Genomic DNA, 144,179 nt, shown 5'->3' with positions numbered 1-144,179 from the left:
AAAATAAACGATACGTTTTGGAGACCTATCGAGTTATAATAACAAAAAATGCATTATGTATTATAATAACAAAAAATGCATAGAGTGACAATAATACTACAATAGGAGCATCAAATGCTGGCAAAATCTCAGGAATTCCTTGAAGTTAAAGAATACTAGTTGTCGGAGTTTTTCTAAAAAAGCAAATATTGTCTCCCTTGGACCTTATCGTCACATAACGGATCTCTTTTTGATTTAACTTTCAAAAGAAACAACTTTTTGTTGTAATTGGGATGAAAAAATGCAAAAAAAATCAACAAAGACAAACCCAAAATTCATTTTTACTGCCGATCTCAGTGATGAGACTAAAACTGTCCTTCCCATATGTGCACGGCTCTTATAAAACGTAAATGTTAAAAGAAATTGCGAAACAGTTTTGTTTAGCAACCGAAAATCATTTTATAATAAAAAATAAAATTTGCATTTTTTAAAAAAATAAAAAACGGTTTAAATTAGCAAAAGACCGCATTTTTTAAAAACAATAGTCGGTTTAAATTATTGAAAGACCGCAAAATTCTGATTTTCAAAAAATTTCTTAGAAACCGGAGGTAAAAAAGGCACATATAAGAAGATGTTTGGCAGCAACTTTTGTATGAAGAAAAAAGAAAAGAGGAAAGAGTGCTGCGTTTTCTAAAGCTAAGTCGATAATTTCACCAAAAAACTTTTTTCAAACATTTCACCAACTCTTTACTCTTTTCTTTGTTTAAATGCAAAACCAATTGAACTATCGTTGAAATTTCATTTTTTATAGTAAAATTTGATTGAAATTTAAGCAAAAATTACAAAAATTATGAACAAAAGAACTGAAGTTACGCTAACGTTCGCAAATATTTGAACCCCCGTAACTCACCGGAAAAAACGAAAGTCAACAAATCTTTTCAATTTGACAATCTACACTTGAAACGACTTGAATTTAAACTTAACAAATACAGACTAAAATCAAAAAATCATTACACTTTTGCGAGGAAAAGTTGTGGAATCCTATAGAAACAACATTCCTTCGTTTAGAACCCCGAATATAAAAAATTGCACTTTATTTCAACGCTATTCAAGTAAAAATAACTAAAGTTATGACAACTCGTAGTATCAACCAAAAAACCGTTATTTAAGTAATAGAACGGCAATTAGGAGTGCCTTGTTCACGTGAAAAAAAGCAGACTTTCTCTTTAATAGGACGAAGCTAAAAGGTTGCAGATAAAAAATTGAAACTGGCGAAATTGAATAACCATTTTTAAAAAAATGGAAAACGTTAAAGCTGAACTAAAAATGATAAATAGTTTAATTTGCGAGTGCTTAGGAAACTAATTGTAATTGTCATCAATGACAATAAGTCAACTGTCTACATATTAACTCAATACAGACACAATTCAAAAAATTTCAATCAATTTTTTGCAAACGTTTTTAATGCTTAGAAAACCATACGCTTTTCGTTGACATCATTACGTATGTTCATTGGCCTCCATTTTCATACAAATTTGACTTTTCAACAATTGAGGTTTTTTTTTAAAATCATTCTGGTCTGTAACAAATACTTAAAAAAGCAAAAGAAATTCAAAAAGATCTATAGAGCGCCCCTAATACAGTAGATTAATTGTTTGTTGGACTAAATATTTCTACAACTTGACCAAAACTGGTCCTGCTCTTGCTGTTTTTTCCTTAGACCAAAAAAATGTGTCAAATAACAACGAAATTGCTAAATTGACCAAACAGTCATTATGTTAAAAATAAAGGATAATCTTTGGATACCTATCGAGTTATAATAACGAAAAAAAGAATTTCGTATAAACTAAAAGCAATAGATAACATTTGAATAGCTTACTTGGAACAAAGTTAGAGAGTTGATTAGTTAGAGTAACAATAATACTACAATAGGAGCATCAAAAGCTGGCAAAACTCAGGAATTCCTTAAATTTCAAGAAAACTAATTGTCGGAGGCATGAAAATCTTGAGTTTTTCTAAAAAGCAAAAACTGTCTCCCTTGGACCTTATCGGCACATAACGGGACCTCTCTTTGATTTAACTGTCAAATGAAACAATTTTTTCTTGTAATTGGGATTTAAAACAATGCAAAAAGAATCAAAAAGACAAACCCAAAATCTGTTTTACTGCCGAACTCAGTGATGAGACTATAATTAACCTTTCCATCTCTGCACGGCTCTTAAAAAATGCAAATGTTATAAAAAATTGTGAAATAGTTTTGTTTAGCAACGAAATCATTTTATAATAGAAACAAAATTTTTTTAAAAGTAATAATCGGTTTAAATTAGCGAAAGACGGCAAAAATTTGATTTCCAGAAAGGCACATTTCTCATTTCTGAGTACAGGAAGATATTTGTCAGCAGTTTTACGTCTGTACCATTGCTGAAACTTGACAAATTCGGCCCAATACGCGTATTTTATGCCATTTGTTTATGAGGAAAAAAGAGAAAAGGAAAGAGTGCCACATTTTCTAAAGCTTAGCCAATAATTTCGCCAAAAAACTTAATTCAAAATTTTTACCAACTCTTTCCTTTTTTGTTTGTTTAAATGCAAAATCAATTAGACTATCGTCGATATTTTTGATAGCAAAATTTGATCAAAATTTGAGCAAAAATTACGAAAATTATGAACAAAAGAACGGAAGTTACACTAAGATTCGCAAATATTTGAACCCCCGTAACTCACCGGAAAAAACGAAAGTCAACAAATCGTTTTAATTTGACAATCTACACTTGACAAGATTTGGATCTAAACTTAACAAATACAGACTAAAATCGAAAAGTCATTTCACTTTTGCGAGGAAACGTTGTGGAATCCTAAAGAATCAACATCCCTTTGTTAAAAACACTGAATATAATCAATTGCATTTTATTTCAACACTTTTAAAGTAAAAAAATTAAATTTATGACAACTCGTAGTATCAACCAAAAAAACCATTAATTAAATAATAAAACAGCAATTACGAGTGCCCTGTTCACGTGAAGAAAAAGCAGACTTTCTCTTTATTAGGATGACGCTAAAAGTTTGCAGAAAAAAGATTGAAACTGGCAAATCTGAATAACCATTTTTGAAAAAAAAAATTGGAAGACGTCAAAACTTAACTAAAAATGATAAATAGTTTTATTTGCAAGTGCTTAGGAAACTAATTGTAAATGTCATCAATGACACTGAGTCAACGGTCTACACATTAACACAATACAGACTCAATTCAAAAAATCTCAAACAAATTTTGCAAACGTTGTTAATGCTTAGAAAATTATACGCTTTTCGTTGAAATCATTACGTATGTTCATTGGGCTCCATTTTCATACAAATTTGGCTTTTCAACAATTGGGTTTTTTTTAAATCATTCTGGTTTGTAACAAATATTAAAAAAAGCAAAAGAAATTCAAAAAGGTCTATACAGCGCCACTAATACAATAGATTAATTGTTGAACTAAAAATTTCTACAACTTGAACAAAACTGGTCCTGCTCTTGCTGCTTTTTCCTTATACCAAAAAATGTGTCAAATAACACTGAAATTGCTAATTTGACCGAAAATCTTTATATCAAAAATGAACGATAAGTTTTGGATAGCTATCAAGTTATAATAAAAAAATGCATTTTGTATAAACTGAAAGCATTCTATAACTTTTTATTTGCTCACTTGGAACAAAGTTAGAGAGTTAATTATTTAGAGTGACAAAAAAAACTACAATAGGAGCATCAAATGCTGGCAAATCTCAGGAATTCCTTAAAATTCAAGAAAACTAGTTGTTCGAGCCATGAAAATTACAAGTTTTTCTAAAAAAGCAGATATTGTCTCCCTTGGACCTTATCGGCACATAACGGGACCTCTCTTTGATTTAACTGTCAACTGAAACAATTTTTTCTTGTAATTGGGATTTAAAAAAATGCAAAAAGAATCAACAAAGACAAACCCAAAACTCTTTTTTATTGCCCAACTCAGTGATGAGACTAAAACCTTTCCATCTCTGCACGGCTCTTAAAAAACGCAAATGTTATGAAAAATTGCGAAATAGTTTTGTTTAGCGATCGAAAATCATTTTATAAAACAAAAAAGTATTTGCTTTTTTTAAAAACAATAATCAGATTAAATTAGCGAAAGGCCATTTGGACAAAACAGCACTGGAAAGACCATAATCATTTGCTCTCATCTGGAGCAAATAGTTGAGTTGATGGTTTACTGACGAAAAACATTTGGAAGAAGGGGAATTAATTCTGCCAGATCCAAATATAGAGTATACTCATGAGCAAACAACAGAAATCCAGACACAAAAAATGGACCTATATTGACTATATATTCCTTTGTTTTGCACAGTGGCTTGAAAATATATTAAAGACCTGTTGCAAATTTAGAGATCTAACTGTGGGTTTCGTTATTTTTTTTTCAAAATCTAATTTTTCAGTATACTTTATAACAAAAATTTGTCCTTTACCCTTTTGAGTGTGGTCGTTCAATCGAAAACCTATCGATTGCCCTTTAATGTGGAGTAGGAATCATGTGAACTTAGATTTACTATTGACAAAAAAGATGTGAACTTGATGTGGTTAAAGTCTTTCAGTTGTCACAGGTAGATTAGTCAACATGCAATTATCAAGGAGATGTCAAACGGAATATTCAGTAGCTGCCAAAAAAATTTAGAAAGTATTTTGTTAAGTTATCAAGTTTGAATTTTCGAAAAACTGGCAAAATTTTAATTCATGAAGACTCTTTAAGCAAGCGGGAGTACAAATATTTCTCTTTTTGAGCTTTAGACTATTACGACCGCAATGTTTAGGCGTCTACTTTCAGCAAATTTAAAGGAAAATGTCTAAAAACATATTTTGTTTCATTTTTGTCAAAAAAGTCTGAATTTTGAAAAAATTAGCGTAAATTCTAGCCACAAAACTCTGATCAAACAATTCAGTATCCCTCGGCTATCAATCAAGATAAAACAATTTAAACTACCGTTTTAGCAAAAGTTCTAGCCAAAAAAATTGGAAAGAATAATTCGGCGAACCTCCTCCATCTTTAGAGATAAAACCAATAACACCACATTTAAGAATTTAAAATACGTTAGCAAAACTTACTAAAATGGGGACAAAAATTACGGAAAATTTGAAAGAAAGCAAACCATTCGCTCGAAAATTAAAGAAAATTCTTTTTATTTCAAATTCCACGCTAGATAGGCTTTCTAATGATACCACTCACAACTCTCCACGATGATCACATCGATCGGCCAAAATTGAGAGAACAAAAAAAACAGTTGAGTATATAGTTCCTCCCCCACTAAAGTTGGTCGGAACAGTTACAACTCTGAATACCAATGATTTGCTATGATTTCAGTAATATTAATAAAATCAACTAAATAAAAAGCAGGAGTGTCCGAACTGAAATGATTTCCAATCCTTCACAAAATCAACTAAATATGCAGCAGAGAACTTAAACTTGTACATTGATAACTATCAATTTGAACAAAATTGGCTTGTTTTTAATTTGCACCTTTTTTGCACCTTTTGGCGGGTTTCTGATTATAGATGTTGAAAATGAAGAATTGACCAGTTCTTTTATCATAAAAACTATTCATCTGTTTGGATAGTTTTTCTAAACCTTTTTCTTGTACGGATATTTTACTATTCTTTCTGTCTGGCCGAAATACGTGAGAGCGAAAATATAACATTTTTAAGAATGCAAAAGCGCGTTACTAGGAAAAAAAGACCTTTAATCTAGAGGAACCCCAAAAGGTAGGCGGAATTAAGAAAAGGTATCTGGAAAAAAAAGGTAATAAGCAGAGAAAAAAAGCGGAATGTTAATTTTTGCTTGCAATTTTGGTAATTCAATAGCTGCTATTGTCAATAAATGTCAAAAACGAGAAAAATCATTCTCTTAAGTTTACTGTCCAGTATTTTAACGATGATTTTCTCATTTCTGGCTAAATTGGCGCAGACCCATTCCAAAATAAAAACAGTACGATCAGGAGGCTCCCTATCCTGAAGTAATGTCGATTTTCAACAATTCCTCTGTATGCATTGCCATTTTTAAATGCCATGCTTCTCTGATAGACCAAAGGAACTGTAGTCGGATTCCCCTACATTTTGCACTAAAAACTAAGATTTAGCTCGTGCTCCAGAAGTAGGATTTTGAATGGCTTCTATTCCCTTTGATTGGAACGTCTGATAATTCCTGGGGGCTCAAAATGATCCTACCCGCACATGATAAGATAAGTTTTGTTCCCTGCAAGCCTGCACGGGTATAGTTGGTGTTTTCAACCTCATTGATCTCCATGCCATTTTCTACCACAAAAAAAAACAACCAACACAGCCATTGTCTCAGCTCTTTGCAAATCTGAGTCCGATAGCCGATCCGTGATTTGGAAACAGTTTTCGTGGTCTCTTTGAGACTTTTATAAATGAAGCTACTGCGTTTCTCGATGCCTTAACAAAATCACCCGCTTTCCTCGAAAAAGCGTGGAAATGGGTTCCCCGATATCTGTTAGGTTTTTCTCGTTGAAGTTCTTGAGTGTAATTCAGGTTGTAGTTGTACTTCAGATAATTTTGCAGCGGAAGCTTCATCCGGATATGGTGGTCGTAAATGTCTCTTCTGAGCTCAAAGTTTGAGATATGGTCTAGTGCACAGGTGATTCAGTTTTACGAGTTTTAAGGCTGAACAAAATAATAAGTTTTTAAGCCCTTGCTGATGAAGTTTGCACAGACTGTCGTCGTTCTCTGATTGGCTTTGATTAGAATGGACTCGGGAGAAATCAAATCTGCAATTACTGGTAGACTCTGGTCCAGTATTAGCACACATTTTTCGCCTTTTTGAAAAAATGTGATGTGTCAACTGAGCCCCTGCAGTCATGTCCCCATTGACTGAAGTTGCACTCCAAACATGAAGAGCCCTGGAAAACTATCAAATCTGGAGGGCTATTGGATGACTTGATTTTCTTGAGTCGCAATGATTAGCAGCATTGTTTTTCATCGCCACTTAAACATTTGCGACCATTTTTAGATACTTAAGTTTTAAGTGGTCCAAGTCCTGCAAAAAAAACTGACTAACATTTTTTGGCAATTTCTGATGTTCAATTTGAGGCAGGTCCACTTATGTGACAATTTTCACGTTTATTAGCAAATTGCTGAAGGTCTTGGGTTATTCTAGGCCCCCATTCTATCATTTTTACTGATATTTATGTGCATTCTCCCCCTCCCCAGGATATTTCTTGTGTTTTTGCTGATTCAAATTATCTAAGTGTGATGAATTGAGTGGGAAAACACTGCAAGACAATCTCATTGGTTAATGAAATTTTCTGTTGCAGGAAACCTTTTACCACTTCTAAATTTTTTTCCAGTTGTCGGTTTCGATTGGTTTCATCAAGCCTCATTCAATGGTCTGAGTGGTTTTCTCCTTGAGCAACTCATTATAAGCAAAGTGAAAAATCTTTAAAAGCGAAGCACACGATTGTTTTTAAAATTGAATTCGTCAAAATCCTATTTGCTCATACAATCTGCCTGATTTGTCCTGTCTGATGATTTCAAATTCAACTAAAAAAGAAGCCTACCACAGCAAAAACCAAAACTTGTGTTCATAAGCAATCTCGCTGAAAAGGCTCCAGGACGCTCTGTCTGGCAAAATGTTCTCGCTTGTCTGTGTCTTTTTTGATTTCAAGGTACTTCCCGGCTTGAAAAAACATTGGTTGAAATCATGGTATCAAATTCACATGCGCCTCGTATCCGTTCACAGCTGGCATAGGTTTGCTTGTGATAGTGTTCACACGTTTGCTGAGCAGAAGATTGCTCTCAAGTGGTCCAAACTGTTTTGTCACAATGAACAACAGCTCAATTTTGTCTGTTTCTGTTTCAGTTTTACTCTTTAAACAATTGATGACCATGCAATTCTTCGATATGTCTCTTCCGAGGTGAATTTTTCTAAGTTTACCAGTTTTAGTCCATGTTTCAGATCTTAAGCTGCTCTTCGAACCTTTGACTAATGTTCATTGAGATCAGTTCACATGCTATCCTGATCCCAAGATTTGAAGATTTAATATGTTCGCACATAAGCTAAAGATCTGTGCTCTAGTGCAGAGGAATTCGATTTGGGAACATGGCGATGTTTGTTCTGTACAAATTTTTTCTTCAAAAGTTGTTTACTATAATTACCTGTCCCGCTTTTTCAATTTCAGTTTTTGCTTCTTTTCAGACGCGGCATTTGTTGTTTCCTGTAGGACAGGGTCACCTAAAAAGTGGCTTACTTCATCTAGTTTAAAATTGTTGATTTTGTTTTTCTGCTAAACTCTTCGTAAGTCCTTTTCTAAGATATAATCAAGAGTTTAGTTAAGTTTTTCTGAATTAAGTTTATCTAAAAAGCTAGCACATAAGCTAAAGATCTGTGCTCTAGTGTAGAGGAATTCGATTTGAGAACATGGCGATGTTTGTTCTGAACAAATTTTTTCAAAACTTGTTTACTATAATTACCTGTCCCGCTTTTTCAATTTCAGTTTTTGCTCCTTTTCAGACGCGGCATTTGTTGTTTCCTGTAGGACATGGTCACCTAAAAAGTGGCTTACTTCATCTAGTTTAAATTAGTTGATTTTGTTTTTCTGCTAAACTCTTCGTAAGTCCTTTTCTAAGATATAATCAAGAGTTTAGTTAAGTTTTTCGGAATTAAGTTTATCTAAAAACTCATCGGAATTGACCAAAAAAACTTTATGATGGCGTGCTTCTTCAGATACACTCGCTAGGAATCGGCATCAGATTGCCTACACTAAAATGCAGATAGATTCTTAGCCCCTTTCTGCCGTTATCCCTTGTTTTCAAAGGACAGCTTTTCTCGGATTTATCGTTTCTTAAAATTTTTGTCCAAGCTGGCATAAAAAGGAACCACAATATAACAATTTGAAAAACCTAAAACGTGCGTAACTAGAAAAATATATAAACCGACAAATGTCGGAAGAATTGCTCTTGCACGACAGGCCAGGCAACTTAATTCAGGGGCTGTAGCCTAGATCAATTTTTCTTTATGGGTGCAAAAACATTTCCCCCGCCGGGATCCGAACCACTGACCTCCCGATCCACAACCAACCTCACTATCCACTGCGCTATAAATCACTAACATCTGCTATGCTGCAACCGATTTTATATTCGCAACAAGCTTTATTTCGGAGCAATTGCGATCACTCAAAAATGCAGAACGAAAGCGTGAAAAAGTCACTTGAGAAGACAGAATGTTCTAGAAGAAAATCGCAAAATTGTCAAGCAAAAAATTTGCATAAAAAGACACATATGTTTACAATAATTGCTATGAGCTTCGTTCAAGAGCAATTAATAACTTCCAATCCATTTGAAACCAAAAAATTAGGTGAAACAGAAATTGTAGTGAGAAGGGGAAACCACGAATTATGAACTTTAGCTGAAATATAGATGATTGAAGCATTCCCCTAATTTCGTCGATGCTTTCCACTACATTATCTGTCTTTTTGCTAAATAAGCACCGACCTAGCCGCAAAATGAAAGCAACATAGTGATAAGAGTCTAGCAACAATTAGCAACAGATATATGCAAGTATAGCGCCACAGCGATTCAAAATTTGGAATTGGCAATTATAAGAAAAGTGAAAAATCTTTAAAAGCGAAGCACACGATTGTTTTCAAAATTGAATTCGTCAAAATCCTATTTGCTCATAAAATCTGCCTGATTTGTCCTGTCTGATGATTTGAAATTCAACTAAAAAAGAAGCCTACCACAGCAAAAACCAGAACTTGAGTTCATAAGCAATCTCGCTGAAAAGGCGCCAGGACGCTCTGTCTGGCGAAATTTTCTCGCTTGTCTGTGTCTTTTTTGATTTCAAGGTACATCCCGGCTTGAAAAAACATTGGTTGAAATCACGGTATCAAAATCACATGCGCCTCGTATCCGTTCACAGCTGGCATAAGTTTGCTTGTGATACTGTTCACACGTTTGCTGAGCAGAAGCTTGCGCTCAAGTGGTCCAAACTGTTTTGTCACAATGAACAACAGCTCAATTTTGTCTGTTTCTGTTTCAGTTTTACTCTTAAAACAATTGATGACCATGCAATTCTTCGATATGTCTCTTCTGAGGTGAATCTTTAAGTTTACCAGTTTTAGTCCATTTTTCAGATCTTCAGCTGCTCTTCGAACCTTTGACTAATGTTCATTGAGATCAGTTCACATGATATCCTGATCCCAAGATTTGAAGATTTAATATGTTTGCACATAAGCTAAAGATCTGTGCTCTAGTGTAGAGGAATTCGATTTGAGAACATGGCGATGTTTGTTCTTTACAAATTTTTTCTTCAACAGTTGTTTACTGTAATTACCTGTCCCGCTTTTTCAATTTCAGTTTTTGCTCCTTTTCAGACGCGGCATTTGTTGTTTCCTGTAGGACATGGTCACCTAAAAAGTGGCTTACTTCATCTAGTTTAAATTAGTTGATTTTGTTTTTCTGCTAAACTCTTCGTAAGTCCTTTTCTAAGATATAATCAAGAGTTTAGTTAAGTTTTTCGGAATTAAGTTTATCTAAAAACTCATCGGAATTGACCAAAAAAACTTTATGATGGCGTGCTTCTTCAGATACACTCGCTAGGAATCGGCATCAGATTGCCTACACTAAAATGCAGATAGATTCTTAGCCCCTTTCTGCCGTTATCCCTTGTTTTCAAAGGACAGCTTTTCTCGGATTTATCGTTTCTTAAAATTTTTGTCCAAGCTGGCATAAAAAGGAACCACAATATAACAATTTGAAAAACCTAAAACGTGCGTAACTAGAAAAATATATAAACCGACAAATGTCGGAAGAATTGCTCTTGCACGACAGGCCAGGCAACTTAATTCAGGGGCTGTAGCCTAGATCAATTTTTCTTTATGGGTGCAAAAACATTTCCCCCGCCGGGATCCGAACCACTGACCTCCCGATCCACAACCAACCTCACTATCCACTGCGCTATAAATCACTAACATCTGCTATGCTGCAACCGATTTTATATTCGCAACAAGCTTTATTTCGGAGCAATTGCGATCACTCAAAAATGCAGAACGAAAGCGTGAAAAAGTCACTTGAGAAGACAGAATGTTCTAGAAGAAAATCGCAAAATTGTCAAGCAAAAAATTTGCATAAAAAGACACATATGTTTAACATAATTGCTATGAGCTTCGTTCAAGAGCAATTAATAACTTCCAATCCATTTGAAACCAAAAAATTAGGTGAAACAGAAATTGTAGTGAGAAGGGGAAACCACGAATTATGAACTTTAGCTGAAATATAGATGATTGAAGCATTCCCCTAATTTCGTCGATGCTTTCCACTACATTATCTGTCTTTTTTGCTAAATAAGCACCGACCTAGCCGCAAAATGAAAGCAACATAGTGATAAGAGTCTAGCAACAATTAGCAACAGATATATGCAAGTATAGCGCCACAGCGATTCAAAATTAGGAATTGGCAATTATAAGAAAAGTGAAAAATCTTTAAAAGCGAAGCACACGATTGTTTTCAAAATTGAATTCGTCAAAATCCTGTTTGCTCATAAAATCTGCCTGATTTGTCCTGTCAGATGATTTGAAATTCAAAAAAGAAGCCTACCACAGCAAAAACCAAAATTTGTGTTCATAAGCAATCTCGCTGAAAAGGCTACAGGACGCTCTGTCTGGCAAAATTTTCTCGCTTGTCTGTGTCTTTTTTGATTTCAAGGTACTTCCCGGCTTGAAAAAACATTGGTTGAAATCATGGTATCAAAATCACATGCGCCTCGTATCCGTTCACAGCTGGCATAGGTTTGCTTGTGATACTGTTCACACGTTTGCTGAGCAGAAGATTGCGCTCAAGTGGTCCAAACTGTTTTGTCACAATGAACAACAGCTCAATTTTGTCTGTTTCTGTTTCAGTTTTACTCTTTAAACAATTGATGACCATGCAATTCTTCGATATGTCTCTTCTGAGGTGAATTTTTCTAAGTTTACCAGTTTTAGTCCATGATTCAGATCTTAAGCTGCACTTCGAACCTTTGACTAATGTTCATTGAGATCAGTTCACATGATATCCTGATCCCAAGATTTGAAGATTTAATATGTTCGCACATAAGCTAAAGATCTGTGCTCTAGTGTAGAGGATTTCGATTTGAGAACATGGCGATGTTTGTTCTGTACAAATTTTTTCTCCAAAAGTTGTTTACTTTAATTCCCTGTCCCGCTTTTTCAATGTCAGTTTTTGCTTCTTTTCAGACGCGGCATTTGTTGTTTCCTGTAGGACAGGGTCACCTAAAAAGTGGCTTACTTCATCTAGTTTAAAATTGTTGATTTTGTTTTTCTGCTAAACTCTTCGTAAGTCCTTTTCTAAGATATAATCAAGAGTTTAGTTAAGTTTTCCTGAATTAAGTTTATCTAAAAAGCTAGCACATAAGCTAAATATCTGTGCTCTAGTGTAGAGGAATTCGATTTGAGAACATGGCGATGTTTGTTCTGAACAAATTTTTTCAAAAGTTGTTTACTATAATTCCCTGTCCCGCTTTTTCAATTTCAGTTTTTGCTTCTTTTCAGACGCGGCATTTGTTGTTTCCTGTAGGACAGGGTCACCTAAAAAGTGGCTTACTTCATCTAGTTTAAAATTGTTGATTTTGTTTTTCTGCTAAACTCTTCGTAAGTCCTTTTCTAAGATATAATCAAGAGTTTAGTTAAGTTTTTCTGAATTAAGTTTATCTAAAAAGCTAGCACATAAGCTAAAGATCTGTGCTCTAGTGTAGAGGAATTCGATTTGAGAACATGGCGATGTTTGTTCTGTACAAATTTTTTCTCCAAAAGTTGTTTACTATAATTCCCTGTCCCGCTTTTTCAATTTCAGTTTTTGCTTCTTTTCAGACGCGGCATTTGTTGTTTCCTGTAGGACAGGGTCACCTAAAAAGTGGCTTACTTCATCTAGTTTAAAATTGTTGATTTTGTTTTTCTGCTAAACTCTTCGTAAGTCCTTTTCTAAGATATAATCAAGAGTTTAGTTAAGTTTTTCTGAATTAAGTTTATCTGAAAAGCTAGCACATAAGCTAAAGATCTGTGCTCTAGTGTAGAGGAATTCGATTTGAGAACATGGCGATGTTTGTTCTGAACAAATTTTTTCAAAACTTGTTTACTATAATTACCTGTCCCGCTTTTTCAATTTCAGTTTTTGCTCCTTTTCAGACGCGGCATTTGTTGTTTCCTGTAGGACATGGTCACCTAAAAAGTGGCTTACTTCATCTAGTTTAAAAAAGTTGATTTTGTTTTTCTGCTAAACTCTTCGTAAGTCCTTTTCTAAGATATAATCAAGAGTTTAGTTAAGTTTTTCGGAATTAAGTTTATCTAAAAACTCATCGGGATTGACCAAAAAACTTTATGATGGCGTGCTTCTTCAGATACACTCGCTAGGAATCGGCATCAGATTGCCTACACTAAAATGCAGATAGATTCTTAGCCCCTTTCTGCCGTTATCCCTTATGTTTTCAAAGGACAGCTTTTCTCGGATTTATCGTTTCTTAAAACTTTTGTCCAAGCAGGCATAAAAAGGAACCACAATATAAAAACTTGAAAAACCTAAAATGTGCGTAACTAGAAAAAAAAATAAACCGACAAATGTTGGAAGAATTGCTCTTGCACGACAGGCCAGGCAACTTAATTCAGGGGCTGTAGCCTAGATCAATTTTTCTTTATGGGTGCAAAAACTTTTCCCCCGCCGGGATCCGAACCACTGACCTCCCGATCCACAACCAACCTCACTATCCACTGCGCTATCAATCACTAACATCTGCTATGCTGCAACCGATTTTATATTAGCAACAAACTTTATTTCGGAGCAATTGCGATCACTCAAAAATGAAGAACGAAAGCGTGAAAAAGTCACTTGAGAAGACAGAATGTTCTAGAAGAAAATCGCAAAATTGTCAAGCAAAAAATTTGCATAAAAAGACACATATGTTTACAATAATTGCTATGAGCTTCGTTCAAGAGCAATTAATAACTTCCAATCCATTTGAAACCAAAAAATTAGGTGAAACAGAAATTGTAGTGAGAAGGGGAAACCACGAATTATGAACTTTAGCTGAAATATAGATGATTGAAGCATTCCCCTAATTTCGTCGATGCTTTCCACTACATTATCTGTCTTTTTTGCTAAATAAGCACCGACCTAGCCGCAAAATGAAAGCAACATAGTGATAAGAGTCTAGCAACAATTAGCAACAGATATATGCAAGTATAGCGCCACAGCGATTCAAAATTTGGAATTGGCAAAAAATCTATCTGCCCGAAAAGTAAAAAAAATACCGTTTGAGTATTTTCAGAGTAAAAAACTTACATACGAAGTGGGTCGGTGCAAAAATTTATTCACGGTGAAGGACAGCAGATAGTTGCTACATTTTAGTTCTTAATTTACGGCAAACAACCAACTTTTCCGCCTTCTACAGCTTAACTTAGATTAAGCCATCTCCTCATTGATAAAATAAACGCAAGATTGTAAATTTGAATTCAGAATTCAATAAAAAACTAAATCTTCATACGAAAATACAATAGACAAAATGAGTTTATATGAACACAACAAAGAAAGTCAATTCAGTTTCAGATTTAATCTTACTCTCTCTCCGGTCAGATTTTCTCTCAAAATAAGAATTCACTCCTTTCGTTGGCTTGAGTTTGAATACTCGGTCATTTGATATAGTTTAGTGTCTCTGTCATGTGATAATGTAGAATAAATAAGCAAGAGAGTTCTTAAGGAAAGATAGGCAACTTTACACAGGAAGCGGAAGTAATTAATTGAATGAGACATTCTGACGTCTTCATAAGTTATATTCAAACAACAAACTTCGTGATCATAAAGACTAAGGAAAGTATGTATTACATTAGAGGTCAATTAGAGGTTGATCGACTCAACATTCTACCCCTTTCGAACTAGATCCGTGCAAGTGCGCGCATACACCCTAAAATTTGCAAACCGCACCACGTAGACAATACTGGAAACTTTGCTAAGGTGCAGCTGTGATTCCGATCACACTAAGTGTTGCAAATGTCTAAACAGTCAGGTAACTTGAAGATACAGGAAATTTGAATCATAACACCATTTTACAGTGATTTGACTCGTAATAATAATGTCGTTAGCAATGCCCCCGCCCCTACAACCCCCATCGCCCACATATTGTTACTCCATTTTTGCTTCTCGACTGTTGGATTCCCCGGATTATGTTCATTGTCATCTCCGGCTTCGCTATTCAAATATCGATCGGTATGTCCGTTCGTTACTGTATACCTCCTACCATCTGTGCCTATATTAGAGGACACATCCATGCTTGGGTTGGTATCGTTGTTTGCAAACGGTAATCCATTGTCATCATCTTCAAGTGATGTCAAATTTGCATCTCGCAGAATCCGAGTGCTGCTACTTCTGCTCACGTCACTGTTCAGGGTTGAGGTGGAGGTCGTGTCTGTGGATTGGGTGCTCCTCAGGTACGCGGCGGGGGGTGCTCCAGGGGGAGGGTAAGAGCCGTTCACTGTAGTGGAGGAAGTGAGGGTGTTGGTGATTTGTTCCCGTTCTGACAAGTTCGGAGATTGAGGATTGCTCATAGATGTCCTGCTGCCTCCACTGGCTGATATGCTGACCCAGGCCTCCTGAAATACAAAATTAATCATTCCAACGTCACACTTTCATTTCAACATCATGCTGATTTCAGTTATAATTAAGTGGAGTTTTCTCAGCCCCGCTACTCAATAAATTCAAATCAAATAGATTTGAATTGCACTACGTCAGGTCTCTCTCTAGGAACAGTGCTTGTTCAGCTTTTTTACAATTTTGAGATGAATGAGTTAGAGGTGGAAACTGTGAGGCAAACACAATCTGGGATTCTAAAATCCCAAAAATCAAGATTCTTCCGATAAAATGCAGATTTTTTTAAAACAAAAATACAGATAAAATCAATTGCACCGTCTTCAAAATAGGAAAGAAAAACATGCTCGAATACAAACTCACTGCTCTCTTCATATTCAAGTTTGCTACTTGAACAACTATTAATAGCAACTATTAGAAAACTATGTTTTTAATTAACCAAATGACCTCTGTTAACCAAATTGTAAAATTTATCAGCTAGCAGAGCTGCCAATTATATCCATGATGAATCAATGAATATTCTAAATTTAGCTTTCAATTTAAAAAAAAACAATTGCTCTCAATAGCAGTGTTACGTCTCAAAAACTAAAAGCACTTTTTTCTCAATGAAATTTTATCAAACATGTTCCAAAAAATCTATATTAAATACACTTCCACGGCATCACTTTTTCTGAGTTTTCTAAATGAATTGATAAAAATTTTCTATATGCATTAATTCATTATACATCAGTAACAAATTTTATTTGAAAGGTGACCTCATCAATAACGCGCTTGTAATAACGTCAATTTACAGTTCAAATAAGAGACGTAAGAGCTCAAAATTAATTGAGCGTGATTATTCTACTTAATTGTTTTGTATATTTTTTCTTTCATCTGTTTTTAGTACATTTACTTCCTAAAAAGGTAATTCAAATCTTTCAACTATGACTACTACTCTAATTACAAACAAAGGTTCTGCGTAATGTAATGATATTTAAACGTCAAATTATTACCCATTTTATACATACACGGCAGATTGCCGGAAAATAGCCGCCGTTGATTCCAATAAGCATGATTGGGATTGAAAGAATAGATATTGAAAAAAAAAGATTTTTGTACAAAACATTTTTTAAGTCCGACTTATTTTGATGGCATTTCGTAGTTGAACATACTTCTGTTTCTTAGAGAGAGGCTACAGGGGCTACTATCAAAACCAATAAGCATTAGAGAGAGGTAACTAATAATTATAGGAACGAAGTTCAAATAGCGGGCATCTAATATTGGGCTTTATGGGTTTATCCCGTTTCTATTTCTGACTTCAATTTTTTATACTGACGCTGTTCATTTTCAATTGCTTCGCTGATCAACTGATGTTCAAAATCACTTTTAGCAGAATGAGAGAAGAGAGAAACTAGCCTAGAGAAGTCAAAAAGATTTCACGCAAAATGTTGAAGAAGCGGCAAAATGAGGTAAAGCGAAACATTTTTTTGTTCGACGAAGTAAAAAAACATAGCAGAACAACATAGCTGAAATACAATTCAAAGAATTGAATGAAAAACTTAGAAGTACTCTACATGACCAGCAGATCAAGTGAACAATGCCATCAAAAAAAACAGAAACAGAATCATCTCAAAAAACAGAAATTAAAACAAAAACTAAACAAAAATATACTCATTGCTATTAAAATCTTCCGAATAGTTTCTGTGTATCTAGAGGCTATTAAACGTCATCACGAAACCCAATTCCAAGCCTTCAAAAATTCATGGGCTCAAGGACCGATAGGCAATAATTTTTACAAAAAATTTCAAATTTCAAAAAATAAAAATTCTTTCAAATAAAATGTAGAATACCATTCACTTGCCCCCTAGCAACTATTTAATAATATACTATCAAACCATGGATGAGGTTAGCTGGCTACTGAGGTGAGAAAAACTGACTCAAAGACAAATGTTTTGGAAAAACTTGAAAATTGCAAATTTTATCAAGAAATTTCTAACATTCGAAAGGTTAAATAGTTGAAAACAAATCCATTGAAACCACCAACCATGCAGTAACTTTCATCAGGACGTGGAATATGTTTTTTGGGTACTTGAGAATGGACAAATACGAAAAACTGACAAAAACTTTAGAAAACCTTGAAAAAAATTGCAAATTTTTATCGAAAATGCTAAAATTTGAGACATTAAAATCTTGAAAACCAATCCGTTGTTACTAGAAACTATGCATCGCCCTTTTATCAAACCTAAAGAGAGATTCTTTGGCCCCCTGAAGCTGGAAAAACTCAAAAAATGACGCAAATTTTCAAAAAAAAAATGAAAAAAATTGCAAAAATTAGTATCATTTTGCGTGTTTGTGTTTGTAGTACCAAAACATACAGCTCATAAAATAGTCATAAAAAGTAAATTTGTCTCGAAAAAGGCCTCCGTCAACTTTTAAAAATTTCAACCTAAGACTAATCAAACAAAAAACTCAAAAAATCACAAAAAAAAAACATGAAAAATTGCAGCATTTTGAGCCCAAAAACTCCTAAAAACAACCTTTTAACCTTCAATTAAGGCCATCCCAGCAGCTGCACATCCCAACTGCCATCCCAACCACTCTAAGCACTTGAAGGACTACTAAAGCCCACATTGGGCCTCTGATGAAACTTAACGCCCGCTGTGCTTCACCTGTTTATCCCGTTTTGAAAGATCAAAGTCATTGAAAAATGTGTGAACACATCTTAACAAAAACAGCGCCCCAATACAGTTCAAATTCTTTGAATTGTAAAAAAATAGGAGCGCTATAATAGCCGGCTGAGAAGATGAGGGCGGCTATTAATTACAAATTAAAACTTCTCAAATACAATTACACGAAACCCACGCTAAAAGCTACCTAAATTTATTACCAAAGATGTCAAAAAACTTGAAAATCAACACAAGTGAATAAATAAAGGTCATTTCAAAATGATGGCAGAGTCCTTCTTATCGATCTGGGTATAACAAAAGAAGGGGCGGGGTGGGGTCCAAATTTCCCGAAATTGCTATTCAAATCAATAAACTATACCTCCTCGGCAATTTGGTGTACTTTTATCCCGTTTTTGTTACAAAAAAAATCAAACGCTTCAGACGAAAAATCGATCAAGCAAAAAATCACATTAAAAAAGACCAACAGGAACAAGAAAATTTTCGCAAAAAGATTAAAATATTCAACTTGAAAGCTGAAAATACAAAGCAACAGTTTTGATCAAATAGATTTTAAAACTCAGCCAAGACTGAGTGACTTAGAAGTTACGTGGCTGAAACGTCTGTTTATTTTCGCAGACAGACACCGCAGTCTAATAAAATGATAGCAAAGTGTCTGTCCGCATGTACACATTTGGTTTACAAGATCAAAATTGAGAGGAATGTCAATAAATTATTTGTTAAGCCACATATTTGAGTAAACGCAATATTATTCACAAATATGAAGACGGACAAACCAACGGAAGAAGAGTTAAATTTAGCTTGTAATACATTAGGCCAACATTGGCAATGAACTTCAATTAGAAATCGGCAATTGGTCTCTCCATATTTAGATGCCGACAATAATCAACAATAGGTGACGCTTACATATCAGAGCATAAAATGTAAGAAAGCCAAGCCAGACGGGAGCGGGAAACGGATAAAAGTGACGTTAAAAAGAGAACCATTGGAATATCATTGCCTCCCTCGGAATTTTACTTTCTAGTAGACGCATTTGATGAAAAAATTCAGATCAAAATGTTATCATTGTAGTTGCAAGTATCATGTCTCACTATTCAAAAAAAATTAATTTCAAACCAAAAAAAATACAATTAGGGTATCACATTCCTCTATTGATTTTTTAATTTGAAATAGATACATCAGAGAATTTTGACCGTTTTGAAACGAATTCTGATCGTCTAATTGAAACAAAAATTAAATTTGTTTTTCATCAAACCAAAACGTTCCAATTTTTTTTAAGAAAATAAGCGACTAACGTCGGCCGAATTGCTCTGAGACGACAGGCGATCGGTTGGCTTTGGTAGGGGATGATTGAGGGGGTCAAACTATCAAGATTAAGAACAGCCCTTTACACCATCAGCATACGTCTCCAATACAGTTTTATGAATCGCATTATTGATGACTAGTGAGCTGAAAAGCTCTAAGAGAACTTAATGCTCTCTGGGCGCCACCTTTTATCCCGTTTTGAGGATGAAAAGTCAAATGCGTCAGACAAAAAATCAATCCAGCGAAAAATTGCAAAAAAGACCACAGGACTAATTTAATTGCTACATGCATGTTTGGAAAGATAAACTGTAGATGGATGATTTGTTACAGAGCTACAGAGACCTACAAAACTTGAAACATATACATCAAAGAAGAACACTCGCCTCAGTTGGGGCGTGGCACAAAAGTTTGCAACAGGAAGGTAGTCCCCCACACATCGAGTGAAGGAAAACACTATCATTAAACATAACCGATTAACGTGGAAAGAATTGATCTCGAATGACTAGTGGGAGTTCCAGTCTATTGCAGCCTGCTTCAGCAGAGGGGGGGGGGGGGGGGGGTAGTAACTAAAATCGCTAAAAGGGGCTTCAAATGCCGTCATTACAGGTTAATATTTACCACTAAAACCACTAAAAAAATTTAAAGTAAACAATACCACATTTCGGCGCACTTTTTATTTGACTTTGTAGTGAACGACCGCAGATTGAGTTTAGCTACTGACACTTGAATGGGCGCGAAATTTAGATAAGGCAAAACGAAAACGTAAAGAGCGTAAAAGTCAGTCCATAAATTAAAAAAGACCAACACGTTTACAATAACTACTTCAAACTTCGTTCGAGAGCAATTAAACAAAACATTTTATTACAAAAATCTTCCTTAGAACCTTTGGAAAACTAAAAAAAAATCAATAAAAAGGCTTCATGATGCAATATTACACAATGTTCCCACACACCTCATCAGCATACACCTTTCACGTACAAGTCAAACTAACTCAAGCTAAGAATCTTGAAAATAAAAAAGCTTGGTCAGATGGTTTGAAACAAAAACCCAGTTTCGGATTTTTGTCAGACTACATAGCAAGAAAAAGTACGTTAGAATTTAATTGCAGAACTATAACCGCCAAAAAAAATTTCGGTCTCCCCGCGCAGGTTATAAAATTGCTGCTGTCCAAATTTCCCTCAGAAGTCTGCTGAGAGCGAAAAATAAGCTAGACTCAATACGACTCGCTAACTTTAATACCGCATCAAAAACAATGCTTCTGGAGATTCAATTACATTATAACTAACAATGAACACAATTTTAGAAAATTTAAATGAGAATATCAGATTTCTCATTATGAATCAAAAACTCATCATGAAAAACTTAAAAAAATAGAAAAGGCCTGAAAAAAATTGAAAACAACCAATGAAGTCCAAAAATCCTAGTTGAATACCTCGTACTATTCACAATTAGCGGTTTCAAAGCAATCATTCAAACAAACTTCCATTGAATGCCAAATAAACTTGTTCACCAAAACAGAAAAGAAGAGTTATAATTATTAACTGTGAGTAGCCACTTCTTGCCAAAAAATTCGGCAAACGAAATCCGAAGGACCCAAAGTTGAATCTGAAAAAGTCATTGAAATTTGTCATCAATTCAAAATTTTCTTCGAAAATAAATTCTGTCAATCATAAGAAAATGTTCAAGAATCTGATCTATATAAAACGTTCAACAAATTGATCTAAGAGTCAGTGATTCCTGAAAAGAATTTAAGCGGAATAAATGAAAAAAACGGCAACCATTTAACAAAGTTGGAAATTTGAAGACGATTCACGTCTATTTATGCTATAATCTGATTGAGAATGTTTTCAGCAAAAACTTTTTGATACAAACTTTTTTGAAACTCCCTAAAAAGTCCCTGAAAGCACATTTGACTTTTGCGCAAAAAATACAATCAAGCTTCGGTTAACTTGACAGAATATCAAAAACAATAGAACATTGAACAATAAATTAGCTTTAACTTATTAAACTTTTAACATTCAAGCTTTGAAAAAAAAAATCTTTATGTTAAGCAACTTTTTTCACTATGAGCACCGTTCCTGAGTATTTTTAAAAAACAACAACCAGCACTTTTATATTCTAATAGCATGAAAAATCTTGAGTTCTAATTTTTAAAAATATGGGTTCTTGGTATATAAAAGAAATATCTTTCTTCGTTTTGCACGTTCTTTTCTTACTATTTTCCGGTTTATCCAAGATCATCACTGGATGACTTATCCAATCTGCCAGCTATGTTTGAGCGCATAAACTTTTCGAAACCAAAGTTTTGGATATTATTCTTTATACTGGAGTTCATTTACGGTAAAAAATAAAAAAAACTTTACTCAGTGACGCCGAAACAAATATTTCACAATCAAATATTTCCAGAAACACTAAATTTTACCTATTTTAAACAATTTGATTGAAAACGTTGCTGAGAGTCTCCTACTTTAATTTTTTTTTGATACAAATGCTGAGATTCGACAATTTGAGAAGTATTGTAAAAAAAATGTAGGTTTACAGAATTTGATTAGAAATTTAGAGCAAAGCACTTCGAAGCTATCTGATCGCAACTCATTAGCTCGTAGAACAATCCCACTCATTACTAATGCGAAATCTTCCGCTTTCGCTTATCTGAGATTATTCTTCAAAACACAATAAAGCTTAAGATAGAAAATTGTAAACCAAAATGTTATAAACTGTCGTGTTCTGACCAAATGCGGTGCAAAATTTTTTTTTAAATCGAATTGGCAAACCATTATAAGCACATAATCAAGAACGAAATAATTTTCCTGTGTAAAGAAAGGAGCCGAAGAGTCAAAACTGGAAAAAACTGTGTACCAACTTTTATTAATTTTCGAGCTAAGTCAAAGCTAACCAGCTTTGACTTAGGACAGCTCGAAAATTAATAAAAGCTGGTAAACAGTTTTTGCAGTTTCGACTCTTCAGCTCCTTTCTTTACACAGGAACATATTTCGTTCTTGATTTTGTGCTTATATTGGTTCACCAATTCGATTTCAACGCAACCTTTTTGCACAGCTCGGCACGCAGATCCTCGGCATGCATGGTTTCAAAAATTTATCATTTAACAAAAAAGAGATAGAAAATTTGCTTTAAAAAATCAGAAACAATGACTGAAAATATGATTTTTCAAAACCTGCCATTTATTGATCAAAAATGGAGTCATTGTCCTCAAAATCATTCAATTATGAGAGTAGAACTTGTTTGTCTTAAGTTATGATAGTAATCTATGACCGGAAGACTACGATAAAAAAGTAGGTGAAAAAAGACTCACCCATCCTCCGTAATGTTCGATGAAGTAGCCCATATTGCGATTGATAAATGAGGACACTTTGTTAGCCATCTGAATAGTATTCATGCACTTAATGCCCTCTTGGAACAACACACTACTATTGCCACTGTCAACAGACATTGACAAGTCCTCCCCACTTCGATAATAACTACTCGAGGTCTCATTCGACAGCATCGACACATTGCTCGCCTTTCTAAATCTGGAATTGATTGCTGGATTGACACTGGACGTGGAATTGGACATGGACTCCACGGGGGAGATTCCAATATTGCGAGTGGAATAATCGGAGGTTGTGATATTTGGCGATGCAGACAAATCTGGACTGTGGTCCGAGGACAGTGCGTCATCATACACATGTCCATTGACTATAGTGGCCGTCTGTTCGTATAACTGCAGGTCTAAATTTCTATCTTTATTCAATTTTGCCAGTATACTAGTCTGTGCTTTTACTGCTAAAACGGCCGCAAAATAAACTAAAGCTAAAACGTTGCTCTGCATAAAGTTAGGCGGCGTAATTAACTGACGCTGCCCGTTGGTCGTGTTTAACTCGAGGTGTCTATTTGAGGGTGATTTATGGACCACTGGCATCGGCGATTGATCTTTGGGCTGTAAGGGTAAATGGCAGCGGGTCAGAATTTGGTTTCCTACATTTTCGATTGCTTCTCCGAAATTCTCCAACATATTATCGTCAACATCCTGGCTAATTTCTGCAAAGTTTCCATCGTAAAGCTCCAACATATTCTGCAGAATTTGGTAGAAACAGGGCGATAATTTCACAGGCAGTTTGGGTTTTGGGCCGACCCATTTTAAGTTGTGGCGCTTCAGAATGAAAGTAAGAGAGTACACTACCACAGCCTTTGTATCAAGATATGTAACTCTTCTGTTCTCAGCCATGTGCGAAGCGAGAAAAGTTACAATTCCAAAATAGAATTCTTAATTACAACGTTGTGATTTTGGCCTCTATCACAGAATATGATAAAGGCGAGAATTTTATAATTTGAAGCCAATTTGAAAGAATGCGGTCAAATAACTTTGCGTCGTAGAGTAAACTCAACGAGAGTTGGTAGACTGTTTGAACAATAAGTAATACCAACTTGCAATTCAAACAGACTTACACTCAATTCTGAGTAACGACAGAAACGCCACCAACGTCGATTCTCAATTCTCAAACTCAGCTGAACTCCTAGTTTATGGCTCCGTGAAAGTTGTACGACAAAATGTAACAATAATATCGAAGAGCTCAAACACACCAATGAACTATAACTAGAAGTAATAGTTGTATTTTGTGTTTATGTTGACGAAATTTGTTTCAGTTTCAAGATTCAAAAGAAAAGGTAATTATATGAGAACTGCAAATTTTTCACTAGCAGTAAATATAATGATACAACAGCAAGGTAACAAAATGGTAAGTAAAAGTATGACGTAATTGTATGTTTAACAAATCTAAGGCGACAGTGAACGCGAGAATACAAGGTCAAATGGCTGATAATTTTCACAGATTTTCAGCCTTTCTTCGAGTTATCATTAAAGGCAGTGATTTTCTCACACCACAATAATACTGAATGTTTCAAATTGACTATTTCTACGTTCAGAACAGGAGAAATTTCACAATAGAAGGCAACTCAAACATCGCATCAAAATTACTTCTGCCTATTGTAAGGATTTCCGAAAGGGTTGGCCAATTGTTTCGAACAACAGCAAGAAGTTAATTTGTAAACTGAAACAAACATCTTTGTTAAAATTAAATTGTAATATTAAAATTTGAAATGACTGATTGTCGCATAAATTCAGTGAAGGATAACTATCCAAGGAAAAACATGCAAAATGTACACACAAAATCTTTATTATTCTCAAAAACCACCGTTTAAGATGGATACTTTGAAAAAAGTAGCGTTTTTCTTTTCAGTCCTAAAAAGCTACTCAAGTATTATAAAAAAACTCTTAGAGAAAATCAGAATTTTAAATAATCTGTTCTTTGAAGGCTGCCCATTCATTCCAAACAAATATAGTCGCAATGAAAAATGTTAGTATATTGGATCTCCGAAAACAATATTTTGCTTACGTCGAATTGACGGCTGATCACATCTATTTTTGTAACCTTGTCTTAAGTATTTCTTAATTTCTATAAAATGATATGTTTATTTCTCCAAGGATGGAGATGAACATGTCTTTTTTTTTAAAAAAAAAGCAGCTATTTCGAGTATTGAATGAATTTCTCCTCGTTCTGACGGAATTTCCTTGTTGGTTGAAATTTCAATAATAGCGTAAAAGCGCAAACTCAGTTGCACCTATTGATCTGCGAAACATTGAAAAAACATAGTGAGAATTCCATCAAGACCAATCCATCAAGAAGTTGATTGCTTAAGTTCTGCTGACACGAATGTCAAAAAGCCCATTAATTTGATTATTCATACGTTCAAGAAGCTTTTTGCAAAATTTGAGGATAAACGGGGTCGCAAGGGCATATTACAGAGCCCCTTTGTAGTACTTGGAAACGATGTCAGCAGAGCAGAATGTAGTCAACACTTCACTTTTAACTAGAACACCGCTAGTAGATTGCAACAAGATAACACTTATTCCCTGGCCTCAGTTGGGAATTGATATCTCAACAAAAACAGAGCTGCAGCATCAAAACTCTCCCTTCGAATATGTTTTGTATTTGATAGGTATGTATGGACTAGCTATTTTGGCAATGTATGGACTAGCTATTTTGCCCCTAGCTATTTTGGCAATGTATGGACTAGCTATATTGCCCCTCATCGAAAAGGTTTCCGACGACAACCTGATTCAAAAATGGTACGCGGATGACGGAAACGCCGCCGGATCGGTCGAAGCGCTGAAAGTCCTTCTATCGAAGTTGAAACTGCATGGTCCTTCATTCGGTTATAATGTTATCAAATGCCATCTTATCACCAAAGCAGAGTTCGTCAATGACGCAAAAAACGTGTTTAAAGGTGAAGAAGTAGATATTATTGATGGATCAAGAGTCCTTGGATCTGTTATCGGAAACGTGGACTCCTGCAGACAATACATAGAAGATCAAAAGCAAAACTATCGACGTATATTGCAAAAATTAGCCAAACACGCGAAAATTGCACCTCAGAATGTGTACAAATGCTTGACGAACTCTGTGCAGCATAAATTAACCTTCTTATCGGGGACAACGCCAGACACGTTCGACTTGTTGGAAGAAGCCGAGAAAGTTATCAATGATCACCTAATCCCCAACCTTGTATGTAACACAAATTATGACGAGACCTATCGCGACATATTTTCACTCCCCGTACGCGAAGGTGAACTCAACATCATTCGTCCTGAAGATAGAATTCTCGAATACGAACGTTCAAAAACCATTTCAGAGCCGCTATCCCTCGGGGACGTACCAAACATCGAGTCCGAACAATTAAAGAGTTGAGAAGATCAGAAAAGATAAATCAGTGAAAATGATTGAGAAAAAATCCAGCATTAAAAACTGTTTGAATGCAAACAAAATGTATGCAATTGATCTAGCCTCTGAAAAAGGAGCTTCATGTTGGCTTAAAGCCATGCCAATGAAAAAGTATAACTTCGATCTGTCCAAGTCTGAATTCCGAGATGGTTAAAATTAATTTGCAATATTAAAATTTGAAATGACTGATTGTCGGATAAATTCAGTGAAGGATAACTATCCAAGGAAAAACATGCAAAATGTACACATAAAATCTTTATTATTCTCAAAAACCACCGTTAAGATGGATACTTTGAAAAAGTAGCGTTTTTCTTTTCAGTCCTAAAAAGCTACTCAAGTATTATCAAAAAAACTCTTAGAGAAAATCAGAATTTTAAATAATCTGTTCTTTGAAGGCTGCCCATTCATTCCAAACAAATATAGTAGCAATGAAAAATGTTAGTAAATTGGATCTCCGAAAACAATGGTTTGCTTACGTCGAATTGACGGCTGATCACATCTATTTTTGTAACGTTGTCTTAAGTATTTCTTAATTTCTATAAAATGAAATTTTTATTTCTCCAAAAGGATGGAGATGAACATGTCTTTTATTAAAAAAGAAAGCAGCTATTTCGAGTATTGAATGAATTTTTCCTCGTTCTGACGGAATTTCCTTGTTGGTTGAAATTTCAATAATAGCGTAAAAGCGCAAACTCAGTTGCACCTATTGATCTGCGAAACATTGAAAAAACATAGTGAGAATTCCATCAAGACCAATCCATCAAGAAGTTGATTGCTTAAGTTCTGCTGACACGAATGTCAAAAAGCCCATTAATTTGATTATTCATACGTTCAAGAAGCTTTTTGCAAAATTTGAGGATAAACGGGGTCGCAAGGGCATATTACAGAGCCCCTTTGTAGTACTTGGAAACGATGTCAGCAGAGCAGAATGTAGTCAACACTTCACTTTTAACTAGAACACCGCTAGTAGATTGCAACAAGATAACACTTATTCCCTGGCCTCAGTTGGGAATTGATATCTCAACAAAAAAGAGCTGCAGCATCAAAACTCTCCCTTCGAATATGTTTTGTATTTGATAGGTATGTATGGACTAGCTATTTTGGCAATGTATGGACTAGCTATTTTGCCCCTAGCTATTTTGGCAATGTATGGACTAGCTATATTGCCCCTCATCGAAAAGGTTTCCGACGACAACCTGATTCAAAAATGGTACGCGGATGACGGAAACGCCGCCGGATCGCTCGAAGCGCTGAAAGTCCTTCTATCGAAGTTGAAACTGATGGGTCCTTCATTGGGTTATAATGTTATCAAATGCCATCTTACCACCAAAGCAGAGTTCGTCAATGACGCAAAAAACGTGTTTAAAGGTGAAGAAGTAGATATTATTGATGGATCAAGAGTCCTTGGATCTGTTATCGGAAACGTGGACTCCTGCAGACAATACATAGAAGATCAAAAGCAAAACTATCGACGTATATTGAAAAAATTAGCCAAACACGCGAAAATTGCACCTCAGAATGTGTACAAATGCTTGACGAACTCTGTGCAGCATAAATTAACCTTCTTATCGGGGACAACGCCAGACACGTTCGACTTGTTGGAAGAAGCCGAGAAAGTTATCAATGATCACCTAATCCCCAACCTTGTATGTAACACAAATTATGACGAGACCTATCGCGACATATTTTCACTCCCCGTACGCGAAGGTGAACTCAACATCATTCGTCCTGAAGATAGAATTCTCGAATACGAACGTTCAAAAACCATTTCAGAGCCGCTATCCCTCGGGGACGTACCAAACATCGAGTCCGAACAATTAAAGAGTTGAGAAGATCAGAAAAGATAAATCAGTGAAAATGATTGAGAAAAAATCCAGCATTAAAAACTGTTTGAATGCAAACAAAATGTATGCAATTGATCTAGCCTCTGAAAAAGGAGCTTCATGTTGGCTTAAAGCCATGCCAATGAAAAAGTATAACTTCGATCTGTCGAAGTCTGAATTCCGAGATGGTTAAAATTAATTTGCAATATTAAAATTTGAAATGACTGATTGTCGGATAAATTCAGTGAAGGATAACTATCCAAGGAAAAACATGCAAAATGTACACATAAAATCTTTATTATTCTCAAAAACCACCGTTAAGATGGATACTTTGAAAAAAGTAGCGTTTTTCTTTTCAGTCCTAAAAAGCTACTCAAGTATTATCAAAAAAACTCTTAGAGAAAATCAGAATTTTAAATAATCTGTTCTTTGAAGGCTGCCCATTCATTCCAAACAAATATAGTAGCAATGAAAAATGTTAGTATATTGGATCTCCGAAAACAAAATTTTGCTTACGTCGAATTGACGGCTGATCACATCTATTTTTGTAACCTTGTCTTAAGTATTTCTTAATTTCTATAAAATGATATGTTTATTTCTCCAAGGATGGAGATGAACACGTCTTTTTTTAAAAAGAAAGCAGCTATTTCGAGTATTGAATGAATTTTTCCTCGTTCTGACGGAATTTCCTTGTTGGTTGAAATTTCAATAATAGCGTAAAAGCGCAAACTCAATTGCACCTATTGATCTGCGAAACATTGAAAAAACATAGTGAGAATTCCATCAAGACCAATCAATCAAGAAGTTGATTGCTTAAGTTCTGCTGACACGAATGTCAAAAAGCCCATTAATTTGATTATTCATACGTTCAAGCTTTTTGCAAAATTTGAGGATAAACGGGGTCGCAAGGGCTTATTACAGAGCCCCTTTGTAGTATGGAAACGATGTCAGCAGAGCAGAATGTAGTCAACACTTCCACTTTTAACTAGAACACCGCTAGTAGATTGCAACAAGATAACACTTATTCCCTGGCCTCAGTTGGGAATTGATATCTCAACAAAAATAGAGCCCCAGCATCAAAACTCTCCCTTCGAATATGTTTTGTATTTGATAGGTATGTATGGACTAGCTATTTTGGCAATGTATGGACTAGCTATTTTGCCCCTAGCTATTTTGGCAATGTATGGACTAGCTATTTTGCCCCTCATCGAAAAGGTTTCCGACAACAACCTGATTCAAAAATGGTACGCAGATGACGGAAACGCCGCGTGATCAGTCGAAGCGCTGAAAGTCCTTCTATCGAAGTTGAAACTGCATGGTCCTTCATTCGGTTATAATGTTATCAAATGCCATCTTATCACCAAAGCAGAGTTCGTCAATGACGCAAAAAACGTGTTTAAAGGTGAAGAAGTAGATATTATTGATGGATCAAGAGTCCTTGAATCTGTTATCGGAAACGTGGACTCCTGCAGACAATACATAGAAGATCAAAAGCAAAACTATCTACGTATATTGCAAAAATTAGCCAAACACGCGAAAAATGCACCTCAAAATGTGTACAAATGCTTGACGAACTCTGTGCAGCATAAATTAACCTTCTTATCGAGGACAACGCCAGACACGTTCGACTTGTTGGAAGAAGCCGAAAAAGTTACCAATGATCACCTAATCCCCAACCTTGTATGTAACACAAATTATGACGATACCTATCGCGACATATTTTCACTCCCCGTACGCGAAGGTGAACTCAACATCATTCGTCCTAAAGATAGAATTCTCGAATACGAACGTTCAAAAACCATTTCAGAGCCGCTATCCCTCGGGGACGTATCAAACATCGAGTCCGAACAATTAAAGAGTTGAGAAGATCAGAAAAGATAAATCAGTGAAAATGATTGAGAAAAAATCCAGCATTAAAAACTGTTTGAATGCAAACAAAATGTATGCAATTGATCTAGCCTCTGAAAAAGGAGCTTCATGTTGGCTTAAAGCCATGCCATTGAAAAAGTAAAGCTTCAATCTGTCCAAGTCTGAATTCCGAGATGGTATTGCTCTTCGGTATGGTTGGGAGCCCCCCAAACTTGCGTCCAACTGTGTTTGTGGCGAGCCGTTCACAGTTGCCCATGTACTTCACTGTCCCAGAGGAGGGTATACCCATTTAAGACATAACGACATCCGTGACTCTTTCGCCAATCTGCTTGAGGAAATTTGTTTTGATGTTGAAATCGAGCCTAATCTGCCGTTGCAAGGTGAGTCCTTTGCAAATAAAAATACCAGCACTGAAGATGACGCACGATTGGATATTAAAGTCAATGGCCTCTGGGACAGCAGATTCACAAAAACGTTTTTCGATGTAAAAATCTTCAACCCCTTTGCCAAAAGCTGCCCGAAAAATATCGAAGACGCGCATAGCTACCATGAAAATATCAAAATTGAAATTTGAGCCTCGAGTTAAAAATGTTGAGAAGGGCACTTTCAGTCCGTTGATTTTTTCTTGCACAGGAGGAGCAGGACCTTTAGCAACTCGGGTGATAAAGCAAGTTGCCAGCAAACTGAGCCTTAAGAACGACGACTCCTACGCCAACATCATCACGTTTATCCGAACGAAAATCAGCTTTGCGCTACTCCGGAGCTCCGTACTCTGCCTGCGCGGTTCCCGCTCGCTCCGACAACCGCAGCCGGTCGAGGCTTCCATGGGGGCGGTTGTCGAGGAAGGGAGGCTTTTAAGTTGATACTCCTTTATTTGATTTTCTTTTAGATTTGTTTTACGCTCTGATAATTTTTATCTCACTTTAAGTTGATTGCTGGTTTGTAGCAAACCCTTCGCTGTACCCAACCTTCTCTCATCTCCTTTTTAAATTCGTTCTTTTTCTTAACTGGTACCGATTGAACTAATGTTTGCCACCATTTTTGTAAATACTGTTCTCGACCTTTCTGTAACTGTTCTGATTAAACCTCACATACATTTTGTCTATATGCTATTGTAGTTTGTTCCCTTCTAATTTAAATCTTCCAATCCCAAATTTGATAGGTATGCTAAATCCTGCTTCTCAGCGGGAATATGCAAAGATAAGTGGTAATAGCCATTGATTATAGAGATGCGCCCAAATTGGATGGGGTTCCTGCTTCACATGACACCAAGAAGAGCTTCAAGGTAAGGAAAGATTCAATGTATTTGAGCAAGTTAGCGGCTAGTTGTCTTTGAGCAGACCACTCAAAATTAATTATATCAATCTTAACAACAGTATCAAGCCGAAAAGAGTTGACCGGACCGAACATTCGACTTAGCAGGCAATGCTTCCAAATAAAAAAAGGAGGCGCGGTAGTGTGTGTTTGCACATAAGGTTCCCACCCCCACCCCTTTCAACCTCAAACATTCAACAAAAAGTCATTCAAAGTTTGAATAAGAAAAATAAAGACATGTCCCTCTCTATAAATCCGGATTGGAGAAATAGAAAGAGTTCGTTTTATGAGAACTGAAATGCTTTAAGAACTTGAAGTAACTGAACATGCTAGCAAAGTTACAAAAAAGATGTGTTAAGTCTTCAATTCGACTTGAGCACAATATTTTTTTGAAACATCACTATACGAAAACGTTTTACGACTGCCATATAATAAAAACAGACAAAATTTTTTGGGTTAGATCCGGTCTGTCATTTTTATGAGACACATACGCTCCATAAGGAAAAAGCCCTAGGGAGCTTTTTCAAAATATTATTCGAAACCATAAACTCAAGACTCTATATTCAAGAAGTAGGGAAAATACGTTTGGCGAAACAAAAATCTGTAAGTTGAAGTAAAAAAATTAGGAGCGCTATAATAGCCGCCTGGAATTGCTGACGCGGCTATTAAAAATAAGGTGACTCCCCAAAACCGAAAAACTTCTAGGAGCTTTTGTTTACATTTCTGACCCCTCGCTGTTAATCGTGGGATTAACTGTGTTAGTGGGACTTTCAGCATCTAGTAAATTGGATCAACGGTAGTCAACACAGTTTATATGCAAATACAATGATTAAAACGACAAAATGTTGAAATATCGTACCGAAAGTTAAGTTTCGGCAATACTTTTTTCATTTTTTGTTTTTGTTGAAATTAAAGGTCACAAGTTTCCACCTGAGAACACAAAACCCAGTAACACCGTTCCGCGTTTGTTTTAAAGCCTCGCGCTCTAGAGTTGCAACCGGAACTGGAGTATTTGGAGACAAAAACAAATCAAAATTTTCCCTTGTTAGTTTATTGTAGCATAAAATAGTTATTTCCACTATAAATTAAAGAATCCTAAACTTTTACCCTATTTAAACCAATAGAATGCAAACTATCAGGCGCTGGTTGATTTGAGATGACCAATTGCTTCGAGCAGTTGGCTTCGTCAGTAGCTCGCCACGGTTTAGTGAGGCTAGCTTTAGCTTAATTGAAGGAGCGTGAGGTGAGCGCAGCGGGGGGGGGGGGGGGTGCAACAATGGGAGCGATTGTCGTGGGGGATCAACCTCTAAGAACCGCCCTTCAGACAATAACTATAAGTCTCCAAAGCAGTTTCTGTGAATCGCATACTTGGAGACTAGTGAGCCGAAAAGCTCTAAGAGCACTTAATGCCCGCTGGGCTCTACCAGTTTATCCGGTTTTTGAGGACAAAAAAACGGTCAAGCAAAAAATTCTATAAAAAAGACCAACTGGTTTAATATAACTGCTACAAACTGTTTGAGAGCACTTAAAAAGAGCAATTGGTATAAATTATAAAAAAAGAACATGTTTATCAAATATATATATTTTTTTGCGATAAACAATTACGTCTCTCTCCCACTAAAATCTACAACGTGCAAAACACTGACTAGCTTATTCGATGCCGACGTTTGCGCTCTACAGTTGCCGCTAACCAAAAAACAATTGGAGAAACAAAACAGAATTTGAATGAAATTTGACCAATATTGACAAAATACTCAAATCGCCCATCAAAGCGACATGAATTAAAACATACCAAGCCGATGTCCCCCAAAATAGTCGCCACTCTAGCTCTTCTAAATAAACATACGCCTGTTAGTTAAACAAATGGTATAATGAAAAGGACTAAAACCAATGATAAGGACTAACAAGCTGTGAACTCAGGTAGAACAGAACAAATTTTATTGACGAAGTCAAAAAGCAGGATCAGTTTTTCATACAATTCATTCAAATAACTTCAATTGAACAAACAATTAGACCTAAAAATGACTAGGGAATGATTCTGAAAAGTACTCAGAAATAAAACCAACCTAAAACGCAGAAAAAAGAGCAAAACCACTCAACTTACCGCAAGCGCAAACAAAATTCACAATCGAGAAAACATTTTTTTTGTTCGATCACCGTTCTCTCAATTTATTTGAAGTGTGAATATATCTAAATGATGAAGTGTGAATATATCTTGAAAAAAGACAGCGCATTCTTTGAAGTGTGATAAACCATAACAAGTCCTGATTTACAATCCATATAATTGAACTAACTAATGAACTGGACATTGCACTTCCATCAAACTTTGACAGTCAATAAATCATATGATCCCGAAAAAGGAAAAACAGTATAAAAAATCTAAATATATTATAAATTTCCATTTTTCCGAGAAAGCGTGTTGTAAAATTTATCAACAAATACAAAATTTTTATAACTATTTAGACTACATGATTAGAATGCATACAACAACTATACAAAAATGAATGAGAGACTAAGTAAAAAAGGGTATCAAATGAGATTTTGTCATAAACTTCAGAATCATTTTGAAAATTAGTGGTGTCGAGGTAAAAAAAAAGACACGTAACCATATACTAAGATCATTTTTAACGGCATAGCATACATAAAAACTCCAGCCGATAAAAAGATAAAATTAAGACATCAGGCTAATGAGACGTGATATTATCGAGACTAAGGAACTTTTGAAAACAAATAGCTCCAAGAACTAGATAAACTTAAGCCTCATTAGCAAACAAAAAGATCTGTTACTAATGAGATCAACTAACTCATAAGGAAAACAAATGAACAAATTTGGGCACAACAAAAATTGAAAAAACATTTTCTGAAAACAAAAATAGTCAAAATTGTAGATTCCATTTGCTATGAATAATAATAATAATACGTCTTTTTTTGACTCACTTATGCCTCATTAGCAGCAATGAGACCTGTAGTTACTGATGCTACAACAAAAAAAACGGTAAGCGTCAGAAACTCACGACCCATTTTGGCAAAAAAATAGCGTCAAAGTCATAAACATAATAGCTACGCATATTCAGATATTTGAAACTAGTCAGAACACATGCGGGACATCTGAATAGCACTCAAGATACGAAAAACTCAAAACATAAGTCAAAACCCGACAAGAAATTCCTTTCAAAACCCGAAAACTTTCTCAAACCTCTCCGCTTTTTCTCTCTTTACTACTTCAGCGTGACTGCAATCACCACTCTAATTTCACTTCTCATTGCAGGCTTGTTCCAGTTTTTGGCTAATTTCAGCTGTTTAACATCTGCCCTCTTCTACTTACCCGGTTATCATTGAGGCGCTAATTACAAACGATTTCAGCAGTCTTCAGGGTACTAATTTTAACAATTAAGGTCAAAAATAGCTCAAAAAGCTCGCCTGACTCCATTTTTTAAACAAAAGCTCAATTACCAAATCATCAGCCAAAATACGATAGAAAGTCAGAACGAACAGTTCACCAACCCATTACAGCCTCAAAAAATTAATAGTATATTGCAAAAACGTTGACCGATTTAGGCGAAAAGCTTAAAATTCGAATGAAAAGTAACCAAAAATAGTTAAAATTAGTGAAATAGGCAACAAGCTTAAATCATTAGCTCCACGAAAACGATAAATTGCAATAATCCTTCAACTACAATATTCTAAAACCGATTGGCTTTCTAATGATAACACTATTATCTTTCTACGACAAAAAAATACCAGTAGAGCATATAGTTGCTCCAACACTAAAAGGGCCCGATCAACGATCAACTAGTGTCAGTGTTGCGCAGCTTAAAATGAAAAGAAAGCCCGTTTGACACTGAACTGATTTCTCCTACACATAGTAAAAGCACAGTAGAGATGGATTGGTTAAATATCCGTTCGACTGACTGATTTGTTAGCCATCATTGAAGTTGTGAGTCTTATCTTTGTATGTTCGGAGCTCATCTTTGTTGCTTGGAGCTTATCTTTTTATGTTCTTATCACAATTAAGGAACGAGTTTTGAAATAAGGATGCAAACATAACCGACTAACGTCGGGCGACTTGCTCTCAAACGACTAGTGAGCGGTTAGCTCCAACAGACGCTAAGTACGGTTTAGGGAGGATAGCTTTAGCTTAATTGCCGGGGGGTGAAGTTGGGGGGGGGGGGGGGGGGGGGAAGCTCTCTCTACACCATAAATTTCTGTCTGCAAAACGGTTTAGTTGAATTGCATACTTAGAGTTTAGCAAGAAGAGATGCTCTAAGAACCCTTAATGCCCTCTGGGCGCTACCTGTTTATCCCGTTTCTGAGGACGAAAAGTCAAATGGGTCAGACGGAAAATCTGTCAAGCAAAAAATCGCCTAAAAACAACAGGACTAATATAATTGCTACAAACTTTGTTTGTGCGCAATTTGTAAAGATAATCAAAATCACGACTGGAAAACCACCAGTAAAGTGGGTATGAAAAAGTGATTTCAATAATGGACTTTACCAAAAGGGACTTACTTAACCTTCGAAGTCTTAGAAAGCGTGTAAAAATAGTAGGAGCGCAGTAAGAGCCAATTGGAATTGGAGAGGCGGTTACTACTCAGCTGTTAAAATGCACTACCATGTGAAATGATTAAACACCTGCTGGCAACAGAAATGTTAATGGATCAATGCTGTACATTTGAAGAGCAATTTTATCAACTTTTCACTAGAAAATTTATTACTTCGAAAAGTTAACTTCCTTTTAAATAATCAGCACAAGATTTAAAAAAAAACGAACTTTTCTCAAAACAAAGATGGGAGAGAAAATAAAGTAACGAACCACTGGAAGATTGCAGTCCCAGGACAAGCCTTTTAGTCTAGTTCATTTGCTTCTCATTCTCAGGCTGCTGAATTTGAGTTACTTTGCAAGAACAGAGAAGCAAACAAGCCACACCTATCTTGCGTTTCTTGCGATTGCGTTGATCAAACATTGATTACAGCAAACCACAACACCATGTGTCATTTATGACGACGAATGTTTGAGATTGCGACAGGTCACCGCGGTTACTTTCAACAATATTTTCACTTTAAAATGCTCAATTCAAATGCCATCGCAATTTTTAACACAAGATTATATTAGACTAACTGCTGAGGTTGATACTGTTCCCGAGTTCAGTGTTGTTTATGTGGTAATGAATGAGGTAGTGCCTGGACGTTGCTTCAGTTCAGGATAAAAGAAGCAGCAGCAGAACCAGTCGCTTCTTCACTCAAATCTTCTGTTTGGTTTGTGATGAGGTTGTGATTAATTTAATGCCACTTGATAAGAGGAGGAGCTTTTAGCCCTACTGCCACATAAAACCTGAAACATCCAACTACAATTATCTCTCAGAATTCGGAATGATCGCTTCTTTGCATACATAAGAACGCATGTCGCGTGTTTTGAACGTTGTCATCGATTCCCCCATACTGAATTATGACAATCGTGAAAATAAATTCCCAGACAAAACATTTTAATCTCCCTGATCTTAATAAAGCATTCGAATCCAAGAATGGAAAACCTACTCAAGTCGTGAAAAGATTTAAAATAACATATAGCATTCAAAAACATATCTGAGGATTGCTAGCTGCGATAGCTTCGTAGACCTGCAGTCTCAAAATGACAATAAAAATAAGACTGAAGAAGGGAAATTTCAGTTTTTTTGCTTAATGCTGATATATTACATTTCAATTTAGAAAAAACTGTAAAACCATTGTACAACTGAGACGCCTTGTGTGACCAAATATTTAATCAGGCGAAAGAACTAAAAATTCGCTCTAATAGGAATGAAAAATGACACTACACACGCAGTAGTTCAGTCTAAAAATCAATAAAGAATGAACAAAAAGCAGAGTTGAAGTGAGCATGACGTCAAATAGTCACAATAAAATCTTGACGACAAAAAACATGCCCGAAGAATTCCAAAGAGACTACAATAGTCGGAACTACCCCAATTTCTGTCAAACCATAAAAAAATTCTTTTCAGGGAAAAAACTCTTCTCTGCCTGGCCAGTAACTAAACATTATAAAATCTTAATGCATGTAACGAGACAGCATTGCAATCATAATAGTAAGTAAAAAATTTTAAAACAATAACAGTCATTCAGAAACTAAACGAAAAATCCAAAAAAACTAAACCTGAATTTTTAGAGAAAACTTAAGAGAAAACGAACATTTACATCAAAACTCCTAAATCAAAAAAGAAATATTATCCGGTAACGTTGAAACCGGAGAAATTTAGGACAGATTAGAACTGACCAAAAAGCGGACCGGCCAAAAAGTTGTCTCAAAATAACCAGTCTCGACACATTAGATTATTGATATTCACTCCTTCACAAAAATACGCATTCCAAAACAAGCAGAGAGGTGAGGGAAAAATGAGTAAAAAATGAGTTAAATAAAACAAAATAAGTGTCAAAAACCGCGAAATTCAGAAACAACAAAAATATTGGAACAAAAAATTTTCTTTTTTGTGCATCACATCATTTTAAAACATTTACTGACATTTTCCTCTTGTTCAGAGAATTTTTGGTTAAATTAGTCCCTCTTTTGCAGAATAAATTTATTGATAAAACGACAGGTTTTTGTTTCTTTTTCGCTCGCAATTTCTTTTTTGTTAACCAAACTTAATTTCAAAATGAGAGCAACTTATATCACTGAAAAATGAAATACTCTAGCCTGAAAACGCCAAAAATATTCAAAGAAAAGAGAAAAACATTCAGAGAAAAGAAAATTTTTGACCACAATAGATAAATAGGGCCAAAAATAATCATGCTTATTTGCGAGACACAAAAACTGCCAAAAGAGACAAAAATGCGAAGGCAACTGGTTAAGAGGGAGGGTGGCAACTGTACGAACCGCACCTTGCACAGTGAACTTATATCAGGTTAGGTGGATCGCGTCCGTATAGACAACCAAGTCGTAGAGCTCTGATAGATCTTCATGCCCTCCGGTATTCACCTGTCTAGAACATTTTCGAAGAGAGAAAATCAAATAATCAGACAGAAGATCGATCAAGCAAAGATTCGGTAGGACCAAAAATTGCATTCAAAAAAGACCAGCAGAACTGATAAAATTGCTACAAACTTCGTTTCGGAGCCATTAAACAAGTAGTCTTCATTATAACATCGGTGGTTCGAGACACTAATAAGAGCCATTTTCTCGTCAAAATAATAAGCTGAACACTTAAACACACAACAATGATACTTTAAAAAAATGAAATAATGAAAATATTCTATTCAATAAATTTTGAAACTCATAACGACAAAAAAATAATTATCAATTACACAAAGCTCCATTCAGTGTTGATCCGGTCAAAAGATTAATTCTAATAAAGCAAACAAAAAACGAATCAAGAACTCAAGCCGAAAACATAGGCCTGCAACATTTATTACCAGGCCGTTGCCATATACTGATGACAAAAAAACGTTCAAAGGTCTATAAAACGCAGAAGTTAACAAAAAAAAGCAAATTTAACTTAAAATTGTGAAACAGCAACCCATTTTGCCCATAGAACAAACTATTGGGCTCTCGAAAACTCTGTAACATAAACTGCGGAGTGAGGAGGGTTAGAAATTAATGCAGCTTTATACTAAAATTATTTTTTTAATAAAATCTATCTACAAGCAAAATAAAAGCCAAATCGGCGAAACCGGCTAAAAACTGTTATCTATATGCACATTTCTGGAAAAAAAACTAATTGTGCAAGTCAAAAGGCTATTCAATCAAAGCAGCGCGTGATCCAAAGTTTCTCTCGCTACGCAAAAATTACATCACACGGCAATTTTAAACTTTTGCTTTTAGTTTAGAGCACGACCTGAACAGCTATGATTAAACAATTGCGCATTCAAACTAACCTCCCAGTTTTCAGAAAAATAGATTTTGAAGAGCAATACGATATCTGCTTACATCAATTTTTATTAATCAATAGAAATTTAGATGCCTTAAGTTCCACAAAGATAACAAGTACAATGGCAAAATCCTGATAAAAGTCTGCCAGTTTTAACAAAGTTCACATGTAGGTAGAGAAAGAGTAAAAAAAACACTCATTTGGTAGCAGAAAACGCAATAGAAAAAGCAAAAATGTTAGCAAAATTTCCAATTTTTGCTGCACATTTCACCTAGGGAGTACCCGCAGTAAAATCTGTTATGTTTAAACTTCAATCTTACAGATCACCATAAAAAATCAAACGTTTCGGTAAATTTCAAGCTATCTTTGATGCCCACTAGAGGGAATTGTTGATACTTCTCAAAATTAAAATAAATAAAAACCTTGCAAATCAAAACTTTCTTTCTGACGAACTTTTTAACTTGGAAACGTCAACTACAAAACAACTTTCACACTGTACCAACACGGTCATCATTAACTGGGATACTCTGAGGGCGTTTTTTAAAGCTAATCTAAGGCTTGATCAAAACAAATTTTGTAATCCTGGGTTTATAATTGAGACATTCGCAAAACAATTTATTTATTAGAGAAAGTAAAATTGCTTATCTGTCAAAGCCTCCATGATTTTAAATTAGTAGCTGGGGTGATAAACCGGCTTCTTTTTTTAAAACGAGTAATGTGTAAAGGCAAAACTTGTATTTCAGCGTTATTCTGCAAGACGGAATACTGGCCTTAATTTTTTTGCTCTTAAAGTTTTTTTGTCAAAATTTTGATCCCCTGTCCATTGGGTGATATCTTAAAAAATACAGTCCGCGATTTTGCGGGAAAGATCGGGGAACGCCTGACAGCTGATATTTAATTACAAAATTCACTACAATAATCAAACCTTATGAAAGTTAAACCATAACACGACAAAGCTTTGAAAGAATCCAAGGTTGCCAATAAAAATATTTGAATAAAATACTTTGAACGCAAAAAACGGGAATGAAAAAATTCAAATATATCAAAAAATTTGATATGAAGGTACAAAATTGGCGCACGCGTTTGATCTACATTTTCTTCATTTACGTTAAATTCAGTGGGTCTAAAATTCATTATCACTGCGATGGGTCAGGTTCTATCAGCATGATTTTTTAGGTCAAAACGTAACAAAGCCAGCCTTCGGAAAAAATTGAGCAGCTGGGCATATAGTGAAAGAATTTGTGATTGGGTATGTATGTTATTCAAGAGAGCCTAAGTAGAATTCCGTTTGCTGAAGAATTGAAAAAAAATAAAACATAACTGACCAACGTCGTACCAAATTCTCTCGAACAACAGGCGAGGCCATCAATATAAGGGGAGCATATGCTAAAGAAACTTTTAAGATGAATAAACTTCTCTCTAGGGAAAGTTTCGATACCGCCACCGCCCGGATAGTCCTGAATATCAACCAGTATGGTGCAAGAGATACCAACCTTCTTCTCTAACAATCGCTTTCATTTAGCAACAGAATTAATTTCTGAATGCATGCGATTGAAATCACTCAGGTTAAACGTAAAAAATCAGGTCAAGCATGAAAAAAAACATTCGAGAAATGAAATCGAAAGAATGTCCTAGATGTAAACGGTTGCACAAAAATTTTGCATAAAAACATAGGAAGCGACTCGAAGACTCTGACCTCGAGGACATTGTTAATTGCTACCGAAACCATTATCTTGCTTCTCAAAATATTTATTCCTCGCATCGTAGTTGATTGCAAAAATTTAATTCGCCTTTGTAACGAGAAAAATTTCATTCAGTATTGACATCGAACAAAGCAAACAAAAAACTTTAACGTGATTCAGGAACCATCCAAGAAAATCCACATTGATTTTAATTTTGCTGAAATAAAATTTTGATGAAAAACTCAATGAAATCTTGAAACTGTAACAAATAATATTCTTAGTAAGCTTGGTAATGTTGAAAATTGGACCAAAATCGTAAGATTCAGAAACACTAAGTTTAAAAACGGACCAAAGCTTTAAACCAATATCTGGTTCTGAGGTCTTTAAATATCTCAGCAGTTCAATGGAATTTTTGGTAAGCATAAGGCAAATTTTTTGGAAACTGAACCAATTAGTAAATGAAATGAAAACTAAACTTGGTGGGGGGGGGGGGGCAGAAGATTACAAGAAATTTAACAAATACATCTCTCGCTGACCATTGTGGCTTCAATTGAGTTCAAACTATTCCAAAAACTTAATTTATCAGGAGAAAACAAAGGCAAAAATCGTTAATAATCCAAAGACAAGAAAATTTACAGAAAATATACATCAGCAATAAAAAATCATTTTAAAACAAGGAATACAGGCAGGAAAAATAGAACTGAATGCAATGGCCAAAAAAGTAGCATACATAATTGCGAGGAACCTAAGTTTGTCAAATGCTACAGTGTTAACATTACGAGGGCACTGTAAAAATGGTAGCAAAAAGTCAACTCCATAATTTTCAAGTTGAGGAACAAATTGATACGATTAGAAAAAGTAAATTTCACTAAACTTCACAGATTTGTATCACTGAAATATTTTGTCTAAAATGTCAAAATTGGCAAAAAACTGCAATCCTGAAAGCATTTTAGAATTTCAAAAATTTAGCGCCGAAAATTAACTAAATTATTAAATTACCCGACATTAAAATTCCAAAAATTCCACAGTCATCAAATCAATTTGACCGAAAAACAATCCAAAACGCTAAAAAACGCTAAAATTCACTTAGGTCAAAACGAACCCCGAACAAATAGTACTTCCGGTGAAAACAAAACAACCAATACTGGAGTCCTAAAAAGACACACACCATTACAATAACTGCTTCGAACTTCGTCCGAGAGCAGTTAATCAATTTCTCAAAATGATCTCATCACCTTTAATAATTTTTGCTCGAACTTAAATTTGAGAGCTTAACCTTCTTTGTCATTACATATATTTAAGAAAGTTGTTCAAAAGCAGACGCAAAAAAGACAGGTTCAAGTCAGGCACCGATGGGCTCCAGCTAAAAAACGTAGAAAACAAAATTCTTTTAGCGGTTAAAAAAATGGTAGAACACCATTACTAGCTTTTGGCTTTCAGTGCAATCAGCTATTGGTCCAGATATAATATCAAGACAGTCCCAACAGTGGAATATATAGTCGTACAACGTGCAAAAATCTAAACCTAACACCCATCCCTAAAAAGTTTTGTTAAAAGGTTACAACAACAAAAATGTAATTGTTTATCAGATAAGCTTGACAAGTACCATCAAAATTAACTTGACTTGAGAAATAAAGCCATGAGGCGCAAAGAAAAGAAGGGGCTAAAACCGCCGCTACGAGTTCGAGAGATTGAGAAAACTTGAGGTAATGTTAAACACACTACGCGCCTTCATTCAGTACAAGTCCATTTATACTGTAGATCCCCATTCTAGATGTGCTATCAAGTCACTCGAAACCAAAAAGAAAAGAACCAAAACATAAAACTAGCATCAGAAAAATTACTGACTCCATGTTCCATTTTTCAAATCTTCGACATGCAAATGCAGCCTCTCGATTTCAAACATGTAAATTCATGACTATAACCGTAAAGTTAACCACCCTTATTCTTATAATGTAACTTCTGACGAACATAGTCGCCGAAAAATAATTCATCGGAAAAACTTAAGATAACAGATCTTAACAATACCTCAAACCAATGTTCTATTAAAAAATCCTCTCGCTCTTTTATGCTTGTAGAACAAGTCCGTTCCATATTAACAATAGTAACCGTTGAACAATTAAGCGTACGTATTTTCGAAACGTTTTCAATTCCTTTAAATCTCATTAGAATAACCACGAGATGGAAATTACATGTTGTAATATTATCAATCAACAAAACCACATCATTCCTTTGAATAACTAAATATATAACTGGGGCTCGCTTTCGGTGAATCATTTTAACAATTTAACACATAATAAAACATTTTTTAAAGCCTTCAATTTTTTTCTGTGAAACTCGTTCGTGTCTCTTTTGCATCTCTTAACTTTTTGAACTTTTCTTTGACGTTTCCTTTGTTGGAGGTTTACTCTATTAACGAAAATTTCTTATAATTGAATTTGAATCCAATTTTCATTACATTTTGTTGTGACAGAAAAGTCACGTGTACACTTATTTTCATTAATTTCAAAGTTTCAGATTATTTTGAACTTTTTGTCGTCATATGTTTTTGTTTGATGGATAAAACGATATATCCATCTTTTTATCTCTCGGAAGATCTACAAGAAAATCTACAAGAATATATGAAGATCTACAAGAAGAATTTTAATTTCAAGGAGTAGATTATGACCAGTTCCATATTTGGTTCAAAAAGAGCAAACTTTTCTACCCCATCAAATTTGTTTGTTAATTCTGTCAATTGAGTAAGATGGCAAAAATAGCACTAAATTCTAAATGCAACAAAACAAGTGATCTAAGGAGATTTAATCTAGCCATTAAAGGAATTTGATGGCGTTCCAAATAAATTGATCTGATGGCTATTGGCATCAAACTGATATCTTTTTTGAGCTGTTTTTGGTATGCCGAATCTCTGAAGAAAAAAATGGTAGAACACCATTACTAGCTTTTGGCTTTCAGTGCAATCAGCTATTGGTCCAGATATAATATCAAGACAGTCCCAACAGTGGAATATATAGTCGTACAACGTGCAAAAATCTAAACCTAACACCCATCCCTAAAAAGTTTTGTTAAAAGGTTACAACAACAAAAATGTAATTGTTTATCAGATAAGCTTGACAAGTACCATCAAAATTAACTTGACTTGAGAAATAAAGCCATGAGGCGCAAAGAAAAGAAGGGGCTAAAACCGCCGCTACGAGTTCGAGAGCTTGAGAAAATTTGAGGTAATGTTAAACACACTACGCGCGTTCATTCAGTACAAGTCCATTTATACTGTAGATCCCCATTCTAGATGTGCTATCAAGTCACTCGAAACCAAAAAGAAAAGAACCAAAACATAAAACTAGCATCAGAAAAATTACTGACTCCATGTTCCATTTTTCAAATCTTCGACATTTAAATGCAGCCTCTCGATTTCAAACATGTAAATTCATGACTATAACCGGAAAGTTAACCACCTTTATTCTTATAATGTAACTTCTGACGAACATAGTCGCCGAAAAATAATTCATCGGAAAAACTTAAGATAACAGATCTTAACAATACCTCAAACCAATGTTCTATTAAAAAATCCTCTCGCTCTTTTATGCTTGTAGAACAAGTCCGTTCCATATTAACAACAGTAACCGTTGAACAATTAAGCGTACGTATTTTCGAAACGTTTTCAATTCCTTTAAATCTCATTAGAATAACCACGAGATGGAAATTACATGTTGTAATATTATCAATCAACAAAACCACATCATTCCTTTGAATAACTAAATATATAACTGGGGCTCGCTTTCGGTGAATCATTTTAACAATTTAACACAGAATAATAAAACATTTTTTAAAGCCTTCAATTTTTTTCTGTGAAACTCGTTCGTGTCTCTTTTGCATCTCTTAACTTTTTGAACTTTTCTTTGACGTTTCCTTTGTTGCAGGTTTACTCTATTAACGAAAATTTCTTATAATTGAATTTGAATCCAATTTTCATTACATTTTGTTGTGACAGAAAAGTCACGTGTACACTTATTTTCATTAATTTCAAAGTTTCAGATTATTTTGAACTTTTTGTCGTCATATGTTTTTGTTTGATGGATAAAACGATATATCCATCTTTTATCTCTATGACGATCTACAAGAAAATCTACAAGAATATATGAAGATCTACAAGAAGAATTTTAATTTCAAGGAGTAGATTATGACCAGTTCCATATTTGGTTCAAAAAGAGCAAACTTTTCTACCCCATCAAATTTGTTTGTTAATTCTGTCAATTGAGTAAGATGGCAAAATTAGCACTAAATTCTAAATGCAACAAAACAAGTGATCTAAGGAGATTTAATCTAGCCATTAAAGGAATTTGATGGCGTTCCAAATAAATTGATCTGATGGCTATTGGCATCAAACTGATATCTTTTTTTGAGCTGTTTTTGGTATGCCGAATCTCTGAAGAAAATAATTGGTTTGGAATACAAAAAAATCATCACTTGGTTTGAGTGAGTGACTTCGAATCTCTGAAGAAAATAATTGGTTTGGAATGCAAAAAAAATCATCACTTGGTTTGAATTCGGTGCAGTTCACAGTTGGTAATTTTTCAATTTTGAAAGCAATCATATCTGTTTTTCTAGCATTTAGAGTCAGTTTCTTGTTTCAAATATTGCTCAATTTCCATCAAACTTTTTTCAGCCCTGTTTTTAAAATACTGTTCCTTTTAATGACAAAATTGCTGTATTATCTGCAGTTTGTAAAACGATAGACTTCTTCCGTATTTAGTGCGTAATCAATTATATGAAGTATGAAAACTAGTACAGTACCTTGTGGAGCAACATAAATTATTACTGTCCAGTCTGATTCAATTATTCCATTCTTAACACTCTGTTTCTTTTTATTTAAAAACCAATGTAATTGAAAAACACTTGAATTATCTACAAAACCAAATTTTTCTAAATTTTGTGACTCTAAATGCTAGAAAACAGAAATAATTGCTTTCAAAAGTGAACAGTTACCAACTGTCAACTGCGAATTCTAAAGTCACTCACTCAAATCAAGCGATGCAATTTCTGTTTGAAGTCCAAGTTGAGTATTGAGTTAAAAATTTTGCTTCTTCCGAAAAATAGCCGGCAGATTGCCAGAATAGCTGCGAAAGAATAGACTTGCGTGCTTTACAATAAGTCTACAGATAGAAACAGATGCGGATATAAGTTGAAAGAGTTATCGACGCTGCTCAAAAAGCTATGAAAAAATCAGCGATAAAGTAATAAAGCTTGTTGGCAGAAGCCTTTTCATCAGGGACCTCTATTATGCCTCACATATGATTTCCTTTGACCTTAAACTAATTCAAAATAAACTTAAATTTTAAAGTGTAAAAGTCATTTTATTGAGTGAGGTAAGTCACTTATGATCAAAATATAGCCACGCAAAAAATTTGCTAGAGTGTTAGAAATGACGTCACGCTCGCATAAACCGTTAGTGAGATGAAGAAGTAATTCAGAAAATTTGACTTTTTCAGCTTTGCTGTGTGAAAAGTAAAACGAAAAAAAGCGTCAGACGACGAAACAAAAACCATAGACGGAAGAATTCCGAAAACGACTCGAAAATGACTCAATAACAATTCAAAGAGCCGTCTTCGTGAAATAATTACTTTTTAAACCAACTAAAATAACAGGTTCCGATAAAACTAACAAAACACAAAAAAAATCAGTAAAAATATGAAAATAGCCAATACAACGAACTGAACTTAAAAACTACATAACTCCTATTTATAAACAAGCCCAATCAAAGTACACGAGAAGCAAAAGTCAAGAAAAGTGAGGCCCCCAAAAATTTGTTTTTAAAGAGAAAATTAAATACTGTCAGAGATGGCCAAAAAAAGTTGCAAAATTTATCAATTTTCGTAGGTTCTCTCAATCGAAATACTATTTTACAATATAAAACAGTAAACAATGGGTATTCAAGTAAACTTTGTCGCTTTAACTATAAACATCGGTTGTCGCTTTCAATCACAATTAACGCGATGCAGCTAAACAATGACCAAAAAATTAAATCCAAATTAATTATGAAAAAGACTAAAGAGACAGAACAAAAATCAAACGCAAAAATTCGTATGCTGACGAAACCAAGCCCATAAAGTATTTGCAGAAAAAGATTTTTGTCCAACATTTGTTAAAGTGACGCTAGCAAAACCTCAGTGCCATATTATGTTATATAAAATCAATTGCCAACAAAAAGCTTTTTAAAAAATCAAAGAAAAAAAAACTAAAATATTAGTTCAAATCAATAATTTTCTTTTTAATAAATGCAGGACGAATGAAAATATAGGTCTCAGGACAATGTTAGAAAGAAACATGCTAAGAATATGGAGAATACATACATTGTGCAAAAGAATAGGAATAATTCGCAATTTCTGAAAAATTAAAAAAAAACTAAATCGGAAACTCTAATTAAAAATCAAAATAAAAAATTGAGGTAAAAACATGGATTTTTTGCTATTAAGCAATAGAAGTTCAAGAACATTCAATTTCCATTTTCCTGTCTCAGTAAGAAGTGAAAACAGCTCAATTGCAAAACAGTAAAACAATTTAAAAAAACTTTCAAAACATGGTGAAAATTTTCAATGAATTTTAAAGGGCTACCGCCAAAAACAACTCAATTAGGCACAAAACGAAACCAAAATCAACGATGGTGCACCAAAAGATTTTCCATCGTAAATACACTCAAAGCACAAACAAAAAAACTTGAAAACCGCCAAAATCGGATTAGTATGTGTACAAGTTTATACAACAGAATCAACAAGTCGAAAAGAGGCATCCAATTCAGAAATTTTTCAGAAGACCTTGACATGTTGACTAATTTGGTTTCAAAAAGTCCACTCAAGGAGCCAAATAAGAAATTAATGAAAAAAGCCCAAAATTGACGAAAAATTGGGCTAGTTTTGCACTTGAAACGCATTGTTAGGCTCTTAGAAACATTGTGGTATCAGATGGTTGCATATTCATACAGCATCGAACAAGATTTACTTCAACAAAAACCAAGTTACAATAAAAACCGGCCAAACTGGCGAAAAGACGGCTAAAAACTCATCTATAAGCGCCAATCTCTCAAAAACTCTTTTCAAAGTCAAAAAGGCATTCACGCCGCCTGAACAAATAGTACTTGCATACTCCTCTTCGATTCGTTAACAAAACCTAGAGCACCACAATATAGCTCCGCTCAGCTTAAAGCTTTGCAGCTATAAAAAGTAAGAAAAACAATTTCTTTTTCCTCAACATAATTATTTTTTTTATCTCTGTTAGGACAATTTTCGTATCAAGACACGACTTTTGTTTTTTGAAACCAAATCGATTTCCGCCGTTGATTCCCATAACTCTATTGGGATTGAAAGAAAAGAAAATATCAACAAAAATTGATTTTTGTATAAAAACAATTTTAAAAGCGATTTATTTTGATGTAATTTCGTAATTGAACATACTTCTGTCTCTCAGTGAGAGGCTACAGGGTCTAGTATCAATACCAATAAGCATTATAGATAGTTACTAAAACTTTTGAGAACAAAGTTCAAGTACCGGGTATCTAAAAATGGGCTTTATGGGTTTATCCCGTTTCTATTTCTGACTTTGATTATTTTATACTGACTCTCTTCATTTTGAATTGCTTTGCTGAGCAGCTTAAAGTGGCAAAATGGGTAAAGCGGCAAAATGGGTAAAGCGGCAAAATGGATAAAGCGAAAAAAAAATTCGACAAGGAAAAAAATGGGTAAAAATGGGTAAAGCGAAAAAAAAATTCGACGAAAAAAAAAAAAATAGGAGCGCTATAATAGCCGGCTGAGAAGATGAGGGCTATTAAAAAACAACTGCAAATTGGACGAGATTACATTCGTCATTTGTTATGAGAGGAGACACTGCTGTATAAAGAACAATTAAATGTCCTAAAACTACGCAATGGGGATTCAACGTGGTTGACGATTATAATGACCGAAAAGTTAGAACCAGGTTCCAAACAATGTGGCCTGCCTGTCAGAAAGAAAGCAAGAGAGCACAATCGTCAATTTGGAAAATCAGAACATTTCGTTTTTGAAAAAAAAATCTGCGAAATGGATTTGAGAACTTTTTTTGCAGGACCTAAGAAGACTACCTCAAAACTATTAACTTTTGAATAATAAAAATTCTTTTAACCTTCGATAATAAAATGAGCGCAGAATTAGAACAAATAGGTGATCAGGATTTTAATCGAACTCAAATTTAAATAGTTAGACAACCTTTTCCGCTACATATTGGCAGAATTACTCCCAGTAGTTAGATAAATGTTCTCCGTGATCGCACTGATCAGAAGTTAGTTACCATTGTTACAAAATTTCAAAAAAGATAAACATACCCGGCAGATTGCCGAAAAAAAGCCGCCGTTGATTCCAATAAGCATGATTGGGATTGAACGAATAGAAGATATTGAAAAAAAAAGATTTTTGTATAAACAAATTTTTTTAGTCCGATTTATTTTGATGGCATTTTGTAGTTGAAAATACTTCTGTTTCTTAGAGAGATGCTACAGGGGCAACTATCAATACCAACAAGCATAAGAGATGGTAACTAAGACTTACAGGAACGACGTTCAAATAGCGGGCATCTAAAATTGGCCTTTATGGGTTTATCCAGTTTCTATTTCTGACTTCAATTATTTATACTGAATCTGTTCATTTTTAATTGCTTTGCCGAGCAAAGGATGTTCAAATTCACTTTTAGCAGAATGAAAGAAGAGAGAAGTTAGCCTAGAAAGTCAAAAAGATTTCACGCAAAATGTCGAAAAAGCGGCAAAATGGTAAAGCGAAAAAAGTTCCACGAAGTAAAAAAAACATAGCAGAGTCCTGAGGTACAATTCAAAGATATTTCATTGACTAACCAAAAAACTAGACCTAGAACGGTCTATGAATGGATTGGGAAAACCATTTAGAAAAAAAATCCGATCCAAAAAATCGAATAAACTGTAAAAATGAAAGTGAAATTGCCGCATGTGAACAAAAAACCACTAGCGAGAAAGCGAATTTTTGTTCAAACACCGTTCTCTCATTCTACTTTAAATTTAGAGCAAAAAATTTCACGCCGCAAAACCACTCGCTTTTTCGCTCCACTTCCTGTTTCGGCATGACCAAAATCACTACTCCAATTTGACTTCAAAAATCATGAAAATGTGTGAACAGATCTTAAAAAAAAACATAGCCGGAATAATTCCGGAACGACTCGAAGTGGAAATCCACTTAAATGCCCTGCAACTACTCGTCACACAAAACGTGCCTCCACTAATTTAGGATTATCTTGAAACAAAACCGTAATACAAAAAAGCATAAAAAAATAAAATCTATTAAAATATGATAAAAACTCCGATCAAATTTCGTCATAACTTGAGATCCCGAATTGACTATCTCTGCCACAATTACTTCGTCAGCACATATAGTACTTACTAAAACCACTCATGAGAATTCTTAAAAATATTTTAAGCCAAATCATGAAAAAAATAAGCTCTTACAAACAACTTTGACTAAAAAATTGGAAAAAGATTAATTTTTTTAAATATTACAAAAGCACCTAAATTCAAAGAAAAATTCTTTCTAGCCAATAGGTTATTCAAATGCTCGCACAACAATAGGCAAGCCATAATAGGCGAAGAAACTTGTCTAAAGTCCAGAAAAAAACCAAAAAAAACTGCAACAAATTAGGCGAACTGCAAAAAAAAATAGTTCCAATTTTCGCCATTTTTCGTCATATTTTTCAACAAAAAAAAATTATATCAACAAAACTGTTACCAATTGTAAACTAAAAATTGCCCAAGTAATAGGAGTCTTTTCAGTGCACTTTTGAGGCAGTAACACAAAACAAAAATTGAAAAAAAATAGCAAACATTAGCTTAAAAATCATCAAAATACATGAAAAACCACCGAATTAGCATAAAATTCAAATAAATTTCCAAAAATCTTCAACCACTACCCAAACCAACCTAAAATTTAAAGAAAATCATAAACAAACCTCTTAACCAAAAAAAATTAAAAAAAAACTGCTTCAAAATGCCGCACGTGAACAAAAAATTTTGCTCGCTTTCAGAACTTTTTCACACCTCAATTTCTCGCTCTCTAGCAAACAGCGATATGAACAAAAAACCACTCTCTTTTCGCTCCACTCTTCATTTTGTTCAGCAACAAAACCACTCCAAATTTTTTCACGTGTTTCATTTCCCGCTTCAAAATTCACTCCAATAAAATTGATTAAAAAAAGGACTTCTCCAATACTCCTCTTCGAGTCGTAAAAAGACAGCGCCCCAATACAATATAAATTTTTTGAATTGTAAAAAATAGGAGCGCAGTAATAGCCGGCTGAGAAGATGAGGGCGGCTATTAACCAACACAGAGACCGGTGTAAAAATTATTGCTACATGTTCATTTAAAAATAAGCAGGTGCGAAAAAGTTTGTTTTTATCAGAATCTTCTATTTGTACTTCAAAAGTAAAATGTTAAAATTACATACCCAACTGTGTTAGAGTGTAGTAAAAAGTTCACATCAAATCAAATCAAATGAAAATGCTTATTGACAAACTACTCAAAATTTTATTCAATAAAATAAAACTTCATCGGGTAGATCTAATTTTTAATTACCGATTAATTTATATTGACCACAAACTAACAAAATTTGCAAGTTATGAATAAAAATTAGTGTCATAAAACATAGTTGAGGAACTTTATGACTCAAATTTAGTTGTACAATAAAATTAACAGAGTGAGCCAATATTATTCCTCTAGCCCTCCGAAACTAAACTGAGCAACATGACACTAAGATGACACTGGTCTCGAAAGGAAACAAAACCGACCCATCGCCGCTCAAATTGCTCTCAAGAGACAACTTTACTCGCATTTGAAGACCAATCTCTAACAGCATTCGCTCCAGTAGCTTAAAATTAACTGCAAAGCAACTCCGCCATTTTTTGTCAACTGAAGCCGCACGAGCTACAAAGTTCTTTGGCAAGTTAACACGAGCACACTGTCTTGAAAAGCAAAGAAATGCGTTATTTTAAGCCTATAATTTTAAATTTGTCCAATGATATAATATTCCTTGTTACGCAACCCAAAAGAACTGGCAAAAATTTGCATTCACAGTTTGAGTCTCAAAGTTGCCTTTAGAGAGCAATCACAAATGACACCTTGATCTTTGGGAAACTGTCCCCCCCCAAGAGCATTATAAGGTTGCCAAGATATAAAGTATACATTGGTAAACTGGCGACTGGAAAGATAGGAAACAGATCGGATGTTTGTCTCTAACATGACAGGAACTCTGAACTACATCAGTGATTACACAAAATACAGCACATGGAGGCAGAATTTAAAAATTGCAATTGATACTTCTTCGAAATAAAACAATTGAAAGTCGACAACATACAAGCGTCACAGACATCGCCATCGATCGGTGATCCAAAGACATTACGTCGACACTTTCAAGTCCTAAATTAAATTGAAAATGCAGCCAAACTGATCCCATGCGTATTATGATAATGAGGATCAGATTGAACGATACTGAATTTCCCTTTCCTGCCTTGACATTTTAAATACTCGCTCTTCATTCACGACACGGCGAACAACGTTGGTTTCAATTATAAATTGGTTTCATTTATACATTGGGTACTGTCATTGCGAAGAATACGAATGTTGATCAAACATCGGATATTGTTGTGCTGCCCTGTTGCTGGTTGGGGTGGTGGGGGTGGGGGGCGTTGGGGTCATTGGCATGTTGTGATGAGGAGAGAGAAGACTGCAGAAGGGGCTTGAAGTAGTTCATGTGGTGTGCTTGCTGATGTTGGGACGATGCCGCGGCTACTGAGGAGGAGGAATACTGCAGACCACCAACAGCAGACCTACAAACAAACAAACAAACAGTGCTTTTCTATCTTAAACATACCCGGCAGATTGCCGGAAAATAGCCGCCGTTGATTCCAATAAGCATGATTGGGATTGAAAGAATAGATATTGAAAAAAAAAAGATTTTTGTACAAAAACATTTTTTAAGTCCGATTTATTTTGATGGCATTTCGTAGTTGAACATACTTCTGTTTCTTAGAGAGAGGCTACAGGGGGTACTATCAATACCAATAAGCATTAGAGAGAGGTAACTAATAATTATAGGAACGACGCTCAAATAGCGGGCATCTAAAATTGGGCTTTATGGGTTTATCCCGTTTCTATTTCCGACTTCAATTTTTTATACTGACTCTGTTCATTTTGAATTGCTTTGCTGAGCAACTGATGTTCAAAATCACTTTTAGCAGAATGAGAGAAGAGAGAAACTAGCCTAGAGAAGTCAAAAAGATTTCACGCAAAATGTCGAAACATACCCGGCAGATTGCCGGAAAATAGCAGCCGTTGATTCCAATTAGCATGATTGGGATTGAACGAATAGAATATATTGAAAAAAAAAAAGATTTTTGTACAAAAATATTTTTTAAGTCTGATTTATTTTGATGGCATTTCGTAGTTGAACATACTTCTGTTTCTTAGAGAGAGGCTACAGGGGCTACTATCAACACCAATAAGCATTAGAGGTGGTAACTAAGACTTATAGAACGACGTTCAAATAGCGGGCATCTAAAATTGGGCTTTATGGGTTTATCCCGTTTCTATTTCTGACTTCAATTTTTTATACCGACTCTGTTCATTTTGAATTGTTTTGCTTAGCAACTGATGTTCAAATTCACTTTTAGCAGAATGAGAGAAGAGAGAAACTAGCCTAGAGAAGTCAAAAAAGATTTCACGCAAAATGTCGAAAAAGCGGCAAAATGGTATAGCGAAAAAAAGTTTGACGAAGTAAAAAACATAGCAGGACAAGTCCTGACGTACAATTCAAAGAATTTTCATTGACTTAACAAACAACTAGACCTAGAACGGACAATGAGTGAATTGGGAAAACCATTTCCAATAAAAAATCCGACAAAAAAATAGTAAATCAGTGTTAAAATGCCGCATGTCAACACAAAAGCTCCAGCAAGAAAGGGAGATTTGGTTCAAACACAAACACTAGGCACAGAATGAACTGTGAATGAATTGGAAAACCATTAAAAGAAAAATCCGATCCAAATAATCGATAAATAAAATTTCACACCGCAAAACCACTTGCTTTTTCGCTCAACTTCCTGTTTTGCGTGACCAAAATCACCAATCCAATATTCAATACATAGCGGACAGATTGCCAGAAATTAGCCGCAATAGCTTCGTAGAGCTGCAGTCTCAAAAAGAAAGCAAAAAATGACAGACTAAAAAAATGTCAGATGAAAAAAACAAAAAAACAGAAAATCAATGACAAAATGCTGCTAGGGAGAACAAAAAACCACTAGTGAGATATGTAATTTTGGTTCTAACAGAAAACTAGGTCCAGAATGAACTGTGAATGGATTGGGAAAACTATTTAGAAAAAAATCCGATCCAAAAAATCGCAAAAACAGCAAAAATCAGAGTGAAATTGCCGCATGTGAACAAAAAACCACTAGCGAGAAAGCGAATTTTTGTTCAAACACCGTTTTCTCACTCTACTTTAAAATTAGAGCGAAAAAAATTCACGCCGCAAAAGCACTCGCTTTTTCGCTCCATTTCCTGTTTCGGCGTGACCAAAATCACTACTCCAATTTGACTTCAAAAATCATGAAAATGTGTGAACAGATCTTAAAAAAAAAGACAGCGCCCCAATACAATTCAAATTCTTTGAATTGTAAAAAAATACGAGCGCAATAATAGCCGGCTGAGAAGATGAGGGCGGCTATTAAAAAGCGGCAAAATGGTAAAGCGAAAAAAAGTTTGACGAAGTAAAAAAAAATACGAGCGCAATAATAGCCGGCTGAGAAGATGAGGGCGGCTATTAATAAACAGCAACATAAACGTTAACCTACTAGATAAAGCTAAATAACTGGTTAAAACTCTTAAAAAAACTAAAGGAAGCATGATTTCATCGGCGTGGTTTATATCAACTCGTGGATCGATGGGAATCAATTCATGCATTTTAGTTTTGTTAGCTCGCTTTCGTTTTATGCATTTTTAAATTTAAATGTTTATAGTTCAAATTGACTTCAAAAATCATGTGTGAAAAGATCTTTGAGAAGACAACGGCCCACTAGACTTCTAATTTATTGAACTGCAAAAAAGCCACGGTGAGATAAGTAAAGCCTCGTCAATCGCTTCAGGGCTTCTCCAAATATCAAGCAATCTCCAAATATCATGTGCTGGCATATCTGCATCCCAAATTAGAGGCCAGAGAAAAGGCAGTGATTAAGTGTAGCTAACGGCGGTTGGTTACCTTTGGTTGTTCTGGATGGGATTTGGTCTACAGAGTGCATCGTGTCGGGAGTAGAGACTGTTCGGAGTGCCATCCTGGCTCACATTCACAGCTCTGAAGTCATCCAGAAGAGCATCAGAGTCAATGTCCTCCGGCTGGTAATCTCTTCGGCTGCTGTCCACAGATGCTGGACTCAATTGACTTTTGTGCAGTGGTGCTTCCGAGTCACTGACTGGACCGCTGAATAAACACATGGTTGCTCAAAAACAGGGCTCACATTCCCAAAAATGGGCCGAATAGACCCCCATGAGCCCAATAAGAAACATACCCGGCAGATTGCCGGAAAATAGCCGCCGTTGATTCCAATAAGCATGATTGCGATTGAACGAATAGAATATATTGAAAAAAAAAGACTTTTGTACAAAAATATTTTTTTAAGTCCGATTTATTTTGATGGCATTTCGTAGTTGAACATACTTCTGTTTCTTAGAGAGAGAGACTACAGGGGCTACTATCATCACCAATAAGCATTAGAGGTGGTAACTAAGACTTATAGGAACGACGTTCAAATAGCGGGCATCCAAAATTGGGCTTTATGGGTTTATCCCGTTTCTATTTCTGACTTCAATTTTTTATACCGACTCTGTTCATTTTGAATTGCTTTGCTTAGCAACTGATGTTCAAATTCACTTTTAGCAGAATAAGAGAAGAGAGAAACTAGCCTAGAGAAGTCAAAAAGATTTCACGCAAAATGTCGAAAAAGTGGCAAAATGGTAAAGCGAAAAAAAGTTTGACGAAGTAAAAAAACATAGCAGGACAAGTCCTGACGTACAATTCAAAGAATTTTCATTGACTACACAGAAAAATTAGACCTAGAAAGGACTATCAGTGAATTGAGAAAACCATTTTAAAAAAATCAGAACAAAAAGTAAGAAAAAAACAGAAAATCAATATCAAAATGCCGCATGTGAACGAAAAAAACCACTAGCGAGAAATTAGAATTAAAATTCAAACAAAAAACTAGGCCTAGAATGAGCTGCGAATTGATTGGGAAAACCATTTAGAAAACAAATCCGATCCAAAAAATCGAAAAAAACAGTAAAAATCAGAGTGAAATTGCCGCAGAGTGAATAGCAGGACAAGTCCTGACGTACAATTCAAAGAATTTTCATTGACTACACAGAAAAATTAGACCTAGAATCAGGTGTTTGCCCCAGGCGGTCAGTTGAGAGTCATTAGCTTGATTGTCCTCGCAGGCGTTTTAGCCGTTTTCATTATCTGGTTGTGAATGAGTGGGTGGCAAAGAAGATGGTAGCGCCCTTCGGGCGCTAACACGCTGTTGCACTTTGGACGAAAGTACGCATTGAACTACGCAAAAATTTTAGAAGCTCATTTTCTCAATGGTGGCAGAAAATCAGGCTTGAAATTTGTTTCTGACCTTCAATAGGGGCATGATGTGGTGCAAGCCCCACATGCATGCCCAGTGTAATTTTCTAGCGAAAGTATACAAAAATGTTGATCAAAATGCCATAATTTGAAAACTTTAACATTTTTCTAAAATTTTGCATTTTCTTAAGGCCAAAAAGCACTGAAAGCGAGGGACTTAGGTCTAGAGAACACGTGACAACAAATTTCTCGATCAAAGAAAAATTTCCAAATTTTTTAAATTTTTTGCACTTAGAAAAATTTCAAAAAATTACACTTTTCAGTCAAAAACTGAAGTTTTTAAATTAAAATTTTCCGAAAGTCCGATTGCTCTCGTTTTTTTTTAAATGCAGGCCCAACTATAGGTCATAGGACTTCAGATTGACCTTGACGGAATATTGCTAAAGGTTATGGTTTCAAAGGTACAGCTTTAGAAAAACGGTCGAAAAAATGAAAAAAAATTTTGAAAAATTATGTTTTTTCAATTTTTTACAAAATCTGTAAATTTTTTCACCAAAACACCTTTATTACAACCGACATGATTTTTCACGGCAGACAAAGTTCCCTTTAATGAAAAAAGTGAAAAAATCAATATTTTGGGAGAAAACTGCAAAATTTTTATAAAATGCATAAAAATGGGTCAAAAATGTACATTTTCTGAAAAACTGGAAAAAGTTAGCAGAAAACTGTTTACGTGGACCAGACTGCAACTAAAATTGATCATAATTCACCCTTATGAAAAAAGACGTAAAAATTAACACAAAAGAAACTAGAGCAAAAAAACCCAAAATTTGGGCAAAATTGAACCCAAAATTTGCCCAAAAACCCATGAAGGAGAAGTTCAATCAAAAACTTCACTAAGGGACTTTTCATTTTCTCGGCCATTCGGGGTCGCATGCAAAAATTTGGAGAATTTTATTGAAACAATTTTGAGAAACCCACTTTTATTTTTTTCAGGGTATATAGGTATTTGGTTTTAGACCGGGCGGGGCCCCGACCCCACCCTACCGTATTTTTGATGCAAAGGGCGACCACCAAGTCAGGTGTTTCGCCTGCCGGCAAGTGTCGGTCACTAGTCAGGCGGCGTCTGTGGGCTCTTTTTTGGGTCATGAAGAGGTTCGATTTATTCCTTGTGAGCGTTTGATGGCAGCGCCCTTCGGGCACTGCCAACGTGTTTCGATAACTTTTTATGTAACCTCAGGGCCTTACCGAACACTTTCTTCTGGAATTTTTTTTGATGTTGTGAAAAAAGCCTAGGTTAATTGTATGCTTTGGAATCTCGGATTGGGCATGATGTGGGGCCAGCCCCACATACATGCCCCGAAATGTTTTTAAACAAGTGTATGAAAAATTTGTTAACAGAATATCCACTTTAGCTGAATTTTTCATTATTTCTATCCTTTGAGCCCTAAAGCGTGGGAAGAATACTTAGCTTTTTTTCTCTGCCAGTTTTGTGTAGATTTCTTGTGGTCAAAAAGAAAGTTATGTAACTTTCGAAAAGAGGAAAATAGAATTTTTGGACATAAAAACTTAGGAAAGTGAAAACGAAAAAAAATTCAAAAATTTTGAAAATTTTTTTGGTTTTTCGCACAAGAAAACGTTTGGGGTAGTCTTTTTTGACCAACCAGGGACATCAAAACGGTTTTCAGGACAAAAAGAAAATTTTCAAAATTTTTCATTCTCGGACTTAGAATTTTTTCGGAAAATCTTAAAATTTAGCTTCAAAATTTCAAATTTGAGTATATTTTTCTGGAAAAATTAATTAATTATTTCAAATTTCATATAGGAAAACCTTGCTATGACTCATTGAGGACCTCAAAACAGCTCATAAATGAAGGCAAAACATTTTTGTTTCGAAAATAAACTATTAAAAAAACCTGCAAAAAGTCATTTTTTTCCACAAAAAATTGTTCTTTTTTTTCAGAATATCTCGAAACTGAGAAAAATTCAGGAAAAATTGTTCTTATTAAACAACCCCTAATTTTTTATGCCAGACAAATTTGCTTTTATGAACTAGGCACAGAAATTCGTGGTTTTTGAGAAAAAGCCAAAAATCATGATTTCGGAGGAGACAAAGTTCAAAAAAATGCAAATTTTCTCAAAATTTTTACTTTTTATCCATTTGACTATTCTAGACTTAGTGGTTGGCCATCCGGTAGCAGACACGTATGCAAAACTTCTGGAGTCAAAACTTTTTCAAAAATTGGCAAAAAATCACATTTTTTTCGAAAAACTGAAATTTGACCACTTTTGCCCACTTTTTGCCCAAAAAGTACATGAAGGAGAAATTGGGCGAAAAAGTTCAGTAAGGGACTTTTTGTTCCCTTAGCACATGGGAGCCGCATGCAAAAATTTGGAAAAATCGGTTGATTAGTTTTCGAAATCGTCACTTTTTTCAAAATTCCGAATAATGTTTTTTATTTTGAGATCGGCAGGGCCCCTACCCCGCCTAAGCGGATTTTGTTGTGAATAGATGCACGGCCACCTAGAAAGGACTATCAGCGAATTGAGAAAACCATTTTAAAAAAATCAGAACAAAAAGTAAGAAAAAAACAGAAAATCAATATCAAAATGCCGCATGTGAACGAAAAAAACCACTAGCGAGAAATTAGAATTAAAATTCAAACAAAAAACTAGGCCTAGAATGAGCTGCGAATTGATTGGGAAAACCATTTAGAAAACAAATCCGATCCAAAAAATCGAAAAAACAGTAAAAATCAGAGTGAAATTGCCGCATGTGAACAAAAAACCACTACCGAGAAACCGAATTTTTGTTCAAACACCGTTTTCTCACTCTACTTTAAACTTAGAGCGAAAAAAATTCACGCCGCAAAACCACTCGCTTTTTTGCTTCATTTCCTGTTTCGGCGTGACCAAAATCACTACTCCAATTTGACTTCAAAAATCGTGAAAATGTGTGAACAGATCTTAAAAAAAAAGACAGCGCCCCAATACAATTCAAATTCTTTTAATTGTAAAAAAAAATACGAGCGCAATAATAGCCGGCTGAGAAGATGAGGGCGGCTATTAAAAATACGAAGTAGGGGACATTAGAACAGTCCTTCGGAAAGAAATTTTCTAAGCAAGGTTTTTTTAATTCATTGAGGGAGAAAATAAGGTGGACAGTTTTGTAAAAAATTTTTAGGCCTTGAGGGAACAGGCCTATTATTTAGGGGGCGTTTCGAGGCAATGTTTTCTGATGCATTTAAGGGAAAAAGAAAGTCGTGTAATTTATTTAGATTTTGAGCAAAATGAAAACATATGCCGTCTGCTAGTTGTGCTCGCAATAATCTCGAATGCTCAGGACGAATAGCTATCACAGAAAACTTCACTCGGTTAAAAAGTACAATGCCAATACTTTTTTATTCGGTCGTAAAGTCAGCGCCCTAACAAAATTCTCTGAAAAACAATCCGACTAACGTCGGATGATGAATTGCTCTCGACCGACAGGTCCGGGCAATACAATTTAGGGGTGCTGCTTAGTAATTTTTTGGATGCAAAAACTCGGACCTGACAGGGGTTCGAACCCGCGACCTCCGCGATCTTGACCTTCCAAGACTTGAGCATTGACATCATTGGAACAGATTGAAATGAAAATAATTACCACATCAATCAATATTTACAAAAAAGCCGACTTTAAAAAAACTCGGATACAGCAAAATTTTGTTCTAATAAAACTTTTGGTAATTTGAAAATATGCCGAAATTCTTAGGATGGAAAAAACAAAAGGCTAAAAAAACAAACGGATAAAAATTGTCATGAAATAACTCATGATACCAGTAAACTCAGTCCACAATCAAATCTGCGACCCAAGACTTTGTAAAAGCTGAAAATTAAAACTCAAAAGACAACTTTTTCGTTATGAAGACAAACAAAAAAAATACTTCTCAATTATTGACTTCTCAATTATTGCAGATATCTGACAAAATTAGTCAAACTATTGCAAAATTTAGTTAACCATGAAAAACACATGAGAAACAGAACAATAACCAAAGGCAAAAAAATATTGTTCATTTTCAAAACCGAGTCAGAAAGAATATAATAATTACTAATATAGCTGGCAGGTTGCCAGAAAATAGTTGCATTAGCTTCGTAGACCTGCAGTTTCAAAAAGATAGTAAAAGAAACAGATAGAAAACATAGCTGGCAGATTGCCAGAAAATAGCCGCAATAGATTCGTAGATCGGCAGTCTAAAAAAACAGTAAAAAAGACAGACCAAAAAAATTCGTCTTTTCATTGAAGGCTGATCTGTTATATTTTGATTAAAAATCTGTATAAGTTATTGCTGCCTCTATTAGCTGATCTCAAATAACCTTCATTTAGAGTGATACACACCCATTTGACCTTATCTCTTTGAATTAAAGTAAATAAAAGTCAATTTCAAAGTGAGGAAGTCATTTTTGAGAGTGAGGTAAGTCAAGTGTGACCAAAAATTTAATCACGCGCCTGAACAAAAAAACTCGCTCCACTAAGAGCGAAAAATGACGTCACACATGCAATTCAGTTGAAATTGCATGAACGAATGAACAAAAAATGGCTGTGACGTCATATGGTCGTAACAAAAATCATGACGACGAAATAAAAAAAAAAACCAAGAGAAGGCCAATAATAGCCTCAGCTATCGCTGTGCGGCTATTAAAAAACGTTACTTTTAAATGCTGGGATGTCGTATTTTGATTAGCACTCTGTTTAACTTATTGCTAACCTCAAGTAACCTTCAATAAGATTGACATTCACTTGACCTTATCTCTGTGTAGGAAGTCATTTTTGAGAGTGAGGAAGTCACGTGTGACCACATGATAAACAGACCGACAAATGACAGAAACCAGCGAATTAAACTAGCTTTTAGGAGACTACTAGAAAGATACATGCTAGAACGTCGAGAATAGGGACACACTTTTGAAGGCAGAAGCAAAAAGACTAGTTCTAGATTATCGAAAATTAAAAACGGAATTGGAAAAAAACTGAAGTGGAACAAATGCATTTTATTATTTAGCATTCGAGGCTTATAAAAATTGAGAGCCCTCCTCCTCCATAAAAAAGAAAATGCAAAAGAATTCAAAGACTCCAAACATCGACATAAATTCAAAAAATGTGAAAAAAAATTGCAAAATGAACTTATGAAAAAATTTTTCACTGAATTCCAGAGACTTAAGTTTAAAAATAATCCAATTATGATTTGGTCCTTTATTAGATCCATTATGAAAAACGAAAAGTCAACTTGCAATGCTCTTCGTAAGATAATGCGCTTAAAGATCCAAAAATGCATAAATTAAAGGTAAAAGCCAAAAAATATCAAAATTGAAAAATGTGCCCATTTTTTGCACTTGAAACACATTCTTAGGCTTTCAGAAACAATTTAGTATCAATGTCAGAGGGCTACATACTAACAGAGCATCGAATTAAAACTATTTACATTAAAAACAAAAACAAAACCGAGTTATGTCGGAAGAATTGCTCTCGAACGACAGACGAGGCAATTTAATTCAAGGGCTGTAGCCTAGATAAATTTTTCTTTAAGGGTGCAAAAATCGCTAATCACGCCGGGATTCGAACCATGCCCCTCCCAATCCCTCGCCAGAAGCTATCAGGCCCTTCTTGCTCATCTGTGATCGATTTTATTTTAGTAACAACCTTTTTTTCGGAGTGAGAACAATGAGGTCACTCAAAAATGAGGATCGAAAGCGTGAAAAAGTGACTTGAGAAGTCAAAAAACTTTCTAAAGGAAACGCACAAAAACATTCCAGCGGAAAGTTGCAAAAAATACGGACGCAATCACAACAATTTCTACCAACTTCGTTCGCGAGCAATTAAAAACTGGCCAATTGGACAAACGGCTAAATATGCGCCATTGTGTTAACATAGCCTGCAGATTGACGGAAAATAGCCGCCATAGACGCTTATGGCCTTCCATGGAGTTTAAACATCGAAAGAAATAACGGACAGATTGACCACTAGTCCTTTAATAGACCACAAGACTTTTTGGGTTGGATTCGGACTGCCATTTTTATGAGACACATGCGCTCTATATGGAAAAAACCCTTATGGAGCTTTTTCAAAATTAGTATTCAAAATCAAAACCTCAAGACTCTGATACTCCAAAATTAGGGCATATACGTTTGGCACTACTTAGATGCACACTATTGATCTTCAAATAATAAATATTCATAAAATTAAAAGTCAATTAAAAAAGTTAAGAAGTCATTTTCTTGAGTGAGGTAAGCCAGACACATCACATAAAAGCAGAACAAATGACGTCCTGCACACAAATTTTATTTGCAAAGCAGCAGAAGTAACTGAAATTGAAAAAGTCAATGGTCGCCATAATCATTGATGGAGACGAAATAAAAAACATAGCAGGACAAGTCCTGACGTACAATTCAAAAAATTTTCAATGACTAAACAAAAGACAAGGACTAGTAGTGACTATGAGTGAACTGGGAAAACCATTTATAAAAAAATCAGATCAAAAAATAAAACAAACAGGAAATCAAAGTCAAAATGCAGATGAACAAAAAAAACCTAGCGATTTTTCGTATTACATTTACTGTGATCTTGCTCGTATAACTATCGGTTGGAATAGGATTACTAGCATTAGTGCTTGCTGGTCAGCAAGTGCTGAGCGGAAATGACTAACTTGAGGTTAGGAACAACTTCATCTCCCGCAGCTGCGTCATTACCATCGATACCTTCCCTGTTCTCCTGGAGGCCTGCCTTCCTGGAGGAGGGGAGAGGATAGTGTGTGGCTGTGGTGGTGAAGGTGGTAGTTGGCATTAGTTGGGGGGATGGTATGCAGGATAGCCTGTCTCTGAGGAGAGAGTAGGCTGCTGTCTGTGGCAACAACATCAGGAGAGAGTACATGGCTTTCACCAGGTGAGGCTGCTCACTGTCACTCATCTCTAACATCTGCAGCCTCAAGTCTACACAAACAGAGAAAAAGAAGAAAATATTACAGGAACAATCATTTTCATCTTCTTTGGAAGTATGATATCTCACTTGCACACGTAAATTCGATGAGTATTCTTTAAGAATTATTTTGTTGTTTTACTAAACATCTGTACTGGCTTTACAAACCCTCTGTATAATCATTCGTCATTTGTCAGATACAGCACTTTGAAAAGTTCAGGGACAAATTAAATGCAGAAGATGAACATGGCCGACTAATGATAGACGAATTGCAGCGACAACCGTGAAGGGCCATTTACTCACCGCTATTTGCTGTCCAATTTATCTTTAATTAACCGACTAAAGGATATGTGGTATACTTGAACTTCAACTCATTTCCCCCGCGCTTTACCAGGTTAGTCATCCTCCATTGACGGAAAGTCAAATCGGTCAGACAAAAACAATCCAACAAAAACCTCTCCAATGCCAGCTAGAAATGACAAGAGACGCACCGCTTGTCATTTTTAGCTTTTTAAGCTTCCATTGAAGAGATTTTCTATTGCATGTTTCTCGTCTGACCGTTTTTTCGTTGAGAGAAACGAGTTAAATTGGCAATGCCCTAGTGAATCGCCACAGTGAAAAACTGTATCGAACAGAAAAAACCTGGTTTGAAGTGGGCCAGAAACAAACGCCAAACTAATATCTTGACGACAAAAATAAAGAACAAAGTCTTTGAAACAAAGGGAAGTGAATCGGCCGAGAAATTTATAATTAACATAACTCACGGCGGACAAATTTCTCTAGAAAGACAGGCGGGGTAATTTAATTCGAAGACTGTAGCCTGGATAAACTTTTGTATATGGGTGCAAAAATATCCGCCCAGGGTGGGATTAGCAGCAGCGACCTCCGATATAACATTTCACCACTCGGCTATCGAGCACTTGTGATTTCGCATACAATCGACTTTACTTCGGAGAGAGAGCAATTGAGCTCACTCAAAAATGAAGAACAGAAGCGTGAAAAAGTCACTTGAGACGTCACAGAATGTTCCAGAACAAAGGCTCAAAAAAAGTTCGAGCGAAATGTTCTAGCAAAACAAAGACACACATATACGTCAACAATAATCGCTTCCAACATAGTTCGCGAGCAATTGAGGAAATAAGTGTATTGCATAAGTTAACGCAAAAAGCCGCATGTTACCCACGACGCTATCGTATTATTTCTTTCACTTCAAAACCGTAAGGTAAATCTCAAGAAATATAACCGACTAACGTCGGGCGAATTGCTCTCAAACGACCGGCGAGCGGTTGGCTTCGTCAAGAGCTAGCCACATTTTAGTGACCTCAGGGCACTACCTCTTTTATCACGTTTCTGAAGACGAAAGTCAAATGGGTCAGACGAAAAATTGGCCACGCGAAAAATTGCATAAATCACAAACAGGATTAATATATTTGCTACAATTTGCTTTTGAGAGCAATTAACAATGGTTTCCTAAAAAGTGCCTGTTAGATCATTTATGATAAAAGGCAATTCAAATATAACTCATTGATAATGAGGATCAGAGATGATGACATTACGCTACATAACAGCAGCTGAAGTGCGGCATCAAAAAAAAAGAGAGAGAGAGAGAGAGAGATAAAACGTGAACGAGAAAGATAAGGAAAGGAACCCTAACCGAAAGAGAGAACGAGAGAAGAAAATCTTCCATGATTGGATTCGACACTGCAACCTCTAGTTTTTTTAAACCTTTTTAATATATAAATCATATAGAAAACAACTGAAAAAGGCAAAATTAAAAAAAAAACATTTCAACATCGCAATAAAAAAACAAAACCATTTTTTGTCTGGAAAGTTCTGTCAAGTAACCCATCTGCGAGAGTTTGTGGGCCAGTAAAATTGTTGGCCAGTAATGGTTGCAACCCATCTGCGAGACTTTGTTGGTCTGAAAAATTGTGGGCCAGTGATGGTCGTTGAACTCAGAAAAAAGGACAAAATATAGAAAATTTTGGAAAATTTGCAAATTTTATTAAAATCGTGCTCAAATTCAAGACATTAATATATTAAGATCCAATTCATTGTCTCAAGAGACTACCCGGTATCCCTGTTTCAAGCCTGAAATAGTTTCACAGGTTCATAAAGATCCATACATTTGGAACATTTGAAAAATTTAAATTTTATCAAAAAATTACTAAAACTGGAATCATAAAAAATGTTGATCACCATCCCATTAACTCTCGAAACTATGCAGCAGCTTATTATCAAACCTTGGAGGAGGCCCCAGGGCCTCTATTGTCGGAAAAACTTCAATAAAAAAAGGAAAAAAATTGCTATTTTAAAAAATTGCTTAAATTAGTGATATTAAAAAATTGAAGAATTTTCAATTACATCCTTAAATTATGCAGTACAATGTTATCAAAACGAGATGAAGTTCCGTGGTCCTTGAGAATAGTGAAACCTAAAAAAAACAATATTCAAAAAACTTTAAAAAATTGAAAGTTTTACAAAAAAAATACAAAAAAAAAAATTGTAATATTAAAAAGTTGAAATATAATCCATGACAAACAAAAATTTTCCACTAACTTATCATCAAACCCTAACGGAGGCTTCTTTTACCCTTGAGGCTCGAAAAATCTGAATAATGACCATAAATAATAAAAAATTGGAAAAAATGGCAAAAAATATCAAAAACATGCTAAAACTCTTGATGTTAAAATATTGCAAGATATTCCATTTAATCTAGAAATTATTCAGTAACCTATTTGGAGGTTCTTTGACACCTAGGACCGATAAAAATCAAAGATGTCAAAATTTTTCAAAAAGCTTGAAAAAATTGCAAAATAGTAAAAATTTGCGTTTTTAGTTCGTCAGTAGCTAGCCACGGGAGGGGGGGGGGGGGGGCGTCACTGGGGGTTGATTGGGGGAATCACTGGGGTGGGGGGGGGGGGGGGGTAATAGCGCAGTGCGGGGTGGGGCAATAGTGGGGGGTCAACAGTGGGGGTTTCTTCAACCTCAAGGAACCGCCCTTCACACCATAAGTCTAAGTATAAGTCTCCAAAAAAGTTTGAGCTGATACAGGCTCTAAGAGCACCTAATGCCCGCTGAGAGCTACCTGTTTATCCCAATTTTGAGGACGAAAAGCGTCAGACGAAAAATCGGTCAAAAGGCAATTCGCATAAAAAAGACCGACAGGACTAATAAAATTGCTACAAATTAAGTGAAAAATACTTTTAAAAAAACCAAAATTTTGATAACAGTTGGCGGGGTTGTGGGGTAAAAGTGAAAAGTAAAAAGTAAAACAATTTCCAGAAATAACAACCTGATTGAAACCCAGGGTACATTTTCTATGAAGTAAAATTTTGACAGTAAAGCTTGTGATATACACAAATTGGCGATTACTTTGTAAACAACAAATGTTCACACAAAAATAATTATTATGGTTAATAATGGTTAATTCGATTTGTAAGTTAATAAGTTATAAAAGACTGTATATGTGGGTGACTTTTCTTCATTTTCAGCACCTGCCTTGGGGTGGATTAAAAAGCAGAGGTTGAGAAATTACCCCCGCCCACTTTAAAAGACGGACGTACAAATTTGGTTTGAGTACTTGCTATCAATTAGGGGAACTTGAACGTCAAATCGCGCTTATTTCAGAACTTAAAGCTGACGTATGTATTATCATAAGAGCATTATAAGAGCAATATCCACGAAAAAATTAAAGTTTCGAACTTTATAAACTTCAAAATAGTAAGGATTTTGGTTAAATAGAAAATTGTGTCCGTCAGCAAACCCCTGACCGTTAAAAGCCTGAAATATAATGCTAACCGAAATTAGAGCGAGTTATGCTATATTAATTATAACCGACTAACGTCGGAGCTAATTGCTCTCAAACGACCGGTTGGCTTCGGTAGTAGCCACCTGGGGCATGAGGATGCTATAGTAAGACTTAGTGCTCTAAAAAAACTTAAAGCCCTCCGTGCGCTACCTTTTATACCGTTTTTGAGGACGAAAAGTCAAAAGCGTCAGACGAAAATCGGACAAGCGAAAAATCTTATTAAAAAAGACCGACAGGACTAATATAATTGCTACAATTTTCGTTTGAGAGCAATTATTCAAGCCAAATTTAGTAATGATTTGACTTTGAAGGAAACCAAGTTTGAACACAACTGACTAGTTTTAGTCGGAGTGTTTTCGGAAGTTAAAAATATCTCGATCAATCAAATAAAAGTTGGGTTATTATAAAACACCCGATTACATTTTCCAGACATGCAAACTTTGCGCACATTCTTTCTGCTCTCTTTCAATAACAGGTATCAAGAGAACCAAGAATATACTCTTTTTTGCTCGATTTAACATTTCGAACAACATTAAATCTCCATCGAAAAACGTAGCCAAAGCAATTCCGCAAAAACTAAAGATCTTTCTTTTAAAAGTCCTTAAACTAACTAGCACCTACATAAAAAAGTTAATTGTATTATTGCCAAAAAGGTGTCAAAATACCTAACAAGAACAAAAAAACTTAATTGATAGGAACTGTGAAAACATAACAGACTAACGTCGGAAGAATTGCTCGAACTAGTGGGAGCTCTAATAAATTGCAGCCTGCTAGGGGGAGGGGAGGGAGGGGGAGCCTAAATGGGACTTAGAAGTTTAATAGTGGGCTTCAAATAACCACATTAGAGGTAAACATATAACACTATTAAGATTTAAAGTAAAAAATGGCACCAGTTTTGGCGCACTTTTCATTTGACTTTTAGTATTAAATTGCCGCCAATTGAATTCAGCTGCCTGAAATTGTGATTGAGAGAGAATTCTGGATAACATCAAACGCAAAAATTCAGGGGTGTAAAAGTCACTCGAAAAGTTAAAATTGTCAAACAAAAATCTTGCATAAAAAAGACACACACGTTTACAATAATAGCTATGAACTTCGTTCAAGAGCAATTAAAACTTAGACACCTTACAACCACGCTTTGCGAGACTTCCTGGTTGGTTTTGTGATAAAACATACACCGCATATTGCCGGAAAATAGCCACTGTTGATTCCCATAACTCTTGAGATTGAAAGAAAAGAAAATATCAACAAAAATAGATTTTTGTATAAAAACATTTTAAGTGCGATTTATTTTGATGTCATTTCGTAATTGAACACCCTCCTGTCTCTCAGTTAGAGGCTACAGGGGCTAGTATCAAAACCAATAAGCATTATAGATAGTAACTAAAACTTATGAGAACAAAGTTCAAGTACCGGGCATCTAAAAATGGGCTTTATGGGTTTATCCCGTTTCTATTTCTGACTTTGATTTTTTTTATACTGACTCTCTTCATTTTAAATTGCTTTGCTGAGCAGCTGCTGTTTAAAAAGACTTTGAGCAGAATGACAGAAGAGTGAAACAAGCCGAGAGAAGTCAAAAAGATTTCACGCAAAATGTTGAAAAAGCGGCAAAATGAGGTAAAGCGAAACATTTTTTTATTCGACGAAGTAAAAAAAGGAGCGCTATAATAGCCAGCTGAGAAGATGAGGGCGGCTATTAAAAAACAAACAAACAGACTAACGTCGGCAAAATTGCTCTCGAATGACAGGTGGAGCAATTTGATTCAGGGGCTGTAGCCTAGATAAATTGCTCTTAATGGGTGCAAGAGGTGCGAAAACATCAGCCGAAGGTAGGGTTCGAAACCCGATCTGAGTTCGATTCCATCACGTCGACTGAGGTATTAAACATTCGGCTATCGGGGCCTTGTCATCGTCTCTCATACTGTTTAGGAAACAGTCAACAACACCATTTCTCATTAAATTCCGGGTCTTAAACGGTCGTCTAGTCGTGAGAAGCAAAAAGGAGGCCAACAATAGCTCTGCTCAGCTATTAATCAACAATGAGAAACGAGTTGTCACGTTTGCTAAAAAGACTTAGTTTTTTCTTAATTCGTTTCTCGTTACAGGGTAAAAATTGTTGATTTTCAGTCTAGGCCAGAAATTAAAACCAATACTCTAAGTGAAAAACTAATTGGATCGAAATGCAAATGGGATCCTCAGTATCGCTTTCAAGGAAACCAGGGCTTAAAATTTTTGTTATACTGAAAACAGGAAATTTGAGTTAGCGCATGAAAAGATAAAATACATTACACATTTTAAGTTCAGATTGAGCGAGGCCGTGTAGATGAATACCGCCGAGTGAAAACATTACCTGCTTAATACCGTATCAAAGCAACCATAAACGAAACGAAGACAGATCTAATTCGATAATGAGCCAATTGGCTAAAATGCCCTCGAAAGGGCATTAGCCCAACAGCTATCAATAGGCAGAGCAGTTCACCTATTCCAAGTCGTAAATCATGTCCACGTGACTTAGCAAGTTACCCCTATTCAAAATTTAAAAGCTTTCAAAGCCGAATTTGCACTTAAACTCCAGAAACAATATTTCTTTTCCCAATCCTGGTGAACCGTCATTTTACTTTTGTTTTAAGTTAAAGAGTTCAATTTTGATAACTAATCCGCGTTAAGTTCACAAAACTAACTTTTTCATAATCATCAAATAGGAAAATTTATAACCCCCCACTTGCCAAAAAATCGGTTACGAAAAAATTATCTGAAATTGCCCAATCTGGTCCCATTTTTCAACTAGGAAAGGCATAAAAAGGCAGGCATTAATTCTTTTGGCTAAAGAAAATAAATCATGGAATTTAGAGAATCAATTGAGCAAATTAGGACAAAAGATATGCTGGGATGTCAATTGCTGACCAGTTATAAACCGGATTGGAAGCCAGAGTTGGTTTACATTATTACCAACTAACTGCTTCCATTTCCAATTCATTTGTTCCCTCTTTGTTGCCCATTTCAATTCCCTGTTCCGAATAACTGGCTCCCTTTAATACTTCTGTCAACAATGCATTTCACACAATGGCATTGGGAAGCAATTTAGGGCGCGGACCATGAAATTGGAAGTTCATTTCTCAACATAGAGCACAAGGGGAGAAAAGAGTGGGGTTTGTAGCAACACTAAAGAGGACAGGTAGTTTTGAAAGATTGATTAGGAGGGCAGAGGAGGTGCTGGTAGTTACTGATAGATATATAGAGAATGAGAGAGAGAGAGAGAAAGAGCAGTAGTAATAACAAAAGATCAACGCTGTTCGCTTCCATTTATTAGATCCCGGACTTAGACTCAGAACGCATGAATTATTTAATGAAAGGGAACCACACTAATCCTTAACTCAGTGGGTAGTAAAGAGCCGCGATAGACACACACAGAACGGAGAGGAAGAGAGAGAGAGAGAGAGAGAGAAAACGGGAAAAGAGAGAAGAGACAAGGTTGGTACTGGTGCTGAGGGCTCAGGGTTAGAAGTAATGGTGGTTGGGGTAGAAGTAGGAGGCATTATGAGTGTAGGTGGTAATAGTACACGACTAGAACGCAAAAGAGAGCAGTAATTGTAGTAGTGGCGGTGGTGGTATTGGTGAAATAGGCTTGAAATTAGGGAGAGAGTGTTCTTGAGGGTGTCTTTGTCTTTGCCCGCAGTTGCAGGTGCCCGCCTACCCAAAGCCTATCAATAAGCCCAAAGGTGGTTAGTGGTAAATACAGATTGAGAAGAGAAGAGAAGAGAACAGTGCAATCCTATCACCTAAAGGACACCTCTGGCATAATTGGACAATACATAGGCTACCAAAATAGCTGTTAACTACACAATTAAGAATTCTCAATAGGCCAAACAGATCTGATTGACTCTGGCCATTCTTTTCCTTCCCCCTCCCGCAAAATATCACAGTGCACATTTTTCATATTTTTACACCCTCATTGCACTTGTATTGTCATAATTATCATTTTCGAGGCATCTTAAAATTGAAAATGAAGCATTATTAGAGCAGAATGAGTATCAGCTCCTTTACACAAGTTCTAAAAGCCCAAAACTTTTGTCGAATTGGAGCTGGGAAAAACCGGAAAACGTGGTTAAAAAAATGAAAATGCACAATACGCGATCTCCAACCTCACTCGTCATTTGCTACCCTACAATAAGAGGAAGCTAAAATAGTACAAGCACATTTAAAAAGGATAGTCGTTGAGTTTTAGTCACCCGCTTTGGTTATTATCGAATAGGCAAATAGCCGCTTAGTAGGATTGCAATGAGAGTAAAAAAAAACGATTTTTATATAAATATAAAACTAAATTGCGTGCTTTTGTGCCTAATTGTGTAGTTAAACATAATCCTGTTTCTCAATGAGAGAATATCCAGATAATATTAGTATTGATACCAACAAATACTAGACCTGGGAACAAATTCAAAAAAGGGCATCTAAACCTGCTCTCTGGGTTTTTCCCCTTTCTAACTTTGCAGTCGTTTGTCAATAATGACCCTGCTCAATTTAGATTGATTTTGTGAGCAACTGCTGTTTAAATTCCCTTTGCTCACACTGAGCTAAAAAATAAAGTTAGCCATGAGAAGTCATTAAAAAAATCTCAGAATGATAACCAAGCTGTGAAATAAGGTAAAGAGAAAATACTTTTGTTTGACAATGTTAAAGAACACAGCAGGACAAGTCCTGAATAACAATCCAAAAACCGATACCTTATAATCTGACAATCACTATTTATAGCATAGCCGACAAATTGCCGGAAAAAAGCCACTGTTGACTCGCTTGACGGACATTGGGATCGAAACAGGAAAAGAAAATTAAGAAATAGAAATTAACAGAATTAAGTATTTGGTTTGTAAATTCTGTATATTCAGCTCGATTCTAAAATTACACTTAATTCAGCTTCTAAACTGAAGGCTATCAAGCATAATCCTAATGCGACCTTACAATCGCTTCAATGAACTTTGATAATCTAATGCATTATGACCGAGCTGATGTTTATCCCGTTTCTTTTGAATTAGCTCTTTTCACTTTGACCGTATTCTCTACATAACGTAATTCAATACGTGAAAGAATTTAAAATCTATTCAGTTGAAACAGTGAGTTAAGTAAGTTAGAAGTCAAGTGTGACTCATGTAAAAAGAAAAACGTGATCAAAAGGTAAAGCGAATAAAAAGAGGAGAGCGCCTGAATAATAGCCGCCGAGAGGCTGACGGCGGCTATTCATAGAAAACTGTACTTGTCAAGAAACTTTAAGCCGCCCGTTGAGATATTCGCAAAAAGCAACTCAGCGCCATTAGAACACGTTATTGGCTTCAATGGCATTTGCAAAAATAACGAGCAGAAACAGTGAATTCAGAAGTCAAAAGGCTGCAGGTGAGAAAAAACAGAAAATTCAGTGCAACGTGGTATAAGTCACCAAAAGTCGCCCTGACTTCTCGGCGCGTGATCAAATGGTCGTAACAGAAGCGAAGACGCCGGGAAGACGATGATTTCACAAAGCCATAAAGAGGTGTGTGTGTGTGGTGGTGGGGTTAAGTGGGCGGTGGTCAAACTATTACAACCGACCGTTACACCAAGCGTTTCCGTGAATAGCAAATTTAGATACCAATGAACCGTGAGGCTCTCAGAGAAATTTAATTCCCCGGGTCCGGGATTCATCAGTTTATCCTATTTTTGAGGATGAAAAGTCAAATGGTCAGACGACAAAACATAGCCGGCAGATTGCCGGAATAGCTGCGAAAGAATAGACTTGCGAGCCATATAATAGAGATAGAAACAGATACAGATCTAAATTGAAAAAAAAATCTGAAATTGAAAAAAATGAAAACTAGGTAAAAACATTCAGCGATAAATTAATAAAGCTTGCTAAATTTGATTCCGCAGAAGCCTCTTATTAGGGACCTTTACTGCACATATGAGTTCCTTTGACCTTAAACAAATTCAAATTAAACTTAAGTTTTAATGTGCAAAAGTCATTTTTTTGAGTGAGGTAAGTCACGTATGATCAAAATCTAATCACACAAAAAACTTTTGCTAAAGCGAGTGAGAAATGAGGTCATGCGCGCAAAAGCCGTTAGTGAGAGGAAGAAGTCATTCAGAAAATTTGACTTTTTCAGCTTTGCTGTGTGAAGAAATGTAAAACGAAAAAAGAGCGTCAGACGACGAAACAAAAAAACCAAGAGCACCGCAATATAGCTTCGCTCAGCTTACAGCTTCGCAGCTATAAAAACAAACAAAGCCGGCAGATTGCCGGAAAATAGCCGCGATAGACGCTTGTGGCCTTCCATGCATTGAAACAACTAAAGAAAACATACCCAGCAGCTTGCCGGAAAATAGCCGCCGTTGATCCCCATAACCAAGATTGGGATTGAAAGAAGAGAAAAACTAGTGAAAAATTGATTTTTGTACAAACAATTTTAAAGTGCAAACTATTTTGGTGCTGAACATGCTACTGTTTCGTAGTGACCACACATGGGCTAGTATAATACCAATAAGCATTAGAGATGGTAACTAAGAACAAATTTCGACTAACGGGCATCTAAAATCGGGCTTTATGGTTTTATCCCGTCTCTATTTCTGATTTCGTTTTTTTTGATACTGACTCTGTTGATTTTGAATTGCTTTGCTGAGTAACTGCTGCCAAAAAACACTTTTAGCAGAAAGAAAGAAGAATGAAACTAGCCTAGCGAAGTCAAAAAAACTTCACGCAAAATGTCGAAAAGACGGCAAAATGAGGTAAGCCGAAAAATTTTTATCCGAAGTAAAAAAAAAATAGCAGGAAAAGTCTGACTTACAATTCTAAGAACTTTCATTGGCTAAACAAAAGACTAGACCTAACAGGAACTATGAGAGAGCTGGGAAAACAATTTCTAAAAAAACTGATAAAAAAAATTTAAAAAAAAACGAAATCAAAGTTAAAATTGCGCATGTGAACAAAACCACTAGCGAAAAAGTGAGATTTGGTTTAAACAAAAAAACTAAGCCTAGAATGAATTATGAATGGATCGGCAAAACCATTAAGAAAAAAATCTGATCCAAAAAAACGAAAAAAACAGTAAAAATCAAAGTGAAATTGCCGCATGTTGACAAAAAAATCACTAGCGAGAAAGCGAATTTTTAATCAAACACCGTTCTCTCACTCTACTTTAAAATTAGAGTTAAAAAATTTCAGGCCGCAAAACCAATTGCTTTTTCGCTCCACTTCCTGTTTCGGCGTGACCAAAATCACTACTCCAATTTGACTTCAAAAATCATGAAAATGTGTGAACAGATCTTAAAGACAGCGACCCAAAACAATTCAAATTCTTTGAATTGTAAAAACAGGAGCGCTAAGAACCGGCTGAAAAGCTGCGGCGTCCCTTAATAAGATTGACAGATAGACCACCAGTCCTGTAAAAGACCACTAGACATTTTGGGTTGCATTCAGACTGTCAACTTTATGACACATACGGTCTAAAAAGAAAACGCCCTATAAGAGCTTTTTCTAAATTGATATTCCAAATCAAAAACTCGAAATGCACACTATTGATCTTTAACTAGTAAATGTTCACAAAATATAAAAGTTTCATAAGTGAGTTCAGAAGTCATTTTTCGAGTGAGGTAAGTCACGCAAAAGACCTAAAAACAGAAATGACTTCACGCACACAAATTTTAATAGCAAAGCAGTAGAAGTCACTGAAGTCATTGAAAAAGTCTATTCCAAGAAGTCAGGTAGTCAGAATCATTGATGGAGACGACGAATTATAAAAACATAGCCGGACAAGTCCTGACGTGCAGTTCAAATTATTTTCATTGACCAAAAAATGACCTAGAACTGGGAAATGGGACTATGAGTGAATTGGTAAAACCATTTCTAATTAAAAAATCAGGTAAAATAAAAAAATCAGAAAATCAATGTCAAAATGCCGAATGTGAACAAAAGACCCACTATAGAGAGATGGAAATTTGGTTTCAACAAAAAAACTAGGCCTTGAATGAACTATGAATGGATTGAGAAAACCATTTAGAAAAAATTCGATCCAAAAAATGAAAAAACAGTAAAAATCAAAGTGAAAATGCCGCATGTGAACAAAAATCAGTAGCGAGAAAGCGAATTTTTGTTCAAACACCGATGTCTTACTCTACTTGAATATTCCAGTGAAAACATTTTAAACCGCAAAACCACTCGCTCTTTCGCTCCATTTCCTGTTCCGGCGTGACCAAAATCACAACACCAATTTGACTTCAAAAATCATTTAAAATGTGTGAACAGATCTTATAAAAATACAGCGTGACAATACAATTCAAATTCTTTGAATTTTAAACATAGCCGGCATATTGCCGGAATAGCTGCGAAAAAAAGACTTGAGTGCTAGATAAAAGACATAGAAACAGATAGATAAAAGTTTAAAAAGGTATCGACGCCGCTCAAAAAGCTAGGTAAAAACATTCTGCGATAAATAAATAAAGATTGTTAAAATTCATTGCGCAAAATCCCTTTAATTGGAGATCTTTATTACACATATAATTTCCTTTGACCTTAATTTAATTCAATTTAAACTTAGTTTTAAGGTGCAGAAGTCATTTAATTGAGTGAAGTAAGTCACGTATGATCGAAATCTACTCACACAAAAAATTTTGAGAGAGAGAGAGAGAGTGAGAAACGACATCATGCGCGCAAAAGCCGTTAGTGGGAAGAAGTAATTCAGAAAATTTGGCTTCGGCTTTGGTATGTGAACAAAAATATAACGAAAAACAGCGATCTTAAAAAAGACAGCGCCCAATACAATTCGAGTTCTTTAATTTGTAAAAAAACCAAGGACACCGTAACATAGCTCCGCTCAGCTTACAGCTTCGCAGCTATAATAAAACATAACCAATTAACGTCGGGCGAATTGCTCTCAAACGACCGACGAGCGGTTGGCCTCATCAGTAGCTAGTCACTGTTTTGTGAGGCTAGCTTTAGATTAATTGAAGGCGCAACGGAGGTGCACCGAAGCCGGTTTGCAAAAATGAGTTGAGGGTACTGATGTTGGTGCGGTGGGCGGGTGGGGTGTCGGATCAATTTCTAAGGACAGCCCTTCACACCATTAGTATTAAAATCCAAAACCGTTTCTGTTAATCGCAAACTTGAAGACTAGTGGGCTGCGAGAACTTAATAAGAACTTAATGCAAACTGGGCGTTACCTCTTTATCCCGTTTCTGAAGACGAAAGTTAAATGGTTCAGACGAAATATAGGCCAAGCATAAAATTGCATATTAGAGACAAACAGGATTAATATAATTGGTACAAATTGCCCTTGAGAGCAATTAACAATGATTTGCAAAAAATGCCTGTAAGTCATGTATGAACAAAACAATTCGACTATAACTCATTGTTAATGAGGATAAGAGATGATGACATTACGCCACATAACAGCAGCTGAATCATGTGCGGCATCTACATAGAGAGAGAAAGAGAGAGATAAAACGTAAACGAGAAAGAGAAGGAAAGAAACCCTAACTGACAGAAAAAGTAAGAAAGGGATTCAACTCTGCAACTTCTAGTTTTCCAGCCTTATAAATAAATCATAGAAAAAACTGAAAAAGGCAAAATTAAAAAAGTTTTCCAATTTGCAGAAAAAATTCAAAACTATTTTTTGTCTCAAAAGTTCTGGCGAGTAACCAAAATCCAAGACTAAAAAGTTTCGTTGGTCTGTAATGGTCGTTAAACTCAGAAAAAGACAAAAAATATTGAGAAATTTTGGAGACAATTGCAAATTTAAAAAAACTCTCGCTAAGATTCAAGATATTAATATCTTAAGAACCATTTCATTGTCTCAAGAGACTATCTAGTATCCCTGTTTCAAGCCTGAAATAATTTCACTGGATCATAAAGAATGATATATTGATAAAGATTCACAGAAATTGTTTTAATTCCTGAGATTAAAAACTTGAAGAACAATCCATTACATCTATAAACTAACCAGTAACATTTTATCAAACACTAGAGGAAGTTCCGTAGCTCTTGAGGCTAGAGAAACCTAAATGACAATAAAATTTCAAAACTGCAAGTTTAAAAAAAATGCTAAAACTTGTGATATTAAAAAGTTGAATTTTAATCCATGACCAACAAAAAATTTCCAGTAGCTTATCATCAAACCTTAACGGAGGTTTTCTGACCCTTGAGGCTCAAAAACCTGAATAACGACTATAAATGTCAAATTGAAAAAAAGGCAAAAATTGTCAAAGAAATGCAAAAAAATGGGTGATGTTAAAATCTTGCAGGACATTCTATTACATCTAGAAACTAAACAGTAAACTATTTTCAAACCCGAGAGGAGATTCCTTGGCTCTTGAGGCTGAAAACCCTAAAAAACAAAAAAAAATCCAAATTCAAAAACTTGAAAAACAGCAAGTTTTATCAAAAAATTTCTGAAAGCTGTTGAAAAACTATTGAATGGCCATCAAAAATTTGTCAGTAACTTATTATTGTACCCCTTAGGATTGTTTCTGGCCCGAGGGTCTGGAAAGACCTAACTAAGGAAAAACAAATGTGAAGAAATTTGAAAAGAATTGCACGTTTTATCAAAAAAATGCTAACCTTCGTGATGTTAAAATGTGAAATCATTCCATTACCAATACAAAACTATGCAGTAACCTATTATTAGAACCTAGAGGAGGTTCCTTGACATCTAGGGCTGATAAAAATCAAAAAATGTCAAAAATTTTCAAAAGCTTGAAAAAATTGCAAAAGTATAAATTTGCGTGTTTTTAGCGAGCGGTTGTTGGTCAGTAGCTAGAAACGGGGGATGCACCGCGGGCTGATGGGGGGCAACAGCGCGCTGGGGGCGGGGTGGGGGCAATAGTGGGGGGATCAACAGTGGAGGGGTCTTCAACCTCTAAGCACCACCCTTGACACCATAAGTATAAGTCTACAAAACAATTTGAGCTGAAACAGAGCTGAAAAGCTCTAAAAGCACTTAATGCCCGCTGAGAGCTACCTGTTTATCCAAATTTTGAGGACGAAAAGCGTCAGACGAAAAATCGGTCAAGCAAAAATTCGCATAAAAAAGACCGACAGGGCTAATATAATGGCTAAACTTCGTTTGAGAGCAATTAAAAACAAAGATGTCCCCAAAAATAACCGCTATCGCTTCGCAGCTATTAATCATACGAAAAGTTCGAAGTACCGAAAATTGCATAAAGCAGGCAAACAGGACTGATGTAATTGCTACAAACTTTGTTTGATGACAATTAATAAATTGCAACAGAAGAGACAAGTTCGAAACAGATCTGACACACTTACTGGCAAATATGGGGCTCTCTAGGAGCTGCACGAGTTTGTCCACTTCGTTGAGGATGTCCACGTCAATTTCGAGAGATCCGAACAGGTGTAGGAGTCTGCATGCATGTCTGTACTTCCCCGATAGGAGACAAAGAGACACTGCTGCTACTGGACACAGACACCACGTGCGATACACACAGCAGAACAGATCGCGTGTATCCTGAAACAAAATCTGTGCTAGAAAATTTTAATTTTCAAAACTTTATTTGTTTGTGAAAAAAAGATCTCTCTGAATCGAACTGAGCTAGGCATGATCGGGTGAGATTTTTAAGATTACTACTTACCGGCAGTTTGAAATGTTTGAGCTCGTCTCTCAGGTGAAACAGCTCGTGGGTGGTCATGAGAATTGTGTTTAACAAGTTAACCATTTTGGACACGAAGGGCCTTTCCTCTTGTGTCTTGGAGAGTAAGATCTCTGATAGGGTTCTGTACACGTCTCTCGCACTCAAAAGTGCACACAGATTCCTATATCAACATCACATAAATGCATAATAAGATTCAAAAATGTTCAAATTGCCATCTCATTCCCCAAGTGACAGGAAATTCTTAAAAGCAGATCATAAGTTCGTCAGATCCCTCCGTCTTTAGTTCTTCACAAATTAACTGTCAAGTTTTTCATCTAATTTATGCTCAATAGATGACATCAGCTTCTGATGTACTTATTCGTCTAAGACGAATCATCAAAACAATAATAGGAATTCAAGCATTTCAGATAAGCAATCGAAATCAGCTGACTGTGAGCAAATCTAAATAACAGTTGTATTCTCTCAAGGCAATTTAGCTGTATTCAAATATTCTATTTTTCTCACTATTGCGTTATGTTTTTGACTTACCTAATGATGAATAAGCCGTGACACCTGTCGATGTCAGTTAGCTCTGGGAAGGCGGAGAAGCTCTCGAGGAGTCGACGGAGGAGACTGCGGAAGTAGATGTTCCTCTGGGACGGACAAGTGATGTCCAAACTAGAGGGCTCCATCGGGGCTGCTGGCGAGGAAGCTATCTCTGCTAACACTTTCAGGGTCTTGTGATGCACCTGCAATAGCACCATAGTATCATTGATACTAATACCTGTGTAGTAATAGTTGCGTGGGTAAGTCAAACTATTGCGACCATCTGAATTCACAGTAAGCACATAAGATATCAGTTTAAGCTGCTCATTTCTGCGTTACAATTTCTTGTCCAGGTGGAAGTATCTCGATGTGTGCTGTGATAGTATTTTTAAGGAGCTCTTAAACAGGCAAGTACGACAAGTCGTAATCATGGCCGGTACTAATAACCTGTATGATAAGAACAAAAAACGGTTAATGGGTCCAGTAGATATATCTGATGAAATGTACAGTATTTGGTGCAAAAATTGAAGTTTTATCCTATTAATGTACTAACACTGGATGGCTGTGACTCTCTCTCGGCAGGAGGTGTCCTCACCAGCAGGATCAGAGTGGGGAAGATGCTCTCCGTGCACACGAACATCTGAAACACAAACCACACTCTCATTCAATACTAACACTTATTGCCAAATACTTGCACAGTTCATCTAATTAGCCCAAGAATATAATTTTTATTTCAAATTGGAAATTATCTTAACTATAGCGTAGTTTAAACAAGATTAATCTTGGTTTTGATCACCGTCCATAAAAAATAAATCAATCCTTCAAGGTCCGATGATAAGAATTGCTAAACACAACTTTACTGCGCAACGCCAATTTTACACTTTTCATTAAACACGTAGAGGTTAAACTGAATTCTTCCATTTGGATATTTTGTAGCTCCCTGCTGACGGATGAGGACAAAAACTAGTAAAATTAACTGAAGTCCCCACTCATTGGGTGACATTTAAATAAAAAATCAAATCGGTAAGGTGTAAGTGGAAAAATTCCAAATTCGAGCTCCGAATCATGACATAATACCTCACAATTTTTGTGAAGCTTAGACAAGTAAGAGCTTTAAGAGCAGCACTGAACAGACAATTAACACTCTGGTTTACTTGTTTATCCCGTTTTTGAGGACCAACAAAATCAGAAGCGTCGCACGAAAAATCAGTCAAGCAAAAAATGCATGAAAAGACCACAGGACTAATATAATTGATACAAACATCGTTTGAGAGCAATTAAACAGCCCAATACGTCGGAGGAGTGGCCTTCAAATAAAAGACCAGGAAACGCCTCTGGTAGTAGCTAGTTGAAGCATAGAACACCCTCGAATTTTACAAGGTTCACCATGTTTTTGTCAGTAAGTCAAATTCGTCAGAAGATTAACTGATGTTTAATTCGGTAGAGAGAAATTAGTTATTCTAAAAGTGAGAAAACAAGGAGGCTCGGTAATGTGCGATCGCACATAAAATTCCGACCCCGCTCATCCACAATTTTGGCATAATTGTCCACCAAATATGAACGAAAATATAGCCTCCAAAACAAATAACTCAGTGGAGCAAAAAATGATGCATTAGATTGATGAGATATGCCGATATTAAGAAAACGAGCGAAGACGAACGGCATAATCGAACAACAACAACAAACATTACTTACATCAAAAAAATTATGTCCGTTTTAAAAAACAAAACTTAATAACAAAGTCAAAATAGCGTCAGATAAAACTGAAAATAAACAAAATAACTTGTAATTCACCAGTTCATAATAAGGCTTGGTAACAATTAGACAAAAAAGAACAGAAACTTTAAAGTTAAAAAATTCGCTGAATTTAACAAAAACAATTAATTTCAAAAAAATGAAAACCATTTGGAATCAACTAAAATATCCCATAGATTTACAATTACCAATTCTTCTATAGAAGGGAATTAAGAACTCTCGGTATTCAATTTTTTATGCAGTTACAAAAAGAACAACAAATAAACAAACAAAAATTCAATTAAAACTTGCCAGAAAATGCTTTGGAAGCCGTAAAGCCATACTTTGGTCCCCAAAACATGTTCGATTGCACCGTCATCAAACACTGATAATGTATTATGTGACCGCTCATTAATGAAACTAAGTGACAATTAGACAAGAAAAAAAGCAAACTTATGTAAAACTTGTTTTTTTTCGAAATTTATTTCCAAAGAAATGTAAGCCATTAATTAGTAAATGACAAATTTGAATAGGATCGTCCATTCTTCCAAAAGAAGCCCTTGAGACCTTCAATTATCCAGAATATGTCTTACGTCTACAAAAAAACGTCAAATATGACAAAAATCAAAAAATTTCATTTACTTTTTTTTGTGAAAAACCCGTGTGGAAGCCAGTATAAAGTCATAACGAATTCTTTAAAAACATTAGATTTTGTGACACCAATCCCTTTTGACACCTTCCCTTGACACAAAAGAATGTCATCTTTAACCTTTAATAAACGAGAACAAGTAACAAACAGACAATAAAAGGAACAAAATTGCGAAAATGAAGTGTTTTTTTTTTCATTTTGGAAAACAATTGTTTTCAAAGTCATGAAAGCCATCGTCTATCTACTAATATCAGAACATCGGCTCATATACTCTTCCATGAAAAGCCAATCAAACCGGGTCATTGTACAGGAAATTAAATACGACAAAGAAAGTAACAAAATGACAAATAAAGACAATTAAAAATTTCAATTAAATTCTTCGAGAAAGTATTGTCGAAGTGGTAAAGAACCACAAGCTATATAAGGATTTAAATATTATCAATTGTGCTTTATTTTGAACGCAAAAAATGTGATATATAAACTGCCAATAACGTGATAATTTGACAAAACTAGAAAACAAGAAAATTGGGCAAATACCTAAAAATTTTTTTAAAAAATGTGAAATCTAGTAGTATCAGAGCCAGAACATCATAACTTAAGGCGTAGAACCGCAAAAAAAGACTAATTTTGAAATCAGCACAAAGAAGGAGCACTCTTTGATTGCTGACACTAAGCTACAAGTTGACCAAAATAAGAGAAAAATGGAGGCAAAGTTCAATAAGCCATTTTTTTAATTTTAAAATCAAATAATTTAAAACTCAAAACGACCATAAGCTTTCAAGCAATCATCTAGAAAAATTAATTTGGAGCTAATTAGGAAGCCAGTAGGACCTATCACTAGTGAGCTTTAATTCGAAATGTTCTGTTATTTAATTAATATAAAAAAGATCGAATTTTTCATATAAAAAACTGACTGATGACAATCCGAATTATTTTTGGATTGTAACGGTCCAAGATTGGTACAAAACTAGTCGTGCTAATGATGATTGTCCAGTAAGAATATTTAAGTTTTCAAATGTCATTGATAGATATTTTTGCTAGTTAAAAAATCAAAAATAAATGCTGCGTTTTTGATAATCAACGAATAAAAATAGCAAAAAGACGGCAAAGTTTTAATTAGAGAGCACTCTCAACGGAAGTTGAAGTAGAATTAGCCCGCTTTTTAGTCTACAAAGATTGTGTTAGTGGTGTTTGGGTGTGCACTTCCTGCATATTTAATCAGAGTTGACTAAAGAAATTATTTCGTGCCGTTTTTGATTAAAATTCTGAATTTTGTGAAATATTTGGCCGGAATTTGGTACAAAAATAATTCAATGAAAATAGCCGACAATATATTTTCTTGAAAAACTTTATTAAATTTTATCATAATTGGCAAAATTTTAGTCAAAAATTCCGAAAAAAGGTGAATGAAATCAACGGAATTCAGTCTATTTTCTCGAAAGTTTAAACCTCGATATCTCCCTGTAAAAAACTAGAATCAAAAAAATCTTTTTTAATTCCATATTCTACGCTGGACAAGCTTTCTAATGATACCAGTCTCAACTCTCTACGATGAATATATCGATCGGCCAAAATTGCAAAATTGACTGAACAAAAAAAACCCACTTGAGTATATAGTCCCCCCCCCCCCTCAAGAGGGGTCGGAACAAAAATTTTGGATCAAAATATTCACTCAAAAGAACCAAAAACTTCACAGATTCGCAACTCAAGAAGCACAAAATCAAGCTGAAAAACAGCGCGTATTAATGAACAGAAAGACATTTACAAAGGAAAGGGCATTACGTTACATTACCAGCGTCGATGGCACATTTAAGAGTGACAGTAAATTTCGAGGGCCTTTTAAATGTATTCAGCTTTGTAATCTTAATGCAAGGAAGAGCACTTGAAATTTGATTTTGCTTACGCTTTTGTCTCTGCCGCTTTCGAGCTTTGAACCTTTATTTCGTCGAGCACTTGCTAATCGAGAAATTATTGTCCGATGAGATTTCCGAACAAAACATTAAGTCCATAGTCCACTGCCCATTAGCGAAAAAGTAACCACTACTTTTGCTATGAAAATGAAAGCACATGAAAGTTTTGGTGCTCCAGTGAGAGAGCTGAAAGTGAACTGATTTAAACAATGTGTCAACGAGTTTTCATCTTCACGAATATAACATTAATCTACACAAAGCTTACTCTGATATTCTATATTTTTTACGCTCTATCTGTTTGTCATGATGGTTCTTTACGATAGGGAATCAAGATATTTTAAAGTCTTAGGGAGCAACAAAATTTCGGTAACAAAACTCAACTTAAGATAATCCTTGTACCTTTTCCTTTTCAAACATCTTAGTGAGCGCCAAAAATTTGATAGTCAAAAGAAAATAGCAAAAACGCCCACTTATTGCTCAAATGACATTTTTAAAACTTGTTCAAAAACTTGATTGTAAAAACATAACCGCCTGATCTCGGACGAATTACTCTCAAAGGACCGGCGAGCGGTTGGCTTGGTCAGTAGCTAGCCACGGGGGGGGGGGGGGGGGGGGGGGGGTGCACCGGGGGCTGATGGGGGCAGTACTGGGTGGGGGGGGGGCTTCAAAAGCGCGGTGGGGGGGGGGGTGGAGCCAATAGTGGGGGTGGGGGGTCAACAAAGGGGGGGGGTGTCAACCTCTAAGAACCGCCCCTCACACCATAAGTATAAGTATAAGTCTCCAAGACAGTTTGAGCTGAAACAGACCTGAAAGGCTCTAAGAGCACATAATGCCCGCTGGGCGCTACCTGTTTATCCCGTTTTTGAGGACGAAAAGCGTCAGACGAAAAATTGGTCAAGCGAAAAATCGCATTAAAAAAAGACCGACAGGACTAATATAATTGCTACAAACTTCGTTTGAGAGCAATTAAAAACGGTCAGACCAATAATCAGAAGTACAAAAATTGCATTAATCAGCCGGCAGATTGCCGGAATAGCTGCACACTAAGGATGGCGTCCCGTATAATACAAATGGAGAAAGCTACAGAAAAATTTATCGACGCTGCTCAAAAACTATGTAAAACAACCGACTAATGAAGGAAGAACTGCTCTCGAACAACTAATGGGAGCTCAAATCTACTGCAGCCTGCTTCAGTCGGGGTAGGAAGTAAATAAATTCACTGAAGGAGGCTTCAAATGACGTCATTAGAGGGTTTACACAACACTATAACCACCAACAATCTTTTAAGTAAAAATCATACTCGGCGAATTGCCGAAAAAAGCCGCTATTGATTACCATAACGATCGCGACGGATGGAACAGGAAAACTACACTTCAAGTGAAGAAAAGAAACTACACTTCAGAGAGAGGAAGTCATTTTGAGAGGTAGTCGCGTGACCAAAAACTTAATCAAGCAAATGAACAAAATACTCGCTCCACAAGGAGTGAAAAATGACTTCACGAAGGCACTTCAGTTGAATTTGAATGAACGAATGAACAAAAAGCAGATTTGATTTGTGACATCATATGGTCGTAACAAAAACCTTGACGGCGAAATAAAAAAAAAACAAGAGAAGGCCAATAATAGACTCAACTATCGCTTTAGCGACTATTAATTAACAAAGATTAACAAAGAGACAATAATATTTAGGACTATGAAGTCGTTTATTGCCCAAAACTATCCCCGGAAAATAATTGAGGAAAATAGGCAATTTTTTAAAAGTAATTTTAACAAATTCTTCAAAAGTAATTTCAATAAACTCTTCAAATTATAATTATTGGAATCAATTGCAAAAAAAGTAACCAAATATAAAAAGGCTAAAATCATTTTATTTTAACAATTGATAAAAACAGAACGAATAAAACTATATGCTTCAGTAGTATGCTACAATGGTACGAGTTCGAATGTGTGAAAAAGGATAAACTGTATAAAAACAAAAACAAAAAGACTACGTAATTTTTGAACGCTAAAAATCCAATTGAAAAAAGGATTTGCAGTAGAAAAACAAAGACATTTCAATATATAGCAATCTAGGCTCACAAAAATTACATAGTTATCCTACTGTCTGAAAAGGGAAAACAGAGTGCAAAGATTCGAAACCTTGAAATACTCTGCAAAAAATGCCAAAATATTGTTAAAGTTGTACTTATGAAACAAATTTTAACAAAATTTCAAAGAGTTAGAGCCAACAAATAATTGGCCACACGCTTTTAGGTCAAAACGCCGTTTGAAAAAATAGCCTTTTCGGAAAAAAAATCGACAAGAAACCCAATACTCCTCTGCAAGTCGTAAAAACTAGGAACACCGCAATATAGCTACGCTCAGCTTACAGCTTCGTAGCTATGAAAAAGACCGACTTACAAATATAAGAACTATAAGAACGACAGGACTAAAATATACTGAAGTCATTTGAGAACAAATTATCAAAATTTTGCGATTTTCGTTCAAGGGACATCAAACATAATCGTCTTGAAAAATGTTCTTTTTCACTTATGCATGATCTTTCAGGGTTTATATGATTGCGCATATATACATGCAAAAGTACTACTACTAAGCACAATGCTGACATTTTGCAGCCCACTTGAAGGGGACTGACTGTTAGTGCAGAAAAAACGTATATTCAATTTAATGCTCTCTGCATTTTTTCTCTCTTTCACACCAAACTCCCCCCCCCCCCCCCACACACACACACACACACACAATACAAAATATCTGTGTATCAATCAATTCCAGTATTTTCATTCTTCTTTCAGTTGGAACACTTGGCACTTTGAATGGCACTCCCGGTCAATTTGGAATGGAAGCATGGCAGGCATTGAATGAATGAAATTTACCAGGAATACAAATATATTTCTCGGAACATTTTGTACTTTACGACAAAGATTCCCTACACTAACGTTCATTTTTACGTTTCCCAACCATTTAATTTCCGCCAAGTGACAGATAAACGAAAAAAAACTAACTGAAACCAGAACAGAACATAACAACACACATTTCATCAGAAAGTATAAAACAAAATTAACTCCATCATAGCCGACAGATAGCCGGATAATACCTGTGAAATAAACTGTTGTGACTCTTGGTTAAAAGGACCAGTGCAGCTAAAGACAAAAAATAGCTACTAAAACAATTCTGACTTCAAATATAATACTTATTTTCAAATCAAAATTCAAACACCTATGTCTTTTAAGTATTAGAGAATATTAGAAAACATCCCACTACAGTCGGCACAATTTCTCTCAAATGACAGACAGGGGTCTTTTGTGCCTTACTTTAGCCGGGGAGAGTGTAAATAGCACTAATGCGTTCAAAATGATGGAATTACAGCTTATTATAGACCACTTGAAGATTTGAATGGAAACCAAAAAACAAACTTGGCGCACTTTCTTTTTGGTGACTTTGAATAATAAATCATCTCGACACTAAATTCACTAAGGGGTCTTCAATTGGCGTCTTCTGGTGATTTTCCGACGGTTTTTATATACTGCTATAACCAAAATTTACACCGATTCTGGCGCACTTTTCATTTGACTTTTAGTATTGAACTTCCGCTACTGGAGTTCAGCTACTGACATTTGTGAATGAGAGCAAAATTAAGATCACGCAAAACGAAAATGTTGAAGGGTGTAAAGTCACTAGAAAAATCAAAAAGCACAAGCAAAACTTGGCCTAAAAAGAGCAACACGTTTACACAATAATAGCTTCAAACTTCTTTCGAGGTCAATTAAAAAGTGTGCTAAGCTGCTCCGGTTTCATTAAATTTGCTAAATATGGTGAGTTCAGCCTAATTGAAAGATTGTAAGCTTTAAACTAATACCAATTAGCAGTACACTCTAAGTAATTTTGATTACTTACTGCACTAAAAATTGACGACAGTCAGTAGTGAGGTAACAGTGGAGTAAGTCAGACGTCATAAGTGAAAGTGGTGACATTGAAAACGAAAAAAGGTGAAAAAAATTGAAAAAGAGTGGCTAAATAAAATCCTTTGAGAGGCTGACGGCAGTTGTTAATGAGAGAAATTTAGGTCACTCAAAACTTCAAGCGTGAAAAATCATTCAAAAAGTCACAGCACCAGACAAAAAATTTATAAGCGAAAGATCGCAAAAAGACCGCAGGACTAATATAATTTCTAAAATTTAATCGAAAACAGCTAAAAATAACAATTGACCTAGCATAAACGAGCTATTTGACTATGGATGTGCAAAATATAAAACGAAACTGTTAAATTCATTTCGCAGAAGCCGTTTCAATGCAGACATTATAGCACATATAACCTTCTTTGACCTCAAACTTACTAAATTAATCAAAACATACCCGGCAGATTGCCGGAAAATAGCCGCCGTTGATTCCAATAAGCAAGATTGGGATTGAAATAACAGAAGATAATGAAAAAAAGATTTTTGTACAAAAACATTTTTTAAGTCCGATTTATTTTGATGGCATTTCGTAGTTGAACATACTTCTGTTTCTTAGAGAGAGGCTACAGGGGCTACAATCAAAAACAATAAGCATTAGAGATGGTAAATAAGACTTATAGGAACGACGTTCAAATAGCGGGCATCTAAAATTGGGCTTTATGGGTTTATCCCGTTTCTATTTCTGACCTCCATTTTTGTACTAACTCTGTTCATTTTGAATTGCTTTGCTGAGCAACTGATGTTCAAAATCACTTTTAGCAGAATGAGAGAAGAGAGAAACTAGCCTAGAGAAGTCAAAAAGATTTCACGAAAAGGCGGCAAAATGAGGTAAAGCGAAACATTTTTTTATTCGACGAAGTAAAAAAAAATAGGAGCGCTATAATAGCCGGCTGAGAAGATGAGGGCCGCTATTAATTAAACTCAAGTTATAAAGTGAAAAAGTCATTTTATAGAGTGAAGTAAATCACGTAGAATCATAATCTAATCACTCAAATGATCTACAGACTTTTAGTAGGGAAAGCGAGAGAGAAATGATGTCACGCGCAAATGCCGCTAAAGAGAGGAAGAAGTCTTTCAGAAAGACTTTCAGCTTTGCTGTGCGAACAAATGTAAAACGAAAAAAGCGTCAGAAGACGAAACAAAAATACAACAGCAAAATTCCTGACCCAAAAATCAAAGATTTTTCGTTGACTAAACAAAAAACTAGAACTGGAATAGACATGATAGATAGGAAAACCAATTAAAAAAGTCTGATCAAAAAAACGAAAAACAGCAAAAATCAAAGAATAATTGCAGCATGTTAACAAAACCTCAAGTGAGAAAGCGGAATTCTGTTGAAGCACCGTTTTCTTTCTAACTTAAAATTAGAGTCAAAAATTTTCACGCTGCAAAACCACTTAATTTTTTTGCTCCATTTCTTGCGACTAAAAGAAATATAAAACAACCCCTTCAAAAAACGGGTACCTACTTAACTAGTAAGAACTTTTTTTAAAAATAATTGAAGTCAATTCATGAAATTATTAGCTCTCAAAAACAATTTTAAATAATGAATTTTACAAGGGCACATAAAACCAAATAAAAGTTCCTTTTAGCGAGTGAAACTATTAAACTGAACGCGAAACAATAAGCAAGTCAAAATAGGCTGACAAACTTGTGTAGAGAAACTTGTCTCGATCATAGAAAAACAAACTGTAAAAAAAAAATTAGTTGAAAGGCTTCATATTTCTCATTTTTTATGTATTTCTCAGCAACAAATTTTGTACCAACAAAACTGTACTCTATTGCCATCTTAAAAACTCAGTAAGCAATAGGTTTCTTTTCAAATCTCGCTTAAAGCATATAACGAAACAATATACGAAATAGAAAAAATTAGCCTAAAAATCAGCAGAATAGCTTAAAAACCTGCAAATTAACTTAAAATTCATATATAACAATAGAACCCTTCAAACCACTAGCAAGCCAACCCTTAAATTAAAACAATATTATAATCAAACCTAAATTAATATACTGCTTTAAATATCTACACTTGAACGAAAGAAAACGCTCACTACAGAAATTTTTCTTACCTCATTTTGACTCTTTCGAAAACAGCGGTATGAAAAAAGCACTCTTTTTGTTCCCCTTAAAATTTTGTTTAGCGCCGAAATTGCTCCATTTTTTTCACCCATTTCATTTCCTGCTGCAAAAATGACTCCAATAAAATGGATTTTTTAAAAAGACGCCTCCAATACTCCGCTTCGCGTTGTAATAAATACAGCACCCCACAATACAATTCAAATTCTTTGAATTGTAAAAAGCAGAAACGCTGCAATATAGCTACACTCAGCTTAAAGCTTTGCCTCTAAATAAAATAATGTACTCACATCAGTCAGATATCGCGTTAAATATTACGTAAAAAGATCACTGGGTATCAAGCTTCCAACTTTTGATTGGTTGATAAATATAGAACATAACCGACTAACGTCGGGCGAATTGCTCTCAAACGACCGGTGAGCGGTCGTTTGAGAGTCTCCAAAAAGTTTGAGCTGTGAAACAGAGCTGAAAGGCTCTAAGAGCACTTAATGCCCGCTGGGCGCTACCTGTTTATCCCGTTTTTGAGGACGAAAAGTCAAAAGCGTCAGACGAAAAATCGGTCGAAAAATCGCATAAAAAAAGACCAACAGGACTAATATAATTGCTACAAACTTCGTTTGAGAGCAATTAAAAATGAAGAACACATGCAGTAAAGTTTCACAAATTCAGTGGATAAAACTACCACTCCACTATCGAGTTGGTTCATATAGCACTTAGGAAACAACTTAAAAAGTTTCTTGAAATCAAAGTTTTGCCTCAAAACCACGCACTTGCAAAACCGTATCAAAACTATGAATCAAAGTTTAAAGTTTACCGAATCCGCTATTGTCCTGCTAACAGTAACATAGACAAACCGAGCAGAAGTATTCTAGCATATAGGAGATGTCACACCGGGACAACTTTGTTTCAGCAAAACTGAGTTGAATGGAATGCTGCTTTACTTAGTTACCTTGTATGGTACGGTTGAGTATAGTTTGAACAGCCAGTCCAGGCATGCCTCCTGAGTGGGAATGGTCTTAATGCTGTTGTGGTTCTGGCTGATCAGCTGCGCCAGAGTGTCTACTGTGTCTCTCACATCTAGATGTACTACTACTGGATGCACAGGTGGCTGGTGAGGGTGTGGTGGATTAGTGGCATTAGCGGAGGAGTGGCCTGTGGATCTGTTGGAAGGTGGAGGGTGATGGCTGTCTACGCCCATTCCACTGAACGTAATCAAAGTAGGGGGGCCATTCGTGTCCATCGCACCACCACCTGTTCTGGGTCTAATTCTGAAAACAAAGGTCAATAACTAACCGCAATCACTAAAACAGCTTCAAAAAACTAGGTCTACATCCGACCTAGACGCAATATACGTAAGACCACTATGAACGGTTGTCAGGGTTGGGATGCTCTCAAGTTCATAATAAAAAAACGGGTTTGGCACGTGAATCAATTAAACATAGCTGGCAGATTGCCAGAAAACAGCCGCAATAGCTTCGTAAATCTGCAGTCTCAAAAAAAAGTAGAAAACATAGCTGGCAGATTGCCAGAAAATAGCCGCAGTAGATTCGTAGATCGGCAGTCTAAAAACAGTAAAAAAGACAGACCAAAAAAAATTTTGTCTTTTCATTGAAGGCTGATCTGTTATATTTTGATTAAAAATCTGTATAAGTTCTGGCTGCCTCTATTAGCTGATCTCAAATAACCTTCATTTAGAGTGACACACACCCATTTGACCTTATCTCTTTGAATTAAAGTAAATAAAAGTCAATTTCAAATTGAGGAAGTCATTTTTGAGAGTGAGGTAAGTCAAGTGTGACCAAAAATTTAATCACGCGCATGAACAAAAAAACTCGCTCCACTAAGAGCGAAAAATGACGTCACACATGCAATTCAGTTGAAATTGCATGAACGAATGAACAAAAAGTGGCTGTGACGTCATATGGTCGTAACAAAAATCATGACGACGAAATAAAAAAAAAACCAAGAGAAGGCCAATAATAGCCTCAGCTATCGCTGTGCGGCTATTAAACAGACCAAAAACGAAATTTATTCTTTTCATTAAGGGCTGAGATGTTAAATTTTGATTAAGAATCTGCATTGCTGTTTCTTTGAGAAACTTACTGGTGTGTTTATTAGCTGCTCTTAAATAACCTTCAATTAGAGTGATATAAACTCATCTCTTTGAATTAAAGTAAATAAACGTCAATTTCAAAGTGAGGAAGTCATTTTTGTGAGTGAGGTAAGTCACATGTGACCAAAAAATTAATCACGCGAATGAACAAAAACTCGCTCCACTAAAAGTGAGAAATGACGTCGAACATGCACTTCAATTGAAATTGCATGAACGAGTAAACAAAAAGCCGATTAAAAGTGATTGTGACGTCATATGGTCGTAACCAAAATCATGACAAAAGAAAGCAAAGCCAGCAGAATTCCGGAAACGACTCAAAGCGCTGTCTTCGTGAAAGAATTACCCTTTAAATCGACTGTTTCATACTTCCTACTAGAGAGCACAAAAAAACGTCACAATAAAGAAAGCCCATGAAACCAACTGAATTAAAAATTACATTTCTCTAATATAAAAAACAACCCAAAGTTTTTGTACACGAGCAGCAAAAATCAAGTCATGTTAGGCTCCCAAAACTTTATTTTGGAAGAAAATATGAATACTGAAAAAAATGGCCAAAAATTACTACAAAATTAATCAACTTCCGCGAGTTCTCTCATCGAAACATTATTTTACTATATAAAAACAGTAATCAATTGGTAACTAACCAAACTTTGTCGCTGTATCTATAAACATAGTTGTCGCTTTAAATAACAATGAGCAAAATAAAAAATAAACAATGACCAAAAAATAAATCGAAATTAATCATGAAAAAGACTAAAGAGACAGAACAATATTCAAATGAAAAAAATCCTATATTACCAAAACCAAGCCCTAAGAAAATTTGCAGAAGTAAAATGTTGAAAATTTGAAGAAGTGAAGCTAGCAAAATCTCATGTTAAAAAAATCAATTGCAAACGAAAGAGCTTAAAGAAAAAAGCAAAAATTCTTAATTCAAATCGATAATTTTGGATTTAATAAAAGCAGCGCAACTAAAATTATCGGAGAATGCTTGAAAGAAACAAGCTAGAATGCTGAAAATATATACAATGTGAAAACGCTAAAATAACTAATTAACAATTTCTGAAAAATCAAAACTAGTTTGGAAACTCTAAACTAAAACAAATTGGAAACTCTAAACTAAACTAAATTGGAAACTATAGACTAAACATAGTTGTCGCTTTAAACAACAATGAGCAAAATAAAAAATAAACAATGACCAAAAAATAAATCGAAATTAATCATGAAAAAGATTAAGAGACAGAACAATATTCAACGGCAAAATTTCCTCTATTACCAAAACCAAGCCCTAAGAAAATTCGCAGAAGGGAATTGTTGAAAATTTGAAGAAGTGAAGCTAGCAAAATTTCAATGCCATATTATGTTTGAAAAATCAATCGGAAACGAAAGAACTTAAGAAAAAAGGCAAAAATTATTAATTCAAATCGATAATTTTCGATTTAATAAATGAAGGGCAACTAAAATTATCGGAGGATGCTTGAAAGAAACAAGCTAGAATGCTGAAAATATATACAATGTGAAAACGCTAAAATAACTAATTCGCAATTTCTGAAAAATCAAAACTATATTGGAAACTCTAAACAAAACTAAATTGGAAACTATAGACTAAACATAGTTGTAGCTTTAAATAACAATGAGCAAAATAAAAAATGAATAATGACAAAAAAATAAATCGAAAATAATCATGAAAAAGACGAAAGAGACAGAACAAAATTCAGGCAAAAATTCCTCTATTACCAAAACCAAGCTTTAAGAAAATTCGCAGAAGGGATTTGTTGAAAATTTGAAAAAGTGAAGCTAGCAAAATCTCAATGCCATATGTTTAAAAAATCAATCGGAAACGAAAGAACTTAAGGAAAAAGGCAAAAATTATTAATTCAAATAGATAATTTTCGATTTAATAAAGGCAGTGCAACTAACACTATCGGAGAATGCTAGAAAGAAACAAGCTAGAAGGCTGAAAAAATATACAATGTGAAAGCGCTAAAAAAACTAATTCGCAATATCTGAAAAATCAAAACTAAATTGAAAACTCTAAACTAAACTAAATTGGAAACTCTTAAAATATAGACAAAATTCGAAACAAATCAAAAATTAAAATGAAAACAAATTGAGGTAAAAAATGAATTTTTTGTTATAAAGCAATGGAACTTTGAGAACATTACACAGCCGTCTTTCTGTTGCAGTTAAACTGAAAACAGCTCAATTGCGAAATAGTAAAACAAGTTATCGCCAAAAAAATAAATTAGCAACAAAATGAAACCAAAACCGCCGATCGTGCACCAAAACACTTTTAACGGTAAATAAACTCAAATTAGAATCAAAAGACTTAGAAAACCGCCAAAATCGTCAACTTTGAAAACTTGACCAAAAACCGCAAAATCGGATTAGTATGTGTACAAATTTACAAAACAAACCTCACAACAAAAAGACGCATCCAATTCAGGAATAATCAAAAAGAGGTTGACAAGATAACTAATTTGGTTTAAAAAAAGTCCGCTCAAACAGCCAAAAGTGAAGAAATTAATGAAAAACAGCCAAAAATTGCGAAATATGGGCGAAATTTGCAATTGAAAGGCATTATTATGCTCTCAGAAGCATTGTGGCATCATTTTCAGATGGTTGCATATTCATGCGGCATCGACCAATATTTACTTCTACAAAAAACCAAGACACAAAAAGAAAAAATTTGGCCTAATGGACGAAAACACGGCTAAAAACTATCATCTATAAGCCCCAATCTCTCAAAAACTCTTTTCAAAGCCAAAAAGTCGTTTACTGAACGCCGGGAAGGAACAAAAAACTTCTCTTGCTCAGAAAAAGTTAGTTCGCATGGCAATTTTACTCACTTTCATTATTAGGTCAAAAAGCCGCCTGAACAAATAGTACTTCCGGTAAAAAAAAACCTCAAGAAAACCATTACTCCTCTTCGAGTCGTAATAAAAAATACCCGGCGGGTTGCCGGAAAATAGCCGCCGTTGATTCCTATAACTATTTCTGACTTTGATTTTTTTATACTGACTCTCTTCATTTTGAATTGCTTTGCTGAGCAGCTGCTGTTTAAAAGAACTTTGAGCAGAATGAGAGACGAGTGAAACTAACCTAGAGAAGTCAAAAAGATTTCACTCAAAATGTCAAAAAAGCGGCAAAATGAGATAAAGCGAAACAAAAAAAGTTCGACGAAGTAAAAAAAATAGGAGCGCTATAATAGCCCGCTGAGAAGATGAGGGCGGCTATTAAAAACCAAGAGAAGCCCAATAAGAGCCCCAGCTATCACTGTGTGGCTATTAAAGAGGTAGAATTTAGGATATTCTGTTTCTCGACGTCTGAATCCTTCTTGGGGTAAGGCGACTAGGTGCTCAAGGAGACGTTTGCAATATCGCCAAAGAAAGCCTAAGTCTTGAAGTGATATATAACATCCCACCGAAAATGTATGCTTATAACACTACTGACTGGTCTATGCTGTCTGGGTCGTCTATGGAGCTAGAGGACACTGAGGTTAGACTCTCGGCAACATTGCTCTGGTTGGCATTAACCCCTGTATTCTGGCCACCCACCCCCACCGGGTTGTTACTGTTTGTGATGACCTGCAGAGAACTGCCACCCATTCCATACCCACCCATTCTGCACAAACACGAGCATTAACGAATTATTTCAGAGTACGCATAGAGTATAGATCATATTCATAGATCGTCTTAGTTATCCACACATTAGTCAATTGTGTTTTGTCGTATACAAAAATGCCCCCAAAAAACACTCTTTCAATGTTGACCTTAAATTGACACTTACTTGCTTAGGAATCTGATTAACTAGCAGCATTTAATTTTTCGCTTCGCTTCATTTGTTCACTTATTTTGCTCACAATTGTACACTATATAAACGGAAACTTATATTAAACATAGCCGGCAAATAGCAGCCGTTGACCCGCATGCCGCACAGTGGTGGGATTGAAACAAAAAAATAGATGGAAATTGACAGTAGTTTCGGTTAGATTCTAAAATGACACTTAACTCAGCTTCTAAACTGAAGGCGTATAAGCATAAAACTAACGCCAGTTAGCAATCGCTTCAATAAACTTTGATAACCTAATGCATTATGACTTAATGACTGGGCTTTATGTGTTTATCCCGTTTCTTTTGATTTTGCTCTTTTCACTTCGACCGTAATCAGTACATTACGTAATACAATACGTGAAAGAATTTAAAATCCATTCAGTTGAAAGAGTGAGTGAATTAAGTCAGCAGTTAAGCGTGAAAATCGTGACTTATGTAAAACAAAAAACGTGATCAAATGGTAAAGCGAACTAAAGAAAACAGCACGACAAGTCCTGACATGCAATTCAAAAATTTTTAATTGACTAAACAAAAACTTGACGTAGAACAGACTATGAGTGATTTGGGAAAACCATTTCCAAGAAAAAATCAGACAACAAAAAAAATAGAAAATCAGTGTTAAAATGCCGCATGTGAACAAAAGAACTCCAGCAAGAAAGGGAGATTTGGTTCAAACACAAACACTAGGCACAGAATGAACTGTGAATGAATTGGAAAACCATTAAGAGAAAAATCCGATCCAAATAATCGATAAAAACAGTAAAAATCAAAGCAACATTGCCGCATGTGAACAAAAAACCACTAGCGAGAAAACGATTTTTTTTTCAAACACCGATCGCTCACTCTACTTCAAAATTAGAGTGAAAAAATTTCACACCGCAAAACCACTTGCTTTTTCCTTCCACTTCCTGTTTCGGCGTGACCAAAATCACTAATCCAATAGTTTCAAAAAAATTTCCTTGACTAAACCAAAACTAGATATAGAACGGACTATGAGTGAATTGGGAAAACCGTTTCCAAAATTATCAGATCAAAAAATTTAAAGTACCTGAAAAATATAGCGGACAGATTGCCGGAAATTAGCCGCAATAGCTTCGTAGAGCTGCAGTCTCAAAAAGAAAGCAAAAAAAGACAGACTAAAAAAAAATTAGTCCTTTCATTAAGAACTGAGATGTAAAATTTTGATCAAGAATCTGTATTACTTATTGCTGCTTCTATTAGCTGGTCTTCAAAAACCTTTAATTAGGGTGACACACTTTCACTTGACCTTATCTCTTTGAATTAAAGTAAAAAATAGTCATTTTCAGAGAGGAAGTCATTTTTGAGAAAAAAATTTAATCACGCGAATGAACATAAAAATTCGCTCCACTAAGAGTTTAAAATGACGTCACACACGCAAATCAGTTGGAATTGCATGAACAAATGAACAAAAAGCAGATTTGAAGTGATTGTGACATTATATGGTCGTAACAAAAATCTTGACGAAAAAAAAGACGGCCAACAATAGCCTCTGCTATCGTTTCGCTGCTATAAATCAATGTCAAAATGCCGAATGAGAACAAAAAAAACAACCGTGAGAAATTGAAATTTGGTAGAAGCAAAAAACTAGGTTTAAAATGATATATGAATAGATTGGGAAAAACCATTTAGAAAAAAATCCGATTAAAAAAATCGAAAATAGTAAAAATCAAAATGAAATTGCGGCATGTGAACAAAAAACCACTAGCGAGAAAGCGAATTTTTGTTCAGTCGCCGTTTTCTTTAAAATTAGAGTGAAAAAATTTCTAGCCGCAAAACCACTCGCTTTTTCACTCCACTTCCTGTTTCGGCATGACCAAAATCACTACTTCAATTCGACTTCAAAAATCATGAAAATGTGTGAACAGATCTTAAAAGAAGACAGCACACCAATACAATTCAAATTCTTTGAATTGTAAAAAGGAGAGCACCTAAATAATAGCCGTTGAGAGACTGATGGCGGCTATTAATCAAGGGAATGGTTTCATTGATCTTTGTACAATTAATACGAGAGAAGCAGTTGTTAAGGAGATTGCCATTTCAAGTAATTTAGCAATGAAGATTTTTTCCCATTGGATGTACGCTTGAGATAGATTTAGCCTTAACCAAAGCCTGCGTGATATGGATATATAAAAGTTCATTTACTACCTGTTTGCACCCCCTGCAGACAGACCAGTGGGTGCACTGTCGTCTGCCTCTGTGATCAGTTCCTGCAACTCCAGGTTCACTTCAGCTGCTAGTGTCACCAGATGGGCGTGTGACTCCCCAGACAGGGACAGGATTGGTAGAATAGCCTAAAACAATTAGTAACACCATACCCATCCACAACAAACTCTTTATTTATTTCGTTGGTAAAATATTAACTTCGTCGGTAAAATATTAACCGACTGAAAACAAAGTTGATTTCCAAACAACTCAAAACATATGTGGATTTGAACGTAACATTCAGGTAAAAATAAGATATCTATCATGAAGTCAATTGCTTTAAAAAATTTGAGTTTCTAACATAACCAAACACCATTGTACGAATTGCTCTATCCCCACAGGGGAGGTCCAAACCTATTAAGGTTCAAAAACAACCGACTAACGTCGGGCGAATTACTCTCAAACGACTGGCAAGCGGTTGGCTTCGTCAGTAGCTAGCCACGGTTTAGTGAGTCCACGGTTTAGTGAGGCTAGCTTTAGTTTAATTGAAGGAGCGTGAGGTTAGTGCAGCGGGGGGGGGGTGGATGTGGAAGCAACAATGGGGGCAACGGTGGGAGGGCGGTTTTTGTCTGCACGGGGCCCTTACGGCCTGAACGATGTGCAGGGGCGGGTGAAGAGAGAGGCGGCTGTGGTGGTGTTGATGGGGGGTGTTGTCAACCTCTAAGAACCGCACTTCACACCATAAGTATAAGTCTCCAAAACAGTTTCTGTGAATCGCATACTTGGAGACTAGTGAGCTGAACGGCTCTGAGAGAACTTAATGCCCACTGGGCGCTACCTGTTTATCCCGTTTTTGAAGACAAACAGTCAAATGGGTCAGACGAAAAATCTGTCAAGCGAAAAATCGCATAAAAAGACCGACAGGACTAATATAATTGCTACAAACTTCGTTTGAGAGCAATTGATTACCTATAAAGAACAGATTCATTAAGATTCAGCGAAACGTTTTCTGGGAGCCTACGAAGGGTCTCGGAGAGCTACACAATGACTTAATGCCCTCGGTCTGTAACTGTTTATGCCATTTCTTGAGACAATCACGCGAGTCAAAAGTCAATTCACTCACGCGAACGAAAGGACATTCCCAGAACGAAAACAGTCAAGCAAAATTTTGCATAAGATGGCTATAATAATCACTTCAAACTTCCTTCGTGAGCAATTAATAACTAATATCACAATTATTATTAAGTTTGAAATTATTAGTTCTCATAATGGGATTTCTGAATCACTTGGGCATTTTCCTCACGCATTCAAAAATCAGGTTCAATATATAGTCAATTGCATATAAATTTTTCACTCAAAACCGATGAGACCAAAAAACCGAATCAGTGTACTTCTTTAGATCTCAGATACTGATTGATTAAGCCCAGCAAACATAGTGCCAGAAACAGAGTTGCGACTGATCAGTCGAACTTGATTGGGATCGAGTGCAAAAAAGAGAAACAAAATTTGGAAAAACAACAAAGAAGACGCTTTGAGTACAGTCGGTTAACCTTGATGTTTTTCCATTCTTTCTAGACAGCGCTTACACAGGCTGATTTCTTTTCTCTCCATAGCATCTTTAACCTATTATTGGACTTGATCTAACTTTTATTGAGCGACTTAATTAATTGTTTTGACCTTTTTCGTTGATTACCATCGATGGAGAGGATGGATGCAACCAGCAGTAGCAAGGGGCAGAGTATCGTGAGTACAATTGAAAACGATAAGGTAAATGATCTAACAAAAGAAGTTTGGAGCCTCCGCAAAACCGAAGTAGAACAACAGAAACAAATTGATGCGCTAAAAGACAAACAAGGAAATAAAAACGACCGCCTCAGGGCTCAAGAACGTTATACGAGAAAAGACAGTGTACTTATAATTAACCCCCTTTTGACGCCAGAAAGGCTAAAGATGTTACGATTGAGACGCTAGTTTTTTTTTTGAAAATATGTTGCAAATCAAGCTGGCCTATTGTGATATAAAACCATGCCATATCGTACCAGGAACGTTGAAAGGTAACTCAATGCATACAGTGATTTGCAAGTTTCTCTACTTTGCGGATAAAAACTTGACCGGGACAAAAAACGAAAATTACGAAACGTGAAAAACCATATCAACCGACTGAATATCTACATGGACCGAGTGCGAAGCACTAATCAAGCAAGAGGCGAGCAGGCGAAAATTTATTACGTCTACTCATAATTGTTCTGTCTCTGTTATGGTGAATGATGATAAATCGGACAAGGTTCGTTAGAGTAAATGAAATCGAGGATTTGGAGAAACTGATCCCGGTTAAACGAAAACGACCATTCGAAAACACCTGATCGGCAAATGATCGCGAGATGCCTGTCTCTAAATGGTCAAACAACCGAGCAAACTAAGTTTTTACTGCTCTCAACTCACTATGGAAGTACAAGTAAATAACTGACTGTAACTGAATCTTTTGTTTTAAGTAATTTAGTTCGTTTTATTGCTACAGTTAACTTTAGTGTCTTGTTTCTAGCGGATAATAACTCTTTCAGCTAAGAAAACAATTGATACCTAGGTTATAACAACTAGTAGTTACTTTTAAAAATATTGTCATATGTTAGCCTTTTCGGCTCCATCCTATGACTTCCGCGGGAAACCGAAACTTGTTTTGTGATTTTCGCATTCTAGGTTTTGGTGTTATGAGCTGACTTTTTCTTCTTTTTGCTTTTTAAACTGACACTTTGTGATTTCCGCGGAGTCCGTTCAAACTGTCCAATATAGTAATGGTAGAAAGAAAGAACAGTAAAGGTTAGTGACAACATGAAGTAAAAATGTTTTTTTTCTTTTTTTGGCAAAACCCGTATCTTTTTCTCTCTCCCTCATATATGAAGAGCCGCGAAAATCAAATATAATTTAGGCTATTGTTTATGTGTGCGGGGGATTGATTTGACCTGTGTATTCGCTATTATGACTAAAAACTGATGATCAACAGAGACAAACAACGCTAGCGTTACAAAAAATTCATTAATCTTGCTGCAAAACATGAGATCACTGCCGCGAAACTTTCACGAGTTTAATGTTTACTTGAATACCGTGGAATTGAAACCTGACTTGGTTTGCATTACAGAAACTTGGCTTTCTGAACAGAATTCGTGAAATTTTTAATTTGGATGGTTACCATCCCCCCTTAGTAGCTTCAAGAATACAACGAGGAGGAGGCGTATGTCTTTATGTAAAAGAAACCTTTTGTTACAGAGTGGAAAAGAAACTAACAACAAAAATCTGCAGATCATTAGTGTTTCGGAGCAACTGAAAAAAATCTAAACTATTAATTCCATGTGTATACATTCCACTAACGCTACAACTTTTGAGATTTTCAAGATACCAGATCAATATCTCGATGAACTTGTTGTTCCACCAGAAACTCATCAGGCTGTTTGTGGTTGTTTTAATGTTATTATGATTCAAAATGAATTAAAAAGCGTTGGAGAAACCTAATGAACGGAAACAACCTAGATATTCCAAAATTTTTAACAGCAACAAGGGAAACTGCTTCCTCAAAATCATGCCTGGACGTCTTTTCTTCCAATATTCCATTGAAAAAATATTGGACCAATCGGATGTTTCAGATCATCACACTGTACTAGCAACTTTAAACACACATTTTAAAGTTAGCTGCACAGAAACAAATACTTTTCCGAGAAATTGGAAAGCATTAGAGAATGAAAATGTGCTCAAAGAGGCCCAATATTTTCAAGAAAAACTGAAAAATCTCTCCAGCCCCAAGAAAACAATTGATAAAGAGATATCTGAGCTTCACAGTAGTCTCAAGATAACGCTAGACCATTTTGTCCCATGAAAAAAGTGAAACCTAGCAATAGAAAAAACAATGAAATAGACAATGGATAGACAATGAAATAAAAGACTACTAAAAAGAAAGCACTAAGAAAAAAATGAATGAAATAAATTCCGAAGAAAACAAATTTGCATACACAAGTAATCTTGTAAAGAACTTGGTAAGGAAATAAGATGGTTTTTCTATCTAGAAAAATTACACGTGGAAAGTAGGCAAAATACTAGAGAATTTTTCAACATCTACAACGAATTAATGGGAAAATCAAATATCCAGAGCAAGATTTTTTTACCCAAGACCATGTTGAAAACTACAATAACTTTTTCGCGAGTATTGGAAAAAAATTGTCTGAAATTGAAGCCAACAATAAAACTGAATTAAATCCGAAAACCAGCAACTTTCTTTTTCAGCAAAGTACCAAGAAGGAAATAGAAGAGATACTGCAAAAAATCGACTTAAGTACTGCTTAAACTGCTATGGCCTAAACTACATATTTCTAAAGAAAATGTCTGATCCTCTTGCAACTTGTTTGGAACAATTGTTTCATAAATGCATTATCAAAAGCTATTTTCCTGATGCTTTAAAGATTGCCAAAGTTGTACCTTTATACAAGGAGGATGACAAACATGAGCCAACAAACTAAAAGCCAATTTCCTTGCTACCAACAATCGGGAAGATTTTTGAGAAACTGATCTATAATAGGTTGGTACAATTCCTCGATCGGTATCACATTCTGAGTTAAAAACAGTTTGGTTTTCGGAGCAAACGGAGCACAGTTCATGCCACTGCTACATTGGTGGAAACGATTCGTCAATTATGGACAAACAGAACTAATGTTTCTTGATGCACTTTTCTTGACCTAAAGAAGGCGTTCGACACTGTTGATCACAAAGTTTTATTACAACAATGTTATTGCTACGGTTGTAGTAAGGAAACATATAAGCTTAGTGACTCCTTCCTGAAGAACCGAAAGCAATACATCCAAATTGGAACAAAGAAATCTTCATTGAAACTTGTAGAAACAGGTGTCACCCAAGGGTCGATACTGAGAACAATTCTGTTCCTTATTTATATTAATGACAACAAATCAATGCAGAAAGAAACAGATGACACAAACGATTGGATAAAAGAAAACAAGCTAGTCCTCAACGCAAAGAAAACAAAAAACGTGCTCTTTAATGGTCGACGGAATATTCAGTTTGAAAAAGAATTTTCTTTCGGTAATGAAACGATGGAGTCAGTAAAGCAGTACAAATATTTAGGTGTGATATTGATTGTCAATTAAGTTTCCAACATCATGTAACCTCTATCAAAAAGCGCCTTGTCAAGTTTTGTGGCCTTTTCTACAGGATCAGAAAAGTCTTAATATCTCGCCAAATGATCCAAGTTTTTAGAACATACATCAAGCCAATATTAAAATATGGAGTTCTCATCTTTGATTCCACTTCTAAAAATGTGCCGAAAAATCTGGAAAAACTTACAAAACGGTTAATTAAAATTACTTTCTACAAACGGAGTTTCGAATCGCTGGGCTCATTGAGAGAAGAATATAAACTCTACACTGTTAGGGATCTTCACATATGTCAACTTTTCAAAACTCTGATTAATATCCTTCGGTGTGAATGCAAAATTGCACCTTTTTCAAATTTGTTGAGTGCTCAGGATCTAGAAAACCTTTCAAGCCGTCGGTCTAAAAGGATCTCAACTAGTAAACGCGCATGCGTGAAAAATTGTTTGTATACAAGGTTAAGAAGGTTATTAAACCTAGTTTTAACAATAGAACCAATGTTTGTAGACAGTAAAAACCTTAAAAACGAAATACGTAAATTTGCACACAAATTTTTAGACAATTTCATACTGGAAAAGGAACAACTAACAAAAGCAATTTGTAGTTAATAAAAAAACAAAACTACTGATTATGGTAATTGTTCCTTTTTTTTTCTTTTTTGTTTTCAATTTATTAAAAACAAACCATTTTTTTACCCTTAGTGAAAAGGTATTGACAGTGAATTATTTTCAGCTAGAGGCACTTGAAAACAGGTCAGTGAGACCTAATAGTGTGCTCTTGATTGGTGCGATTGCTATTGATTTACCCAATAGTGTTCTCTTTTTGCAATCATTGTAAAATTAATGACAATGATTCTGTACCAACCATAAACAATTTAATATTATTATTATATGATTTTAGAACTGAAATCAATTGATGGCGAGAAAAATTGTGCTGCAGAGGACTAGCAAAAAACCGGCTACTGTTGGACGAGTTGCTCTAAAAACAACTCACGGGGATCGCTTTCTATTGGGCTTCATATGCTGTTATGAGAGCATATATTGTCCACTTTCCAAACTTTTCTTTCATTTTATTTTTCATTGATTTTAGCGGTAAACAGAGGTCACTTGACCTCCAATTAAACGTTTTGACCTAACAAGCATTGAAAAAAGGATGGAGATCAAGATACAAAATTCTTTCAAAGAGACTGCGAAATCTCATATGTGAAATTTTGCAGTAGAGGGTGATGAAGAGAATCAAACAAAAACATAGCCGGCAAATTGCCGGAAGATAGCCGCCGTTGACCCGCTTGACGCACATTGAGATTGAAGCAGAAAGAAAAAAAGATAGAAATTGACATAATTTTTCAAAAAGTCAATTTTTTATTTGGTGTGCAAATTTTGCATATTCGTTTAGATTCTAAAGTCTATCCTGTTTCCTTTAATCTTTTCATTTTGCACTTTTGACTTTGACCGTATTCACTACATTGGGTAATTCAATGCGTGATAGAATTTAAAATCCATTCAGTTGAAACAGTGAGTGAGGAAAGTCAGAAGTCAATCGTGAAAATCGTCGTGACTTATGCGAAACGAAAAACGTGATCAAAAAGTAAAACGACATTAGAAACATAACAGGACATGTCCTGACGTACAATTCAGAGAATTTTCATTGACTCAGACCAAAAAAGAACAGAAAATTAATGTCAACATGCGGCATATAAACAAAAAAACTACTGAAAAATCGAATTTTGGTTCAAACCAAAAAACTAGGCCTAGAACGAGCTATGAATGGATTGGGAAAATCATTCAGGAAAAATCCGATACAAAAAATCGAAAAAAAATAAGAATTCAAAGTGAAATTGCTGCATGTGAACAAAAAAAACCACTAGCGAGAAACCGAATTTTTCAACACAGTTTTTTCACACTACTTTAAATATAGAGCGACTAAATTTCACGCCGCAAAACCACTCGCTTTTTCGCTCCACTTTCTGTTTCGGCGTGACCAAAATCACTACTCCAATTTAACTTCAAAAATCATGAAAATGCGTGAACAGATCTTAAAAGACAGCGCCCCAATACAATTCAATTTCTTTGAATTGTAAAAAGGAACAGCGTCTACTTAATAGACGTTGAGAGGCTGACGATGGCTATTAACAATAACTTAACCGTATAAATATTGAAATTGAGATACGAAACTACGCAATTTGCGTCAAAACTTAAGAAATTTTTAAAATTATGGAAAATGAAGGTATATCAGCAATTCAAAAGAAACGACGAATTGCTAGCTGAAAAGTCGTGTTATCAACAAATTGCAAAATTTAAAAACAAAACCACTAATTTCGGCTAAATTGCTCTCAAACGACTGGCGAGTGTTTCGTTTTATCAGAACCGAGCTGCAGCCAAAGGAGGATGACTGAAGCTTAATTGAGGAGGTTAGAGGAGAGGTTGGGGCGGGTGGGCAATAGGTTGGGGGAGGGTGAGAGGAACGTGAGGTCAAACTTCACCCTATAAACTGCCCTTCACTCCATGAACTTATGCATACATTCAATTGCATATGTAGAAACTATCAAGCGTAAGGCTCTGAGACAACTGCTCAGCAAAAGCCATCCTAGCAATATCTATTCATCCGAATTCTGAGGACGAAAAGCTAATGAAAGTAAGATGAAAAAACTATCAGACGAAGTCTGTTGTACGGAAAATTGCATTCAAAAGATCAGCAGGACTAAAAAATTTTCTATAATATACGTCATTGAGATCAATTAAATAACACTTAGAAGTTCACATAAAAGTGGCCTAATTCAGTTTTAGAACCTAATTCTTGTCATCTTTGTATATATTTACATTAAGAATTACGCCGAGCAATTCCAAAACCTTATTATTAGATTCAAAATCAAACTCAGATTTTAATAAATCATATTCATAGTATTTGCCTTCTATTATTTCACCATCGATATCTATTCTATTTATCGGTGGTTGAATTTTTAGAACTTGATTACTTTAAAAAACTCTGTATTGCAATTAGATATATATCCTTTAGAGAAAATGTTACGTTTATCAGCATCGAAAATAATCACCATTATTATTTTTGAATGTAATAACAGCGCGATTTAATAGACTTACCCAATTACCATCAACATTTATAAACACTGATTTGATAAACATTGACTTAAATCACTATATGTAGAATATAGTTCAATTTCATATTCCTTAAGTAAAGATTTAAATGTTTTATTATAAAACTCACTACCTCTATCAACCCATCATTTTTCTGGTTTTCTACCTTCTAATAAGAATATTATAAAACCAATGGTTATAGATATAACAGAAATATTCTTTAAAGATATAGCCCAGGCATATTTAGTGAATATATCTATATAGATTAATATAAATTTATAATTATTATTAAATTTACTTAATGATGATTCATCAATCAAATCGCCTGACCAAGTTTCATCTTTATATAGCGGAATAAATCTCTCTTTTTATAAAATTTGTTATTACTAGACTAACAACTTCTTTAGATAAAAACTGTTTTTATAAAATTTGTTATTACTAGACTAACAACTTCTTTAGATAATAATTGTTGTTTAGCTTTGGTTGTGGGTTTGACTCTCTGCTTTGCAGAAACTTCATTCACCAACGTAATTGTGGGCATTTTCATTTGACTTAATTTGTAATAAAGTTATCTAGTTGCTCTTGACTAATAATATTCATAGATAATAGGTGTCTATATACAACATTTCATCATACAAACCATCATGACCGCCTTTTGTTTCTAGTAAAAGCAGTTCTAGACTTTCTATTAAATTGTTGGGGTTAGCAACACCTCGACACCACGATTTTTTCTCACATCAAACAAGCGTTTTATTGTTTTAAATCTTTTGCTTCTCTCATCACCCACTCCTGTATCATATCTAATATCCCGCAAAAACCTTATTTTTCCTTCTTCATCTTCATCCCCAATATCCCCATATTTTATATCTGGATTGGTAAGAAAATTATAAAAGCCATCTGAACATACTTTTATATTAACCACAACTAAAAATGCATCCTGTTCTAGAGTTATATCAACACCGTTCAATTTATATTTTGGTAAATCATTATAAACAGTAAAAACACCAAGGATTAATTCGCACTCATCGTTAATAGTTAGCTCTTTAAAATTCTCTCAATGAATAGATTTTTGTTTCCAACATCTTTGTCTAGCCCTAAATTCATTCATTGCTCTAACGGAACATTATAATTTTTTATGAAATCTTTCTTTTATATATATATATATATATATATACATATATATATAAAAAAATATATATTATATAATATATATATATATATATATATATATTATAGGTATATATATATATATATATATATATATATATATATATATACATATATGGTCATGAGGATAGCTCTTAAAATTATTCATATAGAATCTCTTGTCATCAAATGAGGTTAAGTTTCTTTAAGTTGTGTTGACTGTGACTAAATCTTTACGCACCTTTTGTATTCTATTTTCATTTACAGTTCTCTCTTTATTATACCTTAGCGCATTATAGTATTATTTATTATAATATAGTAGTATATAGTATAATTTATTATTAGCTCTAACGTAACATTATAAGTTTAATTTATTAAATCTTTCTTAAATAGATATATATCATGATCATGAGGATAGCTCTCAAAATTATTCACATCGAATTTCTTATCATCAAATGAATTTAGGTTTCTTTAAGTTGTGTTGACCGTGACTATATCTTTACGTACCTTTTGTATTCTATTTTCATTTACAGTTCTCTCTTTATTACACCTTAGCACATTATAGAAGTCTTCATGTTTAGCTCTATTCTCTTTCTTTAATCCTTTCTCTTTAGTAGAAGCGCTCTGCTCGCGGCATGTCAAGCTATATATTTTTGATACGGATACTATCAACTCATCTATGATTATACTGCCAAAATCATATCAAAAATTACCAGGTACTTTATTATTGGTTTTGATGGGTATATCAAGATTGCTTAAGTCCATGTATTCGTCGTGGACGTTACCATCAGTAAAGCTTATTGTGAAGCTATCAGTATCTATATAAAGTAGCTGTAGATCTTTGAGTGATGGCTTCAGAACATTATAGAATGTATCATACATATGTAGTTTGCTTAGTTCAAATACTGTAGCACCCAGATATATTGGCTTATCATATTTTATTTCTTTATTATAAAAATCTATTAGAGCTGCATCTTTATATCTAATTAATTCTTTGAATGTTGGTTTGGATACAGATTTAAGTATTTCATATTTATCTGTTAGTATCTTGCACTCTATATGCTTTACAGGATTCTCACAAGTTTTGTCAAATAACGCGTTATTCATTAGCTTAAAGGTATCTCTCAGAGGCTCAGTTTTAGCAGTAGCTCTCATCGCAGTATTAACGTCTATACAGTATCGTTTAAACTTAAAATAGTCTTGTTTAAACTTAATTATTCTTTGAAATTTAACCTCTACACCCAAACTAACACCAAACTTTAACATTCTATAATGGATTGGATATTCTGTTTTATTGTTTTGGTCTAAGATTAGTTTCTCTGCTCCTGCGCTAACTTTCTCTCTTTCTCTATAACCAAATTCTTCTTTTTTCTATTTGTCTATTAAGAGGGAGTAGTTGTAAACATCTAGTATGATCTTTACATTTATCTGTATAGTATATATTACAAATACCCAAAGTCACTATCATCACTAGTATTTAGCACCCCGTCTAGAGATATGTCTGTAAAGCTAAACTCTGTGTGGTAATTTGTCGTAGGGAATAACCGTATAGAGTCTATGTATTGGATGGACCTCCGGTCATGTGATTTCGTTTAAGCTTCGCCATGCTCTGCCAAAAACCCTTTACTGGAGCAAGAACTCAAACTAGAGCTAGAGTTGAGATAAGGATTATGATTTACATTTTACAAATATATTACCCATGAGACGACATATTCCTCCTCTTAGAGCATCAAGTCTTTTAGCATTTGTTCATCTTGAATAGTATCAAGAAAAATACGAACGAGTTTTAGAAAACAGTTGAAGCCATAACCAGGAAGGCCTATGTAGTGTAGTGGGTTGCGTTTATATTTTTAAATTTAGTCCAGTATGAGCTAAAACCATGTTGTAATATATAAATATCATTAAGCATGTATTCTAGTGTTAACTCTTTACCAGTCTTATTGGTATTAGCTTCATTAAAGTTATCGACTTCTTCTCGAGATGTTAACTTGATTGTTAGTGAAGTTTTGAAGTTCTCTCTAGTTATGTTGCCTAATACAATATAATATGATTGCTCATCTTTAAAATATTCGTATTGGTATAGTGATTTGTTCGTTAGATTATAATTCTCGTCTTGCCCATGAAACTATAACTATCCATAAACTTTAATATAACTACTCTAAAGGTTCTACTTTTACCATTTTCTTTTATTATTTTGATGGAATATTTTATCAATTAGTAGATTGAAGTCATAGCCTTTAACATTGCGGAATACAACTGGTATAACTATCTGGTTTTTATAATTGAGATTACCTATCTTGCATGCTGGGCCTCTGTTTTTACCTGTTTTATGACAATGGTCTCTGACTTTGATTATGCATTAACGTTAACCGTTAGGTTGCATTAGCGCATCAATGCAATAGAGTTAAGGTATAGTTCATCTTCAGTAGTACATTTCATGGGTTTGCTCAATGTTTAATACAATTAGTACTAAAGTAGTCTATAGTTGTTATCTTGAGGTGAGCCAAAGCTAAAGCCAACTGAAAAAGGCACATGTTTAGATAATACAAATATGTTATCCCCTATACATCTATTCACAGCTTCCATATAACACTCGATATCAGCGAATATGAAGTTCACCTATCCTTTTTTGTGATAATTCTTGAATGTTATATGTTTCTTTGTTGGGCAAACAATCTTTGCTTTTATTTGTAAACAACATTTGTGTTCATTATAATTAGCTCCAGAACTTTACCAGTATTCACAGTTATCACAATATCATAGTTTACATCTTATTGTAATAGGTCTTTCTAGTAAAGCATCTATAATTTTATTAGTGCACAGTGTTCACTCCAAGCTAGTAATTTAACGTTCTTTCTATCTTTAAAGTAAGTAGAACAATTTACTAATTTCTCAACCATACCACTACCACAAGGTTTATATATATATACACATATATATATATATATATATATATATATATATATATATATATATATATATATATATACATATATATATATATATATATATATATATATATGTAATATAAATAAATAGGTTTGTATTTATCTTGAATTCTAGTTATATATTCCTAATCATTTTCATCATGTTTATAATCATCGATTTAATTAGGTACATATTTATTTTCTCGAGCTCGATGATTATCCACAGGATATAATGCAGCAGTGATGGATAATCTAACACAGTCTAACACAGTTTAACACAGTCATTTATTCTGTTTTGTTTAGTTTTTTATTCTGTATGTTTAGTATGGCCTTAGTTTTGTTTTTTAAGTCATCTGGTAATATAGTATTAGCACCTAATGATGGTTTAGTTATTTCTACATTTAGTTGAATATCTGTTACACCAACAACCTCATAGTCATAGGTTGACCCTCGAATGTTTCTTTAGATAGCTCTAGCCATTGGTTAAGATCTTGCTTAGGAGTTCTGGTCATGTATTAGACAGTCCTTAAATTTACTAGTCTAGTTTTTATTTGCTCACCCTCACGTGTTCTCTTCTTATATATGCAGTTAGCAGTGACTTTATATTTATATGATTTATATGGTATAAAATTATCTAGAACATAGTTTACAGCTTCATTATTATCAGTAATATAGCCCTGGTCTAATCTGCTGATATAGAGCTGGTGATGATCATAAGAAGTAATATTAAACATATCACTGGATTCTAGGTTCTCTCTCCAGTGAATACTCATGTGTTCTTAGAGGCTTCTCACTTTTAAGTATTTTATTACAATACAGTTATTTTTTCTTGAATAAATAATACCGTCTTCATCTTCTGAGTCAGCTTCAGCTTGTTTTAGCTTTGGCTTCAGTTTTAGCTTTAGACTCAGCCTTAGCTACAGAATTAAATTCCTCCTCATATTCCTCTCCTGCTCTGTTTAAGTGATAATCACTTAACTCATGTTTGAAATAATCTTTCTTTAAGTTGAAAGATAGATCGCAAATCTCACACTCGAATCGACCGTTATTATTCATTTTTAATTGAAGTGTAATAATTGTGAACATAAGCCATGGAGTAAATGTTGTGATAAATGTAGAGATCAACCTTATGTTTTATATGTGATATCATAATAAAGGAAAGAGACCTGATCATATGAGTCAGCGTTATAATAACCCAGATCTATATAAAACTTGTAGTTTGTGTAAAATTTATAAACACATTTTTTACTTTAGATTTAAAGAAGAAAAATGTAGATTATGTATCTATTTGCAGAGATTTAGATTCCATCATACTAAAGATAAGTTCAAAGAACATGTTCTTAAGTATAATATAGACCCAGCCCATGTAGTGGAAAAGTTCCCTGTGCTTCAGAGCTAGGGATTTGGCCAAAACCTCATCTATTGTTATGGTTGAGACCATAGGTTTGACTTTAGCACAAGTTGAGACTTTAGCTCGAGTTAAAATTAAAACTATAATAATCTAAAACAAAACCAATGAGTGGGTAAAAGCCATAGTTGTGACCGGGTTTTCTCATTCAAAACAAACAAATAGTTAGAGATATAATCAGAGATATATTTATAGATAAAACGTAGAGTATAAGTAAAATAAAAATTTACTATAATAAAAATTTACTCTCGCGTATAAGAGTAAATACGCGAGACAAATGCCCATTTTTGATGATGATCCGAGGGCTCAAGTTTATGCAGAATAAAGCATTTTGACAACAGCCTAAATCTGGTCACACGGTACTTTTTCCACCACTGGCGCAACCTGTTTGTCCCATTTTTGAGGACGAAAAGTCAAATGGGTCAGACGAAAAATCGGTCAAGCAAAAAATAGCAAAAATAGCAACAGGACTAATATAATTGCTACAAACTCCGTTTAAGAGCAATTAAACAGATCTAATTTCATTTCATTGTCCCGATGGTTCCAATTAACTGATGGTAATTTGTACTACGATAAGAATGAATAAGTAGTGATTGAGTGGTAGTGTATGGTATGTATGGGGTACCTGTAGCATGTTTGATAGGAATGGGAGGAGCTGTCTGCCTGCACACTTGACAAACTCACACATCCACACCAGCGCCACCTTCTGCACTCGCATCTCTTAAACACAGTTCACAATGCACTCACTCGATTGAAAAAAGCACAAACAGGATTGGATTACGATTATTTCATATCGTATCTTGTCATAACAATTTTTTAATATGTAAGATCTGATAAGAAATCCGCGATGACTGTTGAATAAATATCATAAGACTGCAGTTACAGAACAAACTTCTTTAGTCTAGACGAGTCACGCTACAAGATAACTTCAAAAACAAGCTATGTTGACAATTGACATTCAAATTAAATGATGGTTAAAAAACAGATGGTTTTCAGGAAGTAAAAAACTCAGGAAGAAACTTTATCACTGTTCGATCTTCATACAACCCAATACAGTTGAAACTCATCACTAGTCTTCAGTTGGTTACGATATCAAATTACCAAGTGATGATTCAAAAAAATTCAATTCCAGATATTAATTATTCTAATATATGTATTTAACACCAAAAATTTCATAAATAGCGTATAGGAAAACTGCATTCTATAAAAATGAATTCTGTAAAAAACAAATGGCTGCCTGAAATTCTAGAGACAAAAAATGAACAGACAAAGACAATCTGACACCGCTTACGTTCTACCACGAATACCGCAGTCAGATGAACTTGATTAGGTACAGAAAGTAATTTTGAGCGGAAACATGAACGACGTAACTTCAGGAGTTAGTCCAAAACAATTTTAACCTCCTCCTCAGATTAAGTTATTAAATCTGACTAAGCAAAAAGAAAATTTGCCAAATTTATTCTAAATGGGTGTTCAAGCAAAAAAGCATTCTTGAATAAGAACGTTCCAGCATAAAGTGTTACAAAAAAGTGACACAAATCCCGAGTCGGCAAGACCAGGGAAAAATTGCATCAAAAACATTTCCGACTATAAAAATAGTCGATAGCTTCGTTTTGCAAAAATTAAACAAAAACCAAGATGGACGACATAATTCGCTCCCAATCAGTCAACAAAGAATACCAAGCACGGAGTTGACAAAGTGTCTGCAATACTGCCTTTTGCTTTTGAAGCGTCTGAACAGATGTTTCTGATGATGAAACAAAAATCATCAAAAATTATTGGAACGATTCATCATAACCGATTACGATTACTCAGAAGATTGATCAGAGTTGGATTTTCAACCTAGTTAACAAAAATGTGGCCCTCAAATGAAGGAACTGGCCTTTATCATCAACCACATAAAGAATAAAACTGAGCATTGAAAAAACACTCACCGCAAGCGAACTGCTTTCAGTAAGCCTGAACCAGAATGGCCAAGTTCTGAATGAGAGCACTTATCACCCGAAAACTTTTCTTTAAAAACACGCCTGAAGCGCAAATAAATGCCGAAGAGTTTGTTTCGGCGCAATTGAAAACATAAACCGACTAACGTTCGATGAATTGCTCTCGAACGACAGCCGGGGGCAATTTAATTTAGGTGTGTAGCTGAAAAATGTTTTATAGGTGCAAAATAATTGCCGACCCAACATGGGCTTAAACGGTGGACCTCCAGGATGACAGTTCAACATCTGAATCATTTTTTCGCTCACACTCGGTTTTATGTTGGTGAGAAACTTTATTTCATAAAGAACAACTTAACTCTCATAAATGAAGGTCGCAAGCGTGAAAAAGTCACTCTAAAAAATGTAGAACAAGAGAAAAAACGGCCAAGCAAAAATTTTGCATAAAAAGACACACCCGTTTACAATAATTGCTTCAACTTCGTTTGAGAACAATCAAAAAACAACGCAGCTGGACGAGAGAACCGCCAGGTGGAGGAGGGTGGGCGGGAGAGGTTTTTCAAAATTCAAAAAACTTAAATAGAATTGAAGCCTTTTTTGAAGATTTGTTCGCACAAATTTTATGATTTTGAAGTCAAATCGTAGAAATGATTTTGGTTTCGCAGTTCACACCATGAAAATATCTCGATAACAGTTTCGGTGAATCTCATACGTAGAGACTAGTGAAGCGCAAAGCTCTAAGAGAGCTGCTCAGTCACTTAATGCCATCTGGGCTTTACCTGCTTCTCTCGTTTTTAAGGACGAAAAGGGCCAGGCGAAAAATCAGTCTTGCAAAAAAATTGCATAAAAATCACAGGATTCAAGCGATTGCTACAAATGTCGTTAAAAAGATCGGAGCAAAAATTAAAGAAGAAGACAAGCTAAAATACCGCCATAAGAACAATAATAGTGTAAGACATAGTCGAATGTTATATACAAAAAATTTAATATAAAACCTGGAAAATGACCAATTCGGAAAAGCGAATCCCCAAAGCGAAATCTAATGGAGACCCAGCATATATGAACAGGCGTTGTTCTTATTCTTGAATCGTACAATATAGCTAAAATAAACGGATTCAAAATTTTTTTTAAAAAAAAGCAGCTAGTGCTGCATCTAACTTAAAAACACCTTAAGCTTTCGAGAAGTAGAAATCTCAGCTTTCGGAAGCTAACAACTGCTAAACATCCCTTAGAACCTAACAATTGCCAATTTTAATCAGCTGATCAAAATTTTGAATGAGTCTAATCTAAATCACGCATCACTGTAAACATAGCCCGCATATTACCAGAAAAAAGCCGCCGTTGACGCGGTTGACGCACAGACTGAAACAGAAAAAGGAAAAAAAGTTGAATATTGACAGACTTTTTCGCCTCAGTTTCAAAACATTGTGCTTATTAGGTGTGCAGTTTAAGTTAGATTCTACAACTAAGCTCAATTCAGCTTCTAAAATTCAAGCTCAAAATCTTAATAATAATGTCAGCTAGCAATTGCTCTAATGAACTTTGATAACCTAATGCACTATGACTTAATGACCGGGCTTTATCGATTCATCCCGTTTCTTTTGATTTTGCTCTTTTGACTTTGACTGTATTCACTGCATTGCCTAAATCAATGCGTGGACAAATTTAAAATCCAAGCAGTTTAAACAGTGAGTGAGGTTAAGTCAGAAATCAAGCGTGAAAGTCGTGAATAATGTAAAACAAAAAACGACGAAAAGGTAAAGGAAATTGCCTAAAAAAGTAAAGCGCCTAATTAATAGCCGTTGAGAGGCTGACGGCGGCTTTTAAATATTTAGTACCAAAAAGTCCACCAAAATTCAAATCAAACCTTGACACGATAACTGTTAGTGCTTCAAACTTCGTTCGAGAGCAATTAATTAAATCAGAATGACAGTAAGGTACAAAAAGTCCACTTAATTAGAAACTATTGGTTAGTATCGGGAAATCTATCCATGGCAAAGTGTGATGAGCAGAGACGGCGTGTAAAAACCACATAAATTTTGAAAACTACGAGCAGAAACACAAGACCAATTGATCTTAATTTCCCAATTACAAACACCTTAAAATAATGCTCAATTGCAACTTAACAGTCATTCATTGGGAGGGGGATTTCCCTTAAAAACGGGCCTTAAAAGTAATTTTTTTAATTGAAATCTTTTGTTGAACATTATTGGTATTCAGCGCTCCGGTCACAAACAAGACATGAAAATGTTAACATGGACGCTTCAAGGTCAACTTGAAACGGATCCGGATTATATTTGAAAGTTTGCTATTAGGGTTACTGTTCAACACCTAAAGCAATGAACTGATTATTCATTCATTCATTCATTCATTCATTCATTCATTACAAGAAACTGGCAATTGCATGCTATGGTGATTTTTCTATGAACTTAGTTGGATGACCAGTTATTTTATGTCTCATTGAGAGTGGTTGGCTGGTTGAATTGTGCTCAAAGCGATCAACAGCGACATTTACAAGAGAGAACAGACTTTGATCGTTGTTTGGCAGATGACCAATCATGCTTTTGACTAGCATTTCTAAATCACAAAGTGTTCCCACCACAATCCAACTAGACTCTCTGGCGATCTAGACAACAGCGATCCAGACAAAGTAAAAAGAAAGGATTAGAAAGCCGGCATTCACTTCACTTTCACTTGCACATCGCGTTAGAAGGTTAAGGTATAATCATTTCAGGGTTAATGAGCATGTTATAACTGGGTTTGGGTTTAAATCGTAGAGTGCATTGCAAACCTCGGCTTCTATTGACTCGACCACTCGAGTTCTCATCAATGCCAAAATAGGCTAAAAAGAACAACTTGTGAAATTTGAGCAAAACAACGCCAACAAGTACACAAATGCACAATGCAAAAGTTGATTTACAATAATTGTAGAGTTTCGTCGAACACGAACAATTGAAATAGTTCACCGAAATTAGAATACCACAAGTTCTAGTCATAATTATTTTTAGAGTGACAGCCAATAGCAAAACCTACAGTCACCGAAGACTATTCTAAAACAAGGCACGGGTCAAAATAAGCAAATGACAAAAATATCCAGTCGAATTGCCTGAAGCTGAAACTATTAGAAATCTCGTCAACTTCAATCATCTGCAGTCAGATATGAGTAATTTTTTTTAAAAAAAATGGGCATCGTTAAATCAAGTGACCGCCCTTTAAAAAAAAATAGCTGCGTGATTATTAAGGCATTCTAACAATTTCTCAGACCCTAACCGAAACAGCCAAATTATGCTGTAATAAAAACTCAGCCAGAACTATGGAAGAAAACAAATGTCTCAAAATTTGTTTGGTTAAAATTAAACTAAAAACAACGCAAAGTTTTGCTGATATTACATTTGCTGAAGAATTAAAACAGCAGAAATACGTAATAATCGAGGTAGCCACGAACTTAAAGAGCAGCATCTGAAACTAAAAAATTAGCTTAATTTTTTTTACTATACTGAACAAACCATGAATTTAAGGTTGCTCGAAATTTTTCTAAACAAAATCTGAAATTACAAGACTTACATCAGACGATTTGCTCTTAATGAACTGACGTGCACTCATTTGGGTTGAGGCTGGCTTAAGCTTAGGGAGGGAAACCGTATTGAATCAGAGGGAAAGGAGTACAAAAGCGGGGTGATACGGTGGTCTAAACAAAATTGCAAAATTGCCCATTACACCACAGAGGTTCCGTTCAACCGTGCACTTATGAGATAAGAATCGAACGCCATTTAGATTTACCAGTTATACCCTTCCTCTTGACGGAAAGTCAAATCAATCAAACAAAAAAAGATCAAGCAAAAAAACTGCAGGACTAGCTGGATGGACTGAAATTAAATTTTTTTGAGCACCCATGAGCGGCTTAAAGAATTAAATGTTCTGCATATGTTCAACCGCTCCATGAGTGAAGGCGTTTTTCCAGAATGCCTCAAGAGAGCTAAAGTTTTCCCATTGCATAGAAAAAGGCTCAAAAATGAATATTGACATTTACCGCTCAATTTCTATACTCCCTGTACTAAGTAATTTGCTTGAGAAAGTCGTTTACGCAAGACTTGAATGTTTCTTCTTGAAATTTAACATTTTCTACCCGAAGCAGTTCGGCTTTCGATCAAAATACTCAACTATCCACGCCTTAGCCCATATCACCGAAACCCTCCATGAAAACCCAGGTATTGAATACGTTTCCATTCTCCTGGACTTGCGTAAAGCCTTTGATACTGTGAATCACACACGTCTTTTATCGAAATTGGAGAATTATGGCGTTCGTGGTGTTGCATCAGATTGGTTCAAATCCTATTTGTTAAATAGATTACAGTGTGTAGAACTTTCTTCAATCCAATCTCCATTTTTACCAGTGACCTGTGGTGCTCCCCAAGGATCAATTTTGGGTCCTCTTCTATTCCTTATCTATGTAAATGATCCACCCAATGTTTCTTCCTTTTTAGACACCTACTTTTTTGCAGATGATGCAAATTGTCTTTATACCTGTGATGATGGTGAAAAATCAAAGCTTAACAATGAACTGAACAAATTGTTTGAGTGGATAAAAAAAATGAACTTTCACTGAACATTTCGAAAACTCAAGTTCTGCAAACTCATGGAAAAAATTATCTCACTTTAGAATTAGACGGTGAATTGTTGTTTAAACAGCCGCTCGTAACCTATCTCGGAAAAAAAATAGATGAGAGGTTCAATTTTACAAGCCATATTTGGGATATTGTTAAAAAAAATTTCTAAGCAGATTTTCATTGTGTCACGTTTGCGACACCTTGTGAGTCGTGACGTTGTAATACGGTATTACAATGTTTGCAACAAACCTGTCATACAATATGGTGTATTGATATACGGTTGCACTTCGCGCAACCGTTTACTTCCAATTTACATGCAACAAAAGAAACTACTCAGGCTATTTTTCTTCAAAAGCTCAAGGTATCATTCCAGTTCACTTTTCGAAGATTGAGGATTACAAAACATCTATGATATTTATACGTTTGAACTGTTAACATTCTCCCTTTTTTCAATCAAACAATTGCAACCGACTTGCTACCTAAACAATATCTTCAAGAGGCAGCTGAAAACTTCCATGGCTACCCGAGCTACGTGTGGCTTGTATGAAGTTCCCGCAGCAAAAAGTCAGAGTGTTAGCCATTCTCTAAGATATCGCGGAGTCAAATTACTCAATACGCTAGTCAAAGATGATGTCTTCATAGAATACCTTGATGTTTCAACAGCCGCGAGCAAAAATCAGTCCTTTAAAACTTTAGCTAAACTTCAGACTTCACTAATGTTAAGTGATATCTGTTTCAATACAGAAGTAGGTTAAGAAAAATAGGTAAAGAAGTTAAACGCGATCAATGCTCTGCACTTTTAACTCGGGTCCTCATAATAAAAGATGATTCACCTTTAGGAAGGTCCCCTCTGATCCATCTCTAATTCTTCTAAACTGTTCACGTAATTTTAATATTATGAATCAGAAATTAATTTCTTTCTTTCCTTCTTTCGCAATGATTCTCAAGGCTTTATTTGTTTCTCAATCGACTGACATTGCCTACCACGAAGATGAACAAAAGACTGAAATATAAGCGGCCGATTGCCGGACGGAAGGAAGCGGTTGTTGATCACACTAACCGATGTTCGAATTGGGATTAAAACAAAATAACGAGAAAAATTGACAGTCGGCCTCATTTTTTAGGTGTCAAACATGTTTTAATTTCGTCCGCAGTTTCATTAGATTCGATAAACACTGTGAATTTAGCCTTAAATGGAGGACAAAACTCAATACCAATACCAAACATAACCGACTAAACGTCGGAAGAATTGCTCACGTACGACTAGTGGGAGCTCTAATCGGGGGGAGCCTAAATGGGACTAAGAAGTTCAATAGTGGGCTTCAAACAACCACATTAGAGTTTAACATATACCACTATCAAGATTTGAAGTGAAAAATGGCACCAATATCGGCGCACTTTTCATTTGACTTTGAGTATTAAATTGCCGCCAATTGAGTTCAACTGCTTGAAACGGTGATAAAGAGAGAATTTTAGATCACGCAAAACATAAAAAGTCAAGGGCTCAAAAGTCACTCGAAAAGTCAGAACAGTCAAGCAAAAATTTTGCATAACAGACACACGTTTACAACAATTGCTTCTCTACGAGAGCAATTATTTAGCAATTTATTTTAAGGATCTTTGATAACTAATGCACTATGTCTTTAAACAATGAACCATACTGCTCTTGCTTTATTGTTTCATCCTGTTTCTTTCAATTTCACTTTTTGTCCTTAACGTATTTGCGTAAAATTGCAGCTAAATTCCTTAGTCCAGTCAATTGAAACAGTGAGGTAAGTCAGAAGGCAAACGTGAAAGTGATAACCTATGAAAAACGAACATAGCCGGCAGATTGCCGGAATAGCTGCGAAAGAATAGACCTGCGTGCCATATAATAGAGATAGAAACAGATACAGATCTAAATTGAAAAAAAATTGACGCCGCTCAAAAAACTAGGCTAAAAACATTCAGCAATAAATTAATACAGCTTGTTAAAATTCATTCCACAGAAGCCTCTTATTAGGAACCTTTACTGCACATAGGAGTTCCTTTGACCTTAAACAAATTCAAATTAAACTTCAGTTTTAAAGTGCAAAAGTCATTTTATTGAGTGAGGTAAGTCATGTATGATCAAAATCTAATCACGCAAATAACCTAAAATCTTTCGCAAAAGCGAGTGAGAAATGACGTCACACGCGCAAAAGCCGTTAGTGAGAAGAAGAAGTCATTCAGAAAATTTGACTTTTTCAGCTTTGCGGTGTGAACAAATGTTAAACGAAAAAAGAGCGTCAGACGACGAAACAAAAAAACATAGCAGGACAAGTCCTGACGTACAATTAAAGGAATTTCATTGACTAAACAGAAAACTAGACCTAGAACGGACTATGAATGGATTGGAAAAACCATTTAGAAAAAAATCCGATCCAAAAAATCGATAAAACAGTAAAAATCAAAGTGAAATTGCCGCATGTGAACAAAAAACCACTACCGATAAAGCGAATTTTTGTTCAAACGCCGTATTCTCACTCTACTTTAAAATTAGAGCAAAAAAATTTCACGCCGCAAAACCACTCGCTTTTTCGCTCCATTTCCTGTTTCGGCGGGACCAAAATCACTACTCCAATTTGCCTTCAAAAATCATGAAAAAGTGTGAACAGATCTTAAAAAAAAAACATAGCCGGAAGAATTCCGGAAACGACTCTAAGTGAAAATCCACTCAAACGCCATCCAACTACTCATCAAACAAAAACGTGCCTTCACTAATTAATGATTATCTTGAAACAAAGTCATGAAACAAAAAAGTAATAGCAATAAAATCAAATCTGTTAAAATATAAAAAATCTGATCAAATTTCGTTATAAATTGAGATCCCGAAAAAACTATCTCTGCCAAAATAACTTCATCAAAACAACTAGTACTTACAAAAACCAATTATGCGAATTTTGAAAAAATACTTCAGGCTAAAATTATGAAAAAAAAACAACTTTCACTGAAAAACGTGAAAAAGTTACTAAATTTTTTAATATTTCAAAAACATATAAGTCCAAAGAGAAATTTTCTTCAACTAATAGGGTATCCAGATGCCCGCAAAACAATAGGCAAGTCATAATAGGCAAAGAAACTTAGATAAAAACAGAAAAAAAAACGAAAAACTGCAAAAATTAAGAAAAATAGTTCCAATTTTCTCCATTTTTTGTCATATTTCTCAACAAAAAAAATGATTCTTACCCACAAAACTGTAACCAATTGTTATCATAAAATTGCTCAAGTGGATGGGGCTTCTTCAATACCCATTTGAGCCAGTAAAACAAAATAATCGTCAAAAAACGCAAAAAATTAGCCCGAAAATCAGCAAAACACATTAAAAACCTCCGAATTATCATAAAATTCATATTAATTTCAAGAAACCTTAAAACCACAGCCGAAACAAGCCTAAAATTAAAACAAAATCATAACCAAATCTCTTAACCAAAAAAAACTGCTTTAAAATGCCGCACGTGAACAAAAAAAATTTGCTCGCTTAGAGAAATTTTTTTCACACATCAATTTCTCGCTCTCTCAAAAAAGCGGTATGAACAAAAACCACTCTCTTTTCGCTCCGCTCTTCACTTTTGTTCAGCGCCAAAATCACTCCAATTTTTTCACGCGTTTCATTTCCCGCTTCAAAAATCACTCCAATAAAATTGATAAAAAAAAAGGACTTCTCCAATACTCCTCTTCGAGTCGTAAAAAGACAGCGCCCCAATACAATTCAAATTCTTTGAATTGTAAAAAACCAAGAGCACCGCAATATAGCTACGCTCAGCTTACAGCTTCGCAGCTATAAAAAAAGTTAATGCGACAAGCACCGAAAACCACTCTTCAGGTTTCTTCAGCAATTTGACCTAAACACTGTTTTCACGCAATTCACTTGCTCCTTTGAATAACACTCGATAATAATTACCGAAACATAAAATTTGCCGCAATGATCATAGAATCTTGAAAAAAAAATGAAGTACAAAATGATTACGGCGTACGATTGCGTTTGCTGTGATATACGAGTGTGTTGACCATGGCTGCATACTGCACTGTCTCTGGTCTCTCTTTGATCTCATTCAGGAACTCCCTGAGACACTCTTCTGTCTCCTTGAACAGCACCTCGTCGTCCAGGGCCAGGAATCCAAAGAGACCCTCCAGCAACTGTGGTAGGTAGTTGAGAAGATTAGAGTTGGGCCGACTGTTTAAGGAGATCATCTAAACAACATCAAACAATCAAATCTTGAATTTAATATTCTCTTGGTTCTTCGGAAATAACTTAGAGCCTAATTGTGAAGGTTGTGTTGCTACATTGAACACTCTATTGAGTGAGTAGTCGTCGCTCATTTAATCAAGAGAATTACACATCTTAAAATACTAGAATACAACGGTTGCACCTCCCAGGTGAACTCTTGTCATTTATTCCTCTAACTGATTCTATCATTAATTTGTCCATGGCTGTGGAACCTACCTCAATTAACACAGCAATCTATCACTTTTTCAACATCTCATTTCACACGAAGCAAGCAAGCTACCTTTTATCACATTAAACCTCAAATTAGACGAAACAACTAGCTCATGTCCAGTTTAACATAATTACTGCTATGAGTAAGATTGAGCTCTACATTTTACAGCAAAGCTACTGGCTAGTATCACACATAGTGCATTAAAAATATTATTTTAACATAGCCGGCAGATTGCCGGAATAGCTGCGAAAGAATAGACCTGCGTAACATATAATAGAGATCGAAACAGATACAGATCTAAATTGAAAAATCGCCGCTCAAAAAACTAGGCTAAAAACATTCAGCGATAAATTAATAAAGCTTGTCAAAATTCATTCCACAGAAGCCTTTTATTAGGGACCTGTACTGCACATATGAGTTCCTTTGACCTTGAACCAAAGCAAATTAAATTTAAGTTATAAAGTGCAAAAGTCATTTTTATTGAGTGAGGTAAGTCACGTATGATCAGAATCTTATCACGCAAATGATCTTAAAAACTTTGCTAGAGAGAGTATTAGAAATGACGTCACGCGCGCAAATGCCGTTGGTGAGAGGAGGAAGTTATTGAGAAAATTTGACTCAGCTTTGCTGTGTGAACAAATGTAAAACGAAAAAGAGCGTCAGACAACGAAACAAAAAACATAGCAGGACCAAGAAAAAAAAATAAAATCAATATCAAAATGCCGTATGTGAACAAAAAACAACTAGCGAGAAATGTCAATTTGGTTAAAATAAAAAAAAACTAGGCCTAGAATGAACTATGAATGGATTGGGAAAACTATTTAGAAAAAAATCCGATCTAAAAAATCGAAAAAACAGTAAAAATCAAAGTGAAATTGCCGCATGTAAACAAAAAAACACTAGCGAGAAAGCGAGTTTCTGTTCAAACACCGTTTTCTCGCTACTTTAAAAATAGAGCAAAAAATTGCACTCCGCAAAACCACTCGCTTCTTTGCTCCTCTTCCTGTTTTGGCGTGACTAAAATCACTGCTCCAATGTCACGTCAAAAATCATGAAAATGTGTGAACAGATCTTAAAAATAAGAGCGCCCCAATACGATTCAAACTCTTTAATTGTTAAAAAACAAGAGCACAAAAAACTTCGCTCAGCTTACAGCTTCGCAGCTATAAAAAAGTTTTCAGCAACCTGAGAACATCGACAGTTAAATAGACAAATTAATCTTTTTGTCCACAAAAATATTTACCGTCAGTATCCATACAAATCGCAGCTTTTATACAAACTACACACATAGCATGAGGAACAGAGCTAAGGCTATCTTCAGCTCTAACAGCAGTACAAAATATAGCCAGCAGATTGCCAGAAAATGGTCACGATAGACGCTTGTGGCCTACCATGAATTGAAACAACTAAAGAAAGAAGATTGACAGATCGACCACCATCTTTATAATAGACCACTAGACTTTTTGGTTTAGATTCGGTCTGTCATTTCTATGAGACGCATTTGCTCTACAAGGAAAAAACTCTAATGGAGCTTTTGCAAAATCAATATTTGATATTAAAATTCAAAACTCAAATTGTCAGGAATTAGGGTATATAAGTTTGGCACTACTCAGATGCACAATATTGACCTTTAATTAGTAAATGTTCATAAAAATTGGAGTTCCGTAAGTGAGTTCAGAAGTCATTTTCTTGAGTGAGGTAACTCACGCAATTGACCTAAGACCATAATGACGTCACGAACACAAATTTTAACTGCAAAAATTACTCAAAAATGACACAGAATTATAAAAAAACGAAATCAATTGCAAATTTTTATCAGATGTTGTCGACAATTCTGATATTAATATCTTAAGAATCATTTTTGTGTCTCTAACATACTATAAAACCCTGTGTGAGGTTATCTGGCTACTTAGGGAAGAAAAACTGAATAAAAGACAAATGTTTTGAAAAAACTTGAAACTGAAAATTTTATCCGAAAAATTTTAATATTCGAAAGCTTAAACTGTTGACCGTGGAATAGATTTCTCGGCACTTGAGAGTGGACAAATATCAAAAATTAACAAATAATATGAAACCTTAAAAAAATTGCAGGTCTTTTCCAAAAAAAAATGCTTAAATTCGAGACATTCAAATGTTGAAAACCAATCCATTGGTACTAGAAACTATACAGTGCCCTACTATCAAACCTTAAAGGAGATTCCCTGGCCGCTGAAGCTGGAAAAACTCAAAAAATGACAAAAATTTTCAAAAACTTGAAGATAGCAAAAATTAGTATCATTTTGCGTGTTTGTGATTGTAGTACCAAAACAGAGCTCATAAAATGTGATTGTAGAGCTCATAAAATGGTCATAACGAGTAATTTTCTCTCGCAAAAGGCCTTCACTAACTTTTAAAAACTTCAACATAAGATTAAAAAAAAAGAAAACTAAAAAAATCACAAGAAAACATGAAAAATTGCACCATTTTGAGCCCAAAAACTAAAAACCTTCTAACCTTAAATTGAGGCCATTCCAGCAGCTGCACCACTCTAAGCACTTGAAGGACTACTAGCGTGAACTCTGAGTTTCTAATGAAACTTAACGCCCACTGGGCTTTACCTGTTTATCCCGTTTTGAAAGACCAAAGTCATTGAAAAATGTGTGAACACGTCTTAACACAGCGCCCCAATACAATTCAAATTCTTTGAATTGTAAAAATAGGAGCGCAAAAATAGCCGCCTGGAATTGCTATTAAAAATAACATAGCTGGCAAATTGCCAGAAAATAGCCACAAAAGCTCCATAGATCTGTAGTCTCAAAAAGACGGTAAAGAGACCAAAAACAAGAAACTTATTCTTTTCATTAAGCGCTGAGATGTTAAATTTCGATTAAAAATCAATATAATTTATTGCTGTTTCTGTTTGCTGCTCTTAAATAGCCTTCAATTAGAGTGTCAAGCACTCATTTGACCTTATCTCTTTGAATTAAAGCAAAGAAAAGTCAATTTTAGAGTGAGGAAGCCATTTTTAAGAGTGAGGTAAGTCACGTGTGACCAAAAATTTAATCACGCAAATGAACAAAAAAACTCGCTCCACTAAGAGTGAAAAATGACGTCACGCATGCAAATCAGTTGAAATTGCATGAACGAATGAACAAAAAGCAGATTTGAAGTGGTTGTGACGTCATATGGTCGTAACAAAAATCATGACGAAAAAAAATAAAAAAAAACAGGAGAAGGCCAATAATAGCCTCAGCTATTGCTTCGCGGCTATTAATAAACGTTTATTGATGCTCAAGGAAAGCAAACTCACCCATTTGACTAGAAATAGAGCGACTTTTGGATTGTTGGACTTTAGTCTCTGGGTGAGGGGAGGCAGGAATCTCTGCACTTCGAATCTGTCCACGTGTTCAGCCACTGTGTCCTGCATCAGTTTGTCTAACAACTCTGTCCCATTCCGCACATTGCCATCTTCATCTGCCGCAAGCTGAAAAAGGAGCAAATAAGCCAACGTAATAAGACTTTAGAAAACAAATTTTTCACCAAAAGTTACTCGCGTACAATTTATCAGATCTTAACCCCCCTTTCTGTACTCGAATTAGCTTTTATGCACAATTATCAATATTTCCCCGGGTGGTCACAAAGTGACAAGTTTGCTGATAAATAGTGAATATTGCCACACAGTTGTTATTGCCACCGAGAATTGATCAAACACCGGGGCGAAGCAGAGTAGTTGAGTAACTTCTCGGCGATAACAACCCTCAGTTTTTAATCAACTCTCGTTGCGGTACTCACATCGCATAGGTTCTCAAATATCTGTCCGACGTGTCCCATGATGAGACCTCTGGCTACTTTTGAAATGTTGAAGAGTGCTTCACAGCCATAGTACCTAACTCTGGGGTCTGCGTCCTTCAGACACCCAATCACTGGACCCAGCAGACACGCCAGGTGTGTGTTCACTTCTTTGTACCTTAAACGTAAAGACTTAAGAATTATATCTCTTGTTTTGGATTCTATCGTCCATTAAACGAGAGAGGTCAACATGTCATCTGCTGTACGTGTCTTCTCTAGTATTAATTATTAAAGCTTCAAAACTTTTGAATAACGAATGCTGACAAGATAGAGTGAATTATTTTATTCAAACTGATCAGCGATTGCTACTGTCTGTCATTCATACGAATGAGCAATGTAGTTACAATTTATAGATGACTTCTGAGCTTATTAGCGGCGCAATACAAGCCCGCGAAAGCAATAAAAAGTCAAGAAAAATAGATCTCTTCATGTGCTAAAATATTACCTTATTCGAGTTATAACGGAAAAGGTCTCCAACAATTTCCGTTAAATAGCGGGAAAAATAATCCTCCATGAAACTAACCTTGATACAAAAAAAAAACGAAACATTGCTGCAAGTTTACAGTTTGGCGTTATTGCCGTAGTTACAATGCAGAGCTTCAAGTATTTTGCTGTATTTTAATAAGCCGTTTTCAAAAGCAGCTAGCCCAACTTTCATTATAATTTGTATTAGTAATATTGTTTGCAGGTCAGAGGTGTCATTGCTGCATCGACAAATATTTTGAGCCAATATGCAAAACAATCAGTCAACAGGTCAATGCTTAGATCAATAAGAGCGGGCAATCCAATTATAAATGTGGCAGCTTGTCAGAAAAAATCCGCCACAGTTTCGTGGACTTGTAGTCTCAAAAAGTAGATAAAAAATGGCAAAAATATATTTTAACTTATTTAATTGCTGAGATGTCTCATTCTGATTTAGAATAAATTATAAAACCTATGTGTTGGTTCTATTACCTGCCCTCGACAACCTTCAATTCTCCTCGGTTGACATTTTAACCTTCAATTCAAGAATACTGAACGTCAAAAGTAAGTTAGCACCCCCTAATTTTACAAAAAATCAATTTTTGACACATTACTAAAATTTTTATTATTATTACAATTATTACCGATTATTCACTATATTTATTTATTACATTTTTACACTATTGATGCTCTATACAGACTCCGTCAAAGTTTTACAGTAAAAAGAATTTTTCAGAGTTTTGTTGTCCAAACAAGATGTGATGTTTTCAGTTTTGTTCAACTATGGCTAAATTTGCACTTGTTTCAAACAATATAGAGAGAAATATATAGAGTTCATAACTTTAAATTGCGATATTTGATTAGTGGATGAACTTTATCTGAACTTCACAAGTAGATGGGAAGACCAGTGTAGGGGGGAATCAATGGTGTAAAAATTTTCTTAGAAAATTGATCGCAAGCTGGAGAAATACTGTTTCAAAATTTGCATTTTTACTTCAAAACTAACTTACTTCTGCCGTTCAGTACAGACTCATTGACAAATTAAACGCACGAAATGCACTTTCGCATGGTAAACAATCTTTCTTTGAAGCCAGTTTTGGTTTGAGACAGCTTGGCCATTTCTTTTGATTTTTATATCAATCGACGCATAATAATCAGAAGTTTATCAGATCTATTTTGGCATGAACTGACAGGCTTGCTAACAGAGGAAATCAAGATAGAAGTTTGCCAGTTTTCTATAACAGCTGTGTTTTCAGTCCCACGTGTGAAATCTGTTCAACTTGCTCATGCCTCCCTAGTTCATGCAAGATTTGTATTGTGAATTCACAACTTCATGAGCAAGTTGAACACATTTCACGTGGCTCAAAATACAGCTGCTTATGGATAAATGGCCAATTTGTATCTGAATTTTCTCAGTAAGTAAGCTTAGCACTTTATCCAGAATTATCAATTAAACTTCTGATGATTATGCGTCGATTGACATTAAAACCTCGAGAAACTACCAAAGTTATGATGACTAAAATTGGCTTCTAAAACAGGCAGTTTACCATGTAAAATTGCATTTTGTTCGTTTACTGTTGGCGATAAGTGTAGACTAAAATATTACTCGCGAGAAGAGTGAAACAACTTCATGCAAACAATTCTGTTATTATTGCATGCACAAATGGAAACACGCAGATTCATCACGAATCAAACAAAAACAAAGTTTCGCAAATTTAGAGTAAATAGCAGCATCTGATAGTTACTAAAGCTTTTGATCCCATAAGAAAAAACATAGCTGGCAGATTGTCAAAAAGCCGCGAGAGCTTCGTAGACAGAACAAAAAAATATTCTTTTCATTAAGGGCTGCGATGTTAAATTTTGATTAAGAATCTGTATAACTTATTGCTCTATCTAATTGCTTCTCTTAAATAACCTTCAATTAGAGTGATATACACTCAATTGAACCTATCTCTTTGAATTAAAGTAAAGAAAAGTCATTTTTAGATTGAGGAAGTCATTTTTGAGAGTGAGGCAAGTCACGCGTGACCATAAATTTAATACGAACAGAAATCTCGCTCCGCTAAGAGTGACTTCACGCACCGCATTTCAGTTGAAATTTCACGGGACTAATGAACAAAACGTGATTGTGACGTCATATAGTCGTAAAAACATCTTGACAACGAATTAAAAAAAAACAAAAGAAGGCCAATAGTTCAAATCAAGTAACAAGTAGCACGCTTAACAATTCTTCTCACACCACGAGTTTAAAAAGCGTACGCCAATTTTAAAGAAAACCAATTAGAAACGAAGTCAAAAATATTAAATTCAAATTTGGCAACTCGGAATTTTGTTAATGTCTTTTCAAGTGAATTTTAAATATTTCTTAAAATTAAAAAGAGATAACAATAAAGACTAACAATAAATTGGCCAATATTAATCAACTGAATTCTATTTTAGTTCCACTAATCCTATTTTGGCTACAAAAACATTGACTCAAAATTTGTTGATTTACATTGTAGTCCTCAGCTAATTCTTAGTGAACCCTATTTGACGAAAAGAAATGTTTACTAACGATACAACTACTATTTATCACCGAAGGAGCTCTCTTCATCAAACAAGCATTAAAATCCATTCCGATTGATGCAAAATTGAAATATAACCGACTTACGTCAGAAGAATTGCCCTCGAACGACTAGTGCGAGCTGTAATCAATTACAGCCTGTTTCAGTCGGAGGGAGCCTGAATGGGACTAAAGAAAAATTCACTAGGGGGCTTCAAATAACCTCATTAGAGGTTAATATATACCACTCTTAAGATTAAAAATGATAAAAATGGCACCAGTTTTGGCGCACTTAACATTTGATTTTTTTGTATTAATTGCCGCCAATTGAGTTCTACTGCTTGAAATTGTGAATGAAAGAGAACTTTAGATCAAGCAAAACGAAGAAATTCAAGCGCGTAAAAGTCAAAAATCAGTCAAGCAAAAATTTTGCATAAAAAATACACACGTTTATAATAATTGCTTCTCTTTGAGAGCAATTAAATATAACTGACTTACGTCGGACAAACTTCTCTCAAACGACCTTTTTGGCTTCGGCAGTAACTGGCTGCAGTTTAGGGAAGCTAATATAAGACTGAAAACAGCCCAGCATGACTAATACAATGGAAACAAACTTCGTTTGAGAGCAACCTCAATAGATCGAAAATCAGGTGCCTGATTAAGAGACGTCGCATTCTGTGTAACAGAAGACGAGTAAGTATGATCAAACGAGAAACTCGTGAACTAAAAATGAGGCAAATGTGCAGGAATGCTTGCTTGATCTTTGCTTCAATGGGAGGGGTCAGGAACACAAAAACTCAGTTGATAATGGTCCTTGATATTGAATATTCACATATATTTTCTGGCAGAAAATGTCACAGTTTATCAACAATGAATCGAGAGAGTAACCAATTCTATTGGTGTAGTCACAGACTATCTGGTAAAAGTTTATTTTAAAGCCGGCCTATTCTGTGGTCAGAGAAATTAAAGTTGATCGGATTTACTTTCGAAGAAATTCTTTCAAAAGATCAGTCCAGACGTGAGCAATCGCTTGATACTTGCTTCTGGTTGAGGACTGCAAGAGCAAAAAATGTATAAGAATGTTGAGAAATCTATTGTCAGGTACCAAGTCTGTTTTCAAAATGAACAGACTTTACAGAGAATAGCAGCAGCACAATGGGGATCACTTGACAGATCTCTTTTGACAGCCAAAGAATTCGGAAAAATACGTTCATAGTCGCCAGCTTTCAAGCTGAAATATTATTTCAAGTAAACGTATTGAATATTGAAGAAGACTTTCTTCATGAATTCCTCCGCCAAAAACCAAAAAATTTACTATTACTTTTAAGCGATCAATTTAGTTTTTTGAGGGCTTTTAAATGGCATCACTTTTGTCTCTTCGTAAAAGATATTGGCCAGCAAAAATGCTGGGCTGGAGTAAGTACCTTTGCCCCCAAAACATGGAAGGTTAAATCAAACATATGAAATGCTCACCTCGAATGATGAACTAAGCTGGCAGAATGCAAGAAAATGCTCACGATAGCTTCGGAAAACCTGTAGTCTCAAAAAAAATGAAAAAAGCAAATAAACCTCAAGTTTATTTCACTAATTACTGAGTGAAAAATACTCAATTGACCTTATCTCCCTCAATTGAAGTTTGAAAGTTCAATCTAAACATGAGGAAAGTCAATATTGAATTGGGTACGTCACATGCGACCAGAAACTTAATCCTGCAAATAAACAAAAAAATACTCGCTCCAAATGAAGAAAAATGACGTCACGCAATACAGTCAAAATTTCATGCACGGAAGAGCAGAAAAGCAGAATCGACCTGATTGTTAATTCATATGGTTGTAATGAAAATCTTGACGAGAAAAAAAAAACGGCAAGGCAAGTCCTGAAATACAATGACATAGGATCACAAATTGTAGTAGTATCCAAAGGCGGAATAATAGTATCCAAAAGAGTATTGAGAAACTTGTTGATTTTCGGTCTTGAACCAGAAAGTCAGAACGCAATAAAATAATTTGCGTCTGAGAAAATCTTGCTTGATAAATGGCCAACATAAATAGGCAGAAGCAGTGAAAAAAACCAAAAGCAAAAAAAATACAAAGATTCACTCCAGCTTTTTAATGTCAGAGTCATCAAAGTTGTAATTGTAACATTTACGCACGATATTAGCACCCAGCTAAAAAAAACTATTGACGACTTGAGCTCAGGAAATTCAAAAATGACTGGAAAATTTCCGTGAAAAATCATTGTAAAGTTGTATAACTTGTTCATACTTAAGTCTTCAAAACAATTCTTAAAATATAAAAACTAAATTGTAGGCTAACACAAATCCGTTTGCACTTAAAAGCGACAGATGAGAAGAATAACAAACATAACCGCTGGCGTCGACAGTAGCCAGCTGGGGCTTTCAGATGATAGCAATAGGGGGCCGCTGAGGGAAGTGGAGTGGGGGTCCAGCTTGGGGGATAAAGGTTAGGAGGGCTGGACGAGAGGGGGACCAAATCGCCAGGTGGGGGAGGGTTGACGAGGTATTCGGGGGGAGGAGGATGGTGCCAATTTTCAAGATTACGAACCACCTTTCGCACCATGAAATTGTTTCAAAACAGTTTGAAAACAGTGAGTAAAGACTAATTGCTCAAGCAAAAAACCTTGCCGTATTTGAATATCTCAGGAACAAGCAAAGTAGCCCTCATATTACCCGAAAATTTGATTATACGGCTTTGTAGACCTGCAATGTTGAAAAACAATGACAATGGGGGAAATAAATGATCAGGAACAAAACACGCTGAATTTTTTTCTGAAGGTGTGTCAGACTATCTCAAGCTAAATTTCTCGACAAAAACTTAATGTTATCCATCTCTCTCATTATTTTTTTCTTTTATTAACAAACTCAGCCGTTCACGTTTATATGCCTCGTGTGCCACAAAAAAAATGAAATCGACGAGTAAGACCCCTCCTTAAACATCTTTTTCAATAATAACTCAGAAGGGATACAATACGGGGTCACAATCTACTTTCTGGCTCACTGACAATTTTAGCAGTAATCTCCGGGCATGATAGAGGTAATAAGGCAATAAAAAGTATGTAAAGACGTAACCAACAATTAAAAAGAATGGCCTCTTAACCGAGCCACTGCAACGGTCAACTCTGTACAGAAAATTAAACATAGCCACCTAACGTCCGGCGAATTGCTCTTAAACGACCGGCTGCCTTTGTCAGTAGCTAGCCAGGGTTTAGTGAGGCTATTTTAAGCTTAATTGAAGGGGCGTGAGGTGAGGCTAATAGATGATGACATCACGCCAAAAAACAGCAGCTGAAGAGCGGCATCAACAAAAGAGTTAGGGAAAGGGAGGGAGAATGTGCGAGAGATACAAAGTCAACGAGAAAAAAGAAGGAAAGAAACCCCAACCAACAGAGAGCGAGCTGAGAATAAATTCCATGATATTCGACTCTGCAATTTCTAGGCTTGTTAGTAAAACAAAGTGCAAAATTCAACAGTTTCCACGTTTCGCAGTTTCAAAACCATTTTTTGCCTTTGGAGTTCTGTCATGGAAACCATATGCAAGGCTCAAAAAGTTTTGTTGGCCAGTAATGATCGTCAAACTCAGAAAAGGACAAAAAAACCCAAAACAATTGCAAACTTCATTAAAATCTTGCAAAAATTCATGATATTGATATCTTCAAAACCATTTCGTTGTCTCAAGAGGCTATCCACAACCCCTATTTAAAGCCTTAAATAGTTTCACTGTCTCGTAAAGATCCAAATAAACTCGGAACATAATAATCTTTCGAAAAATTGAAAAAAATTTAAATTTTATCAAAAAACTGCCGAAATTCGATTCATTAAAATATTGAAAACCATTTCATTAACTCTAGAAACTATGCCCCAGCTTATCATCAAATTCCGGAAGAGGTCCCAGGTAGCAGAAAAATTTTAAAAAATTCAAAATATTCAAAAAACTAGAAAAAATTGCATTTTGCTTAAAAACTGCTTAAAAACTTGAAAAACATTCAATTGCATCTAGAAAATATGCAGTAACCTATTATCAAACCTAGAGGAGGTTCTTTGAGGCTGGAAACCTATAAAATGGCAAAATTTCAAAAAAAAACTTGAATGAAATTGCAAATAATTTTTTTTTTAAAATTGCCTAAATTTGTGTTATTAAAAACATAACCGATTAACGTCAGAAGAATTGCTCTCAAACGACCGACCGGCGAGCGGTGGGCTTTGTCAGTAGCTAGCCACGCTTTAATGAGGCTAGCATTAGATTAATTGAAGGGTCGTAAGGTGATGATCAGGGATGATGACATTACGCCACGTCTCTTGCAAGACATTCCATTACATCTGTAACTTATACGGTAACCTAATTTCAAACCCTAGCGGAGGTTTCTGGGCTCTTGAGGCTGAAAAACCTCAAGCAAAATTTTTCAAAAACTTTGAAAAAAGCCAGTTTTAGCAAAAAAAATTGCAAAAATTTGACAATAAAAAATCGAAAAACTATTCCAAGGAACTTATCAAACCCCTTAGGCTTTCTGGCCCCTGGGTCTGGAAAGACCTGAATAAGGAAAAATATATGTCAAAAAAATTGCACGTTTTGTCAAAAAAATTATGAAAATCGTGATGTTAAAACCATTCAATTACCACTAGAAACTATGCAGTAACCTAATATTAAAACCTAGGATGTTCCTTGTCACCTAGGGCTAATAAAAATTAAAAAAATGCCAAAAACATTCAAAAAACTTCAAAAGCTAGAGACGGGGAGGGGTGCACCAAGTGGCCAATGGAGGAGAGGGGGGCAAGAGGGGTGGGGGGTAACTGCGGGGGGGGGCAATAGTGGGGTGGGGGATTAACAGCTCGCAGCGGGTGGGGGCAATAGGAGGGGGATCAACAGTGGAGGAGACTTCAACCACTAAGAACCGCCATTCACACCATAAGTATAAGTCTCCAATACAGTTTGAGCTGAAACAGAGCTGAAAGGCTCTAAAAGGACTTATTGCCCACTGGGCGCTACCTGTTTATCCCGTTTTTGAGGACGAAAAGTCAAAAGCTTCAGACGAAAAATAGGTCAAGCGAAAAATCGCATTAAAAAAGACCGACAGGACCGATATAATTCCTACAAATTTCGTTTGAGAGCAACTATTACAACTAGAAACTATGCAGTAGATTACTATAAAACCCTAGAAGAAGTTCCTTGGCTGTTGAGGCAGGAGAAACCTCAAAAATGGAGAAACTTAAAAAAACTTCAAAAGAATTGCAAATTTAAAAACAGGCTAAAATTTGTAATATTTAAAAGTTGAAAACTACCATGGCCAAAAAAAAATTCAGTAACTGAATATCAAACATTCAAGGAGGTTTTCTGGCCCAGGGACTGGAAAAACTTGATTTATGATAAACCTCAAAAAAATTGAAATTTGCAGGTTTTGTCCAAAAAAATAAAAAATTCGTATGTTAAAATGCTGAAAACCACTCGTTTGACACTAGAAACTGTGCTGTAATCTATTAGAGTAGGTTACTTAACACCTAGGGCTGAAAAATGAGAAACATTTTCAAAAAACTTGCAAAAATCGTATATTAAATAGTATAAAATTGCGTGTTTATGTTTTGAGTACTCAACATATAGCTCCGAAAATAGTTATAAAATGTAATTATGTCTTGCAAAAGATCTTTATCAATTTTTACAAACCTCAATTTTAAACCGGTCCAACAAAAAATGAGGCAAAGAACTGCAACATTTTGGGCTCAAAAAACTCCTAAAAATGACCTTTAACTACAGCCTTCACTGTAATTTCACCACACTTAGCACTTGAAGAGCTACTAAACGCGGCTAAGGGCCTCATGAAATTTACTGCCCGCTGGGTTCTACCTGTTTATCCAGTCTTTAAGGACGAAAGGTCAAATGGGTCAGACAAAAAATCGGTCAAGCGAAAAATTGCACAAAAAATACCAACAGGACTAATATAATTGCTACACACGTCGTTTGAGAGCAATGAGAGCAATTAAAAAGCTGTCATTTGCTGTTCAAAACACACGCCGTGTCTGGCCCAATACACAAACGCCAACTGCAAACTAATGAGCAAATACAGCGTTTAGTTTAGCTACATATTACGTGAGTCGTGCTCTACTCTTTATGTTGTTGTTGTTGTTGTTGTTGTTGTTGGGGATTTACAGCTGTGCTGAAGGGTCTAAAGTCCCAGTCATCAAATTAAAATAATGTCCAATAGTTTCTACAGTTTTGACAATCGCAGAACAATTGCCAAGTGCAAATATTTCGCTCAGAAAATTTCTTCTCGAAAAAATTCCACATTGTACGTAATATTCGGTTTTTCAGTCCAGATGGTTCCCTTAAGTTTATTAAATTTTCTACGCGGTTGTATGGATAGGAAGGATCTTTTCTGCTAGCGCCCCCCCCCCCCCCCCGCTTAGTTAGGCACCCCCCCCCCCATTTATAAATGTGTAAACATATTGTTAAAGCTAAGTTATCTTATACGTGAACATATATGAGCAATATGCATTTACTAAAAGCTAGCGCAGCTATGGTTTGAAAGTATTACGTATTCAACCAAAATTTGTTGCATATAACGTAAGCATCAATAAAAATTTCTGTATTAGATCATTTTTGGTGTTATCGGCTACAATAAGGGCTTGATTTTTAGAAATATTTTAAGGAAACTATTCTAAAAGTGCCTTCAATCTACCTAGAGACTCTTGTTTCAATGAAATGGAAATATCGGTCTTACAATTCACAAAAACTTAGATTTTGGGGGGTGCAAATTTAACGGCTATATAAGGCTGGGGCGCGCTAGCAGAAAAGATCCGATAGGAACAGTATTGGAAGTTGACACAATATTCATACCCAAGTGCAATTGCAGTGGCTGCAAGTCCTATGAGGCCTCCTTTGCGCGTGTGAGGGTTGCTGTTGTGGTAAAGGTACTGCTGGTCCAAGATGCGAATGAGTTGTGCCACGTAAGCTTTGCTCTGTGTAGGGGGCTCAGTACTCAACCAGCTTCGCACCAGCCTAATCAACATCATAAATTTAGGAAGCCTAGGTCAACTATACACCATCAAAATAACCTGAACGCATTCATTTTTCCGCCATATCCATAAAGTACTACAGCAGCAGTGACCATGCCTGTCTGATGAAAGACATCCCATATTTGAAAAATTGGGTGTTCCCCATCATACCCCCTCCCAGCTATGGTCAGGTAACAAAAATCCCCCATTATCGTATTATCATAAGGCTATAATGGGAAAGACTTGAAAAATTTTGGACCACCTTTAACTCATCGGATTTTTCCGTTACAGAGCACGTGCTATTATATCGAAAATCATTATGTAACAATATGGCACGTGCTTCTGGGGGTGCAAATAATATGCACCCACTAAACTGGGGTTGGAGGGTACAAACAGAAAACATCCAAATTATCTTCAGTCCAAAATCCTGGGACTAATTGGGATAAACTCACTTTTCAATTTCCAGAGCTGCCTGCTTTCGTTTTTCATACATGCGATCATTTAAATTTCTCGCTATCTGTGGAGGAAGAGGCCAGAATTCCGAGACTCCACCAATCGTGGAACCAGGTCCACTGCCTCCGCTTTGGGCAACACTGTGATCGGGGTTGTAAACATTGGAGGATGCGATGGGACTGGCAACTGAAGTTGTTGTGTGAATGGACGCCGACATTTTGCACCTAGCATGAAGGGCAAAACCCTGATCCTTTCAGCTAGCGAGCAGTGTGAATAACATGCTCAGATCTGAAAAATTCCTCAATTAAAACAACCAGGATCAGCAAAAAAGTTCAGCCGGTCTTAGGTCAAGTATTCCTAAATTTAAAAAAAATATTAAGGGGTCTTTCCCATTACAGCCCCCTTCCAGCTTGGTGGTCAGATAACCTATAGCCCCCGGTACTACGTTTTACCCGGCACCACGTTAATATAGGCTGGTCCGGGGCCCTCCCAGCACTACGTCTTCATAAAGCATTTTGTATTGATTAAATCTATCAATAAACTGATTATATATAGATATCAGCTGAGGAAGAAAATCAAAAGACAGACAGCATTAGAAAACAAACAACTAAGGACGAAAGTGGATGAGCCAAACTAACAGCCTCCCTTCTTTAACCTTAGCTCCCATCGAAGCATCAACAAATTCGCGCCGCCTAAGCGTCCTTGACCCGCGAATGCAGAGGATGGAACTCCTCATGAGAGCAAAGCTGATTTTTGTCCGTAGATATGGGTTGACATGCGCTGTACCACAACATTCAACGAGGCGCAGAGAGCTTTGATGCGTTGTTTCAGCGCTTTCGAAGCTGATGGGCCAGCTCCACCAGTTCATGCGAAGGCAAGCGGACAAAATGTTGCTTTCTCAACCTGTTATTCTCTGTTCATACTTGTTCTTTTTGATAGATTCATGCTTCTTGTAGGCTTCGCTACTGCTTTCATGGCAACTTTTTGCTAGCAGGTTAAAAATTTTAAAATCAAAATAGGATTTGTTGAACCTCGGTTCCCAAAGTCCGTTGGCCTTGATATCTCATCTTGCATCATCAGTTGTCGTTGATTTAAGAGCAAAGACGCACAGAAGTAATTGTCAATTGAAACTTAAATTGATTAAAACGCACGTATTCGAACATTGCGTTCATCGTCAGTTTAAAAATTAAACGAAATCATTTACAAAGTATATAAACTTGTCTGACTCTAGCTCTAAGAAATGAAAGGAAATAATAATCGAATTTTTGAAATTCTTCACAGTTAAAATCACATTTATTACACTAAAAACAATTCAATTTTTATTCCATAGTTTTTGAGAATCCCGGGTATAATGCTTTCTATTCCTGAAAAAGGATTTTTACTTTCATTCCTATGTTGTTTTTTACTTGTTGGGTTGACAAAACTTCGACATAACATGCACCAGAATAATTTTATTTCAGTCAAATTTTTTGCATTTGAACGAATACTTCAGTGTCACTTCGCGCCCCCGGTACCCATCATGCGTTTTTAATTGCGGTTTTGCCTCTTTGATGTAGATCGCTTCTATCGTCATTAGTTTTTCAACCCCGTGATATGCATCTAGACTCTTCCATTCATTATTATGCGCTGTACCACAACATTCAACGAGGTTTTGTCCCACAGAGGAATCCTTCTTTTGATTCTCCAAAAATATAGTGGTAACATGCTGGCTCGTTTGGCCAACATAGGTGGAACTGCATCCATTACATTTAACTTTATATACCACAAGGGAATTCATAAAAGTTTTTGATCTTTTCTGAACACACTTTGAGTAGTTTCCGCTACCAACCATCAAATTAAGTTTTTACTTAGGAGCATTAAATTTAAAGTCACGGAGTTCCGATTATTTTAATCCCGGTCAAGATCATCTCTGTCGCCAGAATTAAAATTGTTGAAGAAAAGTTCGAGTTAAAAGTTACGGCTAAATTTACAGAGATACAGATTTTTGTTGTTAAAGAGATGGATTAGAAGTTTTATTGCTTGGAGAAAGGCTGCTGATTTAATGATATGAGATTTTGATTCTTGTCATTGGCGGAGTTCATATCAGTCGTTAATTTATCTTTGTTTATTTTTACCATTTTATACAGTCGGTTTTGGGATTTCTTCATAATTACTCCTCCCCGCATGGGTCTCTGTTACTTCAACTAACAGATTACAGATTTACCTGCCTGACGATTCCCGTCAAGACCAAACAATCCTTGAAGTATCTCGTCAAGGTCTAAATTCCTAATGTTTACCATCATAATTTATGATGCTTTTGCTTTTTCTGTAATACTCTTGTTTACTCTTGATTACATCTGTTTCCAATGCTCAATTTTATCTGTGTAAGATTTCGAATATTTTTGCAATTTGTAAATTACAAGCATGTCATACTTTCTGTTCTTAGAGTTAATACACTGCCTGTCTCTAAAAAAAGTGAATGTTCCTTTCACTCAGAAGCTTCTTTATGGATCCGCATTTGAGTTCAAATACACTTCTGTTTTCTCTATTCCATATTTATCATAAATACTCCGGGCTTTCGAGTCCTCCACAATATTTTTTGCCTGATAAATAATCTTGAAGAGCTCCTCCTGGCCAACCTCGTCCGGATGACACAGCAAAGACAACGTTTTGTAGTGTTTCAAAATTAGGATGGTATTTGCACCCTGCGGCAAGAACAGCAGCTCGCATAACTTGGGTGCTCGACTGCAAGGATTTTGCGCATTAAAAGCCTTCAGCTTCCTCCGGATGAACTTTCTTGACGTCTGCTCAGGTTTTATCCTACTTCAAAGCTTTCTGATATCCGCCTTGTCATTCTCCAGCTCTCGAGTTAAACACTACCGCTCATCTAGTAGAGAATCACATTCCCTTGTTTTGCTTTCTGCTTCGTTTTTAGCATCCTCCAACTCTTTGCTCAACATTTCAACATGCCTCTTTTGGGACTCCCGCTGATTCCCAGCGTTTACAATGTCTCTAGAATTGCTCATGTAATTTTTGACCTTCTAGCTTTAACTACCGTAGCACCTCTTCAAGCCGAGCCACAGCGGTTCCCAGCATTTTGCTGTTGTTTATCTTTTTTTGTTGCTCTTTGATTTTGTCTGGCAGCTCATTCAGTTCCATCACACTGATTGGAGCTCTGTTCTCAATATTGGTTGGTTGAAGCTGCGTCAAGCGTGCTACATATCTTCTTTGACTTCACTCAAACAATCCCATAAACCCGATGCCTGACGATTGACTTCACTCATGTAGATAATAAAAGTAATCGCCAACTTTTAGTTCTGCCATTCCTACGTAATAAAAAATACAAGTTATACAGTGTATCCATTTCAATTTCGGCTATTTTGTAAATAGATTTTGCTTTTTTTGTTTTAACAACTAAAAGAAATGTATCAACGTTACACAGATCGACTTTGGTACTGTTTCTTGTCATGTTTTGTTCCCTAGAACGTTGTTTGAGATAATGAAAACACCTCTATTCCTCCACTGGATTAATTGGCTGCAGTGCAACTACAGGTTTGGTGCCACTGCAGAGCATATCGGTTGACAGGAACACACGCATGACACAAATAAAGATTTTTGAGCCGATACAAATTGTCATCAAGCTTACTGGGTCTTCCCTGGTCACATGCCAGATTTGTTTCATTTTGTTAACAAGGTAATTAAAAATTAAGGGTTCGTGCCACTGGTACCCGTATCTGAAATCCATGTTGAAGTACTTTAAGCTCTCATGTTCATATGAGCCCCGTTGTCCCAGGAAAACCTCTCTTCCTGTTCTTGTTTTTCTCGAGTGTCTCAACCTTTGGGCTGGCTAAGTTCAGGGTCATCTTCATTGAAAATTTCTTCAATTGGTGCAGTACTTGTCCAAATGACGTTAACTCTGTGATTGGAAATCTCATCGGGCTTGTCAACCAGTCGTAGTCGTTGCCCATATGTATTCCTTGACCGTTTTACAACTCAATTGCGGTGGGTACAAAGGGTTGCAATTCGTTATTGTAAATTTTCTATGGATCACTTTAGATGTGGGGAGGATGTATCTTATCCCTTCTCAACTGTTGTCAAAAGACACCCTAACTGGTACTTCATCGGTGCAAAAAGAATGACACGGACGACAACTTTAGCGCGTTATGGATATATATTACTCCCCCCACTCTTTCGACGTATAGTCCCGTCCCAGAGCGTTTTGTTGATTTAAGAGAACTTGGTGTGCGTTTACATTTACTGGTGTAGTTAGAATCATTGCTCTTTGAATTTTTTTTATGTGACAATTCAATAACTCTATTGCTTTCAGATTTTTGAACATACCCTGATCATCCCAGACGGAGAGTTGATCTAGCTTTGTGCCCCGGAGATCTGTCTCCGAGAAATTTGTTGTTGAAAAACTACATTCCTGATCCACAAGTTGTCATTTAGGTAAAATAAGTTTTTGTGGCTCGGCTCAAAAAGTTAAACACGGTCTACATGTTTGCTCTTCTTTTCTACCTGAACTACTAAATTTCTTTTTTCGCCTAACTTGCGGTTCACATATTTATTGTTTCCAGCGTTTACTATCTTTGCTGTTGTTAAGTTCGAAAATTTAACTAACGTAAACATATTGGGATTTGTATCTTGGTCAAATATATATTGTACTGAATCTAATTCAAACATATCTCTTTGGTATAACAAGTTTTGCCCTTGGTTCAGAGGGTCCTTAAAATATAACCAAGTTCCTTCAGTTGTTTGAAAGAACAAGGTTCCCATAAATATTTCAGCTTTTATTATTATGAGGTTTCTTTTTTGTTTTTCACCTTTTGGATTGATCCAGTTCATTTCCTTCCCCTCCACACTTTTATGATTTTGATTTTTTCTGAACACACTTTGAGTCATTTCCGCCACCAACCATCCCATTAAGTATTTTCTTAGGAGCATTAAACTTAAAGTCACCAAGTCCTGGTGATTTTAATCACGGTGAATCCCATATCTGTCGCCAGTATAGTATCCGTGCACTTTATGCTGATACTGTTATTGGTTGGCGGTTTTCGAAAGCATTTTTTTTCTCGGGTTTGAGCTAGAGCAAAATTTAAAGTCGAATATTTTATTTAATTTAAGAATTTGAATTGTTGAACAAAAATTAGAGTTAAAAATTACAGCGCAAAAATTGAAGAGTTAAAGGATAGAAGAAATAATTGATGAGAACAGTTGTTGAAGAGATGAGTAAGAAGTTTTATTGCTTGGAGAAGGGCAGCTGATATAATGAGATGAGATGTTAATTATGGTGATCGGTGGTGTTCATATCAATCGTTAATTTATCCCGGTTTGTTTTTTACCATTTTCTTTAATTGGTTTGGAATTTTATGATGATTCTTTCCCACATGGGTCCCTGTTAGTTAAATTAACTGATAATAGACTTACTTGCATGACGAATCCAACCAAGAACAAACAATCCTTGACGTAACCCGTCAAGGTCTAAATCCGTGATGTTTCCCCTCATAATTCATGATGCTTTTACATTTTCTGTTAAAATCCGGTTTACTCTTGATTACATCTGTTTGTAATAGTCAATTTTATTTGTGTAAAATTTCGAATAGTTTTTGCAGTTTGTAATTTACAAGAATGTCATACTCTCTGTTCTTAGGGTTACTACAAAGCCATAGCGAAAAGCAATATCATCACGAAACTCGCTTTTTGTCAGATCAAAGTGAAATCGCTTCAATTGCATAGCGTTTAACCAGCTCGATGCTACCTTTTCACTTGTGAGTGAATCTCGTTTTTATTCAAATTGCTCTCAATTTTCGTCTTTTTCAATTTGATAGCAAGCTCTTTCTCCTATTTTATTTCTTGTATGATCTGTTGTTGCTTTAGTTTGGCTTCGGGCAATATACGGATAGGGGACCTGACAGTTGATTTGATTGTTCATATTCCATAAAGCGGTCCTCGGGTTTAAAGATGTTCAGGCCGCCCTCCCTTATCAGTAACGAGATGTTCCTACAAACGATATTTTTGATTGTACGCTGGATTTTTAAAGGATTAGGTAAAAGCTCATTGTTGATTGATATCTCACATTCTTTTAAAATATCTTCAGTTTTGTGTGTTCTATGTGCTAAGAAGGTTAATTTATGCCAAACTGATGAAGTGAACGATTTGTAAATATTTTTAGGTGAAACATTGGCATGAGTGGCCAGCTTTTTCAACAGCTATTTCTGTTTCTTTTCCAGAAGAACAAGCATTCCCACAAGGAAAAGCCCACCCAGAAAGAAAGCCGCAGGAAACAACAGCATCAATAGGTGAGTTAGTCTTTGAGTCTTTTCTCCTTTGTTCTTTCTCTGAGCTTAGTTCCTTTAAGACATTGTGTGGTTGGAAGGGGCTAGGTTCACTGTCGGATCCTATCCCTTCGTATGCTAACCTTTCGTATTGCTTCAAAGGGTTGACTACTGACTTTGTACTGACTTCTCTGTTTGGGAGGGGCTGCAGCAAGAATTATTTTCCTTGGAAACTGCTCCTGTTTAGTGCCTTCAACACTTTTGTGGTTGGAGGGGCTTTACATGAATCAATTTTATCTGTTCTTCCCTGTCTTCTACTCTACACGCCTCTACTCAAACTTCTATCTACTTAACCTTTCACTACTGAAGCAAGGACTGCTAAGTTACGCAGTCCATCCAACAAATACCCTTGCGGCGAATGCTGTGTAGAACGAAAAGATGGATACTTAGTGTGCTTCAAAGCTGAGAGCCGTGCATCCGTAGTCAACATAGAGAGAAGCCTGAATTTGCAATTTGAAGACAAAAAGAGCAAACTGGAGAGCAATTTAGAATCCAAATTGGATGAAATATTAAAGAAACAGGAGCAAATCCCTTGCAAAACAAAGCGACATGGCAAACACAACCCAGCTTACCACCAAATAATTTGAAGAACTTAATGCACTTATTTTAGAACATAATGCACTAATATACACTTATTGAATACTTAGCGACATCTATCCCTACACGAAATTATTGTATTTTCTCTCTCTATCTCTCTCTCTTCTCTCTCTCTCTCTCTCTCTTTAATGAAGGAAACACTGATCCAGAAGGAAAGAGGCAAAAGTTGATCACAAGACCAGAAAGCAGAGAGGGCTCGGCACAAGAACGAATTGACGACAGTACCTGTTTCCAAAAAACAATTTGCAAAGAAGGGTTGAAACTGTACTTCAGCTTTGATATTTTAAGCGCGACCAGACTTGTAAGGAAGCCTGCAGGCATGAAGAACAAAGCCAATGA

At 35.4% G+C, this 144,179-nt stretch overlaps 2 protein-coding genes across 4 annotated transcripts; both read right to left on the bottom strand.

The window, feature by feature from the left end:
- Positions 1-14,480: 14,480 nt before the first annotated feature.
- Positions 14,481-36,734, bottom strand: LOC142354664 (uncharacterized). Of its 2 annotated transcripts, none has more exons than XM_075407017.1 (3): positions 36,501-36,734; positions 22,910-24,644; positions 14,481-15,633 (listed from the first exon to the last, which is right to left on the bottom strand). In XM_075407017.1, exons 2-3 carry the CDS (start codon positions 23,819-23,821, stop codon positions 15,091-15,093), a joined length of 1,455 nt encoding a protein of 484 aa, XP_075263132.1. In that variant the 5' UTR covers positions 23,822-24,644; positions 36,501-36,734; the 3' UTR covers positions 14,481-15,090. The 2 variants fall into 2 exon arrangements, with proteins under 2 accessions (XP_075263132.1, XP_075263133.1); XM_075407018.1 differs by lacking the exon at positions 36,501-36,734 and adding an exon at positions 36,195-36,421.
- A 15,390-nt stretch (positions 36,735-52,124) lies between these two features.
- Positions 52,125-137,257, bottom strand: LOC142354341 (protein VAC14 homolog). 2 transcript variants are annotated; one of them, XM_075406614.1, is made up of 17 exons: positions 136,929-137,257; positions 136,319-136,480; positions 126,413-126,587; positions 125,931-126,104; positions 122,177-122,393; positions 116,366-116,416; positions 112,260-112,354; positions 97,915-98,060; positions 95,369-95,539; positions 90,755-91,073; positions 80,037-80,123; positions 79,487-79,686; positions 78,938-79,118; positions 78,615-78,813; positions 63,257-63,539; positions 55,215-55,433; positions 52,125-52,788 (listed from the first exon to the last, which is right to left on the bottom strand). In XM_075406614.1, the coding sequence occupies exons 1-17, from the start codon at positions 137,144-137,146 to the stop codon at positions 52,587-52,589; spliced, it is 3,099 nt and encodes a 1,032-aa protein (XP_075262729.1). In that variant the 5' UTR covers positions 137,147-137,257; the 3' UTR covers positions 52,125-52,586. The 2 variants fall into 2 exon arrangements, with proteins under 2 accessions (XP_075262729.1, XP_075262730.1); XM_075406615.1 differs by lacking the exon at positions 116,366-116,416 and having other exon boundaries at positions 52,126-52,788.
- Positions 137,258-144,179: the final 6,922 nt, after the last annotated feature.

The sequence above is a fragment of the Convolutriloba macropyga genome, chromosome 15 (assembly GCF_964194025.1).
Source record: "Convolutriloba macropyga chromosome 15, txConMacr16.3, whole genome shotgun sequence".
NCBI lineage: Eukaryota > Metazoa > Xenacoelomorpha > Acoela > Convolutidae > Convolutriloba > Convolutriloba macropyga.
The sequence above is the reverse complement of the archived record's forward strand: the minus strand, read 5'-3'. Positions and strand labels throughout refer to the sequence as shown.

Bases quoted from the DNA above. Each gene is read 5' to 3' on its own strand.
- LOC142354664 (XM_075407017.1), bottom strand. From the start codon at position 23,821: ATGGCTGAGAACAGAAGAGTTACATATCTTGATACAAAGGCTGTGGTA. The intron at 15,634-22,909 runs GTGAGTCTTTTT...TTTGTATTTCAG, and splicing joins TCGAACATTACGGAGGATGG to GAGGCCTGGGTCAGCATATC.
- LOC142354341 (XM_075406614.1), bottom strand. From the start codon at position 137,146: ATGTCGGCGTCCATTCACACAACAACTTCAGTTGCCAGTCCCATCGCA. The intron at 98,061-112,259 runs GTACCCCATACA...TAATTGTTTTAG, and splicing joins TCCTATCAAACATGCTACAG to GCTATTCTACCAATCCTGTC. The intron at 91,074-95,368 runs GTCAGTAGTGTT...CTTTGTTTTCAG, and splicing joins GACCCAGACAGCATAGACCA to AATTAGACCCAGAACAGGTG.